General features: G+C 36.7%; 14 protein-coding genes, 1 long non-coding RNA gene and 1 pseudogene across 19 annotated transcripts; 7 read left to right on the forward strand and 9 right to left on the reverse strand.

Annotated features, from left to right (window-relative positions):
- Window positions 1-1254: 1254 nt before the first annotated feature.
- On the forward strand, window positions 1255-2633 carry LOC103331690 (GATA transcription factor 4). Its single transcript, XM_008234336.2, has 2 exons — window positions 1255-1816; window positions 1942-2633. Exons 1-2 carry the CDS (start codon window positions 1586-1588, stop codon window positions 2464-2466), a joined length of 756 nt encoding a protein of 251 aa, XP_008232558.1. The 5' UTR covers window positions 1255-1585; the 3' UTR covers window positions 2467-2633.
- A 1030-nt stretch (window positions 2634-3663) lies between these two features.
- Window positions 3664-8503, reverse strand: LOC103331752 (disease resistance protein RUN1-like). Its single transcript, XM_089052563.1, has 6 exons — window positions 7673-8503; window positions 6256-7354; window positions 5877-6179; window positions 4937-5767; window positions 4229-4841; window positions 3664-3942 (listed from the first exon to the last, which is right to left on the reverse strand). The coding sequence occupies exons 1-6, from the start codon at window positions 8182-8184 to the stop codon at window positions 3761-3763; spliced, it is 3540 nt and encodes a 1179-aa protein (XP_088908689.1). The 5' UTR covers window positions 8185-8503; the 3' UTR covers window positions 3664-3760.
- Window positions 8504-8634: 131 nt separating this feature from the next.
- LOC148917209 (uncharacterized) lies at window positions 8635-11387 on the reverse strand. Its single transcript, XM_089052565.1, has 3 exons — window positions 10254-11387; window positions 9462-10065; window positions 8635-9214 (listed from the first exon to the last, which is right to left on the reverse strand). The coding sequence occupies exons 1-3, from the start codon at window positions 10302-10304 to the stop codon at window positions 8961-8963; spliced, it is 909 nt and encodes a 302-aa protein (XP_088908691.1). The 5' UTR covers window positions 10305-11387; the 3' UTR covers window positions 8635-8960.
- Window positions 10429-15288, reverse strand: LOC103331753 (disease resistance protein RUN1-like; annotated as a pseudogene). Its single transcript, XR_016127051.1, has 6 exons — window positions 14567-15288; window positions 13333-14429; window positions 12936-13232; window positions 11996-12826; window positions 11307-11919; window positions 10429-11014 (listed from the first exon to the last, which is right to left on the reverse strand). The product of XR_016127051.1 is annotated as a disease resistance protein RUN1-like (transcript).
- A 1882-nt stretch (window positions 15289-17170) lies between these two features.
- On the reverse strand, window positions 17171-21683 carry LOC148917210 (disease resistance protein RPV1-like). The gene is made up of 7 exons (XM_089052566.1): window positions 21094-21683; window positions 19871-20969; window positions 19463-19759; window positions 19195-19356; window positions 18494-19159; window positions 17645-18257; window positions 17171-17457 (listed from the first exon to the last, which is right to left on the reverse strand). Exons 1-7 carry the CDS (start codon window positions 21597-21599, stop codon window positions 17336-17338), a joined length of 3465 nt encoding a protein of 1154 aa, XP_088908692.1. The 5' UTR covers window positions 21600-21683; the 3' UTR covers window positions 17171-17335.
- Window positions 21684-27268: 5585 nt separating this feature from the next.
- Window positions 27269-28322, forward strand: LOC148917211 (uncharacterized). Its single transcript, XR_016127275.1, has 2 exons — window positions 27269-27674; window positions 28135-28322. It is a non-coding gene; the product is annotated as an uncharacterized LOC148917211 (long non-coding RNA).
- A 1119-nt stretch (window positions 28323-29441) lies between these two features.
- On the reverse strand, window positions 29442-34042 carry LOC103331691 (disease resistance protein RPV1-like). The gene is made up of 6 exons (XM_089053019.1): window positions 33405-34042; window positions 32182-33280; window positions 31775-32071; window positions 30841-31668; window positions 29997-30606; window positions 29442-29739 (listed from the first exon to the last, which is right to left on the reverse strand). The coding sequence occupies exons 1-6, from the start codon at window positions 33908-33910 to the stop codon at window positions 29549-29551; spliced, it is 3531 nt and encodes a 1176-aa protein (XP_088909145.1). The 5' UTR covers window positions 33911-34042; the 3' UTR covers window positions 29442-29548.
- A 1714-nt stretch (window positions 34043-35756) lies between these two features.
- On the reverse strand, window positions 35757-39886 carry LOC103331692 (alanine-tRNA ligase). The gene is made up of 9 exons (XM_008234339.3): window positions 39508-39886; window positions 38938-39004; window positions 38728-38805; window positions 38347-38399; window positions 37669-37752; window positions 36628-36680; window positions 36479-36543; window positions 36311-36369; window positions 35757-36114 (listed from the first exon to the last, which is right to left on the reverse strand). The coding sequence occupies exons 1-9, from the start codon at window positions 39751-39753 to the stop codon at window positions 36025-36027; spliced, it is 795 nt and encodes a 264-aa protein (XP_008232561.1). The 5' UTR covers window positions 39754-39886; the 3' UTR covers window positions 35757-36024.
- A 4240-nt stretch (window positions 39887-44126) lies between these two features.
- Window positions 44127-63473, forward strand: LOC103331693 (transcription regulator). 3 transcript variants are annotated; one of them, XM_016794631.2, is made up of 51 exons: window positions 44127-44425; window positions 45516-45813; window positions 45945-46173; window positions 46296-46635; window positions 46736-46849; window positions 46948-47076; window positions 47169-47360; window positions 47445-47639; window positions 47819-47956; window positions 48051-48173; window positions 48265-48515; window positions 48999-49102; window positions 49661-49755; window positions 49832-50068; window positions 50844-51032; window positions 51188-51272; window positions 51364-51431; window positions 52291-52436; window positions 52552-52660; window positions 52773-52919; window positions 53041-53088; window positions 53168-53296; window positions 53396-53629; window positions 53743-53874; window positions 53990-54075; window positions 54154-54259; window positions 55340-55435; window positions 55756-55908; window positions 56393-56572; window positions 56666-56844; window positions 56948-57083; window positions 57171-57296; window positions 57470-57514; window positions 57721-57798; window positions 58001-58117; window positions 58711-58837; window positions 58917-59017; window positions 59086-59223; window positions 59324-59407; window positions 59712-59858; window positions 59943-60074; window positions 60177-60206; window positions 60292-60438; window positions 60533-60594; window positions 61032-61185; window positions 61283-61474; window positions 61564-61668; window positions 61872-62006; window positions 62374-62607; window positions 62920-63024; window positions 63119-63473. In XM_016794631.2, exons 1-51 carry the CDS (start codon window positions 44327-44329, stop codon window positions 63266-63268), a joined length of 7176 nt encoding a protein of 2391 aa, XP_016650117.2. In that variant the 5' UTR covers window positions 44127-44326; the 3' UTR covers window positions 63269-63473. The 3 variants fall into 3 exon arrangements, 2 of the variants coding, with proteins under 2 accessions (XP_016650117.2, XP_008232562.2); XM_008234340.2 differs by having other exon boundaries at window positions 44129-44425; window positions 53743-53883; XR_016126692.1 differs by lacking the exons at window positions 62920-63024; window positions 63119-63473 and adding an exon at window positions 62111-62193 and having other exon boundaries at window positions 44129-44425; window positions 53743-53883; window positions 62374-62514.
- Window positions 63474-63925: 452 nt separating this feature from the next.
- LOC148917212 (uncharacterized) lies at window positions 63926-65600 on the reverse strand. The gene is made up of 3 exons (XM_089053053.1): window positions 65167-65600; window positions 65005-65086; window positions 63926-64622 (listed from the first exon to the last, which is right to left on the reverse strand). Exons 1-3 carry the CDS (start codon window positions 65547-65549, stop codon window positions 64362-64364), a joined length of 726 nt encoding a protein of 241 aa, XP_088909179.1. The 5' UTR covers window positions 65550-65600; the 3' UTR covers window positions 63926-64361.
- Window positions 65601-69114: 3514 nt separating this feature from the next.
- LOC103331695 (Preprotein translocase Sec, Sec61-beta subunit protein) lies at window positions 69115-70472 on the reverse strand. The gene is made up of 2 exons (XM_008234342.3): window positions 70317-70472; window positions 69115-69554 (listed from the first exon to the last, which is right to left on the reverse strand). The coding sequence occupies exon 2, from the start codon at window positions 69549-69551 to the stop codon at window positions 69300-69302; it is 252 nt and encodes an 83-aa protein (XP_008232564.1). The 5' UTR covers window positions 69552-69554; window positions 70317-70472; the 3' UTR covers window positions 69115-69299.
- A 522-nt stretch (window positions 70473-70994) lies between these two features.
- Window positions 70995-75173, reverse strand: LOC103331696 (F-box protein At5g51370-like). Its single transcript, XM_008234343.2, has 2 exons — window positions 73720-75173; window positions 70995-71774 (listed from the first exon to the last, which is right to left on the reverse strand). The coding sequence occupies exons 1-2, from the start codon at window positions 74940-74942 to the stop codon at window positions 71501-71503; spliced, it is 1497 nt and encodes a 498-aa protein (XP_008232565.2). The 5' UTR covers window positions 74943-75173; the 3' UTR covers window positions 70995-71500.
- Window positions 75174-78410: 3237 nt separating this feature from the next.
- On the forward strand, window positions 78411-81984 carry UNE10 (basic helix-loop-helix (bHLH) DNA-binding superfamily protein). Its single transcript, XM_008234344.2, has 6 exons — window positions 78411-78779; window positions 78910-79555; window positions 79716-79820; window positions 80203-80268; window positions 81254-81604; window positions 81723-81984. The coding sequence occupies exons 1-6, from the start codon at window positions 78679-78681 to the stop codon at window positions 81804-81806; spliced, it is 1353 nt and encodes a 450-aa protein (XP_008232566.2). The 5' UTR covers window positions 78411-78678; the 3' UTR covers window positions 81807-81984.
- Window positions 81985-89690: 7706 nt separating this feature from the next.
- Window positions 89691-90781, forward strand: CYCP3;1 (cyclin p3;1). The gene is made up of 2 exons (XM_008234345.3): window positions 89691-90243; window positions 90327-90781. The coding sequence occupies exons 1-2, from the start codon at window positions 89816-89818 to the stop codon at window positions 90589-90591; spliced, it is 693 nt and encodes a 230-aa protein (XP_008232567.2). The 5' UTR covers window positions 89691-89815; the 3' UTR covers window positions 90592-90781.
- An 8198-nt stretch (window positions 90782-98979) lies between these two features.
- EXPB4 (expansin B4) lies at window positions 98980-100457 on the forward strand. Its single transcript, XM_008234346.3, has 4 exons — window positions 98980-99221; window positions 99349-99461; window positions 99598-99785; window positions 100045-100457. The coding sequence occupies exons 2-4, from the start codon at window positions 99399-99401 to the stop codon at window positions 100370-100372; spliced, it is 579 nt and encodes a 192-aa protein (XP_008232568.2). The 5' UTR covers window positions 98980-99221; window positions 99349-99398; the 3' UTR covers window positions 100373-100457.
- Window positions 100458-108884: 8427 nt separating this feature from the next.
- LOC103331701 (zinc finger protein ZAT9-like) lies at window positions 108885-113345 on the forward strand. Of its 2 annotated transcripts, XR_001677845.2 has the most exons (3): window positions 108885-110937; window positions 112081-112173; window positions 112283-113345. XR_001677845.2 is itself a non-coding variant. In XM_016794440.2 (2 exons), the coding sequence occupies exon 1, from the start codon at window positions 109440-109442 to the stop codon at window positions 110919-110921; it is 1482 nt and encodes a 493-aa protein (XP_016649926.2). In that variant the 5' UTR covers window positions 108885-109439; the 3' UTR covers window positions 110922-110937; window positions 112081-113345. The 2 variants fall into 2 exon arrangements, 1 of the variants encoding a protein (XP_016649926.2); XM_016794440.2 differs by having other exon boundaries at window positions 112081-113345.
- Window positions 113346-115465: the final 2120 nt, after the last annotated feature.

Here is a 115465-nt window from a genome sequence, read left to right on the forward strand (position 1 = left end):
TCTAGGCTTCTACACTACACCTATTCAATTTTCAAAACACATCTTTTTATTATTATATATGCATATAAAAAGAAAAGATGTTCAAAATTTATTATGCAGTTATTAATTTTGGCATCTCAGGGTCAGGCTCATCAGAAAATGCATCTTAAATTAGTATTTCTTAGCCTCCAATCCTCTATCTTAAAATAGTACATTGAAAAAGAAAAAAAAAAGAATATAAAAAATATATATATATATATATATAAAGCATTGCGAAAGTAGCACTTGAGGACAAATTTCATCTTGTATAATAAGTCATCGTATAACCTATCTATTTAAAAAAGTAATTGCACGTGAGAAACTATGAGCCTGTTTGCTATTCAACTTGAATCTAACTTTGAGTTAAAACGATGAACAAAAATACTCTCTCGGGATTACATCCAATAATTAACTTCTTTTTTTCTATTTTTTTGGTGCTTACCAATTATTTACCTTAGGGACTGGAATAAGCTTCGAACTAGGTGTCCAGTTTGACTTGAGGGAATTCCCATGTATCTTCAATCTGAGCTGGTATAAATAAATTGACTTACACTTATTAATTTCTTGTTTATCCAATTACTTGCGTTTTTAAGCTACCACCCACCTTATCATTTTCAGATTATTTGAGAACCAAGTGAGCGCGAAAACTATGAGAAACAGATTGCTACAAGTACAAGGTGTCAATGCCCTATATTTGTATATGGAACTTGTGAAGCTTTCTTCCTTGTGGAACAAATGTTACTATTTCAAGTATAAATTGATGGACTCAATCTCCATCAATCCATTTTGTGCTTACAGCTCAATTCCTTGATAAGGTTTGTTTTAAGTTGACGATCCATAATATCAATTATTTTTCACCTTATTATAAAGATAGTATTTCTACTCAACACTTTTAAGCGGTGACGAGCATTACCACCAAGTTAATCACCGTTGAATAAATATGATTTCGCTTATCTGCTACACGAATCTAAAAAATTAAACTCATCCAACAACAGACATTAAAATGTATAATGTCCGCTATTATGAATGCACAGCTTGCACTGCGATTCAGGTTACCCCTCTAGCTTATAGCCTTACTGCTGTGTACAACTGTAAATGGGCAGTGTTATATATGGGTTGCATGAGTAGCCACGTGTTCATGATTGCGTGAAACCCACCGTACACTTGGCAGTTTCCATATTAGCATCATCATCACCACCATAAATAAATAAATAAAATAGCAAAAGCCATTTTATTTTATTTATCCATGCTGGGGTTTGGAGGGTTGTAGAAGCACTGCTGGTGTGTTGTACTGGGCAGCACTAGTGTGCTTTCTGCTGCTCTCTCTGCACTGCCGTGCTCTCTGCTCAGACAAAAGAAAAAAACCCCAAATTTAAAACACTCATTTCTCTCTCTCTCTGTGCACGTTCCTCTGCTCCCTCTTCCATCAATATATCAACCCCCATTCTTCTCTCTCTCTCTCTCTCTAAGAACAGAGCTGAGAGAGCCAGAGAGAACCCACAAACCCATTTCTTTAAAATCACTCAGCTTTTTTACTCTGACTCTCTGCAAATTGGTAAGAACAATAATGGAGGACGTGTACGGAGGAGGAGCATCTGCTTCCTTAGCCCAACAGCAAGACTACTTTCCCATTGACGACCTTCTCGACCTGTCAAACGACGACCTTTTCTCTTCCTCCACTTCCTCCACCGACTCCATTGACCTCCACCCTCCACCGCCACCTCCGCACCCCCACGTCAGCTCCACCCCCTTCAACCCCACCGCCGCCACCGACTTCACCAACGACCTCTGTGTACCCGTAATTGCCCACATTTTCTTTTCCCTTTCTCTTTTTCACTTCAATTTTCCCATTTTGTTTTCTTTAATTCTATTCTAATTTGGGTTTCTTTTATTTTTTGGTTTTTATTTTTTGGGTTGAATTAGAGTGATGACGTGGCGGAATTGGAGTGGTTGTCGCGCTTCGTGGACGACTCCTTCACCGACTTCCCCACCACCAACGTCTTCGGCTCCGCTTCCTTCCCAAACGACACGTCGTCCTTGTTTCCGAGCCGGGTTCGCACCAATCGCTCAAAATGGGGCGGCCCACCGGAGCCCAGCGACTCACGGGCGAAGCCCAAGAGAGAGCCATCGGAAGCTTCTCCGTCGCCCTCCAAGCCACGCCGGTGCGCGCACTGCGCTTCGGAGAAGACGCCGCAGTGGCGGGCAGGTCCGATGGGCCCCAAGACGCTGTGCAACGCGTGTGGGGTCCGATTCAAGTCTGGTCGGCTCGTGCCCGAGTACCGACCCGCGGCAAGCCCAACGTTCGTGCTGACTCAGCACTCCAACTCGCACCGGAAGGTTCTGGAGCTCCGTCGCCAGAAAGAGGCTTCAGAGCAGCAGCAACCCGAAGAGCAACACCAGCAGAAGCAGCAATTCTATCTTCACCTTGATGAGTATCAAGTGTGCTGACGTGTGATGTACGTGTCAGTGTCTCAGTTGATGGGTCAATGAATGTGAAATTTGGATGGGCGTGGACATCATCAATATTTTCCACTTACTTTTGGTTAATTTTATAAAAAATGGAAAAGTTTTTTGTTTTTGCGTATAATTTATAAATGTATTTATTTATTTTTTTCTGTGAGCGGGCAAAAATTATTAAAATTTAATAAATGGATTTTGGGTGGGCCGGTGGGAGGGGGTTTAATTAGGGGGTTTCAAGTTTCAACTACCAATGCAAATGCAATGCTATCTCTCTCTCTCCTTTTTCTTAAAACATGGCGGGCGTGATTGGGGGAATGAATGGCACGTGATGAAGTGGCAGATAAGGCTGACCAAATATTCTTCAATCTTCACAGAACCACACTTCTTTTCACATTTCGATTGATAGAAAGGAAGTCTTGGATAATAGGTTGTTGAGTAATTTGAGTGCATAACACAAAAAGTTTGCTGCAATAGTTGTTCAAGTTGCATAGCAACAGTTGTCCGAATTGCATGAGTGATTGTGAGTTGGTGATGCATTGTTGAACGAAAATCGAGCTTACAAGAAGTCAAGCTTAGCTTAGCTTAGTTTGAAAAACTGGAGGGGATGGATGAAATTAGTACAATTTCTATGCCTGTAACACTATGACTGCCATAAATGCATCTCAGAATTTTAAAAATACAAGTGCATGTGCCCCTCAAAAGTTCCAAATTCATCACAGCTCACTGGCCCTATGTCATAAATCAGTCTTTGGGGTCGGATAGCAAAAGCCCAGCCCAGAACAGATGGCCTACCAATTTATGCCAAGGCATAGATTTCTTGGAGCACAAGGCTCCATACATTGCAGAAATTAGTAAGCAGAACAGAACAGGTAAAAATCTGGGAAATTTGTGGTCATACAAGTTACAGCACTGAGCAGCAAAGTTTGCAGAGTTTATTTTGCTAACAACATCAGAGATATCTTCATCTCTTTACAGGGGAGACTAGCAATTTCTGAACTTCCTGGTTCCAAGGGTTTTTCTTTTTTTCTTTTCTGGTTGTAACTTGTAAGGGCTTATAAGTTCTTCTCTGTCTGATTTTTGTCCTGCATGAGATATGGGGTTGTTGCAAGCTGCTTTCTGTCTCGAAATTGAGTGGTTTTCAAAACTGAGTTGGGTTGTTCATTGAAATGTATGACAAGAAGGGCATGTTGAAGGCAGATAAACTCTTATAAGCCAATTTATCAGCGGATAATTAACAAAAACATACAAACAAATAAACCCCCCACCAAGATTGATCGCCTATTCAGATAAAGTACTTTGACAGGAAAGAGAGATAAGGCAAAGAGATTAGAGAAAGGAAGAGAAAGAAGACTGCAGTCATAATGAGAATCTTGTTGCCTCTGCTTGCCCTCTCTGCTTCTACTAATGTTTCGGCTGCTGCTACCAGCGCAAGCGGCTCGTCACCCCGCTGTATTTCTTCTTTGTCTAGAAAACAAAACATACAAACACCATACATAGAACATCAGAGGAATTAAATTCTTTAAAGTGAATGAGGATGAATTTGCATGTGTTCCATTTCGTGGAGTCTCTAACTATCAACAAAGTAAAAGCTGCTATATATCCCACTCCCACATTATCATCTTACACTCTAAAATTAGTATTTTATCGTTTTGTTTAAAGGCATTGCATACAAAAAGAGTGCAGGATGACAAACTGGTAGTACGAATAGCATACTGCCCATATGAACTCAGTGATTGGCTAAACACCATACCTGTTTCTTCTTCAGAGTCTCCAGAGATGTCATTGAACCAAACTTCCTTTTTCCAACCCAAAACATCTTCTCTAGTTAGTCTGAGAAAAGGTCCACCCCCTAGGTAGTATGTTCCTGGAATAAATTCTGACAAATCCCGACCAATGGCAGATGCATAACTAGGAACTATAGTGTTGTGTTGGGTACTCATCTCGTCTTCTTGCTCATGCACAAGCTGGATGCCACATTCTTTCACACGAAACAAAGGTTTCGTAAACACTGAAACAGTAACTTCATTGCCGCCTTCCAATCCACTCCCGAACTTCCAATGACTTAACCACATCACTTGTTTTTCGTTGTCTGGAACGCCATGGCATGATGGTGTATAGATCCACTTCAGACCCTTTGTCTTATTACAGACTCTGATAAGTAGTGGATTAGGTATGCTAGAGGAGGAATAACCGTTGTAACACTCTGTGTAGACAGTGAAGATGTTCAAGCCTCGAATCCGAAGATTGGGAAGTAAAGGAGGCACAGTAAAAGATACTGAGGATCCTTCACTTCTGTCACTAAACTGTCCTGGAACCTCATCTCCAGGAAGAAATGTGCTGAATATACCATATTCATGCAGTCCCTATACCAAATGTTGATATCAGTAATTCAATTCTTACATATTATGTGTGTGTGTCTGAGAGAGAGAGAGAGAGAGAGAGAGAGAGAGAGAGGCACCTGGATGGGATGCATAGTCCCATCTCCTGAAGAGAGCCTATCTGGGGTGTACATCCTAATGGCTTCCATGGAATTCAAGTTGCACAAGCCCAAGAGCTTTCTCATTTCAACATCCACCATTCCAATGGGTTCTAACTTGTACCAGTACTCAATCTCAGCTAGCTTGAAGTTGTAACCATAAATAAACTTTTCCGGTAGGCACGAAATTGATTGAAATGTAACTCTTTCCAACGACTCACAATGGATCGTAACAAGTTCTGTTATTCGTGGTAGCCCTACAAGCGATTTGAGCCTTGTACACTGCGAAAATGCAAGGTGATCAAGCGCGGTAAGGCCTCTGATGCAATCTGGTAAGCTGCGAATTGGATTATGACTTAAATCCAAGCTCTGCAACGAGGATAAGTTACCAAAATCCTTTGGGAAAGCATCATCAGAGAGATTACAGTTTGTTAGACTTAAAACAACTAAATTGCAGGGTAAAGTGGAAGTGTGTAATTGATCTATCGGAATCCCATCTGCTTGAAACACTTTTAAAGATTCCATTTTCCCCATCTCCATTGGGAACTCATTAAGACTTGAGCAACCAGAAATAATAAGTGTTTCAAGTGATGTTAGCATAGAAATGCTCTTTGGAAGCTTTCTAATATTTTCGCAATCTTTCATATTCAAGTAAACAAGTTTCTCCAGGTTTCCAATGGATTCATGGACATCAACCAAGCTCCTGCATTTATTAAGAATCAACCTCTCTAGATTGGTGACCAAAGAGAAATCCCCAGTTTCGATGAGGTGACGGGAATAGCTGAGATCAAGGATCTTTAAAGATGGAAGACCCTGCAAGAAGACAGGGAGTTTAATCATACACATGTATAATCATCAAAATCCATAAATAAAATAATTAGAAAAAAAAAAAAAAAAACGCTTGGAGGAGTAGCATATATACCTTTGTTCCCTTCCAGATTTTTCTTAAGCTACTGTAGTGCATTTCAAGAACAACCAAGCTCTCCAAAAGAAAATCACAGGGTATAGAATCTAAAGGAAATTCAAGCCAATATAACCATCTCAAACCTTTAGGAAATTCTTTATAACCTCCATTGAGTTGTACGGCACTAAGCTGTAGTAATCTTAGTTTCACCATCCTTGTAAATGCAATGGTTTCCAAGACCACCTTATTCGAATTTCTTGAACGATTTTCTACAGGGTACATATGCATGTTCAGGGCAAGTCCTTCAACTCTTTTCGAACCCTAACAGGAAAAAAAAACACTTAGATATGAACCAACAAAAATGCACACATGTACATAAAAGAAGCATGTTTCTTACATTCTTTTCTCTCAATACACTTAGAGAATCATTATGATGCCATAATCTACTACGCTTCTCAGGCTGCTTTGATTCGAGGCGAACAATTTCTCTTCCCATGTCACGAATCATTTGATGCATCTTCACCTTTTTATACTCATCAATTGTTACCAAACATCTATCGATGAGATTTTGCATGCCAACAATTGTAAAGAAATCACATCCATCTAGTATTGTGACAACAACATCCATGTCATTTCCAATAAAGAAACATGCGATATGGAGAAACAGATTTTGGTCATGGTCATCTTGTAAAGAGTCGTAGCTTATTCTGAGCTTACTCATGATGTCACTATTTGGAATAACTTCCAATTTCTTTAATGCACTTCCCCATACATCTATACTTTGCCCTGATAGAGAAGAACCCAAAGTTTGAAGAGCTAAAGGAAGCCCTCCACTGTGCTTTACTATGCTTTCTGAAAGTTCCATGTAACCTCCAATCGGATGGTCCTGTCCGAAAGCATGCCAACTAAAGAGCTCCAGTGATTCAACATGATTTAAAGTTTCAATGTTATGCACCTTAACATCTTGATGAGCCTTTAGCAACCCCACAGACCTAGTTGTTATAATGATTTTACTTCCTGCGCAAAACCAATCTTTCATTCTAAGTATGGCATCTAATTGGCGCATATGATCCACATCATCGAGAATAAGAAGTACTTTTTTACAGCTTATGACATCTTTAATCTTAGTGATCCCCTCACTAATATTGTGTATTTTTACTTTTCTCCCATTCAGAATATCAGAAAGAAGTTGCATTTGTACTTGAACCAATCCATTGGGTTGTTCAGAAATTTCCCTTATATTTTCAAGGAAACTTCTTCCTTCAAATCTTGAAAAATTTGAATTGTAAACAACTTGCGCAATGGTTGTCTTCCCTATTCCCCCAATCCCATAAATTACACATATGCCAACATCGGAGGATCCATCTTGCAACCATGAATTAATGTCTTTCACTCGATGATCGATTCCAATCAGGTAAGGGGAAACACTTAAGGGAGTGCGACTTAGCTTGCCTTCAATCACTTTAACAATTTTCTTAATAAACTTTGCCTCGTGCCTAGAAAATTGCAATCAAAATGAATATTATTGAATCAAACATGGCATGCCATGACTTCAAATAATTAAGCTATTAAGTCTGTGTTATATGGAACTAATTGTGAATACTGTTTGGCTCTTCCATGTAAGTGAAAAGAAAAATTATGCATACATGTCAAATTGTGATTGTCGTGAATGAAGAATAACATTTCCTAGTATTTTCCAATAATTACAGCATGAGAAAGTTATGTGTTGAAGTACTATAGTCTATATAGCCAGATAGGAATCTAATTAATGAGGCTACATAAAATCTACCAGTTGTAATGGGAAGAATGATTACCCATCAGCTTCATTTTGTAAGACCATCCCTGCCAGATCTGCAACTTCTGTAAGTGCTGCTCTCCATCCACTTATCCTGTCCTTGTTCAAAGATCGGTTCTGTCGGTGTCTAGCAAATGCTTTTGCCAAGCTTCCTGTCTGTTTCCTCACCTCAGATGGGTCAATGTCATAGAAGACTGGTAAAATTACATGCTCATTAGAGGCCCTCTTGCGTTCAAGGATCTTCACTAGTTCGTCAAGGCACCATTTGGAAGACGCGTAGTTTTTCGAGAACACAATGACAGAACTTCGTGAGTGTTGGATTGCTTTCTCCAGCTCTGTCTTGATCCCTTCCCCTCTCTCAAGTTCATCGTCGTCTCGGAAAGTTTGTAGCCCTGAATTGACAAAGGCTGTATAAAGGTGGTCAGTAAAAGTCCTGCGAGTGTCTTCACCTCTGAAGCTCAAGAACACGTGATAACTACAACCACAGTTAGCATCAGAAGAGGAGGCTTCTTGAGATCTTACAAGGGCCATGGATGAACAAAGATGCAATAAACTTGCCTATGATCTAGGGAAATATCAGATGACTTGTTGCTGGTTTCTCAGCTGAGATATCATGATAATTTGATAGAAGCAAGCAGCTCATGTATGTCCTTACTTTCTTGGTCAAGCAAAATAAAGTTGGGGAGATTCTTCTCACATTTTTCTAAGTGGCTGGCCTATCTCAAGTTGCAAGCTCGTGTCCACGGATTTTGCTTAGCTTTTTTGTTACCAATTTACAAGTTAGACTGTATAAAGAGTTCTTTTTACATCTGCATAACTTTAAGATTAAAAATTTGCCAATATTGTTAAGCAGTAACGTAAGCATAAATGTTTAAGAGAATCAATCGATAATGTGTCCTTAAAGATTAAAAGTAACCGCTCTTATCAGCCAATTAATCTGCATGATGAAGGCAGAACTAACTACTCTTATCAGCCAATTAATCACCAAATTAAAAAAAAAGTTAAAAAAAAACCATCAAGACTAATCAATCACAATCATTCAGATAAAGTACTTTGACTGCAGATAGACCATCTGAAGCAAAGATGATTGCATCAAATACAACAATTTTCATGGAGGGCTTGTGGCCTGTCATTTCTTTCACTGAGAAAGAGAAGAGCGAGAGACTACTAGAGACAGGGAGAGAGAAGACAGTGGCCGATATGCTCCCAAAGACCGCTTCAGTTCGACCCAAAAAAGAAGAAGAAGACTGCTTCCGGTCCATGGATTTCACACGGGTAAAATTGTAATTGAAGCTTTTCCATTTTGATTACATATGGGGGTGGGGCAGCATTTGAAATACATTACATTGTGGCCTGTCCTTTTTCTTTTTTGGGTGAGGGAGAAAAGAGCGAGAGAGTACTAGAGAAAGGAAGAGAAAGAAGAAAGCACCAATAATAACGATAATCTTGCTGCCTCCGCTACCACAGTTGTTGTTTGTCCTCTCTGCTTCTATTAATGTTTCTGCTACTGCTGCAAGTGCAAGCGGCTCATCGTCACCCTGTGGCTGCCTTTCTTCTTTGTCTACAAAACACACGAGTACCAGAAAGTCAACATAAAATATCAGAAGGAACTAAATTCTTTGAAATGAATGTGGATGGCTTGGCGTGCGTTTCAACATCAAAATAATGAACAGAGCAGCACCTATTCCCACTCTGTATTTCAAAACACGAGCAGGAAAAGTGCAGTAGGACAAACTGAGAGTACGAATAGCATTGCCACCACAATTAACTTGCGGTGCTAATTTATCAGTGATATCTAAACAACATACCTGTTTCTTCATTAGAGTCTCCAAAGATTTCTTTGAACCAATCTTCTCTTTTCCAGCTAAAAACAACATTTCTACATTCTTTATTTAGGGGTCCACCCCACATGAAGTATGTTCCTGGAATAAACTCTGGCAAATTCCCACCAATGTCAGATGGATAACAAGGATCTGTGTCGCCGTGTTGGCTACTAATCTCCCATACTTGCTCATGCACAAGCTGGATGCCACATTCTTTCACTTGAAACGAAGGTTTTGTAACTACTGAAACATTCATTTCATCCCCGCCTTCCAATAGACTCCCAAACTTCCAGTGACTTAACCATATCACGTCATTTTCTTCGTCCGGCAGACCATAGCATGTTGGGGCGTAGACCCAGTTCATACCCTTGCTAATGTTACTGACTTCGATAATTACTGGATTAGGCATACTAGAAAAAGAATACATGTTGGAATTTGCATAAATAGAGAAGATGTTCAAGCCTCTGATCTTGAGAGTTGGAAGTAAAGGCACAGTAAAAGACACTGAGGACCCCTTACTTCTATGGAACTGGCCTGGAACCTCGTTTCCAGGAAGAAATGTGCTAAATATACCATCTTCATACAGTCCCTATACCGAATAGCAATTAGTAAAATTGTTGATTAATAACCAAACTTCTCTTTCTCAACTTACATAGCACATGATATTAGACACAACATCGCTGCAATTACTGACGAGCAATAGTTGAAAATCCAATATTTTGAGCATGCGGTATAAGTTTTGGGAGAGAGAGAGAGAGAGAGAGAGAGAGCAATTACCTCAATGGGATGCATCCTGCCATTCGAATAGAGCATATCTGGGGTGTACATCCTATGTCATAAATCAGTCTTTGGGGTCGGATAGCAAAAGCCCAGCCCAGCACAGATGGCCTACCAATTTATGCCAAGGGATAGATTTCTTGGAGCACAAGGCTCCATACATTGCAGAAATTAGTAAGCAGAACAGAACAGGTAGAAATCTGGGAAATTTGTGGTCATACTAGTTACAGCACTAAGCAGCAAACTTTGCAGAGTTTATTTTGCTAACAACATCAGAGATATCTTCATCTCTTTACAGGGGAGACTAGCAATTTCTGAACTTCCTGGTTCCAAGGGCTTTTTCTTTTTTTCTTTTCTGGTTGTAACTTGTAAGGGCTTATAAGTTCTTCTCTGTCTGATTTTTGTCCTGCATGAGATAGGGGGTTGTTGCAAGCTGCTTTCTGTCTCGAAATTGAGTGGTTTTCAAAACTGAGTTGGGTGTTCATTGAAATGTATGACAAGAAGGGCATGTTGAAGGCAGATAAACTCTTAACAGAAACATACAAACAAATAAACCCCCCACCAAGATTGATCGCCTATTCAGATAAAGTACTTTGACAGGAAAGGGAGAGAAGGAAGAGAGATTAGAAAAAGGAAGAGAAAGAAGACTGCAGTCATAATGAGAATCTTGTTGCCTCTGCTTGCCCTCTCTGCTTCTACTAATGTTTCGGCTGCTGCTACCAGCGCAAGCGGCTCGTCACCCTGCTGTATTTCTTCTTTGTCTAGAAAACAAAACATACGGACACCATACATATAGAACATCAGAGGAATTAAATTCTTTAAAGTGAATGAGGATGAATTTGCATGTGTTTCATTTCATGGAGTGTCTAACTATCAACAAAGTAAAGGCAGCTGCTACATATTCCCACTCCCGCATTATCATCTTACACTCTAAAATTAGTATTTTATCGTTTTGTTTAAAGGCATTACGTACAAAAAGAGTGCAGGGTGACAAACTGGTAGTATGAATAGCATCGCGCCCGTATGAACTCAGTGATTGGCTAAACACCATACCTGTTTCCTCATCAGAGTCTCCAGAGATGTCATTGAACCAAACTTCCTTTTTCCAACCCAAAACATCTTCTCTAGTTAGTCTGAGAAAAGGTTCACCCCCTAGGTATTATGTTCCTGGAATAAATTCTGACAAATCCCGACCAATGGCAGATAAATAACTAGGAACTATAGTGTTGTGTTGGGTACTCATCTCATCTTCTTGCTCATGCACAAGCTGGATGCCACATTCTTTCACCCGAAACGAAGGTTTCGTAAACACTGAAACACTCACTTCATCGCCGCCTTCCAATCCACTTCCCAACTTCCAATGACTTAACCACATCACTTGGTTTTCATCGTCAGGAACACCATGGCATGATGGTGCATAGATCCACTTCAGACCCTTTGTCTTATTACAGACTCTGATAAGTAGTGGATTAGGTATGCTAGAGGAGGAATAGCCGTTGAAATACTCTGTGTAGACAGTGAAGATGTTCAAGCCTTGAATCCGAAGATTAGGAAGTAAAGGAGGCACAGTAAAAGATACTAAGGATCCTTCACTTCTGTCACTGAACTGTCCTGGAACCTCATCTCCAGGAAGAAATGTGCTGAATATACCAGATTCATGCAGTCCCTATGCCAAATAATAAAAGTAATTAGTCAAGTCTTGCATATTTTTTGTGTTGAGAGTGTGAGAGAGAGAGAAGCACCTCGATGGGACGGATTTTCCCAGCTTCTGAAGAGAGCCAATCTGGAGTGTACATCCTAATGCTAATGGCTTCCATAGATTCCAAGTTGCACAAGCCCAAAAGGCTTCTCATTTTTGCATCAACTCTTCCAATGGGTTCTAACTTGTACCAATATTCAATCTCAACCAGTTTTGCGGTGAAACCATTAATGAATCTCCCTGGTATGCATGAAATGGATTGGAATGTTACTTTTTCCAGTGAGTCACAATGGATCGCAACCAACATGTTTACTCTTGGTAGCCCTACAAGCGATTTGAGCCTCGTACACTGGCCAAATGCAAGTTGACCGAGCCCTGTATGGCCTCTGATGAAATCTGGTAAGCTACAAATCGGATTATGACTTAAATCCAATTTCTGCAATGAAGGTATGTTACCGAATTCTCGTGGAAAAGAATCATCAGAAAGATTGCAGTTTACAAGACTTAAAACAACTAAAGTGTAGGGTAAAGTGGGTAGTTGACCTATTGGAATTTCATCTGCTTTAAACACTTTTAGAGATTCCATTTCCCCCATCTGCATTGGGAACTCATTAAGACTAGAGCAACCAGATAAAATGAGAGTTTCAAGTGATTTTAGCATAGAAATTCTCTTTGGAAGCTTCCTAATATTTTTGCAATTTTTCATATTCAGGTGCACAAGTTTCTCTAGGTTTCCAATGGACTCATGGACATCAACCAAGCTTACACAATCGTCAAGAATCAACCTCTCAAGATTGGGGACCAACGAGAAGTCACCAGTTTCAGTGAGGATATAGGAACCACTGAGATCAAGAATCTTTAATGATGGAAGAAACTGAAAACAATGCAAGAAGGCAGGGAGTGAATTTCTACACATCTAAAAGTATAACAATCATCAAAATCCTTAAAAACACAAAAAGAAAAGTGTGGAGTAGCATGTATACCTTTGTTCCCTTCCATATTTTTCTTAAGCTACTGTCGTGCATTTCAAGAACAACCAGGCTCTCCAAAAGAAAATCAGAGGGTATAGAGTCTAAAGGGAACTCAAGCCAATACAACCATCTCAATCCTTTAGGAAATTCTTCATAACCTCCACTGAGTTGTACATAACTCAGCTGGAGTAATCTCAGTTTCACCATCCTTGTAAATGCATTGGTTTCCAAGACTACCTTTTTTGAATTTCCTGAAGGAGTTTCTACACGGTACATATGCAGGGCAAGACCACTAATTTTTTTTGAACCCTATTCAAAAAAAAAAACCCATTTAGATATGAACTAACAATTCACTCTAGAAAAGAACAAGCATGCACATATGCATACGTAAAAGGAGCATGTTGCTTACATTCTTTTCTCTCAATACATTGAGAGAATCCTTACGATACCATAATCTGCTGCGTTTTTCAGGCTCCTTTGATTCAAGGCGAACAATTTCTCTTCCCATATCACGAATCATTTGATGCATCCTCAACTTATTATCTCCATCTATAGTTACCAGACATATATCAATGAGATTTTGAATGCCGACAGTCGTATAGAAATCACATCCATCCAGTATTTTCACAGTGACATCCTTGTCCTTTCCAATGAAGAAACATGCAACATGGAGAAATAAGTCCTGGTCATGGTTATCTTGTAAAGAGTCATAGCTTATTTTGAGCTTATTCATGATGTCACCGTTTGGAATAACTTCCAATTTCTTTAATGCACTTTCCCATACAGCTATACTTTGCCCTGATAGTGAAGAACCCAAAGTTTTAAGAGCTAATGGAAGTCCTCCGCTCTGGCTTACAACCTTTTCTGAAAGTTTCGTGTAACCTTCAATGGAATGGTCCTGTCCAAAAGCATGCCAACTAAAGAGCTCCAATGATTCATCATGATTAAAAGTTTCAACGTTATGCACCTTAACAACCTCAGCCTTGAACAACCCTGCACATCTAGTTGTTATAATGATTTTACTCCCAGGATAAAAACAATCTCGCATTCTAAGTATTGCATCAAATTGGCTCAAATGATCTACATCGTCGAGAACAAGAAGAACCTTCTTACAACTTATGACATCTTTAATCTTAACGTATTCCCTCACTGACACTTCGTACTGTCACTTCTCTCCCATTCAAAATATCAGAGAGAAGTTGTATTTGCATTTGAACCAAGCCGTTGCACCCTTCAGAAATTTCTCTGATGTTTTCAAGGAAACTGCTTCCCTTAAATCTTTTGAAGTTTGAATTATAAACAACTTGTGCGATGGTGGTCTTCCCAATTCCGCCAATCCCATAAACCACCAATATTCCAACATCGGATGATCCATCCTGTAACCATAAATTAATTTCTTTTACTCGATGATCCATTCCAATCAGGTAAGGAGCAACAGTTAAGGGGTTGCGTCTTAGCTTGCCTTCAATCACTTTAACAATTTTGTTGATAAACTTTGACTCATGCCTAAAAAATTTGCAATGAAAGTGGAAATAAATAAAATCAACCTGCCATATGCCATGAATTCAATAATATTAACGTTGACATTATAACTAGAAATAGATCCTATAGTTAATCAATTCAAGAGTGGTAATGGAATTTACCCATCAGCTTCGTTTTGTAAGACCATGCCTCCTAGATTAGCAGCTTCTGTAAGTGCTGCCTTCCATACATTTACCTTGTCCTTGTTCAAAGATCGATTTTTTTGGTGTCCAGCAAATGCTTTTTCTAAACTTCCTGTCTGCTTCCTCACCTCAGATGGATCAACGTCATAGAAGACAGGTAAAACTACATGGCCTGAGATCCTCTTGCGTTCAAGGATCAACGCAAGCTCGTCAAGGCACCATTTGGATGACGCGTAGTCTTTCGAAAACACAATGACAGAACTTCGCGATTCTTGGATTGCTTCCTGCAGTCCTGGCTTGATATTTTCTCCTCTCTCTAGTTCATCGTCGTCTCGGAAAGTTTGAATCCCTGAGTTGACGAAGGCAGTATAGAGGTGGTCGGTAAAAGTTTTGCGAGTGTCTTCACCTCTGAAACTCAAGAACACGTCGTAACGACAAGGAAAATTCTCGGAAGAGGAGGCCCTTGAGCTCTAACAAGGGCCATTGATGAAAACAAGCTTCCCTCAGGCCTGGGAAAATCTCAAAAAATGCATTCACTACTTTCTGGTTTCTCAAATGAGAGTGAAAATTAAGGCTTTTGGGTTCCTACACTTCAAAGATGATAAGGTGAAGGAAATAAAGATATTATCTTCCCATCGATTAAGAACAATTAAATGCAAGTAGTATATAGATGCACGCCCCTTTCTTTGTTTCAGTCAAGCAAAAGTCAAGGCAAAGATGCAAAGGCTGTTGAGATAGGTAAAAATCTCATGTGGGACCCATGTAGTAAATAACTGGGACAGCAAGTTTTGGTTTTGGTTTTGGTTTGGCTTTTTTGGAGGGAGTCATGTTGCATTGAATGAGTGATTGAAATTGAAGACTTTTTAGTTTTCATTTGTGGCTACCGACATTGGTGTAGAGTATGAGAAAAGTTTGTTTTTCACATTGAGCCAATTGCGTAGCAATCAACATTCTCTCCGATCTTCTTATTTAGACTCTCTCTTCTCTTCTTGATATGTATACTTCAAACAATGTCATTAATACATCACACAAGTTAAATTTTTCCTTTTAAATTTACCCTTATTAAATATATTGACTTTCTTACAAGTGTAATTTTTTAAAAACTATCTTACCACCTTGTTAAAAAAATCAAATTAAAAAGAACGTTAGTATAGAGAAGAAAAAAAAAAGGTCACCTTTTCTTACCACCTTTTTACTCTAAAGGTTAGTTTTTTATTTATTTTTCTTCTAGAAAAAACAGACGTTCTTAATAAACCAGTTTATTATATATATATATATATATATATATATATAACAACTAGTTTTGTAAACAAATGTTTTTTAATTAACTATATGAAAATTACTATGAATTTGTTGTTGCTAATAAAATATTCTATCACTTTCTATTTTAAAATCTTATTTTTTATTTTCAATGGATATTGGTATTATTGATATTCATCTTTTACCATTATGCTTTTTTTTTTCGGGTGCTTATCTTAACATTTAAATACCTGAAAAACAATAACTACAACATATTTTTTTCGTCAAACGACTATAAATTTGTTATCATAGAAGTGACATCAAATTTTTTTTGGAAAAAAAAAAACCATTCTCTTTGAAGAAATTTTTTTTTAAAAATAAAAATGATAGTTTTTCTTATTTAATTTTTGTAATAAGGTGGTAATATATAGAAACCGGTGTTTCCCCAACAAAGGCCATGGCAGCTGGTGTGAGTGCGCAGCTCATGAGGCCAACATGCAAAATTCCATGACTTCAAATTGAAATAATAATGTTTAAGGATTCGGAGAAGGACATAAATATATAGAAAATCATCAATGAGTTCAATAATCCAAATTTTGTGATCCAAATATAAACCTTGGTTGACAAGAAGCACTATATGAGTTGTCAAAATTGGAGTAATAATATATATCTTCGAAGAAAGTGGCAGTTTTTAATGTCTTTTGTTTTCAATAGAAGTTCCAAGTTGGCCAGATTCTGTCTTTTGACAGAGATGGCCTTGGTGAGGATCACTTTGATGCATCAGAATTTGACAAATTAAAAACCATTTTCAACCTTTCAATTGCTTTAGACAAATTAGAGATACAAGAATGATTCCTTTACCAGACACCAATTGATTTCAATATATACTCCCAAAGATTGCTTCCGGTAAAAAAAAAAAAGAAAAAAGAAAAAGAAGACTGCTTCCAGTCCGGTTCATGGTTTCAAATTTCTGAAACCACTATATTCTCTGATAGTATTGGTGGCTCTTCAATTCTAATTTTATTGAATTGGTTTTGGATATATGACATATATATAATTATATATACTACTCCCCGTGGATGTAGGCATATTGCCGAATCACATCAAATTCTTGGTGTCCTCTTTTATTTTCGTGCTTGTGTTCTTGATTACTTAATTTTGATGAGTTCTCATTCTCCTAACAAAATCCAGTGGTTTTCAATGAAAGAACCAGTCCGAAACTAAGTTGACTTATACCACAGTTGGGCCTGTCTAGTTTTTGTATTGCATAAATTTTATGTTTGCATTTGCATTTTCTGTACTCTTTTCGTCTTTTTTGTCAATTGATGCAAGTTGGTTTCTGACTTTCTTTCACAACGGTAAAATTTTAATTGAAGCTTTTCCATTTTGAAATATATTACATTGTCGGCTGTCCTTTTTCCTTTTTTAGTGAGAGAGAAAAGAGCGAGAGAGCGCTAGAGAAAGGAAGAGAAAGAAGAAAGCACCAATAATAACAATAATCTTGCAGCCTCAGCTACCACAGTTGTTGTTTGCCCCCTCTGTTTCTATTAATGTTTCTGCTGCTGCTGCTGCAAGTGCAAGCGGCTCATCGTCACCCTGTGGCTGCCTTTCTTCTTTGTCTACAAAACACACTAATACCAGAAAGTCAACATAAAATATCACAAGGAACTAAATTCTTTCAACATCAAAATAACGATAAAAGTAGTAGCTATTCCCACTCTATATTTTAAAACGCTAGCTGGAAAAGTGCAGCACGACAAACTGAGAGTACGAATAGCATTGCCACCACAATTTATCAGTGATATCTAAACAACATACCGGTTTCTTCATTAGAGTCTCCAAAGATGTCCTTGAACCAATCTTCCCTTTTCCAGCTAAAATCATAAACTCTACCATCACCTCTATTTAGGGGTCCACCCCACAAGAAGTATGTTCCTGGAATAAACTCTGGCAAATTCCCACCAATGTCAGATCGATAACAAGGATCTGCGTCATCGTTTTCGGCACTACTTATCTCATAGTCTTGCTCATGCACAAGTTGGATGCCGCACTCTTTCACTTGGAGCCAAGGTTGCGTAAATACTGAAATTGTCACTTCTTCCCCGCTTTCCAGTCGGTTCCCTAACTTCCAGTGACTTAACCATATCACGTCGTTTTCGTTATCTGGAATGCCATAGCATGCTGGGGCATATATCCATTTCAGACCCTTGCTCTTGTTACTGACATTGGTAATTATTGGATTAGGTATACTAGAAAAATAGTAAGTGTTGGAATTTGTATAAATAGAGAAAATGTTCAAGCCTCGGATCTTGAGATTTGGAAGTGAAGGCACAGTAAAAGATACTGAGGACCCTTTACTTCTATGGCTGAACTGGCCTGGAACCTCGATTCCAGGAAGAAATGTGCTGAATATACCAACTTCATACAGTCCCTATACCAAATAGCAAGAGCAATTAGTCACCCCCTTGCATAGGACGTAGTAAAATGCTGTTTAACAAAACTCTATTTTTATCCCAACTTTTCATTCTCAACTTTTATAGTCTAAATTCCAAAGTTTGGAGCATGCCATATAATTAAGTTTCGGAAAATAATAAAACGTTGGGTTGCATTGCATTGTCCAATAGAGAGAGAGAGAGAGAGAGAGAGAGAGAGAGAGAGAAGAATTACCTCGATGGGATGCATTGTGCCATCGGAATTAAGCATATCTGGGGTGCACATCCTAATGGCCTTCATGGATTCCAAGTTACACAAGCCCAAAAGTTTTATCATTTCTGCATCCACTGTTTCTATTGGCTCTAACTTGTACCAGTACTCAATCTCAGCAAGTTTGGAGTTGTAACCATACATGATACTCTTTGGTAGGTACGAACATGATTGAAATGTTATTTTCTCCAATGACTCAGAATGGAGTATAACCAATTCTTTTACTCTTGGTAACCCCTCAAGCGATTGGAGCTTTGTACATTGGGAAAATGCAAGGTGATCGAGCCCCGTAAGCCCTCTGATGCAATCTGGTAGCTTACAAAGTGGATTGCTACTTAGATCCAATCTCTGCAATGAGGGTAAGCTTCCAAAATCTCTTGGAAAAGAATCATCAGCAAGATTGCAGTCTGTAAGACTTAGAAAAACTAAAGTGCAGGGTAAAGTGGTAGTGTGTAATCGACTTATTGGAACTTCATCAGCTAGAAACACTTTAAGAGATTCCATCTTCCCCATCTCCACAGGAAACTCATTAAGGCTTGAGCAACCAGATATAATAAGTGTTTCAAGTGATTTTAGCATAGAACTGCTATTTGGAAGCTTCCTAATATTTTTGCAATCTTTCATATTCAAGTAAACAAGTTTCTCTAGGTTTCCAATGGATTCATGGACGTAAGTTTCTCTAGGTTTCCAATGGATTCATGGACGTCAACCAAGCTTGCACAATCTTCAAGAATCAATCTCTCTAGATTGGGGACCAATGAGAAGTCGCCGGTTTCGGTGAGCTCATGGGAATTGCTGAGATCAAGGATCTTTAATGATGGAAGATGCTGTGAAAAGAAAAATGTAAGAAGGCAGGAGTTTATTCTTGTAGATTTGTCTACCAGTTAATCCCTAAGAAAAACTAAAATGAAAAGTGTGGAGTAGCATGCATACCTTTGTTCCCTTCCAGATCTGTCTTAAGCTACTATAGGGCATTTCAAGAACAACCAAGCTCTCCAAAAGAAAGTCACTGGGTATAGAGTCTAAAGGGAATTTAAGCCAATACAACCATCTCAGTCCTTTAGGAAATTCTTCATAACATCCATTGAGCTGTACAAAACTAAGCAGGAGTAGTTTTAGTTTAACCATCCTTCTAAATGCATTAGTTTCGAAGACTACCATATTTGATTTTCTCAAAGGAGTGTCTACAGGGTGCAGATTAAGGGCAAGACCTTCAACTTTCTTTGAACCCTAGTACAAAGAAAATAGAAAACAAAGCATTGGGATTAGTAACCAACAATGAATGCACAAAAAGAGAAAAAAGATTATGCGTGCGGCATACATAATGAGCATGTTTCTTACATTCTTTTCTCTCAATACACTGAGAGAATCCTTATGATGCCATAATCTACTACGTTTCTCCAGCTCTTTTGATTCTCGGCGAACAATTTCTCTTCCCATGTCACGAATCATTTGATGCATCTTCACCTTATTATATTCATCAATTGTTAACAAACACCGATTGATGAGATTTTGAATGCCAACAATTGTAAAGAAATCACATCCATCTAGTATTTTCACTGTGACATCCTTCTCATTTCCAAGGAAGAAACATGCAATATGGAGGAATAATTGTTGGTCATGGTCGTCTTGTAAAGAGTCGTAGCTTATTCTGAGCTTATTCACAATGTCACCGTTTGGAATAACTTCCAATTTCTTTAATGCACTTTCCCATACGTCTATACTCTGCCCTGATAGTGAAGAACCCAAAATTTTAAGAGCTAATGGAAGTCCTCCGCTGTGGTTTACTACCTTTTCCGAAAGTTTCACATAACCTTCAACTGGATAGTTCTGTCCAAAAGCGTGGCAACTAAAGAGCTCCAATGATTCAACATGATTTAAGGTTTCAACATTATGCACCTTAACATCTTGATGAGCCTTCAATAACCCCACACACCTAGTTGTTATAATAATTTTACTTCCTGGATAAAACCATTTTCGCATTCGAAGTACTGCATCTAATTGGTTCGTATGATCCACATCATCAAGGACAAGAAGAACTTTTTTACAGCTTATAACATCCTTAATCTTAATTATTCCCTCACCAACACTACGTATCTTCACTGTTCTTCCACCCAAAATATCAGAGAGAAGTTGTACTTGCATTTGAACCAGACCATTGGGACCTTCTGAAATCTCCCTGATACTTTCAAGGAAACTTCTTCCTTCAAATCTTGAAAAATTTGAATTATAAACAACTTGTGCAATGGTTGTCTTCCCTATTCCACCAATCCCATAAATCACAAATATCCCAACATCAGATGATCCATCTTGTAACCATAAATTAATCTCTTTGACTCGAGAATCGATTCCAATTAGGTAAGGGGCAACACTCAATGGTGTGCGACTTAGCTTGCCTTCAATCACTTTAACAATTTTCTTGATAAACTTTGCCTCATGCCTAGAAAATTGCAATCCAAATGAAAATAAATGGGGAAATCAAATTATAAAGTCTGATATGTTAATATTATATAAATCATGAAAGAAAGCTTTAAAAGGACCAGTTATAAATTAATGAAATTTACCCATCACATTCATTTTGTAAGACCATGCCTGCAAGATCTGCAACTTCTGCAAGTGCTGCCCTCCATCCATTCACCTTGTCCTTTTTCAAAGATCCATTTTTTTGGTGTCCAGCAAATGCTTTTGCAAAGCTTCCAGTCTGCTTCCTCACCTCAGATGGATCGATGTCGTAGAAGACTGGTAAAACTACATGATCAGATGTCCTCTTGCGTTGCAGGATCATCACAAGCTCGTCAAGGCACCATGTGGAAGACGCGTAGTCTTTCGAAAACACAATGACAGAAGTTCGTGAGTGTTGGATTGCTTTCTCCAGCTCTGGCTTGATATCTTCCCCTCTCTCAAGTTCATCGTCGTCGCGGAAAGTTTGAAGCCCTGCGTTGATAAAGGCTGTATAGATGCGGTCAGTAAAAGTTTTGCGAGTGTCTTCACCTCTGAAACTCAAGAACACATGATAAGTGCAACTACAAGTATCTGAAGAGGAGGCTTCTTGAGCTCTGACAAGTGCCATTGATGAACAAGCTGCTCAATAATTCTAGCTGGTTTTTTTTTCCTTGCAGGTTTCTTAGCTGATTATATCATAATCAGGTGATATTAATGTTGGAATTTTTGTGAGTATTTCAAAATACAAAAAGAAATTTCATTATTAATTATGTTGAATTTAATTTTCCAGATTGTGTGATTTTTATGAGTATTTAAAACTGAAATTATTTTTTGTATTTATTATATATATGAATTTTACAATTATGAATTTATTATTTTATATAAGTGACGCAGCACAAGCAAATAAGGTTTCAAACGAAAACCTTGAGTAACGAAACTGGAATCCAGAAATCAAGAGAAACTCTCTTTGTAATTTGCTACCTTCGTTGAAATTTTTGTTTTGGCCAATTGCTGGTTTTGTCGATCCTCCAAGATTCTTGTGCTTTCCCTTATCTCCGAGCCACTAGAAGCACCAGCAGATATTCAGAGGCTTCCGTCGTGTTCTGCGGAAGTTGGGTTGGCGTTTCTCCTTCTCCAACAATTCAGCCTTCAATGCCATGTTAATCGCCTCCTGCAAAGTCCATATATTCTGCATACCAATTTTTTCTGGATGGAAATCTTCAGCCCATTGTTGTACCTCGCGACCTTTTGGTTGTCAGTCTCGGTCAAATGGTTTCGCTCGCCAAACGCATGAATTCTTCGGTATATTCGAACGGGTGCATTGCGCACAGCCTAGGTACATACGGTAGAGAATCTGCTCATAATCTGTAGGTAAGAATCGTTCCATCATAGCGTTTACTTCATCTTCCGCCATGTTCGAACCATTGCTTTCCTTGCCTCTGCCAGAATTTTGCAATTGATCCCACCAAGTAGCTTTAAGAAAAGCTACCATCTTCACCATCTTATGCTCAGGAACCTCCATAATATCAAAACCTCTCCACTTCTACAAGTCAATCCAAGAAGTCTTCAATCTTCGATTTCCCAAAAGTTAGGAATTTCTGCTTTAATCCGATAGTCGCAAAATTCTCGTAATTACGATTACGATTACGAGGATTATTAGCCGGTGTGGTTCTTCAAGTTCTTCTTCCGACTGACTCACTATCCGAATAAGTTGCCTCCTATTATCTCTTCTCTCGCCATCTCTACCTTCTCTTCGATTATCATCCCCGCCTTCTCTTCTTTCGTCATCCCGCCTCCGCCTATGGTTGCCACCAAGAGCTTGCAACAACAATTCTCGCATTTCCCCAAATTGGGTGGTTAGGTTGTCGATCCGTTGGTTTTGAGCGTCCAGATCCGCTCGAGTAATTAGGGTGGGACATCACTTCACGATCACCCATGATAAGACAAGAATACCAAGACGGGAGAGACCCGCTCTGATACCACTTAACGCAGCACAAGCAAATAAGGTTTCAAACGAAAACCTTGAGTAACAAGGAAACTGGAATCCACCAGAAATTAAGAGAAACTCTCTTTGATTTATTTCATTAAAATCTCAACTTCCAAAAAACGTTAGACGAACCCGTCTAAATACACAACTCTCAACCCTTGTAATCTAGGGGAGTTATTACAATTAAAACAAAACAGAATTAATTCGGAGACTTAACTACGTAACTCAAACTGAAAAAACAGAATTTATTTTGGGAATTAACTATGTAACTCCGAAAGGGAAAAACATAATTTATTTGGAATTAACTTCGAACTTTGAATGCAGTTTTGAAAGGCCAAACGACTCTAGAATGCCAAAATCCATCGACGTCACAGAAAGTGTGGTTTGACTCGTGGCATCGTTCCTTTCCGAATGGTATTTTGCTCCCTAATCGGAGCTCGGACGACAATTCTGCAAATTCCCACCACGTCCCTTTTCTTGCTCAACCGCGATAAAATCTGTCATCTGTTCTACATCAATAAGTGTTAATATCCATTTGATTGGGTTTTAATTTCATGTTATTGTTGTGGTTTTATAATTTGTTGAAAAAGTAATGTATATTTGTGTAGATGTAACTTAAGTAAATTGAATAATATAAAAATAAATGAAAGTAAAATGACAAAGACATTTACTTAAATATTGAAAATAAAAATACTAGTTGAGCAAAATTATTTATTTTAATAAATGGATTTGGGGTGGGCCGGTGGGGGGTTGAATTAGGGGGTTTCAAGCTTCAACTACCAGTGCAAATGCAATGCTATCTCTCTCTCCTTTTTCTTAAAACATGGCGGGCGTGATGGGGATTGGGGGAATGAATGGCACGAGATGAAGTGGCAGATGAGGCTGACCGAATATTCTTCAGTCTTCACAGAACCACACTTCTTTTCACATTTCGATTGATAGAAAGGAAGGCTTGGATCATAGGGTTGTTGAGTAATTTGAGGGCATTAACATACACAAAAGAGTTGTGCTAGCAAGCTTTTGGGTTCCTACACTTCAAAGATGATAAGGTGAAGGAAATAAAGATATTATCTTCCCATCGATTAAGAACAATTAAATGCAACTAGTATATAGATGCACGCCCCTTTCTTTGTTTCAGTCAAGCAAAAGTCAAGGCAAAGATGCAAAGGCTGTTGAGATAAGTAAAAATCTCATGTGGGACCCATGTAGTAAATAACTGGGACAGCAAGTTTTGGTTTTGGTTTTGGTTTGGCTTTTTTGGAGGGAGTCATGTTGCAGTTGTTGAAATTGAAGACTTTTTAGTTTTCATTTGTGGCTACCGACATTGGTGTAGAGCATGAGAAAAGTTTGTTTTTCACATTGAGCCAGTTGCGTAGCAAGCAAGATTCTCTCCGATCTTCTTATTTAGACTTTCTCTCTACTCTTCTTTATACTTCAAATAATGTCATTAATACATCACACAAGTTAAATTTTGCCTTTTAAATTTATCCTTATTAAATATATTGACTTTTTTACAAGTGTAATTTTTTAAAAACTATCTTACCACCTTGTTAAAAAATCAAATTAAAAAGAACGTTAGTTTAGAGAAGAAAAAAAAATACAAATTTATAAATAAACCCAATCCTAGACATGTATTTATAAAAAAACTCAAGCACTATTTAAACATAGAAATACACCCAAAATCAATCCCAAAATCAACAATTGTATATTTTTTGAGTGTGTTTATAAACAAGTTTTAAGTGTGTGTAATGATGGGTTTTTGGTGTGTTTATAAAATGTTTTGGGTGTTGGGTTTTTTTATAATTTCAGCCCCCATTTTTGGTGTTTTAGTGAAGCTCCTAAAAAAAAAGGTCACCTTTTCTTACCACCTTTATACTCTAAAGGTTAGTTTTTTTTTTCTTCTAGAAAAAACAGACGTTCTTAATAAACCAGTTTATTATATATATATATATCACCCCATCTATTGAGGGTGTTTGCCCGTTTGCGTTTACTCCGTGATGGAAGGGCAAAGTTCCCACGCCTTGAGAACCATAGACTGGTCAACAACTAGTAATAAAATTCTAGCAGACTTAGTTTGGAATGGATAACTTGAAGTTCTGATTTGCAAACAAACGATTGTGAATTTGGGTGAGGAATATCTCCCAAGTAAGTTCTTTTCTTGCCTCATGGTGAGGACTTTAACAATTTATCTCAGATAAAGAGGTTGTTCGCTAGAATGGTTGATGGAATTTAAATCGCTTTTAGCGAAGCCTTTACAAAACTATAACAATAATATACTCCCGAACCGTTGACAACTCTGATTGCTAAGCTTCAACTATAAATCGATACCAAAGGTTGATTGGCAGAGCTTCAATGTGAAAAAATAGAGCTGTGAAATTTGTTGAGGTTTTCATGTTTGGGAAAAGCTCAAGCTCTACCTGTCTTGGTTTTTTGCTAAACCAAATTTGTAACGAGAGAAATCTCGTTTTGAATGACTTATTTTCTAAGTCTGAACCTTGGGAATTCTAATCTAAAGCTGGTTTTCACTTGGAAGTCAAGTGAGCTTCTGGTTGATTTTGAGTTGTTTGTTTGTCTTTGTGTGTTGTGGCTCAATGAGCTTTGGTTGCTTCAGTGTTTTGAAGGTTTTTTGAGATCAAGTGATCATTTTGAGTTTTTGTTTTTGATTGATTTTTGGTTGTCTTTTTGATTGATTTTTTGGTTGTCCCTTACCCTGTTCACTCCTTCTTGTATTTATAGTAAACTGTTTCTTCTCTCAAGTAGGGTGATTGTGTTTATTTATTGGCAAAGATATTTCCATTTTCCTCTTCTTCTTTTTTAAGATAGGCTCTATAGGCAATCACTTCTGATTTTCTTGAAAAGGAACCTAATCTCTTTCCCAATTTCTGCCTTGTGATATTTTACCCGTGATGGTTAGTTTGATTCCTTTTCCCGCTTATCCTCTCTGAGATTGTAACTTGCTTATCTCCTTGGGAGAATTACCTTCTCTGTAAAGACAGAAGAAAAATCTCTGAATATACATATATAAGAGGATTTGATCTTCTTCAATCAATTTGATGTCATGAACCCTTCAATCACTTCTTCTATGATTGCCATTGCTGACTTTCTTTATCCCAGAGGTTGCCATTGCTGACTTTCTTTATCCTGAGGTTGCTATTGTCGACTTTCTTTATCCCAGATGTCACGTGGATTGTTCCTACAGGCTCCTCTTCCTATTATATTGGGCCTGTGAGGCCCAAATCAGCCTTGTTTGCTCGATGAGCTTTTGACTCTTTTTTGGGCTTCCATCTTTTGGGTGTGTCAATTTTTGCAGAGGATCCTCAAATAATTTTATTTGAGGGACGCCCTTTAGTACCCTACAATTTTTTTCTCAATGATCCAAACCATCTATTTTTTAGGTCTTCATTCATAGATGATCCTTACAAAAAATTAGACAAATCTGAAACCGTTTCGACATCCAATTGTGTCTTACAAAATCAATGAACACGGTGCTTCAAGAAAGTACTAAAATTTCAATAACTCAATTTAGTGGTCAAATGATATCGGATTCAAGTGATTTTTTGTAGAGATGATCTTTGAATGAGTATCTACAAAATAGACAGTTTGGATTAGTGAAATACAATCTGAGTGGGGCCTACAAGGGTGTCCTCAAATAAGCTTATTTGAGGATCCTCAATGAAATATATATATATATATATATATATATATATATATATATATAACTACTAGTTTTATAAACAAATGTTTTTTACTTAACTATATGAAAATTTCTATGACTTTGTTGTTGCTAATAAAATATTCTATCACTTTCTATTTTAAAATCTTATTTTTTATTTTCAATGGATATTGGTATTATTGATATTCATCTTTTACCATTATGCATTTTTTTTTTGGGTGCTTATCTTAACATTTAAATACCTGAAAAACAATAACTACAACATATTTTTTTCGTCAAATGACTATAAATTTGTTATCATAGGAGTGACATCATTTTTTTTTGGAAAAAAAAAACCATTCTCTTTGAAGAAAAAAACTTTTTAAAATAAAAATGATAGTTTTTCTTATTTAATTTTTGTAATAAGGTGGTAATAAAGTTATTAAAAAAAAATCAATACATTTAATAAGGATACGATTTAGAAAACAAAAATTATTTTGTGAGATGCGTTAATGACATTGTTTTTAGTGTAAGGAAAGTGATACATGTAATGAAGAAAATAGAGAAAGTTTAAAAGAGAAAGTTACTAGCATTCCTCTTAATATACAGCAGTGGGTGTGTGCCTGTGTCGCACCAAAGAGCCAGGTGTGGAGCATGCAAGCGGTGTGTGCTTGTGGGTCCAAACCAAATTGAGAGTTGAGGCTTACGGCAATGTAAGTGGGAGTGGATTACTTGTGAGATGCAAGCAAGCAGTCCCGTGAACTCCAGCAAAATCAAGAGGGGTTTCTCTTGGGTTCACTTGGGTATCAAGTGGGGAGCAACAACTCATGCGGTGTGTGTGTTGTTTACATACAAGAGAGTTGTGGTGAGAAAGCATGGTGTTCAAGAGAAAGCACGGCAGAGAGGGAGAGTGGGTTGCTTGTGAGATGCAAGCAAGCAGTCCCATGAACTCCTGGAGGATGTTTCAGCGGGGAGTTAGCTGGGTTCATCAAAGGTTCAAGGGAGGATATATCTCTTGGGGAATGACAGTGAGTTTTGGGAAATACTTTGAGTGGGTGTACAATGTTAATTCCTTAAAGCCATAACATGTTTAACACTAACCTGAGTCTGACATGGTGCTGGCGCAGATTGGATGATGCTGGAACAGATTGGCAGCGCAAGGTATAGAAGTTCTTCTCCTGAGAATCCGATCCTTATAGCTATAACTCTGATGGGTGAATTTCTGTTTAGCTGTGTTGTGTATCTCGGATCTAGGAGGGAGCCTTCTATTTATATGCATCTCTCTAAGTGTCTTGCCCATCAAGAAACACTTAGAGATATCCTTCATGCTATAGGATTAATCCATTCCAATCCTTGTAGAACTAGGAACCCTTAAGCCTTCATTATCCTTATTGAACACTGTTTCAGGCTTGCCTAATCGAGATAGGTTTTGAGTTCCTAATAAACAATAAGTCTTTGTAATCCTAAGTTGATTAGAAGATCACTTTAGTAGGTTTAATGTAATAAACCTTCTTACATTACAAGGGACTCAGGTTGGGGTATAAAACTCTCGACTGTTATATTGAGTTATGTTGATTTAACTCAATATGTATTTTGTACGGTTAATATTCTCATAGGGAAAAACTGACAATACCATCCGGGGATGTAGGCAGGTTTTGCTGAACCTCATAAATTCTTAGTGTGTTCTCTTATGTATGTACTCATTGTCATCTTGGGCTTGTTGGTTGTTTGTTTATTCCTTCCATCGGGTTATATGCTGTGACGGGGGAAACCGGTGTTTCCCCAACAAAGGCCATGGCAGCTGGTGTGAGTGCTCAGCTCATGAGGCAACATGCAAATTCCATGACTTCAAATCAAAATAATAATGTTTAAGGATTCGGAGAAGGGACATAAATATATAGAAAATCATCAATGAGTTCAATAATCCAAATTTTGTGATCCAAATATAAACCTTGGTTGACCAAATTTTGTGATCCAATCCAATTAATAGTTTAAAGGATGCTTGAAGTTTGTTGATAAGAAGCACCATATGAGTTGTCAAAATTGGAATAATAATATATATCTTCGAAGAAAGTGGCAGTTTTTAATGTCATTTGTTTTCAATAAAAGTTCCAAGTTGGCCAGATTCTGTCTTTTGCCAAAGATGGCCTTGGTGAGGATCATTCTGATGCATCAGAATTTGACAAATTAGAAAACTGCCCCCTTGAGTTCTATGTCTAAAAACCATTTTCAACCTTTCAATTGCTTTAGACAAATTAGAGATAAAAGTATGATTCCTTTACCAGACACCAAATGATTTCAATATATACTCCCAAAGATTGCTTCCGGTTCAGCCCGGAAAAAAAAGAAGACTGCTTCCAGTCCGGTTCATGGTTTCGAATTTCTGAAACCACTACATTCTCTGATAGTATTGGTGGCTCTTGTACACTCAAATTGCTTGGTCAGTGCATGATGGAGGGTTTGGCTTCTTCAATTGTAATTTCATTGAATTGGTTTTGGATATATGACATATATATAATTATATATACTACTCCCCGTGGATGTAGGCATATTGCCGAATCACATTAAATTCTTAGTGTCCTCTTTTATTTTCTTGCTTGTGTTCTTGATTACGTAATTTTGATGAGTTCTCATTCTCCTAACAAAATCCAGTGGTTTTCAATGAAAGATCCCGTCCGAACCTAAGTTGACATAAATACTAACTTGTACTTGCCCTTTCATCCTTTTCTTGGGCCTATCTAGTTTTTGTATTGCATAAATTTTATGTTTGCATTTGCATTTTCTGTACTCTTTTAATCTTTTTTGTCAATTGATGCAAGTTGGTTTCTGACTTTCTTTCACAATGGTAAAATTTTAATTGAAGCTTTTCCATTTTGATTACATATGGGGCAGCATTTGAAATACATTATATTGTCGCCTGCCTGTCCTTTTTCCTTTTTTAGTGAGAGAGAAAAGAGCGAGAGAGTACAAGAGAAAGGAAGAGAAAGAAGAAAGCACCAATAATAACAATAATCTTGCAGCCTCTGCTACCACAGTCGTTGTTTGCCCTCTCTGCTTCTATTAATGTTTCTGCTGCTGCTGCAAGTGCAAGCGGCTCATCGTCACCCTGTGGCTGCCTTTCCTCTTTGTCTACAAAACTCACAAATATCAGAAAGTCAATATAAAATATCACAAGGAACTAAATTCTTTGAAATGAATGTGGATGGCTTTGCATGCGTTTCAACATCAAAATAGTGATAATAAAGCAGCAGCTACTCCCACTCTATATTTTAAAACACTAGCAGCAGCAGAAAAAGTGTAGTATGACAAACTGAGAGTACGAATAGCATTGCCACCACAATTAACTTCTTGTGCTAATTTATCAGTGATATATCTAAAAAACATACCTGTTTCTTCATTAGAGTCTCCAAAGATGTCTTTGAACCAATCTTCCCTTTTCCAGCTAAAAACATAAGCTCTATCATCTCTATTTAGGGGTCCACCCCACATGAAGTATGTTCCTGGAATAAACTCTGGAAAATTCTCACTAATGTCAGATGGATAACAAGGCTCTTCGTGGTCGTTTTGGGCACTACTTATCTCATAGTCTTGCTCATGCACAAGTTGGATGCCGCACTCTTTCACTTGGAGCCAAGGTTGCGTAAATACTGAAACTGTCACTTCTTCTCCGCTTTCCAGTCGGTTCCCTAACTTCCAGTGACTTAACCATATCACGTCGTTTTCGTTATCTGGAATGCCATAGCATGTTGGGGCATAGATCCATTTCAGACCCTTGCTCTTGTTACTGACTTTGGTAATTACTGGATTAGGTACACTAGAAAAATAATAAGTGTTGAAATTTGCATAAATACAGAAGATGTTCAAGCCTCGGATCTTGAGATTTGGAAGTGAAGGCACAGTAAAAGATACTGAGGACCCTTTACTTCTATGGCTGAACTGGCCTGGAACCTCATTTCCAGGAAGAAATGTGCTGAATATACCAACTTCATACAGTCCCTATACCAAATAGCAAGAGTAATTAGTCACCCTCTTGCTTGCATTTGCATAGGGCGTAGTAAAATGCTGTTTAACAAAACTCTTTGTTTTTTTCCCAACTTTTCTTTCTTTACATAGTCTAAATTCCAAAGTTTTGAGCCTGCCATATAATTTTCGGAAAATAATAAAACGTTGGGTTGCATTGCATTGCCCAACAAGAGAGAGAGAGAGAGGGGAGAGAGAGCGAAGAATTACCTTGATGGGATGCATCGTGCCATCTGAATTAAGCATATCTGGGGTGCACATCCTAATGGCTTTCATGGATTCCAAGTTACACAAGCCCAAAAGTTTTATCATTTCTGCATCCACTGTTTCTATTGGCTCTAACTTGTACCAGTACTCAATCTCAGCAAGTTTGGAGTTGTAACCATACATGATACTCTTTGGTAGGCATGAAATTGATTGAAATGTTATTTTCTCCAACGACTCAGAATAGAGTGTAACCAATTCGTTTACTCTTGGTAGCCCCTCAAGCGATTTAAGCTTTGTACACTGGGAAAATGCAAGGTGATCGAGCCCTGTATGGCCTCTGATGCAATCTGGTAGCCTACAAAGTGGATTGCTACTTAGATCCAATCTCTGCAATGAGGATAAGCTACCAAAATCACTTGGAAAAGAATCATCAGAAAGATTGCAGTCTGTAAGACTTAGAACAACTAAAGTGCAGGGTAAAGTGGTAGTGTGTAATCGACTCAATGGAACTTCATTGGCTAGAAACACTTTAAGAGATTCCATCTTCCCCATATCCACAGGAAACTCATTAAGGCTTGAGCAACCAGATATAATAAGTGTTTCAAGTGATTTTAGCATAGAACTGCTATTTGGAAGCTTCCTAATATTTTTGCAATTTTTCATATTCAAGTAAACAAGTTTCTCTAGATTTCCAATGGATTCATGGACATCAACCAAGCTTGCACAATCTTCAAGAATCAATCTCTCTAGATTGGGGACCAATGAGAAGTCCCCGGTTTCAGTGAGCTCACGGGAATTGCTGAGATCAAGGATCTTTAATGATGGAAGATGCTGTGAAAAGAAAAATGTAAGAAGGCAGGAGTTTATTCTTGTAGATTTGTCTACCAGTTAATCCCTAAGAAAAACTAAAATGAAAAGTGTGGAGTAGCATGCATACCTTTGTTCCCTTCCAGATTTGTCTTAAGCCACTATAGGGCATTTCAAGAACAACCAAGCTCTCCAAAAGAAAGTCATTGGGTATAGAGTCTAAAGGGAATTTAAGCCAATACAACCATCTCAGTCCTTTAGGAAATTCTTCATAACATCCATTGAGCTGTACAAAACTAAGCTGGAGTAGTTTTAGTTTAACCATCCTTCTAAATGCATTAGTTTCGAAGACTACCATATTTGATTTTCTCAAAGGAGTGTCTACAGGGTGCAGATTAAGCGCAAGACCTTCAACTTTCTTTGAACCCTAGTACAAAGAAAATAGAAAATAAAGCATTGGGATTAGTAACCAACATGAATGCACAAAAACAGAAAAAAGATTATGCTCGTGGCATACATAATGAGCATGTTTCTTACATTCTTTTCTCTCAATACACTGAGAGAATCCTTATGATGCCATAATCTACTTCGTTTCTCCAGCTCTTTTGATTCTAGGCGAACAATTTCTCTTCCCATGTCACGAATCATTTGATGCATCTTCATCTTATTATGCTCATCAATTGTTAACAAACACCGATCGATGAGATTTTGAATGCCAACAATTGTAAAGAAATCACATCCATCTAGTATTTTCACTGTGACATCTTTCTCATTTCCAATGAAGAAACATGCAATATGGAGGAATAATTGTTGGTCATGGTCGTCTTGTAAAGAGTCGTAGCTTATTCTGAGCTTATTCACAATGTCACTGTTTGGAATAATTTCCAATTTCTTTAATGCACTTTCCCATACATGTATACTCTGCCCTGATAGTGAAGAACCCAAAATTTTAAGAGCTAATGGAAGTCCTCCGCTGTGGTTTACTACCTTCTCCGAAATTTTCACATAACCTTCAACTGGATAGTTCTGTCCGAAAGCGTGGCAACTAAAGAGCTCCAATGATTCAACATGATTTAAGGTTTCAACATTATGCACCTTAACATCTTGATGAGCCTTCAACAACCCCACACACCTAGTTGTTATAATAATTTTACTTCCTGGATAAAACCATTTTCGCATTCGAAGCACTGCATCTAATTGGTCCGTATGATCCACATCATCAAGGACAAGAAGAACTTTTTTACAGCTTATAACATCCTTAATCTTAATTATTCCCTCACTAACACTACGTATCTTCACTGTTCTTCCACCCAAAATATCAGAGAGAAGTTGTACTTGCATTTGAACCAGACCATTGGGACCTTCTGAAATCTCCCTGATACTTTCAATGAAACTTCTTCCTTCAAATCTTGAAAAATTTGAATTATAAACAACTTGTGCAATGGTTGTCTTCCCTATTCCACCAATCCCATAAATCACAAATATCCCAACATCAGATGATCCATCTTGTAACCATAAATTAATCTCTTTGACTCGAGAATCGATTCCAATTAGGTAAGGGGCAACACTCAATGGTGTGCGACTTAGCTTGCCTTCAATCACTTTAACAATTTTCTTGATAAACTTTGCCTCATGCCTAGAAAATTGCAATCCAAATGAAAATAAATGGGGAAATCAAATTATAAAGTCTGATATGTTAATATTATATAAATCATGAAAGAAAGCTTTAAAAGGACCAGTTATAAATTAATGAAATTTACCCATCACATTCATTTTGTAAGACCATGCCTGCAAGATCTGCAACTTCTGCAAGTGCTGCCCTCCATCCATTCACCTTGTCCTTTTTCAAAGATCCATTTTTTTGGTGTCCAGCAAATGCTTTTGCAAAGCTTCCAGTCTGCTTCCTCACCTCAGATGGATCGATGTCGTAGAAGACTGGTAAAACTACATGATCAGAGGTCCTCTTGCGTTGCAGGATCATCACAAGCTCGTCAAGGCACCATTTGGAAGACGCGTAGTCTTTCGAAAACACAATGACAGAACTTCGTGAGTGTTGGATTGCTTTCTCCAGCTCTGGCTTGATATCTTCCCCTCTCTCAAGTTCATCGTCGTCTCGGAAAGTTTGAAGCCCTGCGTCAACAAAGGCTGTATAGATGTGGTCAGTAAAAGTTTTGCGAGTGTCTTCACCTCTGAAACTCAAGAACACATGATAACGGCAACCAAAAGTATCTGCAGAGGAGTCTTCTTGAGCTCTAACAAGTGCCATTGATGAACAAGCAGCTCAGTAAATCTAGCTGGTATTTTTTCCTTGCAGGTATCTTAGCTGATTATATCATGTTCCGGTGATATTAATGCGCGTTTCAAAACAATCTGCTCATCAATGTCCTTTCCTGGTCAAGAAAGTAAAAGTAGTCTACTCCATCAACTCAAAAGCAAATGGCATAGATACCAATGCATGTTCTTTTTACTCTTTCAGTCAAGCAAGTGAAAGAGATGTCCACTTATCCTAAACGCAGTAATTCGTGGTAGCTGTTAATTAAGGGGAAAACTTCTGAGTGGGAGACCACATGTGGGTGTGACAATCACATCGAAAAATAAAAGTCTTGCAACTTAACATTAAAAGAATATTGTTATTTGTCTCATCTCAGTTGTATTGTCTAATATTGAGTTGAGATTGTACAATTAATTTTATTCAAATTGAAATTGGGGACCTTGTTTAATTTAAATTTTACATAAACTTTTTACCGACTCAACTTTTGTTGCATAACCTCATTGAGGAAAGAGAAGAACGGTGTCTTGAAGGAACAAAACACCGGTTTGGATCGGTTTTTGTCTCAAATTAGAATCGAATTTAGTACTATTTATCCGGTTTGGTTCTGTTTGATTTTGACCAAAAAATTTCAAAAACTGTCCAGTTCAGTTGAATCATTTGGTCCGATTCAGTTTTGAAACGGATTATTAAAATTATTTTTTTCAAATTATTGATTTTTTTTTTTTGCTTGAAAATTAATAAATTATTTAATTTCATATAAAAATAAATATTAAAGCTAGAAAAGAGGGATGTTTTGAAATTGAACTTGGATAAATATTAGTTATGAGATTAAAAATATAGCATTGAATATAAATAAATATTGAAATTATATATTTTTTAATTTGACCTCTCAGTTCGGCCTAGTCCGATTTTTGAAGACAGAACTAGATCCAAAACTGGTCCAAACTGGTTAGGTTCGTTTTTTGACCGGTTGTTGACTTTTTGGTCAACTTGGTTGTTTTCACCTTTTTTTGAGCGCGATTTGGCTCGGATTTCCGATTTGCCGGTTTGAATGCCCACCCCTACTTTTTTCTCTCCTCAATCACATAAGACGTGCAACTGCCCAAATACTCTATTACCAGACCACATGCGCAGGCCTGCTAGCACATAAAAAACACTTGATTTTTGTACTCCTCTTTTTCTACCATTCTTTTTCTTCTTCAAATGAAAGTCTTCTTTTTTTTTTTTATAGAAATAAATAGCTAGTGAAATATCTTGTCCAAATTTTGATTTTTTGGGGTTGAAATATTAAAAAAAAAAGACCTAACATAACATAAACATACATTAAAAAATAATAAGTTAACAAAAATAAAAAATAGCACATAAATCAAATTACATCATAAATGGATCCTAAAATATAGAGCTTCCCATTGTGAGAGAGATGCCTTTAGAACCCTACAGAGTCCATCGAAGCTCTAAATGGGGCTCTATCAACCTCTTTTAGAGCCTCCACCATTGGGGATGGCTTGACAAAGGTGTACATACGTTCCCACCACCACTGTCGGTGAAAGCTCTATCTTTCCATATCACTCTGATTTGATGCAGCACCAATTTGGTTTAAAAAGAAATTGAGAACCTAATGCATAGGCCTAGCCTTTTGCTGGAATTTCTCTGGGAAATTCAGAAAAGATATAAGATAATAAATATTTTTTAATCAAACGATATTAAAGAGAGATATTCGAGAATCTTTTTGGTTTTTTGCTAAATACTATTAACAACTAGATCTATAACTGCCCACAATATTGGTCGGGTTGCGACAATTGTACTTGCCAAAACAGATTAGCAATTTGACAGAGAGAGATTTAATGGAGACTTCCCAGCAAGTTGGGGACGTTTTGTTGCTAATTATCAGTCTGTAGTTGAACTAATCACAAAACTCAAACTTTTTTCTGTATGGCCTATCTCCTGCCGAAGGAGGAGAACGAAAAAACGAGAAATTTGTATTCTTAAGCAATATTGCCTTCTACAAAAAGACTCATGAACAAAATGTTATAAGAACCCCAATAAATTCAAATTATTGACACTTGTATGAAGTCACTGTAACTGAGGGAATGGCTGTGAAAGAATTCTCAGACTGAGATCCCATAATTGCTAATTTTTGTGATTTCCTTTGTCAAAGCATTCCTTTCTTGCTTTGCCTCGGTAGCTAGTTTGGAGACCTGCAAAGGAGACAACCCAAGATGAGCACTTACACGCAAAAGTGTATATGAAATCCATAACAAGGAAATCTTTGTAAAGCCAGTTTTCAAAGGTCATTTTTTATGGTTTTTGGCTTTATGAATTTAAGTGCTTATATCTTTTTGATCTGGAAAAGGAAGAAATAATTAAGTGCAATGCTATGATCTGAGAACTCACTTGTGACCGGAACATGGATGCTTCTCTTCTAGGAAGTTCTCCAAGGATATCTTTTAGACCTGATACAATGAAGAACAACATATAAGCAACAGAAGCAAAATGTTTCATTTGCCTCCACTTTTAACTGCTTGATGTCAACAAACTTTAGGGTTAAAGGTATCTGCATACCTGCTGCTTGTCTTTCAATCTTATAAGCTGAGCGAATGACACTTTCAATTTGTTTCCCTGTATGTCTGCCAATAGAATTTGGACATGAAAAGTAAGTGCAATGGAAAATGGAGTGAATTATAAACTGCTCCTCTTTTACAAATGCAAACCTGAGTTTTGTCCTTCCCCTTATCAGTTCCTCTTCAGCATGTGATGCCCTCTTCTGCAAACAATAACTATACCATGAGTTCAATTCCTTGGAATGCTTGATAGATTAAACATAGTGCGCAAAAAAGCACACTATTGAACAGGGCACTCCATTATGCAAACAATTATTCTTTCAAAATTTTATTTTACTTCCTTCATTAATGCACATATCTCAATGTATCAACCAGGATGCATCAATGCCTTCTGAAACAATTTTTCCCTAAAGTTCAAGTGATATTTTGATCATTTAGTCAAATTTCTGCTCCCGTTAATAGAAGAATAATACCATCCTTCCAATTTGTTACAACACAAGTTTCTCTTGTCCATTAATTCACTAGGCTGCCTCCAAGTTGTATTTGTTGCTTAAAGGAAAATCTTCCTCATTCATTGTCAGGTGGCATCGGAATGATCAGATATCTACCTCAAAGCTCTATATGATGCTCGTAGAAAAGTATTTCTCATTTATTGTCGCAATTTTTCAGGTGTCATCAAACCTTTCAACCCTCTGGTTTTCCAGTCTAGTGTGCATAGGGTTCTGTGGGAGCCAGTGGCAGACCTCTTGCAAAGTTTAGGTAACTACTCAAGTTGACAGTTTGGTAGGCACTTATAATTGCCCTTTGTCAAACTTTTGGCGAGGGTAGATTCAAAGAGCACATGAAAAATTCAAATTATCTCAAGGGCTCTGACGCCAATGACAACCTTACATTTGCAAAAATTTCATACTGAAGAAAAGCAACACATCCTATTTATTTTTGGCAAAAAATTATTCTTCTTGTTGATTTACTCTACTAGTATTCATACTTTGCAAACCAGTAGGAAGCCCAAAATTCTTCATAATATATGTCCATTGCACAAGAGTTTGCCAAAACGTTTTCCAATAACATTTATCATCAATAAAAGTATTGCTTTTCACAAGTCACAACCAAGCAATAGAGAACTAAAATAATCAATGTATCAACAGATCACACGTTGTCAATCAAGAGAGAGAGAGAAAGAGAGGTTACCTCTAATTTTTCACCTTCAGCCTTTAGAAGATCAATTGAATGTCGCAACTCCTTTACTTTGGCATCAGCTCTAGAAAGTAAAGACTGCAGCAAGAAAAAAGTGCTGAAGCTAATCTTTACATAGATATAATGACTACGCATCTTGTGTTTGCAACAATATTACAGTTTAACGAATTTTAAGCCTTGTTCTCTCACAACATGCCACAGAACTCTCTAGTCAACTTCGTCACACATTACTCCCATGCAATTTCTTTATAAAATAAACTTCCATCCTTAAATCCACATGACACTGACAATCTTGAGGTCATTACCATGTCACCACAATTGGCTCCAGAGGCAAAAAGCTCCTCATGGTTGAAATTTAGTCCCCACCAGTTTCTTTTTCTCTTTTCCACATTAGAAATAAAAGTACAAACCAAATTTTCTAAACACTGGGAGACAGAATGCTAAGACACAATAGAACATGTCATCAAAGAATACATACTCATATGGGGAGTGGCCATTATTATTAGCTGGTCTGTTGGATCTCTAAATATCAAATTAAAATCTCACCCCTCACTTGGTCATTGTTACATAGCTATGCAATGCACTAAATATGAAGATTCACTCTATCTGTAAAAAGGGTTAGTGATGCTACCAATGCAACTGAATGTGTCTTTAAAACCAATCCATTCTTACCTCTTCGCTCACAAAAAGGCGCAAAGTTTTGTGGTACAACATGCGTCGTGGCCCTGCAGATAAAAGGATAATTACGGGCAGTGACCATGGGTTGATACTTGATATTATGTAAAACTTCTAACAACTTAAATTGTTATCTACAATTCATTTCAAATATTAGCACGGAATCCTAAAACTTCCTGTTACACATTTTCAAGTATAATCAGTAGCAACCATGAGATTCAACAACACATGGTTTTTTACATTTACCTACTAGTGTAAGTAATAAAAGTAAGGCTTGAATTGCCAGAAAAATGTTTAAAGAAACTAAAGTTTGAATGTATGCAACCCTTAAAAAACCTGATAAATATGATAGAATCTGCTAAGGAAATGAAACCATACTTTTTAAAACCAGAAGACCCAAACCAGCAGCAACTCCACCAGTAATCATGGGATGTGAAGCCGCAATAAGAACACCCTCTGCACCAAAAAAGTGTAAATATATATTTCTTTTTCAGTCTGAAACTTCTAAAATCTTTAATGATGTAAACAAAAGATAACGAACAACTCAATTTTTGTTTTTGAAGAAACAAAGATAAACCAAACACTAACCTTTAATCTTCCCAAAAAACATATCCTCATAAGTACCATAATCAGACTTGATATCTTCCAAAGAGTTCTGCATTCAGACATTCAAACTCATCATAAAAAATAATTTTCTAAAATGAGGTTTTTTTTGGGGTGGTGTGGTAGACAGTATTTCTGAATTGGTTGTTAACCATATGATGAAATTTCTTGTAGTTTACACTGATTAAAATCCAGATAAACCACCCTTATATCCAAGTAAACAAGTGATTGGTGTGCATTCATGGAAACAACGACTAAATTTCTTCACAGAATTGCAGAATTAACAATCTAAACATTTGAAATTTGAATTGACTATTTGATATTTTCATTAGGGATTACAAATGGCAATCTCCTTTCTTTCTTGTAGCTTTCAATAAACAAACAATTCCTTAGTTCTACTGGCACCACGAATCTAAAATGAAAAAAATTCTCATAAACGATTTAGAGACTCTCTTCTGTACTGCATTAATTTCATTGTTTTCTAACTAAGGAACCAAAGAGGAAATGTAAAATAATAAAAATTAAAAATGGAGAATTGAGGGAATCTCTCTTTACAATGGTTTGGCTGAAATGAGCAGCGGAGGTGGACCGAATCTCGGAGAGACGTGATCTAGAAGCTTCGATGGCGGACTCGAAAGTCTCTTCGATGGTCTTCTGGTAAACCCGAGCCTGCTCGACCGCGTAGTCGATCCACGGCGTGGCAGATTGCTCTAGGGTATGGAGACTGTGACTTATGGAGTCGTTGGGTGATATGGCTGGCTTCTCTTCTGAGGAGTTTTCTGGCAGTGGCACCGTCGCCATTGTTAATGCAATTGAGCTTGTTCACTCTCTTCTGATAAATTATTTTTTTGGCTGCAAATCGTTGAGGTCGACGGAGTTGCTGAAACGCCAATCTGGTCTTGTTAACCGGGTCGGGTTGGGGTGCTTCTTTATTCATGGGCCGTGTTAAGAACTTCCTTTATCGGGCTTTTATAATACTTGTACTCATTTGCCATGGCAAAAGACAATGACAAGACAAGGGTTATTACTTATTTATGTGAATAGTTTGCAAAAGCTAGTGGTGTTTTTATCATTGTTATGGCAACCTAATAGCAATTACTATTTATATGAGATATAAAGAGAAGAATTTTTATAGAGTTTTGGTGTGGGAAGTAAAGAATATGACTAAGTATTTATTCAAAAATTGTGAAATTTTTAGTTTTTTGGTTTATTTTTTTCATTGTTGACGTCGTCGTCAACGATGACGTTAGCAGCCCTCAGGCTAGAGCACGAGTGCATTTTGCCTTTGGGCTGGCCAAGTTTGTGGGACCAGTGGCGCCCAGCAGCTTAAGCCCACTAGAAAGCCAAAACGGGGACTTGGGCCCCCTCCTGAAGGGCTATCGTTGGAGTTGCTCTTACTCCGAGTCCTAGATCCAATTGTTACCTTTAAAGTTAAAATGGCAAAAATTTACTTTTAGTTATGTAGTTTGCCGAATTTTCTACTTTTACTTTTGTGGTTTCAATTCTTGCAATTGGACACATATAGTTTAATATCTTTGCATTTCAAAGACACGTCCAAAATTTTATCTAATTATGTGACGTGGTAAGTATGTGTCATAAAGGTGGAGGGGTATTTTGGTAGGATTAGAAGGAATTTGACAGAATTTGTAATGTGTCCTTAAATTCGAGGGATTAAAACTACGTGAGCAAATTGACATAATTGAAACTACAAGGACTAAAGTGGTAAAATAGGTAACCTACCTAGACCAAAAATAACTTTTTGCCTTTTAAAATCTACATTGAATACCCTTCTTGATGAATATGAGAATTTGAGGCGATGGATTTGGATTTTGTGACTTCAAATTCAAATAATTATGTTTCGCCCAACATGAGTTTAAATATTTGAATTTGACCCAAATCCATTAAGAGCTAAAACATCAGGGACTCGTTTGTTTATATAAATTTGATTGAGTAGGTTTGGATATGAGGAAAAACTTAGTTGTAACAGGGATATCCATAAAGTGTTATCCCTAACCAATAATGTAACATCCCACATTGACCAACGGAGAGGGGATGATGTGCCCTATATGTACATGTCCACCTCCATCTAGCAAAAGGCATTTTGGGAGCTCACTGGCTTCATAGTCATGGAAATTTCGAAGTTAATCAAGTTGAGGCTAGAGCAATCCCAGGATGGGTGACCCACTGGAAAGTTGCTCGTGAGTTCCCAGAAGAGAGGGACCCAAAGCTGACAATATCATGTTACGGCGGAGCTGATCTCGGGATGTGACAAATAATGTTATGCCACGTGGAAATATTATCACACATGTCATAATGTTATTAGTCGGGGGTAGCAAAATAGTGTGATATTCCCATTTCATGGAAGTCTTTCTCTTGAATTTGAGGGATTGAACCCAAATGTTTAAGTTCAGTTTTCATTGCATGAATTAGATTTAGTTGAAATGGTTAAGTTCAATTTAGTAACCTGTAGTTGTACTCGTGAGTCTTGTTTGTCATTTACACTCTCAATTTTAACACTTAAGTATCCCATCTTTTTTTCAGTGTGATTCTGACGTTAGAGAATTGTCAAAATTCTCATTAGTTGAGTACATGGCAACCATAGCAACAAAACAGACATGTGATAATTTGGTTGTCCAACTTGTTGTCCCTTGTTTTAAGGTCAATTTGAGGGTATTTTCAAACAGGCCTAATTTTAGGATAAAACCATATTCAAAATAGATATTTTGGGTAGGAAGACATTAGTTGTTTGAAAATAACCCCAAACATACTTCCAAAAAAACAAAAGGTGCAGTTCAGGGCTGCCACATAAGCAACTAACCAGAATTTTGATGGAAACCATAACGTCAAAACCACTTTGAAAAAAATTGACAAATCAGAGGTACTTAATTGTTAAAATTAAGATTGTATGAACAAACATGCCTTACGAGTACAACTCCATGGTACCAAACTGAAATTAACCATAGTTGAAATTGAACTAAAATTTGATAAGCCCAAATTTCTCATTCTCTTTATTTATACCCTCTATCCTCTCCTTATCTATTACCAAACAACGAATTTAAAAAATATATGAATTTGAATATGAAAATTTAAAATTCAAGTCCATATCCTTCTTCTTTCATTTTGGTCCATCAACTAAAATTTTCATTTCAACAGTCCTTCGACTCTTCATTTAGTATCAAGATTGTCCTACCGTTAAAGTCTGTCAATTTTATTTTTAAATTGAGGGGTAAAACCGTCCATATACAATTACCAAACTCATTCCTTATCTCACTACTCCAACTCACATCTCAACCTCCCCCATCTCAGCTTCCCTCATCCTCAACCTAGCCCCTCTCCCCCAACCCTTTCAATCTCTCGCATAAAGTAGCAACTTCAAGCCCAAATGAGCCTCGCAAATCAGGCTAACCCGATTCAAATATAAGCCATACCCAACAAAAACATTCCCAGATTAGATCTGAGTTAGTGTACAGAGAGAGAGAGAGAAACACCCTCATTCATAGGCTATCATTTTCGTAGCTTTGGGTGGTAATTATCATGGATTTGGGAGAGAGAGAGAGAGAGAGGGTGTGGGTCACGGTGAGAGCGACTTGGAGTGGTGAGGTGACGGTGGGTAGAGGTTGAGAGGGGGGAAGTTGCGAGGTTGGAGATAGGGTGAAGGGAGGTTGCAGGGTTGGAGAGCTAGGGTTGGGTAATGCTGGGTTCGTTTGTTTTGGGGTTACTTTTTTTAATTTTTTGTTATTTATTTTTGTATTTATTTGATTTTAATTTTTTTAATTAATTTTAAAAATAGAGAAAAAAATCATTACTTTTTTAGTCCATGTTAGCAAAAAAAAAATCCATATTGGTGGTGAGATTCAATTTTTTCAATTTTAAAATTAGGTACAAGTTCCTATAATAGTTTCCTTGAATTTTTAATTATTGTATTAATATTTTAATTCATATGGACAATTTTACCCCTAAATTTAATGGCAATATTAACAGGCTTTTATGGTAGGACTGTTTTGATATCAAATGAAGAATTAAGGGACCATTGAAATGAAAAATTTAGTTGGTAGACCAAAATAATACTATAGCAAAAGTTGAAGGCCCATTTCGATTAATAACCCTTTTAAAAAGTCCATATCCTTCTAACGAAATGGGCTTTAACATTTGAAATAACCATTAGAACTGTAAGGATTTCATCCTATCTCACGAGTCTCACTCTACTGTGTATCTCCTTCTCTAGCTTTCGTCCTTCTCTTTCATCTATCTATTCACCCAATCCAATATGAAGGATTATTCAATCAAATAATAAATAGTAAATGGGTTAATTTGAAAATAAATGAATATTACTCTTGTCAGACTTAACCAAATCCTCATTAAATTTTATTTTTCCATTAGAAGGGGCTCGTACATGTTCTGCAATACCCGCCGGTCCGATATAAAATTTGAGATTTTAAAATGTTTGTTTTAATTGAATTGAACCGGACATTTAATATATATATATATATTCTCTTTCCATAACCCTGCAACTGTTTTTCTCTCTCCACAATGTGTTCTGCTATCTCGCAACGTCTTATTAATTCTCGAATTTTGGTCCCCATCTCTCATCTACCTCTCAATATCTCTCATTTGTCAATCTCTTGACTTTGTGTCTCGATCTCCCTTTCGATCTTCTCGATCTTTGGAGTCCAACGTCATTGCTACTCATATTTAGGGATTTCCAGCTGTTGTTGCTCAAATTTGGAGTCAAGCATCGATCTCACTCTTTCCTTCTAAGTCTACTTCTTGTTAAGAATCGACCCAATAACAATGATTTTTCGGTGCACCGACCATTTGGTTCTAGTGAGCAATGATTCATGTTAGTCTAATAACACCTTAAAATTTCGAAAAGAGGAAGACACGTACAAAACACAAATTAGTTTTGAATTAATTTATAACATATAGTTCGGATAGTTATTATTCAATCTATTATGTTAATAAAGACTTTCAATTCGAAATCGATTGGTATAAAATATAGATAACAAATAAATAATTACCGCCACAAATGCCCATCCCTAGATTTATCGAGACCTTTATTTCCCTTATTTGTTTTTCCAACTAACGTGGCACCACTAGGAGGTAAACATTAGTCGAAAAAAAAGAACCCGCAGGTAACCGAGTTGAGTTTCCAGCGGAGAGACCATCGTGTGCGCTACCACTATAATAATACACACTCCAAATTCAGATCAGACGCCACCAACCAAGTCTCAACCTTTCGCTTCTGTCGACGATTCTCGAAATCCCTAAAGTACCCTTGTTTTTCTCCAAAATCTCGCTCCCCTGCACCCTCTGCTTCGCAATCTCTATCTGAACAAACCCTAGCACCCCTTCCAAATCCTTCTCCGTCTACGCGATGCTGAAGTTTTCGCCGACCACCGCAAGCCAGATTCGCTTTCTCCTCCAAAGCCTCAACGATGCCAACTTTGACTCTGTGCTCCTAGAGCTCTCTCAGGTACTCCCGCTCTGTTTTGGTTTTTGTGTTTTATTCATCTTGTTTGTGATAATGTATTGGACGCCTAATTTTCTGTAAATTTCGGAGTTTTGTGGAATTTAGACGAACTCATTCCACTCGATTGCATTTCTGGACTTCAGCTACTAATAGAAGTGAAAAAAAGAAGATAGGATTAAAATTTGGCGGCGTAGTTTAATTTTGGATTGCTCAGTATGGTGCTTGAATGCAGTGTTGAATTTTATCTTCATAGTGTTTGTATGACACAACGCCTGCGTTGTGTTTCTCTGTGTTCAAATTTGAAGAAATGGGCGGATCAAAGGAAATGCTAAATGCGCTAAGATTTGCACAAATTTAGTTTACAATCTGATGGCAGCTGAGTTAGCATGCCATGCTTCTGCTGGCATAAGTCAAACTGACATGGCATTGCCACATAAGCTTCTGTGTCAGTTTGTACCAGAAGAGTTGTACTACCCATTGCAACTCAAAGAGAAGTTTAGCATAAAATTGTGTTCGGTGAGTGGGGTGGCAGGACCATGACGAATTGAATTAGAAGTGGGGAAGGTTAAGTAGGGGGAATAGGTGAAAATTCCAGGTCGTGTTGTGTTTTGTATTTTCTATTTGTAAATATTTTCTGGTGGGATTTACCTGAAATAGTCTCATCCTTATTCATTTCTCCAGCATGCATTGGATGTTGAAATGTTTTCAACTAACAGCTTTAGTATAAGAAATCTGAATATTCTTTGTTTTTTGGTGAAGATATTCATATTTTCAGTTGAGTGAATGGTTGACAATACACACTGGATTAGGAATTACTTGTCATGCATGTGATCTGTTTGCTTTAAATTTTTTTAGTTCAGTCTACAATATCTGTAGCTCTTACACATGGCCCATTGAAGGTTTATGTTTATTTCTATGCTGAGGGCGAAGAATCTTTCCAATCTTGAATTTTTAAATTTTGATATACTTCTGGATAAGAAAATAATTAATGTGGCTGATAACAAGTACCCTGGAATAAGTTTTTTTTATGGAGCTTATCTAATCATGCATCTTACTGGATCTCTTGCTGATGTAGTTTGTGGTTTCATGGCAGTTTACTGAATATGGAATTGAGGGAAGCATTTTGCTGCTCCAGACCTGTCTGGGTCATCTCACTAATTACGGAACAGACTTGAAGAATGTGGCACTGGAACGGGTTCTTTCCTCAGTTTTTAAATATCTTCTTGACAGACCTAATTTCACTACAGTGTTTTGTGAGTCCCTAAGAAATACAGAGATCAATGAAGGAATTCTAGAGAATTTCTCGAATGCATTACACCTGTCTGTATGTGAGAAGATTGCCATTGGTCTTGCGTTGTCAGATTCTGAAAACCCAGATAGCAGGACATGTGGTAAGTTTCAGTTAAAATGATGGTGAACTGTTTGACTGTTGTATTCTTGCTCAAAAAATTTCTTTTGCACTGTTAGTATCTTATAATTTTGCCGTAATTTCAATGTAGAATTTAATACTGTTTGTTTCCAGGCAAGAACTTCTGTATGGCTCAGATCCAGAAGTTGTGTGAAAATCCTGTTGCGATGAATTCTTCTGAGCAAATTCAGAACACTGTTATGTTCCTCCAGCGGTCTGAGGGCCTTTCCAAGCATGTGGATTCCTTTATGCAGATGTTATCTTTATTACAGCTGAAAGATGACAGTTTGTTTGTTCTAACTCCATTGCTTTCAGATGAGCTTCGTGATGCCAATTTTTTGAGGTACGGTAATTTTCTAGTTGTCTTTCTGCTAGAACTACTTGGTATTAGGTTATTTGCCTTTTCTATCTATTTGTCATGCCAAAATATATCCTGTGCTCAATAGCTTTTGCTTTTTGCTGCAGCAATGTGGGTTTGTTCCATGAAAGTGGAGAAAATGATTTTGATGCTATTTTAGCAGAAATGGAGAAGGAAATGAGCATGGGAGATATAATGAAGGAATTAGGTTATGGATGCACAGTTGATTCATCTCAGTGTAAAGAGATTTTATCCCTTTTCTTACCACTCACTGAGTTTACTATCTCAAAAATACTTGGCATGATTGCCTGTACTCACGCTGGTCTCGAGGACAATCAGAATACATTTTCAACCTTCCGGTTGGCGCTTGGTGACAGCACTTTGTCTGATATGCCTATGTTGAACACCTGGAATATTGATGTCCTTGTAGATACAATCAAGCAACTTGTGAGTTACTTGTAATCTTCTTCCATTGTTTGTTTGAGTTGTGACTTAGTGAAGGAAAGTGCATCCGTTTTCTTTTCCTAATTTTGTTTGCTGATTACAGGCTCCCGGCACCAACTGGATACGGGTTATGGAAAATTTGGATCATGAGGGATTTTACATTCCTAATCAGGAGGCTTTCTCTTTTTTCATGTCTGTATATCAGCATGTGTGTCAGGTAGGTTTTGTATTCTTGCAGTTTTTTAGATTACTATTGTGCAAATTGTGATGTTTTAGTCTATATTAATCTGTGGTCTCCGGACTTGAGCTGTACAGGAGCCCTTTCCCCTCCATGTCATCTGTGGGTCTGTCTGGAAGAATACCGAGGGTCAGCTATCCTTTCTTAGACATGCTGTATCAGCACCACCTGAAGTGTTTACCTTTGCTCATTCTGTTAGGCAGCTGGTACAATCTTATATTCATCCTGCTTATACATGTTCCCTGTTCCCTCATGTTATATTTGTTTGACCATTCTGAGTTACCTATCATCTTTTCAGGCCTATATTGATGCTGTGCATGGCCATAAGCTTCAACTTGGACATGCAAATCATGCTTGGTTGTGTCTTGACGTTTTGGATGTACTGTGTCTACTAGCTGAGAGGGGTCATGCTCTTGCAGTTCGATCGATGCTTGAGTATCCGCTTAAACACTGTCCTGAAGTCCTGCTTCTTGGGATGGCACATATAAATGTACCTCTCTAAAATTGATGTTTTAAAACACTAGATTCTCATAGTACTTTCTTTTGGTTGATAAATTTACACGTGCCATTGCAGACTGCATACAACCTGCTGCAATATGAAGTGTCTTTTACTGTTTTCCCCATGATAATAAAAAATTCCATGGGCAGTGGCATGATCAACCACCTCTGGCATATTAACATCTCGCTGGTGCTGCGGGGATTCGTTGATGCTCACAATAGTGATCCAGATAGCATGGCTAGAATATTGGATATCTGTGAAGAGCTAAAGGTAAGTTTGGGGTGTACTTATGAATGATCTTCTGACCAGTGTCCGTTGCCCTTGTTGCTGTATATTTGAGAATCAAGATAGTGTGTGTTGTGTCAGTCAGTTTTTTTTTTTTTTGGGGGTTTGTATTAATGTTTCTGGAATTTCCATTTATTTCTCGTATGTTCTTCTTTGTTTTGTAGATTCTGTCATCTGTCTTAGAGATGATTCCTTCCCCTTTTAGTATCAGACTGGCGGCTCTTGCTTCCAGAAAAGAGTTTATAGACCTTGAGAAGTGGTTGAGTAATAATTTGAATACATATAAAGATACTTTCTTTGAGGTAATGTAACTTTCGTCTCTGTCCCCTGCTACAAATTTAGGTAGCAATAATATCATGCATATCACTGGCTTATACGAATAATGCAAAATTTCAGGAGTGCGTCAAGTTCTTGAAGGAGATTCAATTTGGTGGATCACAGGATTTTTCCACCAGACCTTTCCAACATTCTGGTGCTGTGTCAAATCTTTATGTGGACACTGCTGCTACATTCTCGAAGGTTCGACAACTTGGCATGCAATTTTGTTTTCTATGATGTAGAGCTTCATCATCTATCATACAGAATTTCATCATCTGAATGTTGATTTTAGGTTCTTAAAGCTCATGTTGGCTTGATTACCTCTAGCCAACTTACTGAGGAGATGGAAAGATTGTCTGTAACAATTATGGATTCTAATCCAAGGCTGCAGAATGGTGGCACCACAGAGTCATCAACTGATGGATATGCAGATGATATTGAAGCGGAAGCAAACTCTTACTTCCATCAAATGTTTTCTGGTCAGTTGACAATTGATTCAATGGTCCAAATGCTTGCCCGATTCAAGGAATCTTCTGTAAAAAGGTATGTCTGTTGAGCTTTTGAATCAGGATACTTTAATATTATTTCCTCAATCTTCTCTCATCTTTTCAAAAGCCTACTATTGCCTACTTTTATCTTGTTCAATTGCAGGCCATAGATCTTGTGATAGTACAATAGGTGAAGTACACATGATACTAGATTTTCGTTGGTCAAAGTTAGGATTGACTTTTAAAAGAATCTAATTATGCATCTTTGAGTTAGTACAGTTTGTATCATGTCTTGCTTTTCCCCAGCCCCACCTCACGCATGAGAACCCAAATTGCTTTTTGATAGTTTCATTCTCTTATGTGCCACATGTATGTAATATCGATGTGATATTGTTTTGGCACTTCTTACTCTTCTATTGGTTTAATTATAGTAGAAGGGAAGGTCCGTACTAAAATCTGCTGAAGCTTCTTACTTTCACATTATACTATTTTTAAAATTGAGAGTTAATTAACAATTCTTTGCTGCATGAATTGACAGGGAACAGTCAATTTTTGAGTGTATGATTGCTAATCTGTTTGAAGAGTACAGATTCTTTCCCAAGTATCCTGAAAGACAGCTCAAAATTGCTGCAGTTCTCTTTGGTGAGTGTTTTTAATGACTCCTCAGTCCGAATTGTATTTCTAGATTAGCCCTAAAACTTTAATTTGTCTAAAGACTGTAAAGAGTAATGTACAACAGAGTTCAGTATAACACATTTTGGTTGAGCTGAGGGATTGTTTTTTTAAGTGGGCAGGGGAGCCACATATTTGGTATCTGTTAGGAGGTAGTATGAGAAACAGTTAAGAATAAACTTTTTTGGTATCCACTATTTTCTAATTATGTGGTCAACTTGATGGTCATTATTTGACATGTCGAGAGCGTGCATTTGTTAATGAATAAACCAGATGTGATTCTTGTCCTTTTTAAAGTTTTCTTTTGTGCATGTGTAGAAGAACTCATAAGATTTGACTTAGTTGCGATATATATAATTATGATTCTTTCCCATTGTCTGTGCCCTTAGCTTTTCTATGAAAACGTTTTGAAATGGATTCCTTCTGTAGTGTGATAGAAATTTTTTTTTTCCTTTTAAATATATGGTTTAGTATGCCCTAATTTGTTTTAGGATGCCTGTTTCAATTTTATTGTATGCAATGTTTCAGGTTCTGTCATCAAGCACCAGCTTGTAACTCATCTGACTCTTGGGATTGCTCTGCGTGGTGTTTTAGATGCATTACGCAAGCCTGCGGATTCAAAAGTTCGTAATATTTCTCATTAACTTCTCTCGTTAGTTTTCCATATCATGATATTGCTGATGATCTTTCTACATGCAGATGTTTGTGTTTGGAACTAAGGCTTTGGAGCAGTTTGTGGATCGTCTGATTGAGTGGCCGCAGTATTGCAATCACATTCTTCAAATATCACATCTGCGTAGTACTCATTCAGAGCTCGTGGCTTTCATTGAACAGGCTCTTGCTAGGATTTCATCGGGCCATTCAGACTCAGATGGAAGCAACCATGCTTCTGCTCATCACCATGGTCCTAGTCAAGCTTCCTCAGGAAATGTGGAGGTCAGTGGTGTACTTGGATTTGTGATGTGTCATTGTTCAAAATTTTTATCAAAATACTTAGAAAAGGATGCATTGCAAAGCAGTTTATAACCTTTTTTTGCAATTGAGAAAAAAAGTATACATTTTCCTTCTACTCTTGAAATTTACCAGTATGAGAACCAAATGTCTTTTACACATCCAGGTTCTCAGTTGTGTAATTTTTCAATCATTGCATACAGCAGTGAAGAATTTGTGATGTTTAAGTATAAAATGACTACCATTAGGCTATAGATTTCTCGCTGTGTCCTTTTTTTTTTTTTTCTTTCTTCATTTTCTTTTACACATCTATTCTAGAATTCGGGTTTTCACCATAATCCTTCTCCCATGTCCAAAATGTTCCAGTGGACATCACTGAAATATTAATTTCTTTAACTACAACAAATGGAATCACATATCTGATCGGTCCACATTTTAATGGTATTGGATGCAATTTTCCAGAGCTATGTAATGCCCTTTGATGTTTACACCAGAAGAACTTTGTTCCAAGGCTCATCGGATGTAAAATCATGCTGGAAGTTTTGGATATATTTACAGCACCAAATTGTCTCTTACTCTCTTAGGATTATGTGTCAGATGCCCTTTTTTTGTTCTTTTTAAATCTTTTGTTATGAAATTATTAATTTCATACATTTAGGATACATGTATTGAATTTAACTATGCCTTGTTATTTCAATTTATTTGAGCGAGCTGAGCTATTGTTGCCCACTTATGCTTATATGCTGAGTCATTAATGCAGTTAAATGGTTCGAGCATCTTACATACTGGGCAGCAACTATCATCTCCTCTCCAGCTTCAACAGAGACATGAAAGCTCTCTTGATGACCGTCAAAAGGCCTCAACTTCATCCAATGACATAAAGCCACTTTTATCTTCTGCTGTGCAACCTTCGGTTATTCCTTTAGGCGATGCTCCTAGTATTCAAAAGGCATACCAGCTTGCATTTTTTAAAAAGGGGTTTTTGTTTTTAATGTTTTTTTTGGGGGTGGGAAGTGGGGTGTGTGGTGGTGTCTGGGACTAGATTCTATCAGCTCCTTGTATCATTAAATTTTGATTCCCCCTCATTTTCTTATAAAATTGCAGTCACAAAGTGCAGTCAGTGCTCCGGCAATGTTGTCTTCTTCTTCCCCTGGTTTTGTTCGTCCTTCACGAGGAGTTACTTCTACAAGTAATTTTCAACTTCTTTCCCAAGTCATTATTTCATCCCTACATAATTAAGTTCCTGGTGAATGTTACAATAATGTGCAATACAAATGCAGGGTTTGGCTCTGCTTTGAACATCGAAACATTAGTTGCTGCTGCTGAGAAAAGAGAAACTCCCATTGAGGTATTGTGTTCCATCTTACAGGCCTTGTATTCATGCAAGATGCTGTGAGTTAGTGTGTGTTGATATATTATACATACTATCACATGCCTGGTGTAGACATGTACATTACAGTCAGGTTTCTAAAACTTATGTGGGGGCCCAACTCCGCCTTACCTATTCTTAGTGGTCTTAGCTGCTGTAGCCGCTTCTGTTTCACAACCTTATCGTCATATTTGATTGACATTAATACTCCTTGTTCAGTGATGTTCTATATTTCAATAAGTGTTTTTGACATAAGTATGCATCAGATCAGATTGTTCTTATATGAGGGTCCAGACTGTGATGGCATTTGTTTTTTCTACTGCAAATATGACATCTTAATGTTGTCATTAGTCTTCTTTTTCTCTTTGCCCTGTTTGAATTTTTTTACAGAAAATTAGCTCTTATGGACTAATTAGCCAATGTATCCGATTTCTGGGTTCAAATTTTAATTACCTCTTGGTTAAGGGCTTTAACTCTATATAATAGTGAGGGTGATGCTTGTGGTATGTTTTTGAGTATATGTGATTTGCTAATCTACACATTAATGAAGAAGTACCTAAGATGGCTACTTTATATACTTCTCCATTTTTGTTGTTTACTGAATTGATTTGGGATGCTGCTGGAACAGGGAGCAAAAGAGTCGAGTTTCTCTGTTTTTATGTATCTCTCTTATTCTGTGTTTTTAAAGTCTCAGCCTTGTATGTTTTTGAAAAAATCGTAATTTTCTGAAGTTGATAATATGTTAGAACTTTGAAGTTTCTGGGCAAAGTATTCAGCTTGTCCGTGTCATGTGTTCTTCTGAGATTAATGCTTACATGTTCCCAATTCTCTTTTACAGGCTCCAGCATCAGAGGTTCAGGACAAGATATCATTTATAATTAATAATATTTCAGTTGCTAATGTTGAAGCTAAGTCAAAGGAGTTTACAGAAGTAATGAAAGATCAATACCATCCTTGGTTTGCACAGTATATGGTTATGAAAAGGTTAGGCACTTTTTGGAAATGAGATATGCATGGATAAATTTGTTTGTATTTTGATTGTCTCATTTCCCTTTGTTATTGTCCTAACATGTGGTGCACCCACCCAACCTCTTGGCAGGGCAAGCATTGAGCCAAATTTTCACGACTTGTACCTGAAATTTCTGGACAAAGTTAATTCTAAGGGTTTGAATAAGGAGATTGTTCAAGCTACTTATGAGAACTGCAAGGTTTGTGTCTTTTCTATTTTTCTTCTGGTCAGATGCACAGTTTGCTGTCTTACATGTACGTTATTTGTGCATTTGATATGATTATACATTTAATGCCTGTGCATTGTCTCAGGTTCTTCTTGGATCAGAGCTTATAAAATCAAGCTCAGAAGAGCGCTCATTGTTAAAAAATTTAGGGAGCTGGCTTGGGAAGCTTACAATTGGAAGGAATCAAGTCTTAAGGGCTCGTGAAATAGATCCCAAGTCTTTGATTATAGAGGTATGAGTTTGATCAATGTTGTTCTTCTTGATTTGGTTATTCTTAGTGGTATAGACTTATGCTACCTATTAAGTGGTTACCTTTTGGTTTTTTCTAATCTATCCCTCCCCCACCCCTACAGGCATATGAGAAAGGGTTGATGATTGCAGTTATACCCTTTACTTCAAAGGTATAGTTGTGCTTGTTTTGCTTTCTTTTTTTCCTCATGGAAGGGGCATAAAGATCTTATGCTCTTTTACTTGCTGCAGATTCTGGAGCCATGCCAAAGTAGCCTGGCATACCAACCACCAAATCCCTGGACAATGGGTATTCTTGGATTACTTGCTGAGATCTATTCAATGCCAAACTTAAAGATGAACCTGAAGTTTGACATAGAGGTACACATATGTTTTCATTTGGTTATCTATTGAAGCTTGCCTTCCATAATATCGTTATAGAATTTCTAGTGTATCTTCCTTATTATTTTGAAATTTCAGGTTCTATTCAAGAATCTTGGCGTGGATTTGAAGGAGATAACACCAAGTTCTCTTCTCAAGGATCGCAACAGAGAACTTGAAGGGAATCCTGATTTCTCTAACAAAGATGTTGGAGCATCCCAACCACAGATGGTTGCTGAAGTGAAATCTGGAATCATATCTCCACTAAATCAAGTTGATCTACCACTTGATGTTGCGCCATCTTCTGGGAGCCATACACATCTATTACCTCAGGTTTGTCACAACATTTTCTTGAGAATTGAGATCTTGTTGGGTGATAGCACTTGTAACATATTTTCTTTTTACATTGTTTTTTACCTTGACAATTTAATGTATTTCCTATTTAGTATGGCACTCCTCTTCATCTTCCACCTGGTACCTTTAACGAGGATGAGAAGCTTGCTGCTTTAGGGTTGTCTGATCAGATTCCTTCTGCTCAAGGACTGTTACAAGCTACTCCGTCACAATCACAGTTTTCTGTGAGTCAGGTGCAGTTCAATGTTTTCATTCTTTCTAGTAGGGATGTTTGCCTTCTTCTTGTTAGTGCTTTTGTCCTCTGATCCTCTACTTGGCTTGGCCTCTGGCCATTTGCAGCTTCCCACTCAAATACCTAATATCGGAACTCACGTAATCATTAACCAGAAGCTAACTGGCTTGGGATTGCAACTGCATTTTCAGAGGTTCTATGATAGTCCTTTCTTACAGTGTACCTTGACCAGCACTTTGGTAGAATTACTCATTTTTAAAATATATTGCAGAGTGGTTCCAATCGCAATGGACAGAGCTATCAAAGAGATAGTATCTGGTATTGTTCAGCGCAGTGTTTCTATAGCTACCCAGACCACTAAAGAGCTTGTTTTAAAGGTTAGTTAACTGAATACTTCTTGTCACTGTTGACTATTATTTTAATAAATTTGCTATTTTATCTTTCAGGCTGTTTCCTGGTTAAATCTTGTCATCTTTGCATAATGTCTTATTTCATGTCCATCTTGTCACTATGGCTCTTTGATGACTCGAACTTCATCTTCTTGTCCCCCCATTGTTTCTACTTTAGCTTCTACAAAACATTCCTTCAATCAATCCTTGTTTTGCCACTCTCCCATTGATATCCATGTTACAGTAGCACTTTATATTTTGTATATGCTCATTCTTGAGGGCCAACTGTATTCTTATGTAAAGCGTTGTGGGCCTTGTTCAGTTATGTCAGAATTTCAGAAGCATTTCTGCACTTTGGTCTTTGCATTGGGACTCATTATGCATTTCCATTTCTAATCTTGAATTGGCTTGTTGGTGGCAATTTAAAAGAATGTGTGGTTGCTACTTCAATTCTATGTACTATTGTTCTGAAGCAATATTTTGATATTGTACTGTTCCTCTTGCTTTTGTTTGTATAAATGGGGTTGGAGTCAGTGCAATCCAGAGTCGGCGTTGATGTCCATTCATGGCTCTGATATGTACGTGCATCCTACATGCCTGAATAAAAGATTTATAGGTGTTTTTTTTAATCTAAATAATGAGGGAATAATGTTACAAGAAAAACTAGTGCTCCTGTATGACTTTCTGTTTTTGTATTGCTGTTTAATATTAATCACATTTCCAAGGTTAAAATTTCAACAGACTAACCATTCTAGGAAAGCCTCTCTTACCACTCTCTTCTGATGCTAAATTTGGGGCACTGAACTGCGAGAACATTTGCACTGTAAAAGATTGTTTCGTGGGTTGGATGTCAAAAATAAGTGTCTTTGATGTAGATCTGTTTCCACTGTTCTACCCTGCTCTGTTATCGTTCCTTACACTGTTTCTATGGGTTGTGATTGGGAAGTATATTGCTGTAGTGCCGATTCTTGGAAATGTTTAGTTTGGCTGCTAACTAAATATTTTTCCAAAACAGTATTCTGTCTAGTAATTTATCCTAATTCTCTTTCCAATTCCTTGTGTTGGTAGGATTATGCCATGGAATCAGATGAGACGAGAATATTTAATGCAGCTCACTTGATGGTTGCGAGTTTGGCAGGAAGTCTAGCTCATGTGACATGCAAGGTATTTCCTCTTACAATAAATTTCTTGGGATTGTTTTGGGAAAATTTGTGTTGTGAATGCGACCTATTATTTTAACACATGTACAATTATTAGCACAGTATGCTGGTTTAAGGGTTCATCATTCAGGGTATACATATGCGTGTCAATATTTGGGTAGATTTGTAACACCACATTGGAATGCCATGCATTGTCTGATACAAATAACAATTTCTACTCCCAACTACTATTCATTGTTGCAAATTTATTGGGGTGCCTTTTCTTGGTGTGAGGACTTATTTTATTTCCCTGTGTTCATCTTCGGTTTGTGTTTCTGGAAGCAGGAACCTTTGCGCAGTTCAATATCAACTCAGCTCAGGAATTCCCTTCAGGGATTAAATATTGCCAGTGATCTTCTAGAACATGCTGTACAACTTGTTACTAATGATAATCTGGATCTTGGCTGTGCAGTTATTGAACAGGCTGCGACTGATAAGGTTTGGCTTGATGAATACACACGCACACACATAATATCTATATATGTATATGTTTTTGAAAGTTACTGTTATTGTTTGTTTACATCAGTTCTTTTTGTGATGATTTACCATGGTGGCAAAATGTGAAACAACTAAAGAAAGCTTTTGTATTGTTCATATTAGGAAGAATGTGCAAAGAATGGTCTTTTGATGTTAGTGTTACCATTGGCAGGTTAATGTCAATATTTGAGAATTTTTCTGTCTATCAGAAAAAATTTCACTACACATTTGTTTATGCTAGGATGTAACTTAAAGCAAAAATACTTCTGGGTCAATTGGAAGGGAAGTGAAATATGTTTTAGAATTATATGCTGACAGAAGTTTGCTTTGTAAGATTGAAATTTGAATTTAGATAATGATCTGTAATTAATCAAAATGATCCACATGTAGAGATAACATGGATATTCAATTATGCTGTTGTTCACTTGTGTTTAACTGCTTGCAGGCCATACAAACAATTGACGGGGAAATAGCTCAACAGCTCTCATTAAGAAGGAAGAGAGATGGTGTTGGTGCAACCTTTTTTGATACTAACATCTATACTCAAGGTTCCATGGGCGTTGTGCCAGAGGCCCTTCGCCCTAAACCCGGCCATTTGTCCCTTTCTCAACAGCGAGTTTATGAGGTAATGCGCTACTTTTTGGTACTGATACGGTCTGGTGATGAGATGAATGTCAAGCAATTTGATTTCTTCTTACACTCCCCCTTTATTATACAGGACTTTGTTCGGCTTCCCTGGCAGAACCAGTCTAGCCAGAACTCGCATGTTCTTCCTGCTGGTACTCCAGCATCAGGACAACTTAACACAGGCTACTCAGCAGGCCCTGGAAGCAAATTTGATGCAGTTTCTCGTCCACTGGATGAGGGCATTGAACCCAATTCAGCTCTGCATCTTAGGTTTCTTTTATATTTTTTGTTTCTAGTTTTTAAGTTATGTAGTTCATGTACTTCTTGAAGTATTAGGTGCTTGAATGTTTGTAATTTTGGTGTAATGTTTCAGTGCTTCCTCTATTCATGTCGGGGTGGGTGATGGTGTTTCCCAGCAGAGTTCTGAAAATGATTCTGTCATTGGTTCATTTCCTTCTGCTGCCTCTGCCCCAGAGCTACAATCAGTAGAGTCGTCTGATGCTGTAAAGGTTGAAAAAACTTTTTACATGATATTATAATGCTCAAGTTACTTTTTGCAATAAAAAACTTTGTTCTTACTTACATTTTGGGGCTAGGAATCTGGAGTTTCTTCACAGCCACTACCTTCACCTGCTGTAACTGAGCGTCTTGGAAGTAACATTTCAGAACCTTCTCTCAACACGAGGGATGCATTGGATAAATACCAGATTGTGGCACAAAAGGTTGGAAATAACCTTTGTAGCTTGTCCTTTCTTTCTGATGTTTGTCTCATCTTTATTTATATAACGAATGAGTTCTTGATATATCCTTCATCGATATATATATTTTTTTTGTTTACTTTTTATTTTTAGTGTTTATGAGTTAATGAAAACATAATCCTCTGTATTGTTTTCAGTTGGAAGCTCTGGTAACTAGTGATGCTAGAGATATAGAAATTCAGGTACTGTATCTGTTCATCTTTATGGTATCTTCTTCCTCCAAATTGTATCTTGAGAGGTATTATCCATATATACGTGCATCAAAACTAGTTGGTATAGAATAAACCTTGAAAGTGTTTTCCCTTTTGTAGTCATACATGCATAAGTACGTACACTATGACGTGTACATTTTACACGATATGAATGTTCTCTGGTATGTCTTATCCAGGGAGTCATTGGTGAAGTTCCTGAGATTATACTCAGGTGTGTTAGTCGAGATGAGGCTGCCTTGGCTGTGGCTCAAAAGGTTAGTGCTATCCTTTGTGAGAAGCTTTTGTGTTATTTGTTCCCTTTAATAGTTAATCATTACAGCTAACTTGAATGCTTATGGAGTTTCTCTGTTGATGTGAAGCAACTGGTTTGATTATCCCTGGACAGAAATTTATGTTTCTGGTAAATATTTTTCCAATGATTTTAATGCTTCGAGTTTGTTTTTAATCTTGAAACAGGTTTTCAAGGGTTTATACGAGAATGCATCCAACCATATTCATGTCGGTGCTCATCTTGCAATCCTGACTGCCATTCGTGATGTTTGCAAGCTTGTTGTTAAGGAGCTCACTAGTTGGGTATGCACTATTGTACTTGTATTATGAGATAGATAGTTTTGTCTGGAAAGCCTCTATGTTTTCCTTTGAACATAATTATTTCTTGATTTGGATCATATTTGGGTTACCTAATTTTCGTACAACTTTTTTGCCCTTGATGATCCTGAAATTTCGGCTTTTCTTGGTGAGCATAACTTTATAAATTTCTAATTATTTTCCTTACTATGGTTCTTGTGGTTTTTCTCCAGTCCTTTTTGGGGTTGTTTGGCCTTTTTGTTTTGTTTTGCCTCAAGTCTTTTTCCTTCGTCGGCTTGTTGCCTGTTTGGAGGCAGTTGTTTCCTTTGCTTTTGGTTTATGTGGGTTTGTTTGGGCGTAGTGGATCCCCTATGCACGTCTTGTTTCTTTTCAGTTTCTTTTTAATAATATCGTTTCTTTTATAAAAAAAATATTATTTTCCTTACTATTGTCTGTACTTAGGATTTTATTATTATGATCTTGTCAATTCTATTCATAGCAGTTACACTTAGATAATAGTACGATCTAGATATATTAATAGTACTTCTATTCGTGCCACATTTTCCCATTCTAATATATTGGTTTGCTACTTCTTGCAGGTTATTTATTCCGAGGAGGAGCGGAAGTTTAACAAAGATATTACTGTTGGCCTTATTCACAGTGAATTGCTAAACCTTGCAGAGTACAATGTTCATATGGCCAAACTTATTGACGGTGGCAGGAATAGTATGTAAAATGGCTGTTTTGTTTACAATATTAATACTGCTGCAGTTGATGTAACTTACTGATATCTTAAAATCTGCAGAGCCTGCAACTGAGTTTTCCATTTCCCTTCTCCAAACTTTGGTGATTGAAGAATCTAAAGTTATATCAGAACTTCATAATCTTGTTGATGCTTTGGCTAAGGTTTGTGTAAAAAAATTGCGCTTTGTGTTTTACATTAGTACAGTTTGTTTACTGATTCTGATACACAGCTTGCTGCAAAGCCTGGATCTCCTGAGTCACTACAGCAGCTGGTTGAAATGGTGAAGAATCCTGCTTCTAATGTGGCTGCTCCATCTGCTATTAATGTTGGAAAGGAGGACAAGGCCAGACAATCTAGAGATAAAAAGGTCAGTGGGGATGTCTTTAGTATTTCGGCCTACCCTATGTGTATTTTCTTCTGACTCGATTATAATAATATTTTTTTTTTTGGCTGATTGGCTGAAACAGGCACCTGTTCACTCTCCTGTGAACAGGGAAGACTTTAGTAATGTGGAGTCTGTGGAACCTGATCCTGCTGGTTTCCGTGAGCAGGTACCATGATACATTCTTTATAACCCTGAACTGCACATTGTTAGATGTTGAGGATATTCAACAGACCTATTATTTGCTGTGAATATTTGAACTAAAGAAAATTTATAAGGATGTAACTGGGACATGACTTGGTTGCTTGGTACATAAGGGTGGGAGGAGTATTGTTGTTTTGAATTTAGGTGGATAAATGGGTACCATCCTTGATTTTGTATTTAGAGCACAAATACAAATGTCTATAGATGAAAGAGTGGTACGTGTAAAGTTGTTCTCTGATGTGTTTTCAACTTCTTTGAATATGCTGTAGGTGTCAATGCTGTTCGCTGAGTGGTACCGGATTTGTGAACTTCCTGGTGCAAATGACGCAGCTTGTGCCCATTTCATCTTACAGTTGCATCAAAATGGTCTGCTGAAGGGGGATGAAATGACAGAGCGGTTTTTCCGCGTCCTCACAGTGAGTTTTCAATTTCTAGAATGGTATGTCATAGAATGATACAAGGAGTTACCAAGCATGTGTTTTTTTTTTACTCATCTGCAGGAGCTTTCTGTTGCACATTGTGTGTCTTCTGAGGTGATGAATCCAGGCACATTGCAAACACCACAACAAGTGCAGAGTCTCTCCTTCCTTGCCATTGATATCTATGCTAAACTTGTCTTCTCAATTTTGAAGGTAATTATTCCGTCGTAATTTTATTTTATGCTCCTAATGATTCATGTACAAAGTTTTTATTTTTTATTTTATGAAACTTACATGTCTTGTTTGATTGAGCAGGGATCGAATAAACTATTTCTCTTGACTAAGGTGAGCACAAGGAGATTTTGAGTTTGTTGAATCTTCTTTTTATTGCTTATCCAATAATGCTTTTGCATGATTTGGCCCTTGGCAGATTTTAACAGTCACAGTGAGATTCATTCAAAAGGATGCAGAGGAAAAGAAAGCATCTTTCAATCCAAGACCATATTTTAGATTGTTTGTTAACTGGCTGCTGGACCTTGGTTCTCTGGATCCTGTGGTTGATGGTGCTAACTTTCAGGTCTGGATCAAGTGGATTGCTGCTAGGGTCTTTTGCCTTTGTTTTGTCATTATTGTTTATGCTGACTCACTAATGTTGGTTGTCTATGTTGCAGATCTTGTCAGCATTTGCAAATGCATTTAATGCTTTGCAGCCTGTTAAAGTTCCTACATTCAGGTTAGCATCCTGGTTATATTCATTTACTCTTTTGTCAATGGTAGGAAATGAAATGTCAGTTCTTAAGATAAGGAAATGGTCGCTTATATGGTTGAGTTTGTATATTATTAGGTTTCCAGCTCTGTGATTATGAATTTGTAGGTGGATGATATTGTAGGGATTTTATTTAACTACGGATTGGGTTGGAGTTGATTTTGCACTGGCCCCTATAATTACTCCTTTTGTCTCTTCCTTTCCCACTTTTTCTTCTTATCCCTTCTCTATTTCTCTCTCTGTTCTGTTCTCAATTGGTTGTGCATCATTGCCATTCATGATTGGAAAGATTATCATTCAATCTTGGTGTACAAAAGTTAGATATGATATTTTTGTTAGAATAAATTGTGATATTTTATTCCTTGGAACTTTGTGCGTTCCTATACTGAGAAATATTTTATCAGCTTTGCATGGCTCGAGTTGGTGAGTCATAGGAGTTTTATGCCAAAAATGCTCGCTGGGAATGGCCAGAAGGGCTGGCCCCTTATCCAACGTTTGCTGGTACACTTGTTTCAATTCATGGAGCCATTTTTGAGGAACGCTGAACTAGGAGTTCCGGTCAGCCCTTTTTTCCTGCTGGGCTTCATTGTTTGTTGCAGTGTTGCTTAAATTGCTTTCTGTCTCACATCATTTTCTCGTATTATTATCCATGTAGGTTCATTTCCTGTATAAAGGCACACTTAGGGTGCTGCTAGTTCTACTTCATGATTTCCCAGAATTTCTCTGTGATTATCACTTTACCTTCTGTGATGTTATTCCTCCAAGCTGCATTCAAATGCGAAATATTATTCTCAGTGCATTTCCCCGTAATATGAGGCTGCCGGATCCATCTACTCCAAACTTAAAGGTTGCCGACGATCCTGCATATTTACTCTGTAACATTTATGATTATGAAAACTAATCTGGTGGGGACTGGTTGTTCTTGTATATATGCAGATTGATTTGCTTGCTGAAATCAGTCAGTCTCCACGTATTCTTTCCGAGGTTGATGCAACTCTAAAATTGAAGCAGATGAAAACCGATGTGGATGAGTATCTCAAGGTATGCACAATTTTCAACTTGTAGACTGAATACTGTTTTATTGCTCATGTGCTAATTAGGTTTTACATACAGGTGGACTGATACGTCTTTTGTGTGGACATTTTGACCTTCCCCATTTAGCGTCCCCTTTCTACAGCTTTCTCTATTCTGCTTTTCTTATTTCAAATTTTTATTAAGATTAAATGTTGTTTGAAAATTTGCAGACAAGGCAACAAGGTTCTTCATTTCTGACTGAACTGAAGCAAAAATTGCTACTTCCATCAAACGATGTTGCCTTAGCTGGTACTCGTTACAACGTACCCCTCATCAACTCCCTTGTGCTTTATGTTGGGATGCAGGTACCTGTTCTTATGCTAATATTATGCCTCTACATGTCATTTGTCTCTAAGGTGACATATGCTACAAGTTCCAACTGTTCTAATACTTGTTTGTTCAAGATCAGTGTTCTTGTTTTGCAATATTGGAACCTACATAGAATCCATTGCTTTCCATAAGTGCCCACTTCAAAAAGTTCACAACTTGTTTGTAAGATTTTCTTGATTTCCACGTTCAAGTGAACTCTTACTGTTATGCTTTGTTGAAGAAGAGGCATTAAGGAATTTTTAAATCCGAATTCTAAAGATCTTTCTGACTCAGTATTTGGAGAGGGTCTTGACTTGAGTAGAGAGTGGATGGTCCAGTGCTTATTTTGGTTTAATTTTACAGGCTATCCAACAGCTTCAGTCTAGAACACCTCATGCACAGTCTACCCAAAGTGTTCCATTCGCTGTCTATTTGGTGGGTGCTGCTTTGGATATTTTCCAGACTCTGATAGTGGACCTAGATACTGAAGGGCGCTACCTTTTCCTAAATGCGATTGCAAACCAACTGCGCTATCCAAACACTCATACCCATTACTTTTCGTTCATTGTTCTTTACTTGTTTGCCGAATCAAACCAGGTGAGACAAGTTAGATGTTTGCTTTTGTTTATGATATTCGAAGCACTTTGTTTTGGGGCTTATATCACAAGTCTTGGATGTGGAAGCATTGTGATCAATTTGTTAAACATGCAGACTGCCATATATAACATACAAGTTAAATGCGCACATTGCGATATGTAGCATATTTATGGGCGGGTAGATCCTTAATGTAGGGTTTAATTCTTACCAGATAATCTTTGATAATGGCCACAGAACCCCAATGCATGTTTCTAGATTGCTTATGATTCGGCTGCAAACATCTTCTAACTGCGGACATTTTTTGTGCTTCAGCATGAAATTATCCAGGAGCAAATCACAAGAGTACTGTTGGAACGTCTGATTGTTAATCGGCCGCATCCATGGGGTCTTCTGATTACCTTCATTGAGCTTATCAAGGTAAATGTCCGTCCCTTTGAAAAAGAAAATAGAAAGAAGCTTAAATTTTTCAAGCTGCAGATTTGTTCTAAATCGTTATGTTGTATTATTTCAGAACCCTAGATACCAGTTCTGGAACCGAGCTTTCATACGGTGTGCGCCAGAGATTGAAAAACTCTTTGAATCTGTCTCAAGATCTTGCGGCGGTCCAAAACCTGTGGATGAAAGCATGGTCTCAGGTTGGGTATCGGAGAGTGCACACTGATCAAGAGCAATTCCTCAGAGTTTGTGAATCATTTCCAAATTGCACAGATTGTTTTGCATGGCCAAACGATATGATTTATACTATAACCATCAGCAAGCTGCATGTACTTGTAATTATTGTATTGTAGTTGATCTGTTGTAATTAGATAGATACCTACATTGTAAATTTTTTTCTTAATGCAGTTATTTCACTTTCTTTTTCTCAACTTGGTGCCTTCGTTAATTGGTTGCTCGACGGACCTGCATGTTGAAAATGACCCCAAAACTCCGGGGTGTAAAATGTCGTTAACCCTGAAAGTTATATGAAAACTCGTTATTAGCAAAAGATAATTAGGCTCCTGCTTTTGGTTTAAAAAAAAACTCTTTTTTGCCTAAAGAGAAAGGGAAGTTTCATTTTTAATCTAGATCTTTGAAAGAAAACGTGCTTTACCTGGAAAGTTACCAATATTTCTCTTCTTTTTTTAATATTTAAATTTTGGGGTAAATACAGTTTAGCATCGATTATGCGTGTCCCTCTTTTATGGCACACAGGATAAAAGAGAAAAAGAGAACTAATTAACTGTTCTCAGTAAAACGGGGTTATTGCAGTTGGTTTTTTATTTTTCACGTTTTGTGAGTTTTCTTGGGGTGTTGAAGATTTTTATGGCGAAGAGTTTGATCTTTTGCAAAGGAAACACAACGCACCTCTTTTGCACCTAAAGTGGTGGATATGTACCACCTTCTCCTGTAGAGGTAGGATCCACCAATACAAGTAGGCTCACCTGCAATTTTGCTCCGAAAATGGATTATTGAGATTTGCCGCTAAAAAAAGGTGGTGTTGGGTTGAGTGATAATTCATTTGAAGAGTTCTCAGTGTTGGGGATTGCGCTATCACTATTACCATAGGGTTCAATGACTTCTGGTGGAAATAATACCCAAGTTTATTTCTTGCAGTTTAGATAACAAAAGTATCATCAGACTAAACTTTCCTAGACCAACATGGCATGACATGAAAGATTAGTTGATTTCAATTACATATGTTTCGGTTGTGTCCGATGCCAGATAGCTTCTTCTGTGATAATATCCTATGTTTAAGGAGTCAGAAAGCAAATGGTTTAGGATCGTCGCATTTCTGATGTTAGCGCAGTGCATCGGACAGATTTGAGATACATAGACTTGCAGTAGGCAGCGACTTTGTGCAATATGAGTTTCTTGGTGGAGAAGGTAGCCCTCTGGTAAGTTTCTGAAACTGCGGATATTTTCCCGATTGTTGATCGTCTTACTTTTATCCTCTTCTTGTGTGCCTCTTCCTTGGCTATGCGCATATTCTTCCATGTGTTCTCCACTGCTTTTGCACGTTGCTTCTCCAGTTTGCTCTGCCAAATTCAGAGTTCAGAATCATTATTTTTTGGCTCTAACATTATCTCTATTAGAGATGTCATCTGTAATGTTGTCTAAAAACAATGGTTTTATCGTTTGGACAAGTAATTTTGTATGTAACCGTAACACCATCACATGTTATAACGAGTGTATATTATTTATATTAAAACCCAAAGTAGAAATCCGTCTCCCAACACGTGTAATTATTTGGGTGAATTAATAAAATGATGCGACCTAAACTATCCGTCACACACACAAAAGTTTCTCCCAAATAGCATGCAAAGCAAATTCAGTTTCAAACAATTTCATACCGCAGTCAACATGGCATAAACAACTTCCATTTTATTAAAGCAGATTAACCTTCAAACAATTTGATACCTCGATCTTTTTAATCTGCTTCAAGGCCTTGCTGGTCTGCTTGAATTCCCAGTCGTCTATAGCAGCCTCTTCTTCTCTCAACCTGCCAAGACTCAAAACATGGTAATTGATTACAAAACCCTTCCATAAATATATGCTCAAAATAGATGGAGTCTTCCTCACTTGGTCACGAGTCTCATATGCTCAGCCTTTGTCCATGCTTCTATTTCAGCCTTGAGCTCCTGCTGCTTGTACTCATCTAAGAATTCATGGTAGGGTTTTGGCCGATCCATCAGCTGCTTATCTCCTTCAGCGTTTGGGTTTTCATCAGCATGAGATTCTTCATGGCTGCTCTGATCAGCAGATTGTACAACATGTTTATACTCTTCATTATAAACTGAGCTGTCTTCTCTTTCTGAAGGCGATTCCCGGCCTTGATCAAATTCATGGTGAGGATCTGAGAATATGCTTTCACGCATTGACAACTTGCTCAGGCAGGAACCTTTAGAAATTTTGTTCTGCGAATTGGGGTGACAGAAACGACCAAAGTCTTTGGAGTTCTCCATCCTTTCCTTTACTTCAAAACCAGAAACGGTGCCCTTGGGGACATTTGAAGCAGCACATAATCATATTCACATCATGATTTTTTTTTTTTTTTTGGCATGAGTTTTTCTCATCATAAACAGTTTAAAAAAAATTTAATGGATAGAAGGAAGAAATTGAAAAGAATAAAAATACAACAATCGGAGGATATATGCAATACTTAGCATACAAACGAAAAATATTAGCTCCAAAAGGAACCTCTATGGCATAAATTCATTTTGTTGTGCTGCTACTTAACACCGTCTTTTTTTTCTTCTTTTTTTAAATTACCAAAATAATAAGAACCAATCTACAATATATGCAGGTACAGTCGATATTGGTGCTGCTATTTCCACTCATATGTCTTATTTCCCCACTTACATTTTAATGAAAATATTGAATCAAATAGTACTTCATCATGTTTTCACAAGTTTCTATATATACGATATTACCCATCCTCAAAATGTGAATCAAATATAAGAATCCAAAGAGAAATATATGAATCAAATATGTTTCCCACAGTAATATATACTCTAAAACAAAAGAAAAATGTTGAAAAAGAATGAAACATATGTAATCAAATTTCCAAAAAAAAAATTATATATATATATACACACACACACATATCATATCTGGTACCAATGACAAAGAAGAAGAAAAAAAAAGAGCGATTGTAAGATGGAAATTTTGGCAAGAGAATAGGGGGTGAGAATATAAGGGAGTGAGGAAATAGGAAAGATTGGTGAAAATATCAGGACTCATCGATATTTGATCTCTATTATGATCTGTTGAAATTTGTTAATATTGACAAAATATCGACAATGTACCAATACCAGAGCCAGAGAAGTGAAATAATCGTTCTAGAAAATTTAAAATGAAACCTAAGCTACACATGCAAAATTCTCAATTCCCATGATCCATAATACTATCAATGAAATGATCAGAGATAAGCGCATAAAGCCATTGTAGAAGAATATCAAAAGGGCTATAATATCTTGAAATTAAGAACACACACACACACACACACATATATATATATATATATATATAGTGTATATAATATACCTGGGTTCTTGGAGTGGTAGGCTCAGTAGTGGGCAGGTCAGAGTAGAAACTATCTGCCTTGAAAGTGCAAAGAGTTGCAGAGCTGCTAAGTGGGCCACTGCTACAACCTCGTGGTGGAGATCGTGGCAAAGCATCCATGAGAGGGTTCATGCTCCAAGTTGCCTTTGAGTTTTTGAAGGTTCTGGCTGATAAGGAACGAGTGTCATCGTTTTTATTCAACTCCGACGACTTCGTAGCAGCCCCCTTGGGATTCATCATGCTGGGTTTCGTCCTCATGCTGGGTTTCGTCCTCATGCTGTCGGTTTTGGAGAAACTTGGGTTCTTTCTTGTTTGGGACATCATTTTCTTGGAGTCTCTTGGTTCTTGAAATGTGGCCTAGTTTTTACTGCTATTGGCTGTCACAGTAAGAGAGAGGAGGAGGAGGTTGATGGGGAAGAGAGAATTATTCCAGTCTGTGGTTCCTATTTGGGTTATTGACCATTAGGAATTGATAAGCTGTCTTCTTCATAAAGCGCTTTTATATGGTTTTAGTCGCCTGCCCTTATAGAAACTTCTTTTATGGCAAGCGACCTCTATGGGAAGTTGGTATCTGTTCCAGAATTATGTAGATTTGTCCTTAATGTCTTAAGATTTGGTTTTGTTAATTTGTTGGATTTTTTTATCCATCTTTTTCTCTTTGATGCAAGCGATATTGAATAAGAGAGATAGCTGAACACACAAGACCTTAGTTACGGGATTGAATAAGAGAGATAGCTGAACACATAACACCTTAGTTACGAGGACAAATGATCTTCACCTCTTGAGCTACATATCTTTGTGAATATTTATACATTTTAATAATCTCTCCTTTGGTCTCAGGTGAATGAATTCTCCGTTCAGTGATATTTAATCTCACCAAACAAACTATTTAAATGATTACTATAAATGATAGAAGAAAAATAAACCCTAGGTTTTTGGATATGTATCAACACATTCAATGGAAAATAATGATGTATTATATAAAATTAACCGTGAATTGCATGTTAACTATAAAGAATAGTAAAGTCACTAGATACTTGCAATATAAATGTATATTAGGAATACCATAAAAGTTTATTATTTTATTTATTCATAATTATTATGAATAGTTTATAGAAAGTGTTCAATAATTAAGAAAGAAATTTAAAAAAAAATTATTTTTGATATACATATAATTTGAGTTATTTAAGTGACAAAAAAATTTAGTACAAATTCTTCCTAGATGGTAAGCAAATTGAATGGGTAATAATAAATTCCATTAAGGAAATGATAACTGTATTGAAAATTAAGATAATAAGACTATATTGAAGAGGGGATGTTGTTTGAATAGTTTGAAAAGTAAAACATATTTAGCACTATAGTTGCTTTGACTTGTATTTGTTTTTATCAATGAATTACTATGGTTTATTCTAAAAATTAGAATAAAAGTAGCAGTGAGAGGTCTTTATCTTTTACGTTGTCTCATTTGTTTTGATTTTATTAAGGTTAAGCATTTTGGGTTTAGGAGTTCGTTAATGTTTGGAGAATATATTGAAAACTATAATTAAATAGAAATTGCAAGGGATTTGTAGCTCAAGTGGTTAACAAAAAACTAAAACGGAGTTTTTTTCGGATGGAATGAAGAACTTGTTTTACAATACACCCCACAAATCGGGTTTTTTTTTCCTTTCTTGAAACAACCTGCTAGGCGAGTTCATCAAAAAGTGCCACCCCTTATGCTTCTTCCTATTTCATAATATTATTCATCTTCTTCGAATCTTGTCACAGCAGCTCGAGTCTCGCAAAGTTTTGTTTCAAATTCAGGGTTTGGTTTGATTTGTTTTTCTCCGATTGCTACTCTTATTAAGGTTTGCGCGTCATGTAAATGGTTGTTGCTTTTTTTTCTCTTTCTTTGTGTTGCTTGTTTTCATCTTAACCTTTTATTTTATGCTTCTTTGTCTTTGTTAGCTTGATTTGTTTTGCTTACACTGTGAATATGCTTCGATCAATTTTTTGGTGTGTCCCAACACAGAGAATTGGGGAATTTTGAAGAGGATAATGCAGACCAAGGATTGGTATTTGTATGAGAGCTGGGACCAAACCCTGTTTCTCACAAACTATTTGCCCTATTTGGAATTGGTATCTCATCACGTAGAGAGTTTTCCATCAACCAGAAAGAAAAAACAGAGAATCCCGATCCCCCAGTAAGTAAAGAAGCTCACAATTTTCATCCTTCTAGGGTCCTGGGTGGGGGGGTACGCATTCTCAAAGTTCATCGTACTTCCCCCACACAAAAGCCTTTGCAAACCAGTGCAGTGGATTTACCATCAAGTGATTGCTCAGCCTCAAAATTTTACACAAGAATTTTGAGTCCCAAGTCTTGCACCGTGTGCATTTTATATTCAAGCGATCGATGTCAAATTGTGCTCATTATCTAAAATCCATCCAATGGTCAGCATTCATTCAAAAAATTGATCAAACTATAGATGAGGAGGAGGGCCTAGAATTCCATTTAAGTAAAGGAGGCTCTAGTTCTAATACACTGAACCAAAAATGTCTAAAACTCTGCTTCAACCATTCGCATATTACAAAGAAAACTTATAAAACCGAGGTTCATTCATAAAACACCATATTGAGTCTTGTTTCCTATTGTTAGCACAGCACCCTTCCTTCTAAGCCTCTCTGCGCACAAAGTAGAGCTTACCCATGACATGAAGAACGGCAACAAAGGCAATGAAACCAATGCTCATGATGAGAACAACATTCGGGGAGATCTTGAGTCCCGGGGCATCATCAGTGTAAAACTGGAGCATTGTCCCTGCTGCACCGCCTGAAGCACCTCCACTTGTCGTCCTCCTCCTTCGCATGCTCGCAGTAGCTGCGGCACTTCCCCTTGGGGCAGGTGCTCCACCGCCTAGAACCATTTTCTGCTACCACCAACTCAGACATTTAGAACCTCAATCCAACCTTTATGGTACAAAAATAAATGACCAAATCCACACACACAGGGAGAGAGAAAAAAAGAGGACAAAAAAGCTTCTAGGAGAGGAGTTTGGCATTATTTAAGAACAGACCTAGATGGAGATTTGGCAATTCTGTAAACATATAGAATATAACTCATAAAGAAAAAGTTAAAGGCCAAACAATAACAAACAAGAACGTATAGTATTGCATTAACAGTAATTGGGGTTCAGAGACTAGCAGAACCGTTTCATAGCTGATTAACTTTTGTAGTCAAAATCCATCAACTCCATTTCTACATATTTACAGTTTAGACTAAAAGCAACCATCTGTGTATCAAAATGAAAACATGCATGCAGAGATCTACAGAATAGGGCAATATGAATGAAAAATAGGAATATTAGCATAAACAAAATATTAATCAAAATGAAAATTCACTACCGCAGTTCATCTAATCCGTCGAGTTCAACTTCAAACAACCAAAAAATACAGAAAACAAAGAAAATTCAGATGATTATACAGAAATTAAGAGAACCTAATACTCAATTGAGCAACGAAAAGTTTCGATTTTTCACAACAAATCAGATCCAATAACACAATCACGAAAAAAGCAGTAAAAGATCTGCAATTAACAACAACAAAAAACCCGAAACTGAAAATTGCATGCAGTAGATCTTCTAGGGTACACGAACAAATCGAGAGAGAGAAGAGGAAGGGGAAGAACTGACCTGAGTCGACTCGGTGAAGAGAACGAGTTGAGATGCTGGCGTGAATCGAAGGTTGAAGATCCGAGAAGGGTTTTTGACTCCGATGGGCTGAAAATCCGTTTTATTATGCAACGCAAACGCGTTGGCGTTTCTTTTTGTCTACGTGGCTTGACCGCTTGACGCTTCCACGCCTACTCCACCAATTGTTTCCTGCCACGTCAAATCTGACGTATGCAGTCGTGCCAAATATCACTGCTTTGATTTTATTTCAAATATTTATATCTTTTATTTACATTTACGTATAAATTTTGAAGAGGAAAAGTCCAAGACAGCCTTCAAATACGATGACCGATTGGGAAAATTGCTGACGTTTCATGAGAAGACAAGTGTGGATATTTTCATTTTCATTTTCAGTTTAAATGGTAATTTCTGTCAAATTTGGATGACTAAATAATTTTCGATTGCTTAACTTATTTGTATAGATACCAGCCAAATTAGAATAATCAGCAGAAAAAAATAAAATAAAATGAGAACTTCCATCAACACTCACGGTACCTCATCAACATATCTTGTAGAGTATAAAAATTTATGAAAATTTATCACAAACTTGCGATGCTGTCGAAGAATCTATACTCAAACTCCGATCAGTTGAGACATGAACGTAATAGCGACGAAACAAATTCAACAACACCATAGCAGTTGCATGAAACCACAATGAGCTTCATTCCTAGAATATGTCATTACATTCTGTGAAAAAAGAACTTCATTCCTAGAACACGTTACATATCAATGACGTCGAAAGAGGGGATAAAACTGTACTCGTGTTTTTGCTTGTTCTAACTCCTAGCAAGTTAGTACAGCTACTTAATATGACAAAATTAGCACGACTAACCTTGCTGAACATTAAAGAAACAGGACTAGGCTTAAATCACAATGACAACTTGATGCTGAGCTGTGGACATCCAGGTTATCAACACACAAGTGGGGAGAGAGAGAGGACTAGAATGTCTTTTAATGATGACAAACTCCTCTCGGCAGTCTTGCTGTAAGCGAGCAAGCAAACCATCCCCTGTTATCATAATGATGGACATCTAAATATGACATGATGATTACAACTTATCTATTTTGTGCGTTGATCCAAACACTGAACTGCTGCCAAGTGATTTGATGCTCATTCAACCGAAGTCAAGATTCCCATCAAGAAGTTAAGGCTTTAAGCTCTTGAAAAACCTGCCACCTTTCAGTCCCATTCCAGTCCCAGCAAGACTTGATGACAAGAGAGATCTGGTATTTGGTCGCCATGTCAACTCTTTCAGAACAGAAAATAAGGTTGCCAAGGCAGGAGTTGTTTCACTGTCTGTTATATTGTTACATGATACTACTCTAAGTCTTTGAAGCTCTTTCCAACAAAGGAGCACCGACTCCAGACCTCCTGTCGTCAGCAGTGAGCATCCTTGCAGAGAAATCAGCTTCACCCTCCTATGTCGAGGAAAAGGGTAAAACCATTATGAAGGGTAAAAATTGAAATCAACAAATAGGTGTTATTTAACATCAATCTCATGCTAGACAATGCCTCAAATCATTATACTTATCTACTCAAGCAGCCATTGATTGGAAGACCAGTCTCAAACATAAGAATGATGGATAATCATGATTGAAATCAACAAATAGGTGTTATTCAACATCAAACTCATGCTAGACAATGCCTCAAATCATTATACTTATCTACTCAAGCAGCCATTGATTGGAAGACCAGACTCAAACATAAGAATGATGGATAATCATGCATATAGCCGCCGTGTTTTTCAATGATCCAGATAAATCATGAAAGCTTTGTGCATAATGATTCCTTTTCCTTCTCATAAACCCAAAAAGAAAGAAGGACTTCGGATCTTCTGGGGAAAAGCTCTGATGTTTTCTGAAGGAAGTTCTGATGTTTCCGCGTAATGCATGGAACCATGCATGGGCCACTGACGAATGCATTTCCAAGTACCAACTTCGCTAAAAACTTATTCCACATTGATTTGTTTTCCAGGTATGCTATGTCTCTTCATGGAAATTCAAAATAATTGCAGTATAACTTGTAGTAGGAAAAGAATTACACTGCATAATTATGTAATCATAGCAAATTAGTGTTCTCCAACTCGTAAAATAAAAAGTATATTCATTTTTAAACCTACGACCTATGACATATTTGTGAATTCTACTTTTAAGAGTCTTATGCTTGTGGTATTTTCAATTGGACTGCTTAGTGTGAATTCCAATTTTCTTTTGGACTGAGATTTATTTGAGTTGAGACTGATCTCGAGCTATGGTTTTCTACAGCCAATGTAATGTTGACTATTCTAACAAAGGCTTTTCTTTGGAATGATGGTTTAGCTGGTGTCCTCTTGTTTCAGGATTGTGAGTAAAAGTCACAGGGTTTACTTTACCAGCTCGTCCAATTGACAATCCTACGTGCTTGGGATGGTGAGAAACAAGTTGGGTCTGCAGTTTAGAGAGATAAGGAGAAAAGAGGTCGTTTGGGATGGAGAAGCGACTACAAGTTTGTAATTAACAACAGAGACTTTGATAAAGAAAAAAAAAAACTGCAACACACTAGGCAACTCCTTCGATAAATGAGAAGGAATATCTGAATTCTGTTAATTATACCCTAATTCTGTTAGAGTACAATGAGGTATATTAACAGGCATAAACTTTGTCCTTATTCTCATGAACTTTCTTAGTTCAGAAACATATTTCATACCAGACTCCTCATTGTGCAACCTTCAGAACTGTGTAAGTTTTATTGAATAACTTTAAAACTTAGAGTTAATTGGGTTTTGGCCAATTCACAGGTAACAATTCACCACACGTTAAAACTTTAGAGTTGACAATTCATAATAACTCATAAAATCCTTGCATTACCTATGATTAAGATTATAAATGTAATTATCAAGGAATCTATTCAAATCATAAAAAATAGATCTAAACAAGGAATTTAGTGAAGCTATTTAAGACATTCTGATATTTGGAACTCTACAAGGATCAAGTGCCTGGATCGAATACCATGGGAGATAGAGGCCACAAAACCTTAGTGTAAAGTCTGATTTTCATGATCATCGTTCCCGAAAACTATTCACATTTCAAATCTCTATAACATTACTTAGTTAGCCTTGGATGACCGGATTAGAAGCATTCAGTAAACACAACAAAGCTGGGACAAGATAGTGGAGTCCCAGATCTAAATGGGCCTGCCTTTTCAAGGCAGTTGTAGCCTTAAAGGCAGAGATTATTCTCACAAGTTCCAATCCAATCTTTCACTGGAAGAACTAATGATAAATGGACCACAGATCTAAAATCAATTAAAAGGTTTGCATGGTATGAATGATTCAGACAACAAAAAGAGATAAGCACAAATGAGGGAAGAAAAAAAATCTCGTACCTACAAATACTCGCAAATGCAAATACTTCATCCACCAACCCCCAACAATCCTGCAGAACAATATCCCTAACAGCCTCACACACCAAGAACAATGCTCTCACACCATGCTTATCCCTCACTTGACACCGCCGTAAATGCAACCCCTCAATGGTGGGACAAAATCCCAAGTGCTCATCAGGGCCGGGGCTCGAATCAATGTCCTTGCAAGACTGAAGCGTCAAAGTCTTCAAATTCCCACAAAAGGGCAGAGAAGCCAACCACCCACCATCCATCCTATGATCATTGAGAGTCAACTCCTCAAGCATTTGACAACACTGCCCAATTGCCTTAATCCCATCATAGCTCCCTTCACACCCACAAAGCTCAAGCTTCACTAACCTCCTACACCCCTGAGCTAAAATTGTCAACCCAATATCCGAAATCACTGCCTTGTAAAACCCATCAACGCAAGCAATCAATTTCACAATCTGCAAGTTCCTACACGCACTAATTCCCTTCAATGCCAAGTCTCCACAACAATGCAGCTCCAATTCCTGCAGTGTTTGACAATCCTCAGCAATCCTCAACAACCCATTTTCACTCGCACCTATGACCGCAATTCGGCGCAAATTCGGGTACGAACTGGCAATCAACCTGAGCCCATCATCCACCACACTGTTCTTCAACACATCACTTTCCTCAATAAACCCATTTGGGCTGAAAAGCGAGTCGACATGAACAGTCAAAGCCTTCCTCGTCACAAGAATCCCCGAATTCCGCGGAGACCGAATGCAAGCATGGACGATATCAAACTCAGTGAGGTTGGGGAACCGGGCGAAGACCCGACCCGAGTCCAAAAACCCCCAATCAAAGACCTTTACAGATTGCACCAAGCGGCCATGGAGGTACAGCCAGCGCTTGCAGACAAGGGAGTTGGGGAGGTACTGGGAAATTGGGAGCTTGGCGAAGACGGAGAGGAGAAGCTCATCGGATAAGAGGGAGGTGGAATCTGGTCCGGGAGGGTCTAGGGTAAGGGAATTGAACCCAGAAGAGAGGTCAGGCTCAGAGTGAGGAGAAGGTGAAGCAGTTGAAGGAGAGAGAGAGCTGTAGTGGTGGTGGTTCTGAAGCTGCATCTTCGTGATAACATACTTGAGAGCTTGGTCTGGGAGACTCAATGGCCTCGGCCTCTTCAGAACTTGTGACTTTATTGGGCTACCAGATTTTCTGTCTGGTGAATATGACATTTATCAAAGCTCAAAAGAAAGCAAATAAAAGGGCAAAAGCAAATAAATTAATTAATAAAAGCTCACTAATTAGGGTTAGGGTTTGCAAAAATCTAATCTTTTGTTAATCACAGTCTCTCTCTCTCTCTGTCTTTCTCTCTCTACATTCTGGAAAAAAGATTGGATTTTGGATAAAAAAAGTGTGTGTGTGAAATGTTAATGTAAGTGAGGAAGAAAAAACGATTCTGTTATCCAGTGCAGCGCCACCGACGGTTTTTTATGACTAGAGGTGAAATTCATTGGCCAAAACGAAGTTTTGATGACGTGGAACGAGATCATTGGAGGATGTAGTTATAACGAGTGGAGTGGTTGGTAGAGGATCAGTTGTGATCTTGTTGTTGGTTTTGGGCTGGGAATGATCAACAGATGAGTCTTTGGCATCATATATTTTCGGAGGCGATAACGAGAGCATCATTCGATTTTGAAAGCAAATTAAAAGTTTGTCTCATGCGAGGGGTAACAAAATTTGGCTGTGTTTGGAAAGTACAACTCAAAACTCCCAAGTCCTACCTTAAATAAAAACAAGTACACCTCAAATTACTTTTTTAGGATAAACATGCTATCTTTTGAGCTTTATTTCCACGTAATAATATAATAATTGCATTTTTCTTTTTCTTTTTTCCTTTTTGTGCTTTTTTTTTTGGCAGGTGTAATCAAGAAGAGAGTGAAGTGAGCAATGAAACCTTTATCATTGTTGTTGGGTTGCATTTTAGGATTGATAATCGGATATGGAGAGGATCATCTAATTTTGGAATGCTAAATCTATGAGATATTACTCAAAAGAGTTGTGTTTTTGTTGGGTTTTGATTACAATTTATTGGCGATTGCTTGTGCTAATACAAGTTTTGATAAAAGATTCAACTAAGTTTTTCGATATTATTCTTGGGCTCATCCATGAGTATTATTCAATGACATGAATCAATCTAATTTATGATTTTTCAGGTATTGAATTACAGATTGTAACGTGCTTCTCATGTAACTTTTTGATCTCTCTCCGCGTTATATACATATGGTTTGGTTAATTAATTAGTAACTCCAAGTGAAGCACTTAATTATCAACCCATTATTTGATTATTGGATAATAATTTGAGGGAATGCTATGCAAGTTTCCATATAGGATTTGAAACTTAAGTCCTTACATATTACGTGATAGCGTGACGTTATGAATAATTAATGTTCGAATCACCAAACTTATTCATCAAGTTTTATTCACTAAAGTTGTTGCCACATGATAGGGTAATAATGATTTATTTTTACAGAGTAAAGATTACTATGTAAAAGCTACCACATTATTTGGTAAACAAGTCTGAATACTTCAAAAATAAAGGATTAATATCATTTAACTAATAAATTGGCAATTTGGAAGCCCTTCAAATACAACTTCCCATAAACTTGTCAAAACTACTTTTTATTTTTGGCTAGGGTAACATTCAGTCAACGAACTTTGGATGTGGGAAAAACTAAAAAAATAAAACTAGATATATGAGAACGTAACAAGAACCCTAATTTGAGAATGTCGTTGTTTGGACATTTTGCATCTCATCATGCCAACAGCTGACATTTTGTTAGTATGACTTGGAAATGTGAGTGATTATTATTTGATTGAAATTGGCCCTCGTGATATGCCAAAAGCTATATCTTTCCTCGTGATATCTGCCAAAAACAATATCTATCTTGTAAACAAACTGCCAATACAACACCTATTTCTAAAGCATCAAACGTCAACCTCTCTCTCTCTCTCTCTCTCTGCATGATCTTTACTTCCTCTTTTCCTCTTTTCGGTTATGAACTACATCAAAATGGATTCCTCAAAGCTATCGGTAGAAGTGGATGCAAAGCCCATTATAAGCCCATCTACTTGTTACACTTGTCCATGTATTATGTTCGGGCCGTTGGCCCATTGGATATGGATTTTGGTGAGACACGTACGTCGTATTATGGGAAGTGACCTAGGCTTCCAAAGCTCACTTTAGCTTTGTCGCACTAGGGTCGTGCCTAAGGCGTTTGAAATTTGAACTTAAGACTTCCTTCAATATAGTAAGAGCTAAAATACTGCAAGACTAAAAATAGATGGTTTTATTTTTTTTCTAACCAAGAAAATCATCGGTTACCAACTGATTCGAACCGACCCGATTGGAACAAATTTCTATAGGAACATTTACCAAACGAATTAAGTGTGCTCGTTTTCTCATTTAAGGATCAAATCTAATCCCTATCCACAGTCATTGAATTGAGTCGATTTATTGGTATTTGAAGAGGAAAGCCTTGAACAAACTTTAATGAGACCCCGCCCATTGTCTCTCTAGCCGTACAACAGTGACATTGCAACTTACAAAACAAAAGGGGCGGTCAAATCTTGGCGGAGGTTGGGACCTTAACTCTTCAAAGAAATTAAATAGAAGCTTGCTGCGTGGCGATGAGCTGTGGGTGAAGGAGAAGGTGTCTAATATCCATTATAATAGCACCACATCACCCGCGTACAAATCCTTACATCACTCACTCACTCACTCACTAGCAGCCCCTTGACCAAAAAATCCAGTTTCCCACGCGCAGTTTCCAATATAAACTGCCTTACGTGTTTGTTTGTTTTGGTTAGGCTGAGAACTCTGCCTTCAATTCATTTCACACCACAATTCACCCCTTGATATATCTGTGTCTCTCTCTCTCTCTTTCTCTCTACCACATAATCTATTCCATGTTCAGTTTGTGATAGGAAGAAAGTTTCATTAATTTGCCTTTGTCTTTCTCTTGGTAATGGGAAACCCTCATGACCCACCCTCTCTCATAATTATTATTAGGTATAAGATTGTGAGTTGAATTTCGAATACATGCCATTACTTGCAAATTATACGTATAGTATAAATCTATAAGTGGATGAAATATGATGTATATTACTTTATATCGTACTTAACTCCTCAACATAGTATTTGGAATACAAGGAGATTTAGGACTTTTGTAAGGACCTGTACAATTCTTCACATATACGATGATATTATGACTATCGATCAACCGATAATGCACGTGCAATGGACGGTCGACTGGCACACAAAAGAAGGCCTCTCTCCCTCTCTCTCTTTCTCATCCTACAGTCTTGCATCATTGAGCATATATGTATATGTAACATGTCTTAGGTGGTAATTCTCCGTTGTACAAATCAAGCCAGAGACGTCCCCATCTTCCCATCATTTAATCTACACTACACATTACATTATTACATTACAGACACCTGTAAGAAAATCAATGTATCATTGCTATGCAAACACACACACACACACACACATTGACACGTACGGACTCAAAGATTTTTGTTTTGAATGAACTCTTCTTCTTTTTTTTATTTTATTGCTGCAACAACTTTTCGGTACCTGTAATTTTCTCCTAATATCAGATAGTATACAATAAAGCCTGTCAGACATTTCCTTAATTTCCATTGCTATTATTAGCCACCAGCACTGGGACATAAAAAAATGACCCGGCCCCTTTCTCTCTCTCTCACTCTCTCGTTCTCTCATTCAGCAACTTGTCATTGCCCCTTTTTCTCAATCTCAAACACTTCGGAGCCGGTCCTGTTTCACACAAATTAACACAAAATAATTGAAGAAGAAGTAGAAGAAAGAAGTATATTACTCTCTTCTCTCTCTCTGCTCTACACATTAACACAAGAAACTCAAATTAAGTGAAGTATCTTGGTCTCAAAATGAACCAGTGTGTTCCCAGTTGGGATCTTGATGAGATTTCTACTCCACCTGCTCCTAGGCTCTCTCTTCGCTCTTCCACTCCATCTGCTGATGTCCCCATGTATGAATCTCTCTCTCTCTCTCTCTCTCTCTCTCTCTCTCTCTCTCTCTCTCTCCTTGTTACATATGTACATGGTTCGGTTAATTAATTATCCAAGTGAAGCACTTAAATTAATTGTATGTATATGCAGGTTGGACTATGAAGTAGCAGAGCTGACATGGGAAAACGGCCAGGTAGCCATGCACGGCTTAGGTCTGCCGCGCCTGCAGGCGAAGCCTTCATTAACCACTGCGAAGTACACCACCTGGGACAAGCCCCGGGCAAGTGGTACCCTCGAGTCAATAGTTAACCAAGCCACCTCTACTTTGGCCCCTCCCAGTAAACCACCCTTCGATTCTTCCGGTGGCGGCGCTAATGGGGAACTAGTAAGCTGGTTTGATCACCATCGCGCTACTGCTGTTCGTTCAACAGGAGTAACGCCCTCCACCACTATGACTATGGACGCTTTGGTTCCTTGCAGAAACCAAAGCGATAACTCAAGTAATCATATGATGGAGTCCATGTCCATGCCTGTTGTGATTTCAGGCTCGGACGTGGTTGGGTGTTCCACTAGAGTGGAGTCCTGCAGTGGCGCTACAGGCGCCGCCACCCAGGATGACGACACCAAGCTTTCAGGGAAACACGGGAGTTTGTCAAGTGTCCCCGAAACACCGGAGTGGAGCAGCAGATCCCAGAGCGTGAGCGGTAGCGCGACGTTTGGGATGGACAATCAGCCTGTCACACTTGACAGTACAAAGGCAAGCGACCATGACTCCGTTTGTCACAGTAGACCACAGGCAAACTCTCCTTCCTTTTACTCTGCTAATTAATACAAACATTTTCAATGATTATAAGAAATAAGTTAATGGATTTATTCGTCTGATGATTGTTTAGTTATTTTATTTACTTATTTGATTTGTTTATTTATCATTACTTGTTGTTTTGTTATTTTTGAAGAGGGAGGCAGGAGATGAAGATGACAGAAAGAAACGAAGTACTGGAAAATCCTCAGTTTTAACAAAGAGGAGTAGGGCTGCTGCTATTCATAACCAATCTGAGCGTGTATGTTATACATCTTCATTCAAATTATGTGGATTTTGCATCCAATTCAATCATATACTATGATCATCTTTTAGTATGCAACATGAGATGTTATTTTGTTGGACTGTGAAATCAAACGTATTGTACGAAAAGACGTAGTCGTAATTTACAATTTAATACCACCTATTTAAAATTGTATTTTCTATGAGGAGAGAGATACAGAACTCATGCCAAATGATTGGGTAGTAGAAAGTAGGTGAGTGATCGCATCAAAACAGTCCAAGGAAACAAAAGTATTTGACCATCTTTGGAAAGAAATTATCATTCTGGGAGATGGGGGTTGTTTCGTAATATCGCAATTAATTTTTTTTAATAATCAAGTTTGATGTTTTTTTTCTTTCAGAAAAGGAGAGATAAGATCAACCAAAGGATGAAGACGCTGCAGAAACTGGTCCCAAATTCCAGTAAGGTATGATGTTCCACTTTTGGGTTTTGTGCACTGTCTTTATGGTTTTAGTTCTATCGAATTATATTACGAACCAAAAATATCTCAAAAATATTGAATACTTATTCATATGTATAGTTTCATTGTAAGGGATGAAAGCCTTAACCTATTCTAATCGTAACTCATATATAACGTAAGAACGTATAATTAATGAATTACTAATTTACCCTCACACCCATGACAAGAGTAGTACCGTTCTCGTCTTCCACATCTTTTGAACCAAAGAAAGAAGATACCAATTATCACTTAAGATTTCAACCATTTGTCTTCATTCATAGGGAGGATGCATGTTCAAGGCTAGTGACAAAAAAATAAGCCACTTTCAAGGTACTTTCGTTTAAGAGTTTGATTGATAAGCAGGCAAGGCTGCCAATTGCCATAAATGTGGTCCAAAAATTTAATTTTGCATTTACATGGTTGTGGTGTTTTTGGTGAATTCGATGATCCTAGTCCACATATCCATTTGCAACAAGGTAAAATTGGCCAGCAGGTTGTTCGCTATGGGGACAACTACCTGCTTCCACATAAATCTTCCCAAGTGGTAGGCCCTAATGCTCTGTATTGTGTTTGTCCCCAAATAAGCAGTAACTTCCTTTGTATATTACGCATATAGTCTATAACTTGTAGACCCAAGATGTGCAAAAACAGAGAAAATAGGATAAAAGATCTGAAGTACTTCTAGTGCCTACGGTCTCAGTCAGTGCCTGTTCTACTAGTCTCTAACTGTCACTCACGATTTCTGACCGTAGGTCATTGTGAGATTCACATTTAATCAACGTTGAATTCACTTTGAAAAAAATCCGAAATTAAATGTGAAATGAATATTTTGTATTTTGTTGATGTAGGTTTTAGGAAAAGTTAATTGAGTGTATTATTTCAAGATAAAGTGAGCTACATTTAGAAACATGGCGGGCAACATTTGAGCTTGACATTTAACGTTTTATTTCAGACTGATAAAGCTTCAATGCTAGACGAAGTGATTGAGTATTTGAAAAATTTGCAAGCACAAATCCAAATGATGAGCAGAATGAACATGCCAGCCATGATGTTGCCAATGGCCATGCAACAGCAACTTCAAATGTCCATGATGGCCGCAGCCCCAAGAAACATGGGAATGGGAATGGGAATGGGAATGGGAATGGGAATGGACATGAACACTATGGTCCGCCCCAACATCCCGGGCATCTCCCCGGTTGCATTCATGCCCATGGCCTCATGGGATGGCTCCGGCGGGGATAGGTCTGCTTCAGCAACAGTAATGCCTGATCCCTTGTCCGCCTTCCTTGCATGCCAATCACAGGTATGTTTATGCATATACTATATGGACAGTTTGAATATTTATATATATAGTTACGTTGACAGATTTTAAATGAGCGTTCTTAATTACATTCTTTACTAAATGTGCACATTCTTTTCAGCCTATGACCATGGATGCTTACAGCATGATGGCAGCCATGTATCAGCAATTCCATCAACCTCCAGCATCTAGTTCTAAGAGCTAAGCTTTAAATTCATGCTCCATATCTTGATTGATTTTAAGAAGGGCCAAGAGTTGGTTTCAACCCGTGAAGTTTCAAATGCTTTGGTGCGACCGATAGATACTGTATATGATTGGTATTTAATGGAAACATTTAATGAAAATAATATTTTTGACTTCATGGAAATTCGTTTGGCGGCTCAGCCTAAATTGGACTATTTTAATTAAATCCAACTTACATTTTTAGCGTTATTTGATGAATTCATAAATAATGCGACTCGACTTATTAAATTGAATAATTAATAACGTGCAAGTTCAGCAAGAAAAAACTATATATAGTATGAGGTAAGAGGATGAGAACATAAATAAAAACTGAGTCGAGAAGTTGGGGGAATGAAATCATCAAATTTAAAACACACCTAAGTTTGATTGGGTTGGATTCTGACAGCAACAGATGGCCAACATCTAACATGCCATGCTTGCATAAAGATGAACATTTAAATGATTGGATGCTCATTTGTCAACTTTGATCAACGTGCCACCTCCCATATTCGTCAAAAAGGGTTCATCTCATGTTATCATTGTACTGTAGCTTGAATGACTCTGGCCAGTTTATTTGTGTATCTAAAATCTTATTAATAAAGATACCCACATATTTATTTATTTTTAGTTTGAAGTACCCTCATTTTTTATGGTGCTTAAGATGCCGAGCTCCAGTATCCAGGATTTAACCAATATATCAGTCCTTCAGAATATATATAACTTTGCTATTCATGAACTTCAAATTTGTGGTGATCAAATTTTCTTTGCTCATTTGATATCGTTTAGATAAATGGGTCATTCTGATATGTTATTAGATGTAAATAGTTAAAGAAACATTGTTAGTTTTTAGCCAATGGCTCCCCTCCAACAAATCATGCATAAATAACTTAAATATATTATCTTTAACATGTAGTTTTTGAATACTTATGTATCTTTATATATCACCTATTCTAACCTTACAATTCTAGCTTCGTTCCTGCTCAAACGAGTGCTAGGATCAGTGTTGTAGCCCATGGGAGATTTTTGGGGAAAAAATAATCGAACTTATATATCTGCCTTGTTTTAAATATAGCCCAGTATGTATTAACCTATCAAAGTTCAAAAAAGTTTAATTCTTTATGAATTTAGTTGCATGACAACAATAAAAATATACATTAAAATAGGTACTTTTTCAGTTTTGTTGTTGAACATATTTTCATTTTGATAATATGTGGTTTCCGGTTGTATTAATATTTATTTGTTTTATGCTAAAGCTTATTGGAAATTGCAAGGGTTTTATAACTCAAATGGTTAAAATCATTTACCCTTGACCTAGTTTGGATTTCTCCCTTCTCCAATATAACTTGTGTCTAGAGAAAAAAAAAAAATTGGAAATTAGTCAATAAAGCTATGAACTAATGTAGTTTATATGATTCAATGTATATTTTTATTTCTAAGAGGACTATAAAAACTGTAAGTATATAAAAAAATTCATCATAGAATTTTAGCTAATAACTTTAGCTATAGCCCACCCATTAAAAATTTATTGATTCCATCTCACTGAGATAAGCATTTCTCTGTTTAACCCTTGCATAAATATCCCTTATCTTTCTATCTCTCTTCATGTGTGATAGGTAATGCGAACTTACAAAGGCGTAAGACTATATGTGACTGGCTAAAAAGGCCATACTTTCTATGCATAAAGGTGCATGGTACAAACAAAGTATAGGATAGATAATTGAGCTTCAAGGCTTCTTCTCTTTCTAATCAACCAGAGAGACAGGGGCCTAACTTTCTATATATGCATGGGACCTGCAGACAAATCTTGCAAGACGGAGCCACCTTAGGGCCCTGCCCTGGCCCCCGCCCCCCACAATTGTTCCTATACATATTGGATTATATAGTTGCAATTCATATTTTGAAGAATAACAGACCATATAACCATTGTAGTGGTCCTTCCCAAATGCAATTACTGTTGGGTGATTGGATGCAATTATATATCACATGTTTATAGTCTCACTTTACACAACTAATACGGAGTAAAGAAAGGAAAGTAATGCCATATTAGTCGGTTAATCCTCTGATAATGAGTAATGCCATATTAGTCGGCTAATCCTCCGATAATGAGTAATGCCAATTAGTCGGTTAATCCTCCAATAATACTCAAAATCAATGCCCTTTATATAGTCTATTATTTATTATTGCAGGATTGAAATTTTCTTTTAAAAACTTGTGTTATGGTTTGGCCCTACACATACAATTCTAGCTCTGTCCCTATAGGATACAGGTTTGGTGTTGATGTGAATGCGACGGCCGGCCACTTTGTGACCTTTTTGGAAATAACAAGAAACTTGAGAGAAGTGGTAAATGATTGGAGAGCAAGGAAAACGCTTGGAATAAGAGACCACCACATACCTTCTATTGAAAATCTTAGGGTTTCTTTTATACTTTTTTTTTTTTTTTAGTCATGTCGAATCAAAATGTATTACATGTCCTTTTTAATAAAGAAAAATGCGAATTGATTAGTTCTGGAGGTGAACTGGGATTGGATGTGAATAAGATTCAAACCCAGCATAAATTTTAGATTTATTTTTATCACATATGGTCCTTAAGGTTCATGAAAATATCACTTTTGGTCCTTTGTGTGTCAAGCTCAAAAGATCAACAAAACAACACACTAAAGAAACAAAATTAAAATGCCTAATTGAGGACTACCACAGCCAACTGAAGGATCACCGTCATCAAATTCATTGTATCTAATCTTTAAGTTAATGCATAACATGCAACAGATATAAGAAAAAAATGATTTCAAGCGATCTAATTGCGCACAACGAACAAATATGCATGAGATTATTGGAGATACAACATACATATAAAGAAGAACAAAAGTAAATTGGGTGAGTGAGAAACGTTGAAATAAAGTATAAAAGAAAGAGTACTCTTGTCCAAATTTTTTCCAGGACAAGCACGACGATCTATTAAAAAGGAAGTAGGTGCCGACCATCACCGAAAAAAACAAAAGGAAGCAGTGACTTGATTGGTTTGAACTCCACTTTCTTTTATCTTCCCTTCATGTTTCATAAAATTATGATTTAACTTCTTTATATTATTGTAAACTTATTTCAGGGTTATCTACAATGCTAATCAGGTATTTATAGATGAATGTTAATTCACTTACAATTTTTATTTTTATTTTTATCAAAGAATTTTCATTTACTCACACACGCATCATGATACGTCGTTGCATTAGCTTCGAGTCAACAATGATGCATTAGCGTTCATAAGAGCACTTCCATTCATTTGTCATGGCAAATAACAAGGGCTGTCACTATTAACATGAATAGTGATAGCCATTGCAAAAGGTTTGTAGTGTTTCCACTTATTGCCATGACAACTACTATTCACATGAGATATGAGAAAAGAAATTTGTATAGAGTTTTAGTGTGAGAAGTAAAGAATATGACTAAGTATTTATTTTTTTAAAATTATGAAAATTTTAAGTTTTTTTATAGATTTTTTTTCTATTTTAAATTTTTTTTTTGTTGTTGCTATCGTCATCGCTAATGTCAACAAACCCAAACAACAACTCAGGTTATTCTTGCCTTTGGGCCAGCCCAGACTTGTAGAGCCCACCAACAGCCCTGACAGCATTTGTCCGCTGGAAGCCCTTTTTGGGCTTAGGCACCCCCTTGCCCAGGCAAAGGGTAGGCCGCGGAATTGCTATAAGAATGTAACAACGGTTAGAATCAACCCAGAGGTACATGTGAGTGTGACCAACCTTTTAGCTTTAATTTTGTAAGTAAAAAAAAATAATAATAATGTCAGCGTTCAACTAGCAATTTGCATGTTTGATTTGTTGCTGTCGCTTGTGGCTTTTTGCGACAAAGTCCGTAAAGGCATTTGATGCGACAATTGGATGAGCACGCGTTGAATTGGACTTTTGCCGGCGAATCACATCTTGTCTGATATAACTACCATAAAACCAAAGCCAGAATTTTTTATTTTTATTTTTTTTTCGAATGCTTTTTTTATTTTGTAAGCTAGGAAAAATCCCTCAAATTTTCAAACTGCAATTAAAATGACAAATATAAAATAAATAAGAAAAAAAGAAAAGTGTCATGGACCACAATCATTGAATAGATTTCACATAGGAAAGATGCCTTTAGGTTTAGGACCATTTGTATTGGCCCCTTTCAGGGTTGTTGTTTTCCATTCCTATCAAAGGAAAAACAAATGGTCATTTTCTTGTGCAATCTGTGGGTTTAAATTTTGCTTTGAATCATCCAATGGGATTTGCCCATTTTGGGTGAACAGATATCTAATACGGAACGTGAGGATTTTCCTTTGTCACTCTTGTTAGAGGTTAAACTACAATGCTCAATGAAAGGTTGCCTTGCCTATTAAGAGAAAGTTGAGTTTTTCCATTTACACCTTATGAACATTCTATTTATCGAACCGTATTGGAGGAGGGGTTTTGAACGCAGGACTAATAAGCGCTAATAATCTTATAACTTATTTAGCAACTTGAAGGCCTTTTCTTTCGATTAATGAGAGAGGAATTGAACAAAAGTGCTGCTATTTCCATCCTCTGTCCTATTTCTCCACCCATCTTATCTTCAAATTTTTCAAAACAAATTAATTCTTTGTAAAATGACTCATTTATCCAGAATGTTTTCAGAAGTTGCAAGTCAGGTAATAAAAAGCTAAAACATCCAGAAAATCATAATATTAGAGTCAAACACAACTTGATCCTCTTTATATCTCAACGACTAATGATTAGCAAAGAGAATTTGCTTGAATTAATAATTAAAGGGTATTTTAAAAATATTTGTGGGTGAAAAGATATGATTGTGTTTTTTTGTTTGTTTTTTGTTTTGGGTAACAGCACTCTTAAACAAAGACTTTTTGGTAACAGCATGGTATGTAGGAAACAAGACATAGAGTAGAAATAACAGCGCTCTTAAACAGGGACTTATTGGTAGATATGATACATGGAAGTCGGAAGGGAGACGTGCGTCATGATGTGCAGAGTCTATAAGTATGCCAAATTTGCGAAGCCCAGCAAGACCTTGGGAAGAACCACCATAGATGGGCCTTTGCTTTGAGAGCAACCAAAGGCACTGCTTATGGAAATGGGCTTATAAGTCATAAGGTATGAGTTGGGTCGTTGTTAAAGGGCTTCACTAGAAAATTTGGCTTTTAGCTTTTTTAGTTGTTGTTTTGGTCTGAAGGTTGGCTTTTAGCTTGAGAAGCAGAGTTCTGGATTCAGCTGTTAATGAGTTTTGTTATTGTGGGCTTCGGCCTTTACCCTCTGATTTGTTTATTTATTTTTTTTATCTCTCACTTTGGTCCCAATAATCGCTTTTGTTCCAAGTTGATTCTTGAACTTTTGAAGGTGTTTTATATATATATATATAGTCTCGATCTCTTGGACCACAGAAGTCTAAGAGATTGTGGTCACCCACCATTGGTTCAAAAAGTTTTTTAAAAGGAGTGCAAGAGTGAGTGAACCGTTGAGTGATTCTTCAAATAAACTTATTTAAGGGATACCCGTGTAGGGCTCATTCCACATTGTATTTCGCTAATCCAAACTGTCTATGTTTCAGAAAATTATTCAAGGCAAACTTGGAAAATAAAAAAATAAAAAAATAAGAGACCAAAGTGGACAAATGAAAAAGTTGAGGAGTCAAATTTGTAATTAACCCTAAAAGAATACTACCGTACAATTGGTCGACACGCGAAAAGTAGCACTATCTCTGGAAAAAGTGAGATAGGATTTGATAGATGTTGTTAGATTGAAATCGAAGAAAACCAATTATAATAAAAGGGAAAAATAGTTGCATATGGATTCCATTCATTTCGTGAGTGTCGGTGTTACTAATTTCTTGAGCCAAATTTTTTTTAGCATGTGGTCCTTCTTTTTCTTTTCTTTTTTTGTCTTATTGGCAATTAGCATGGAGTCTAATTTAAAATGAGATCAAAGGTTTTATTTTATTTGCCAATGGATTCCCACTGCAGTGGTGGTGGGGGATTCATCCTCCTCCGATGGCATCCAGGATCGAGCTCAAGTCGAGTTTTCTTCCCTCCAATGTAACTAAAAGAAAACATTTTATTTTATTTTATTTCAATTTTGGTGTCGGTTCCTAATGTTTTACATTATTTTTGGCCACTTAATATCATGCAGCATATAAATAAATAAATAACCAAAATCTCAATTATTGTGAAAAGATATTTGAAATGGCACAAAATCTAGGAGGATATCGTGAGTGACCCATTGCTTTTGTGTCAGTTGGACCCATTGCTTTGTTTCTTGGTACCGAAACAAAGTTGTATGTGTTTATACGTTTTAGGCTGTATGTTTGGCCCGACTGTCTTCTGCTAACTAGTGCTTGTGCCTCATAGTAGTGTGAATTACAATTATCATGTACTGGTTCCATGGATTCATTTGAGTAAGGTAACATGAAAATGTATTGAAAGATTTTTCAGATTGAAATTCATCTATGATTTTGAAAACCCCATAAAATACTATTGGAAAATTAATTTGTTCAAATGTTATGACGGTTCGGCAAAAAATTTGCAACTCAAGTGGTTATGAATAATTATCCTTGTATCTGAGGTCCTATGTTTGAATCTCCCATCTCCTTTAATATCACTTATGTCAACAATATTATGACAATCTGTAAAAATTTGTGTGCGTTTTATTGCCACATTTCTATTGTTAAGATTTCAGAAGAATGAACTAGCGGTCCACTACGATCAATATTGATATTGTCCTTAATTTAACAACATGTATAATCTGATACGTACGAGGTTTTATACAAAATAAAATGTCTTCATACTTAATAGTAGAAACCATCATTATGGAAAGAAAATAAAAAGATGAATGCTTTCATTTTCTGCCAGGAAAGCAGAGAAAGATATTGGCCGTACCGCAAGCTGCAAACCAAGATATGTGACACTGATGAGTCAAGCCACATTTGCACGTGTAACTTCTTCTTCTACTTAGTACAAGTGCCACTTTGGATTTGTACAATGACACAAATCTCGAGGAAAAAGTCAATCTTTAAATGCCGTCTAGTTCTCTGGGCCCAAACACACCAACTCGAAGACCCACCAGCTATGAATGCGCCTCCTCCTCCCCCTCTTCTCTCTCAGCCCTCTCTTTCCCATGCCCTTCTTTGTCCTCCAACCCACTGTCGGCGAGAATTTAATAATAAAATATCAAAATCGGTTTGTTTTGAATAGAAAAAAGAAGGGTCAATAATAATAATAACAAATCAAGTATGTATTTTGTATGCGTTTTGTGTTAATATACAATGGAAAAGCTGAGCTGTTTGTTTGTACTTTGCCTTTACAAGTAGCAGGCACATATCTTATTGTTTGATTTCATTTTTTAGCTTCCACCCACCTTCCAAATGTCTCAAAATCAAGAAAAATTTAGTTGCAATGGAGATGATACTGTTTTGTTACTTCGGCTAATAATGCTATACTACATGAAAATATTATACAAATTTATAAATAAACCCAATCCTAGACATGTATTTATAAAAAAACCCAAGCACTATTTAAACATAGAAACACACCTAAAATCAACCCCAAAGTCAACTTTTTGGGTGTGTTTATAAATGGGTTTTGAGTGTGTATAATGATGGGTTTTGGGTGTGTTTATAAAGTGTTTTGGGTGTTGGGTTTTTTTATAATTTCAACCTCCATTTTGGGTGTTTTAGTGAAACTCCCAAAATATTATCACACGTATCATAATGTTATTGGCTGAAAATAGTAAAATAATGATATTCTTGTTTCGTGAGAATCTTTCTCCTCAAAACCAATGTCACTTGACTCATTTCTCTAAATTTATTTTTTTATTCACTCAGCATCACCCGAGTCTCTAAATTTCCTACTTGTATATAAACTCCCAACCCCAAAACTCTTTCACCACAAAAACCCCAAAATCTTATAAGCCTCTCTTCTCTCTTCTTCTCACTCAAGTATAATCAAATACAATTTGCAAACATGGTTTCATCATCAACATCAACATCTCTCATAATCTCTCCAAGAAAGCTCAGATCAGATTTGTATTCTTATTCATACCAAGAAGATTCAACTACCCCTCTGGTGGTTAATGTTCTTGCTTCTCTGATTGAGAGAAGCATGGCCAGGAACCAGAGGATTGCCAAGAGTTGCAGCAGCCCTTGGTACATGTCCAAGGACATGAAGAAGACTCGGATTTTTGAGTGCCATGAGACCCCGGACATGACAATCCAATCCTATCTGGAGAGGATTTTCAGGTACACCAGAGCTGGACCTTCTGTGTATGTGGTTGCATATGTTTATATTGATCGGTTTTGCCAGAACAATCCTGGGTTTAAGATCAATGTCACAAATGTCCATAGGCTTCTCATCACAACTATAATGGTGGCTTCTAAGTATGTTGAAGACATGTAAGTCTCTCTCTGTTTCTCTGTTTCTTCTCTCTCGCTCTTTGTATTTCAATTTCTGATATGAAATGTTGATTCTTGAACAGGAATTACAGAAATTCTTACTTTGCAAGAGTTGGTGGATTGACAACCAATGAATTGAACAAGTTGGAGCTTGAGTTTTTGTTCTTGATGGGGTTCAAATTGCACGTCAATGTGAGTGTGTTTGAGAGCTACTGTTGTCACTTGGAAAGAGAAGTTAGTATTGGAGGAGGCTACCACATAGAGAGCACATTGAGATGTGCAGAAGAAATCAAAACCAGGCAAAATGAAGAGAGAAGATATAACCAGTTTGCTGGTCTTTTGTTATAAGTCAAATGAAACAATTTCCAATTCTTTTCTTTCCTCTTTGTGGGATTTTAGTCCACCAATTCTTTTGTACATATTTCTGTATAATCTGTGAGAGATGTAATTTTGGGGGGTTTACTTAGGGAAGCCAGTACAGAGTGATGTGTAAAAAACTGTTATATCTTTTTTAGTAAGAAAAGTATGATTTTCCAAATTGGCCTAATTGGCTGTTTATGCCAGACATAACATTAATTTTCTTGGTAAAGTAAGCTTTAAAAATGCATAAACTTTGATTGCATCCAAGGGAATTGGTAACTCTGATGTGACATTTTGGATGGGGAGATTTTGTAAAAAGGCAGAGGAGAGAGAAATTTTTTAAAAGAAGTTAAAATGGACAAAATTGTCCTTATTTATTTTTAAATTTCTTAAGAAATCCTTTACATTTGCATGTCTTTGATTTGAAAGTTAAGAGGTTTTTCTGTCTTTTAAAAAAAAAACTTTGGTTTTTTCAAAAGTGAATTTTTTTTTTTTTTGGTTAAAACCTAAATTTACTTATTTAATAGCTGGGGGAAGATACCCTATTTTGACAGGCCACTGCTGCCGTCCAGGGTGTTTAAAGGGTCATTAGTGGATTTTTCGTTTTGGGTCTATAAGAGGACAAGTTAAGTAGAAAAATCTCATCAGAGTTCGAACTTGAGACTTACATAATATCATGAGAGTTCAAACTTGACACTTACATATATAAAGTAATATCATTTTTCACCGGATTAGATCCAATTGACATTAATTTTTTTTGAAAAATTTTCTGCGAAGAGTGAAAAAGTTGACTTAGTTGTTGTGTTGGTAGTTTTACCTTAAAGACATGATAAGAATGTTTTTATTAAAAAAAAACTACCACCCAACTTTTCTTATCTTCTTCTTTCTTTTTACCCCCAAAAGATCTTACACCTTTTATTTACTTCGAAATTGTTGTATGATAAGACTCTTTTGTTTTTCACACATGGGCACATGCAGATCCATATATTTTTAATCAAAGTAAACAAGAAAGGACGAAGGGCCATTTGTAAAGCATATAAAGCATATATTTGAAGAATTGACCTTCTCATTTGATCACTAATCTTGTATTTGAATTGGTTAATTAAACTTTAGTATCATACTTAAGCCTTACAAAGTTGCAAAGGATCAAGATTATGATGCATCATTACCACCAAACGACCGACAACAAGTATAAGCAGGAAAGTGGGAGGAAAAGTGGGGGAAAGAAAGCAACCGCAGCGGTGGAGAGGAGAGGACAACAAGTGGTTGAAAGAAGGGGCATCTTCTACGTAGAAGACAGGCAAGTTAGAAATGATCAAATGACTACTTTAAACACTATTTTTCCTTGATAATGAAATTTAACTGTCCCCACATGTTCTTAGGTATACTTTTGCTTTCATGTTTTCCATTAAACAATATTACCAAATGATGATGAACTTCGAACCTTATTCCATTTCACCAATGAACATTCAATTCGGTTTTAATTACCCTTTAAACTTTTCCTTCATGCCAATTTGGTCAAAATTTTCTGTTAGTTTCCATCATGTGCAACAAACATGAACTAACCTTTTAAGGTATATATGTCAATCGACGTTGCAACTAGGTTGGTGGGAAAATCACAGGGTAAGGGACATAGTGAAAGTGGGTTAAAGGAAGTCCCAACTTAAATGGACGAAAACGACCCTGAATTTGACTAAATAGTTTACATAACTAACAACATGGGGAATTGGCACGAAATAATAGACTGGGCCTCATAGCCAAATTGAACTTACACCTAGTTGTATATGTATCTCTTCTTTTACGTACATGATAAGAAATAAAAAGAGACGTCAGATCACGTGAGAAGAGATATAAAAAAATATGACATGCAAGTTCTTTGTTTATATTTCCTTAATAGAGGTTTGGTGATCCTTGTGGTAATATTCACCTTTCAATAAAACGGCTATGGCCTAATGACAATAAGACATAATTGTGGTTCTGCTTTACCCCATCTATATATCTTTAGAGCCACTAATCATCTTTTTTTAGAAAAAGGATTTTGTGTTCAACTATGACTACAACTATAACTACATGTTCCTAAAGCTAAAACTTTGGATGAGATTTTTGGTAATCATAGATTTCCCTGGAACACAATTATTTGGAAGGAGGATGACATATACATTTTTTAGAATAGAGATGCGACTACTAAGTAGTTTGATAATGACTTTTTGTTCAGTGACATACTAAGATATCGAATTAGGGTTTACCAGGATGAGCGATTTATTTTATTTTATTTTTATATAAGAGATATTGAGGGATGAATGTTTTTTCACACACAAACTGCCAAATAGTATGCAAATCAAAACCCTTTTCCACGGGGCTAGACCGCATTGGCTGAACAATCCACTTTCTAGTTGACTATTATAAGGACTTAAGATAATGGCTGCCATGGTTGGTGAAAAAGGACCAGCTAGCCATGCCTCAACTTTTTGTTGATGATATTGGGTGTACGGGTAGAAGAGAATATGTTGGGTGGTGAGTCTTACAAAATTCTGAGGGCAGTCATGAACCTGAAATTATATGATCAAATAGTCAACTTTTTCAAATACAATGCAATTCCAGCTATTGATCATACCCAAACCAGAAGAAGGACAAAAAACATATAAAAGATGAAAGGAAAGAAGGATGAAGCTCTCATAAAATAAACTAGTTGTTGCTTATGAGCTAAAATACAATATGAGCCAGAATTGGTGGGATTGTGTTTACAATTTGGCAGCACCATTCTTTGCCACCGCTTTTCTGAGTGACCAAATACACTTTAAAATCCTCATTGCATTTACTTTATCATAATACAACAAAAACTGTCCCCCCCACCTGAAACTCTCTCTCTCTCTCTCTCTCTCTCTCTCTCTCTCTCATATTAGTGATTTAGATGCAGAGTTTCACTTGACTTGTTGATATTTGTAGCTTATCCACCTCTTTTTTTGAGTTTATTTTATTGTTATTGTTTTGTTTTTTCATACTTTATATTTTTATTATTATTTAGAGTTTGCAATCTTAGGATGTTTACATTAGAGTTTCTTTGATCTTGTGTGATCATTAGTGGAGACGCATCAGATTATCTTAATTTTGATGTTATTGTAATAGCCATTTGTAGCTTATGACTAATTATTTTTTTAATTGAATTATAAATGCAATCCCACAATTTCTAAATTTTTTATAAAAATTTATTGGGTCCTTCAAGTTCTGCTTTCACATTAATTAGGTTCCTTAAAATCAAATATTGTTTAGTATATCACCAGAAAGAACCAGTTTTCCATGTTACAAAACAGGTTGCAGGAGTGTAAAAAATTATCATATTACAAGATCCACCTTTCCCAAGAAGAGAAAGTAATTTCAGCTCCCAAGTCACACATTACAAATTAATTTTAGATATTGTTCAGTGATCAAATTCTAGAACATGCAAGATTTTGGAAGTTTGAGGAAATGCCCAGGAAGTGCACGAGCTCTAATAATTTTTATGTGTTTTGGGGTTTTTTTTTTAATTTTTAATTTTTATATTTCTCCATGCTCTTGAAAAGCAGGCTCCAACAAAACAATTCAAAATACAATGGAAGGTGGATTTGATGTTTTCTGTAATCTCTTATTTATTTATTATAGTATAAAAATAAGTTACAGGTGAGAGTGGCAATGATAGGGGAATCTCTTCTACTTTATTTTTATTTTACTTTAAATGATGAGGCCAGCTCAATGTCTGGAAGGTATGGAGATTAGGATTTAGTAACCCATATATGAACCAGATTAGTTGTTCATATAAACATATTGTTTTTGGTTAAACAGACATGTAATCAGATCTTAATTCGGTTTGTGCCCCCATGTCAATGATCACTGACCTAATTTAACTCCTTCTTAATTTCTTTTAGTGAAAAAAATTAAGGTTATGGGTGCCATTTCTTGTCTAATTATGATTAAGAATCAAAGAAATGGGTGTTTGGTTGGAACAGAGATTGGTTTAGGGTGTTTCGAATTGTCTCCTAGTCCATCAAAAAGCTGCTGATCGATCTTCTCCTTGACAAGTTTTCAGTTTTAATTTTAATCAAGTCAGCTGTCGACATTAAAAAAACAAGGGGAAATTACTGAAAATGGCTTTTAGTATAATTCAAAACAAAATCAACCTCGGACTAGTTATATTGAAATTAACGAAAAAACAGTTTTGTGAAAACAATTTAAAACTTTAAAGGATATTTATGTAATTTCATAAACCTCAAAGAATTTTGTGAACGAACCGAAAACTTCAAGAGGTGTTAGTGTAACTAAACATATTTTAGGTGCATTTAGAAGTCTTACACATAGTGGCCCAAAAACAATTGCTGAAATTTGGTGGTTTGGACCCAAATTTGGTGGTTCACAATTTCAATTGGCCTTTGAATATTCATTTTTATCTCAACAAGGAAGGACAATGTCGTAATACTTTGGTCCATTGACCAGGTCTTTTACTCTTTTGGGCCCATAAATACATAATAAAAATTGAGTAAAATTATACTATAATAAATTCACTTTGAAATTTTTTAAAAATTAGAATTTGATACGGGGTTTTAGCAGAATTTGGGAAAGGGCTTTTCAGTAGAATTTAAAGACGGGCTTTAAGGCTAAATGGACTTGGGTTATATTGTCATTTCATGACCTCCCTTTCTGAAATGTGTTTGGTTATGGGCCTTGTCTAGGGGGTTTGATTCTTCCCTAACCTCACAAACAACTATAAATTGGCTTGTTTAATAGGGAGGACTATCTATAAAAGGCCGATGATTAAAATTTATTCCTCCAAAAATAGTAAGATTAGAAGGGATAAGTTTTAGTCATTAACTTCTATGAATAGTCCTCCTTCATCGTCTAAGTTAGACAACAATATCCATATTATACATTGAATGCACATGAAATGAAGGCCTTTTGCTAGTTTAGTTTAGTCCAGTCCAGTATAGTCCTCCCTACTAGATGTTGAGTGGTTTGGTGATTTTTGTTTCTTGAGTTATTGCATCTGACTTTCTCATGATTTTAGACCTTAAATACTATTTGGGTTTCTCATGATTTTGGCTCAAAATTGCATGTTCTTATCTTAACTGCTAAAATGGGAATATGCCTTTGATAGCCTTTTCAGTTAATGATATATTCAAGGACAAAACTTGCCCTGAAGGAAAAGCCTAAAAACTTGTTCAGATGTTCAATTTTGGAGCAAAGTGGTTCATTCTGTTTCACCTACTAAAACCTTCATCCATTTCCATTTTGGATTTTCCTTCCCACCTTAAACCTTTCTTTTTTTAATTTCTTTCTGAAAGTGATAGACATCTAGATCATGTGGTGCCTCCTCAATGCATTGAATTTAGATATATATATATATATATATATATCTCTCTCTCTCTTTTTCTCACATGATGGTGCTAAAATCAATCACCCCAATTAGCATGGCTAGTCCTGGGCAGCGCGACTCAAGGAGCATCAAATCCATGTCTAATCAAACAAACATTACCACACCTTATCACTAAACTAAATGTGTCTTCATGAAAGATAGCTGTGTTCGTTACTTTTATTGTTTTATGGTATTAATTCATAAAAGATACAGTATTTTCATGTTAGATCATGTGAGTGTCCAATCTAAGTTTTACACAAGGTCGTCAAAATCTAAAAGTTGGTCCTATCAATAACCAAATTGGTCACTAATGCCTTAGGCCAAAACCCAAAAAATGTAGAAAAAATGGAGAAAAAAGAAGAGATGGACTTGAGATCATGGCAAAGCAAGAAAACATGTCAACCAACAACCATTCCCATGCTTGACGAAAATAGATAAGACAAAAGCCATATTAGGTCTTTGGAAAAATGAGGCTTGCTAGAATTACGTACTTTTGACCAAAAATAAAAATAAAAATAATTATATGTGCCCAAATTTCGCCTAATGCCCGTAATATGAATTTCAATGATGTGTACACGCACGTGGAGGAATGGGTATATTTCCGACCGTGTTATCTCACTTGATATGACGTGTAGGGCTGTGATCGATTTTTCAACTGTCAACAAACCACCATTAACGGCTGCATCAACGAACTCATTTCGCTCTCACGCTAGTAAAAAACCGAAAAACCGGAAATCTTGTACTTGGACTTCGAGGTTATTATGCATTCAGCTCCTTGAAAGGAGGGTTCTGTGTATGATTTACAAGGACTGCAATAATCTGGTGGGTCCGAATTTACGTTGGACCCCACCAAGTAGACTAAGGTTTACTTTTATAGTTCGAACTTTTAATATGTTTTGCTCAATTAATTAACCACATTAACATTAAGAATGTAAATAGCAACAACTATTTAGTAACAAAATTTACGGTTAATTTAAACGTTATAAAGAAATTAACTAGCTTATGGTTTAGTGGCACTAATCTCTACTTAGAATTTTATATTCGACTTACATGAATAGAAGAACAATATGTATTTGTTATGAATTCGATACCAAATCGTGACTAATCCATTGTTCATTCATTAACAAAACTTTGTAAATATCCCATATAATTTGGATAATTATAAAGAAGAGAGGAAAAAAAGACTTGTATAAATGATAAATTGGATGTTGGATTAGTGCCAGATAAAGATATGGGTTCTTTAGAGACAGTTTGACTTTTAATATGAATTTCTTTTTATGAAGATATTTTTTTTGGAAAAAGAACGATAGTATATTATTGATAGTAAGATAAGTAACAGTACCAAAAAATCAGGCTATGTCCTTGGAATATGAATAAATTTAATTTGAAGAGATCCATTCTTGTACTATTAAATTCAAATTAAAAGTCAAGCAATATAGCATTACTACAAATGCACAATACCTAGGTACGAAATTAAACTATGCCATTAAATTACTAAAAAATCATTTGGGCTTTCGGTACACTTTAAAGAACAATCTCTTAAGCAAGGTCTTGAGTTTGAGTTCTAGCATCTGTGTAGTGTGTGTGAGTTTAGTATATTATCGCTCATCTCAATAAGAAAGGTCCTAAAAAAATAAAATTCTACGATTACAGAAAGTATCAACCTCAATTGAAAAATAACACCTATCAATTCAATTGCATGAAGTATACTAGGAAAGAAATCCTTCCGGCTTATTTTATTCACTTGTATATACAGATATGAATGCAATCTTTTGAGGAAATAAAAAAAGTTTCATGATTTGTCTGTGCCCATGGAATATAATATATACTTCATCTTCATACGTATATGGCATCAAATACCACATTTTGTGTTTTTAGTTCTAAATTTCTTGACGTGATTGCTTACCCATCTTGTCACATATATAGTACTGATCATAGTATGCCTATACCAATTATGCTCATGGAGCACATAATTTGCGGCAAGAATTATTTTAGTGGTAAGATTTTATGAGAAGTCATGGATTAAAAACAATATAATTCTCTAAGAAATTAATCTTTTATTCTTTGGGTGGGACAATACATTATCATAAGAAGTTGTTTTTTTTTTTTTTTTTTAAACCAAGAAAAGTTCAGGGGGAGATTGGCCACTCTCGATACCAGCGCCATGACAGACACACAACTTTGAGTTGGAAGGATTTACGCGTGGTACCCAATTGCCAGTTGCCACGGGTATGGATTTATGTAGGAAATTATAGATCGCGCACCAACGAGGACTGCGGGTAGCGGGACTTGAACACTAGTGGAGCTAACCTTACCAACTGTACCAACCCCGGCTAAAGTTTTCTTTTTTCTAGAACTTGCATATAAAAGTTTTTTTCCCACACATTTGTGACCTCTTATTTTCTTAACCGTGTTCACTTGGAATTGTAGAAAATTTTGTAAGGATATCATAAGTCTTCCATAAAAAAGTTATTTTTCCACACCTGTGACCTTTTATTGTCTTAACCGTGTTCACTGGGACTCTTTTATGTATAAATTTTATATATTGATTAAATTTATGTAACATGAGGACGACTGTAAATCATTGATTAATCTTATATTAGAAACATATTTCATCAAAATCATTTCTAGAGTTCTCCTTTTGATATTGGATTGGTTTGAGGAGGGGTGGCTAAAAGTTCCATACTCCATGTTTGCTGATGACAATCTATGAAGTGCAAATATATTGCCCATATCTTGTAACTTGTACGAACCCAAGAACCTCAAATGAAGAGCAAACGTGAAGTGAAGGAGATGTTTGCAATTGCAAAATCAAACTGACTTTCTATATTTATAATAAATAAATAAAAATCTGGCTTGGTTCTTAAGAAAATAAATTATCACACGTGGCATTCAATAGTTGGGTGCGTTTGAAAGTGATAAGCCTCTGCTTCAGTTGTTCACACTCTATAAATACCAGCCAACCATCATTCAAATTCAAATCTGGCAAATAAGCCAAGACTTCAAATTGCCCCTGTTTTACTAGACTCATTAAGTAAGCAGATAATGGCTCTTGTTCTTCAACCTTCATTGTCCATGGTTACTCTTGTAACCTTGTTTTCTATTCTACTAAACCTAAACCCTAGCTTATGCTTCAACCCAAAACTCTTCAGTGTGTCAAGGGTTCAGTCTGACTCTGACTGGGCGGCAGCCGGTGCAACTTAGTATGGAAACCCCGACGGTGCCGGGACTGATGGTAAAGGATATATACATAGAAAAATTATTTTGGTTATTTATATTCATATTAAAAGACGTGACTTTTGTCACATGATTTGAGGTTTTATATTAGAAATATACATTTTAATTATTGATCTTGTGTATAGGGGGTGCTTGTGGTTATGGCAATGCTGTAGAAAACTCTCCATTCTCTAAAATGGTGTCTGCTGGAGGCCCATCTTTATTCAAATCAGGCAAAGGATGTGGAGCTTGTTATCAGGTCAAACATATGTAGCGGCTTATGTACATGGATGTGACACAAATATTGAAAATTAATTTTTGTGCTTATACAAAATAATTTCAATTTCAATTTTAAGAATATATTAAGAAGCTGAAATTAATGGCACAAATTTCAGGTGAAGTGCACGACGAATGCTGCATGCTCCGGGAAGCCGGCGACTGTCGTTATAACCGATGAGTGCCCTGGATGTACTTCAGAGTCGGTTCACTTTGATTTGAGCGGCACTGCGTTTGGAGACATGGCAGTTTCCGGCCAGGAGGGACAACTACGGAATGCTGGAGTCCTGCAGATTCAATATAAAAGGTAAATAAAAAAAATAATATGTATAAAAGAAAGCTGAATCTCTTGTAGCGTCCTCTATGGTCAATTTTCTTTCGTTTTAATTTCAATTACCTAGAAGAATATTCTTTTACCAAATAGTCTGATATGTCATTCAAAAGTCAGTTTAAACTATTACTTACATGGATGCCATTTAGATATGTGATTTGAATTCACAATTTATTGTAACGCAACGTGTCAGACATGCAAAATAATGTTACCCCTATTCTCAATATATGTACAGAGTGGACTGCAACTATCCTGGAGTGACCCTCGTCTTTCATGTCGACTCGGGTTCAAACCCTAACTATTTTGCTACCCTAATCGAGTATGAAGATGGAGCAGGTGACCTAACCGAAGTTCATCTCAAGCAAAGTGGTGGAGACTCGGACTCATGGCTTCTCATGCAGGAATCTTGGGGTGCTGTTTGGAAACTTGACTCAGGCTCAGCATTGCAAGCCCCATTCTCTATTAGGCTCACTGCAAGCAACGGCCAAGCCCTTGTTGCAAACAATGTCATTCCGGCTGGTTGGCAAGCCGGCCAGACTTATCGATCCCTTGTCAACTTTTAACCCTATAATAAAATCTGGGATATTGTACTCGTTTGATGATTTAATAAATAAGATTAATTAGTTGCCAGTAGTCAACTTAATTATTGATCGTTCGTCACTTAATTCGGTTTGTCTTTATGAAGAAATTCCGTAAGCTGCCAATTGTGGAAAAATATGTTACCTTTTCTTCATGGTTTAGACATTTTTATTATTATTTTAATTAGGAGTATGATCTTGAGGATTTTTTTAGATCGTTGAAAATGAATGACTTAATTGGATCACTTACCACCGTGAAACATGTCATGAGCTGCAATATGATTAGGCAACTTACATGTACATTTACATGTCATTTGTCACATAACTAAAAATTAGGATTTAAGTTGGTGTCGCAAGCGTTACTATTAATTCATATTATTTAGCGGCCCATAAACCCGATGGATAAATTCCAAAGGAAAATTATAAGAAAATAATCAATTTGCAGAAGTATCTGTTTATTATTGCATACTTCAGCAAGGTTTATAAGCCAAAGACCATTACAGCAATAAAATTGTGTGCATTTTATTTTATGAATAAATAATATGTTTTCGTAGCCTATAATTTTAGGACTTTGCACAAATAGGCTTATTCCAACATGACATATTATACAAAAATTCTTTTATAGAATCTATTTGAAGAGAAGAATCCAAAACTATTCACTTATCATTTTCTAATTGGTTCTTATAAAATTTTAACATACTAAGAACCGATTGGAAAATAACAAATGACTAGTTTGGAGTTTTTCTCTACAAATAGGCTCTATATGGACTTTTGTATAATATTTCATGCTCAAATGAGTTTTTGAATAAATATCTTAAGGGGTTCGGAGAGAAGGGCTACAACAACAAAGTGTCTCGGCTCCCATGGGTATGCAACGTCCGTTATTAAATTGCCTCTTAGCGCACTCTTGTACACATTGCAGCATTCCAAACGAGGGTCCGCAGGTTTCATAGCAAAAGGGGTCAGCTGCCTCCTTCACTTCCACATCTACATTCAAAATACATAGCATCATCAATGCCAAAGTGACAATGCATGGCAAGCCCCAAAAAAAAAAAAAAAAAGACACCCCAAAGTGACAATAATTTATTCATTGAAATAAATAACGGATATCAAACTTCAAGGTTAAATTGTTAAAATTGAAACTACATGGATCGAAATGAAAAATTCAGTAAACTATATAGATCAAAGATGCCTAAAAAATGTGATATTTGAATAAATAAATAAAAGATTCACTTCCCAAAACACAATGAGGAAAAAGTACTCGAGAGAAAGAGAGGGGAGAGTACCTGCGTTAACGAATAGGGAAGCCATTGCCATGGCAACTAAAGAGAGCACAATAATTTTTTGTAGTCCCATTGTTTTTCTTCTTCTTGTATATGGATTGGAAAACCCTATACGAGAATAACTCACTTATATAGAGCACCCTGCCCTCGTACCTACCACACAAAATATATCATTTATGAGTCCGAAAATAGTCACTGGTTTAGTTAGATGGCTTAATATTTCCATTTATTGTATTTGGCATGAGATGTTTTTTTCTTGGTTAACATTTTGGCATAAGATTTTGGTTCTCACTTTTCTTATTTTTATAGTATTAAATTTCTTGAATGGGTTTTGGTATAAGATTTTGGCATAATATTAAAAACGGGATCTCAAGCCTCAGCATTTAGGATATGTGCATTTACACACATTTAAGAGAATATTAATAAAAAACAACCATTTGCACCTTTATCATAACTATCCAATAACTTTGAAAAAAATAATAATAAAAAATAAAAGTACCCCAGCACGACCCTACCCCCAAGGACAGCCATCTCTCTCTCTCTCTCTCTCTCGATTTGGGATTACTAACTCTCAACAAAGCCCAGGAAGAGATTTTATGAGTACTACAATTAAATATGCAAATTTATAACTGAAAAATAATTGGCCACAAATACTACATATAAAAATCTTATATGTGCCTCCCAACTATAGAACCTAGTAAAAAAGAGGTGCGTGTGTGAGGAAAAGAGAGTGAGGGGCAGCTGCCATGGATGGCAGTGGGGGTAGGAGGGATGGTTGCTACTGTTGGGATACCTTTTTAAAAAAGAAAAATTTATTTATAAATTTTTGAGTTATTGGATAAATATAATAAGGTGCAAATGGTTATTTTTAATTTAATACAATTATGATGATGTGGACTTATTAAAGTTCATTAGATTAATCTAATGGTTAACATTCTCTTAAATGCATAGGTTCGGGATTCTTAAAAATGTTTTGGGTGGGTATAGATCTTGTTGTATGAGTTGGGTAACTTTTCATAATTATTCCCCTCCCATTAGGAAGGATTCCCCACCCCAAATTTTTCTTTTACAGGTTAATTACTCCAAATTAATATATAGAAGGAGGGAGATTCAAATTTAAGTGTAAATGAATGGATACACTGTCATAACTACATATGGTAATCTATATTTTCGGTAAATAATAATTGTTAATTAAAAATTTAACTTTCCTATATTATATTTCAAAATTTTCTAAACGTTATTATCTCATTCATCACACATGCCATGCATGTTGACTCTAAAAGAAAGGGGGAAAGGAGAGAGTTGAGATTAACTGATGGGCAAGAAGCATCAACAAGGCCCAAACCACTCTAATCCAGGCCCCACCCTTGAGATTGTTTTACCACACCCTAGCCCAAAACATACTGTGGTTACCAACAATGAGTCATTCTATAGTGAGGACCTTAAGGCCCTTAGACAAGGTCTTATCTTTTAATCATTGGATCAAACTAACCAACCTGATTTAACGGCTAACCAATTTAATCCAAAGATCAAGGGATAAGGCCTCATCTAAGGGTCTTCAGGCCCTCACTATAGAATTCTACCACCAACAATAAGGTTCAAGAAGTGCTTATCATGTTCAACCCCCCCAAAAAAAAGAAAAAAAAAAGAAAAGAAGAAGAATATATATATAGCAAAAGACAGATAATTGTGAAAATTCAAAATATCATAAAATGCCCTTGGTTAATGCAAATATTAAGAATTAAAATTATTAATTAAATGAGGACAATATGGTAAATTCATACTTTTTCATTAAAAAAAAAATCAAAAATCAAAACACAATCAGATAATGAGTCCTATTTTTATAGAACGCAACTACCCATTATCCTTTTTAATTCTAAAATAAAATAAAAAAATTTAAAAAAACCAAGTGCCAAAGGGATAGTAATAATAAAAGATAAAATCCTTTTCATGCTGACTTTTGAATCTTATAGTATCATTATAAAGGACTCGTAGCTCAAGTGATTAAAAGTAATTACTCATACATCTGAGGTCATGTTTTCGAATCCATCCTCCCCAATATCACTTGTAAAAAATAAAAAAAATTCCCAAACTCATACAAAATTCTAGGCTGGGACTGGGAGCATCCAAATGCAACTTAAAATCCAGCCCAGATCTCCTGCTTTATCAAACACAAATATAAATAATAAAAGTGTAGTGGAGCACCTTCAAGTTCACTGAGTTAGGAATCAATACGTTAGTTGTTACCCCTAATTAAGTTAAATAAAAGGGAAAATGATTAGCTAGTTTGCAACTGGAAATGAAAATTTTAGGTACTTGTTATGATACGGTTTATGAATTAATAATGGACCATCAACCTTTTTCTTAGTGATTTAATTTGCAGGTAAGGTGCAGTCAAGTTACTTAAGAGCTTCACTAAGCGTGTACTTGTTTGTTTAATCACTCTCACTACTTAAGCTACTAGTTTTTTTCTTTCTGTGAATGCTTTGAATCAAAGCAAAACCAATGGCTGAATGAGAAATGATTGATTAGTGACTAATCCCACTTCACTGATGAAAGCAATGACTTTGCTTAACCAAGAGTTCACTGACTAATTGTGCACCTTCTTGACCCACAAGTCGTGTTGAGATCTCAACAATTTAGGAAGTATAAATTCTCAAATTAAGAAACCATAAAGTATATTTTCTCAAGGAAAACAGTTTAAGGGTTTGAATAATTAGAAACTCAACTAATCATCACTTGATTCACGACAGGCATTTAGACGCATAGATTAGTTTTCTTTGGCTTGGAATTGAAGGGATACGAATAGGTATGGCAGTTAGTTAGAACCACTCTCTCCTTTCCTCTCTTTCACTCCCTCTCACACACACACACACACACACACACACTCTCTCTCTCTCTCTCTCTCTCTCTCTCTCTCTCACAAACACACACACTCTCACACACAAACAAACACTCACACAAACAGAACTAAAACCGTACTCTTGATGTACGGACGTTCATCCCTTGGTTGTGCCTTTGACTCGGCGGCGCCACTGCCACAGAAAAAAGTCTCTACCCATCTAACCCTCCGTCCACTTGTCACAATTTCATCACATCCAAAGCTCATCAAGATCTCTCACACCCCCTCTCTCTCTCTCTCTCTCTCTCTCTCCACAATTTCAATCCAAACCAACACTTTCAACTAAAAACTCTTAATTAACACCATACAACCCCAAGATTCCGTACACTACAAGAACAAACACCTACCCTTTCTCTTCCATTCTTGACCCACTTCCATCATCACCCCTTTTCTCTAGCATTTGCTTTTGTTTTGTTTTTAATTTACTTTCCCTTGTTTTTGGGTTTTTTTGTTGTTGTTGTTTTTTAATTTAATGGCTCTGATTGTGGACCAGCAATCAAGCTTCAAACACTTTTGTAAGATTTGCAAGAAAGGATTTGGGTGTGGTAGAGCGCTAGGAGGGCACATGGAATAGGTGATGAAGGTATGTGACCTATTAATTGGTTTCTGACAGGTTTAAAGGAATCAAGTCAACAAGATAATTGATTTCATCAGAAATCTCTCCAATCAACTTATTGCTTGAGAGATCAATACTCTTTAGAAGTCCAAGTGTACTTTTGTATTTAGACCTTACTCCTTTCCATGTTAAAGATGCTTCATCATCATAAGGCAAATCATATAAAGATTTTCCGAACTGAATTCTATAGGAATGCTGGATAGTTTGGCTTGAACTTCCTTTTAGCAAAATTGTTGAGACATTTGGGTATTGTTCTAGAGATGTTGTTTATCGACAAATCCGAAAGTTGAAGGCATGTAAGATAGCATAATTGTGGCGGGATGCTTCTATAAAATTGATTAGATTGTTTCTGTGTTTTTAATTATTTTTGTTGTGATGTTGAAGTTTAATAAATTGTTTTTGTGTTTTTAATTATTTCATTATGAATATTACCATAATATTTTTCGGCAAAACAAGGAGATAACTCGGCACAAATAAAGAGAATCATGAAAAAAAAAAGGGAGATAAAACACAGTTACACAGCAAAATGTAGAAGATAAAAAACAAAGCAGGCCCATTTAATACGTGACAGAGGATGAAGTGTGAACCAAATCAAGCTACAAAATCACCGGCCCCGATGGATAAACTTGCAGTTTTTTTTCAAATTTTTTGGGAGGTGGTTCAAATGGATGTCATCGGTCTGGTACGTGGTTTTTTCTATTCTGGCCGCATGTTCCGAAGGTTTAATCATACTCATATTGTGCTTATCCCGACAACGAATAGTCCACGGAAGATGTCTCAGTGGCGCCCTATCTCCCTTTGTAATGTGGTGAGTTTAAACCAATCGGCATTCGTGGCAGAAAGGCAATTTACGTACAATAATTTAGTGGTTACATTCCCTCGAGTCGGCGAGGGGTGTTGGCGACCATAATATGGCCATTAAGATAGACACGGCAAAGGCGTATGATCGTGCTTTAAGATAGACATGGCCAAGCGTGGTCAGCGAAGACATTGCGTGGTGGGTCTGTAGAGGTGATCTTGGCTGCTTCCTGGAGGCGGGTGGTGAAGATGGGTTGGTTTGTCAATCTACTCTCATGGCAGAAGCCTTGGCCATTCGGGAGGCAATAAACGCCAGCTGGACAGTAGGTTTTAAGGAAATAGTAATTGAGTCAGACTCAAAGGAGATCATTACTATGTTAGGAAGGAGAAGGTAGTGACTGACTGTGGAGGTGGAAAGCATTGTGTTCGACATCTAGACGATAGCGGATCGGCTGGATCGAGTCATCTATATGCACACTAGTCGCTCTTGTAATCAAGCTGCCCATTTGGTAGCATTGTTTGTGTCTAAGCAACGAGGAGCTCATTCATGGGTGTTGGTTTGCCCAGATTGGCTGTTTAATTGTCTTGCAGAGGATGTTAATGTTTATGTTCGTCTTTAATAAAATTCACTTTCGTTGGCCAAAAAAAAAAAAGGGAATGGATCTTGCGGTATCAAGTTGGGTAACTTTTCATAAATATTCCCTTCCCATTTGGAAGAGGATCCTTCCCATCATAAGAGCGCCGGCACACTATTATGGCCACCACATATCCTAATCTATCTTTTCTTGGTAAATAGTAATGGTTAATTAGAAATTGAACTTTCCTATATATATTTCAAAATTTTATAAACATTATTATCTCATTCATAATACATCACCATTTGACCTTAAGTCCATGGCCTGAAGTGGGTAGATCGAGGCCCAATGGGCCAATGCCCGGCCCGACTCGTTCTTTAATTAGGCTCGTTTGGCCTGACCTGCACTTGAATTGGGTAGGGTTGGGGTTTAGGATTTGAAACCCTAGGTCCGACCCGTTTAGGCCCTTCTTTTTTTAGACTTAATTGATGTACTTATTAACCTCATTTTAAACTTAATCAAAATAATATAATATGTAAGATAACTTAATAAACTTCGTATTTTATTTACACATGACATGAATTAAGTTAATTTTTTCAATATTATTTAAAAATTTGTAACAAAAATTTATAAAAGACATTAAACTTCAACCCACATCCAACTGCATGCCATACATGTCGAGTTTAATAATGGACCATCCAACTTTTTCTTAGTGCTTTAATTTGTAGGTAAGGTGCAGTCAAGTTACTTAAGTATATAAGGGAGCTTCACCAAGGCTGAACTAAGCGTGTACTCGTTTGCTTAATCACTCTCACTACTTCAGCTACTAGTTGTTTCTGTGAATGCTTTGAATCAAAGCAAAAGCAATGCCTGAATGCGAAATGATTGATTAGTGACTAATCCCACTTCACTTGTGAAAAGTAATGTCTTTGCTTAACCAAGAGTTCACTGACGAATTGAAATAGTAATAGTGCACCTTCTTGACCCAGAAGCTGTGTTGCGTTGAGATCTCAACTATTTAGGAAGTACAAACTCTAACTAATAATGCCTTAATTACAAAATTCAACGAATTATTCTGGTCCTAGTTATATCAAAAATTTTACTTAATACAAATATTCATAAAATTTTGACATTAGGGAAAGTTGACCTGATTATATTGGACACTCTAACATGATGGAAATATTATGACGACCTACTTATGCTTTTTCATTTTTTTCATTATCATTTTCGAAACAATAATGCTATTTGTACCACATTTACTGACCACATTATACTGACCTCAATAATGCTGTTTGTACTATATTTACTGGTCACATTATGCTAAGCACCAACTATCTTCCGAATTCGAATCGTTTCATTAATTCTTGTCAATAAAAAATACATTTGATTCATATATACTGATTTTTGCACGAAAGACATGATGATGCTAAATTTTCTCATTTCAATACGATTCTTTACTTAAGAAACCATATAGTATATTTTCTCAAGGAAAACAGTTTAAGAGATTGAATCATTAGGAACTCAACTAAGCTCATTATACCCATTTGAGATCCCAACACTCCGGTGGAGACATTACATGAAGAAACATCCATTGGCTCGACGACCCTGAACCTGTTTAAAAATAGGAAAAATAGTAAACTAAAATGTTACACAATAAATAAATAAAACATGCATGGGGTTCGAGTATAATTTTGTGTAACTAATAATCTCAAATAATGCCCTAAGAAATGAGTAGTTTGGATTACGGGATGATTGTGGAATAAGCTCAAACGAGTGATTAGTTGGGGTCGAATAATTAAGTTAATAGGCAATCCGATCAACTGAACTAATTTTATGACTTGATTGATGACAAGCTAGCTTAATATACGTAGTTTGAGATCCTAACACTCCGCCCTAGTACTAGCTGTTAGAAAATTGGAAAAATACAATGTAATAAAATAGTAAATAACATGTACAAAAGTCATTGAAAAAAATTAGTGTCACTTCAAATAGCTGATTTAGTCATTTGACATCTAAGTTTAGGAGCAAATGCCTAATTATCGTTAGCATTCTTCTGAAGTTAAAGGGAATATTCTGTATTTGGGCAACTCAGAAAAAGGAAAAAAGAAACAAACAAACATTAATTAAAAAGATTAGTTATCTACAATAGAAATAATTAATTTAATGTGTGGAAAAGCAGCTTGAACCAACCGACAAAGAAGGAGGAGCATAGATTAGTTTTCTTGGCTTGGAATTGAAGGGATATGAATAGGTATGGCAGTTAGAACCACTCTCTCCTTTCCTCTCTTTCACTCCCTCACACACACACACACACACACACACACACACACACACACTCTTTCTCTAAGTCTCTCACAAACACACACTCTCACACAAAAAACGAACAAACAAACACTCACACAAACACAACTCAAAAACGTGCTCTTGATGTACGGACGTCCATCCCTTGGTTGTGGCTTTGACTCGGCGGCGCCACCTCCACAGAAAAAGTCTCTACCCATCTAACCGTCCGTCCACTTGTCACAATGTCATCACATCCAAAGCTCATCAAGAACTCTCACACCCCCCCTCCCCTTTCTCTCTCTCTCTCTGTCTCTCTCTCTCTCTGTCTCTCTGTCTCTCTGTCTCTCTCTCTCTCTCTCTCCCATATCCACAAATTCAATCCAAACCAACACTTTCAACTAAAAACTAGGACTAGAAACTCCTAATTATCACCATACAACCCCACGATTCCGTACACTACAAGAACAAACACCTTCCTTTTCTCTTCCATTCTTGACCCACTTCCATCATCACCCCTTTTCTCTAGCTTTTTTTTTGTTTTAAATTTGCTTTCCCTTGTTTTTGGGGGTTTTTTTGTTGTTGTCTTTTTAATTTAATGGCTTTGATTGTGGACCAGCAATCAAGCTTCAAACACTTTTGTAAAATTTGCAAGAAAGGATTTGGGTGTGGTAGAGCGCTAGGAGGGCACATGAGGGCACATGGAATAGGGGATGAAGGTCACATCGACGACGACGATCCTCCGAGTGATTGGGAGGACAAACTCGGCGGCAATGTTCCATCAACCAACAAGTGCATGTATGCCCTAAGAACAAACCCTAATCGCCTAAAGAGCTGCCGGGTTTGTGAGAATTGCGGCAAAGAGTTCTTGTCTTGGAAATCTTTCCTTGAACATGGAAAATGTAATAGCTCCATAGATGCCGAACCCCTCATGTCCTCCCCGGGCTCCGATGGGGAGGAGGGGGCCAGCGGTCGGAGAGGATGTGGGTGGTCGAAAAGGAAGAGATCGATGAGAGCCAAAGTGGGCAATTTCAATTCACACTGCCCATCAAATGAGGAAGAAGACCTTGCGAATTGCTTAATGATGTTGTCCAATGCCACGGTTGATCCTATGGAAGCTGAGCCGGAGGAGTCTTGTGCTTCAGCTAGCAAAGAAGAGGAAAGAAGAGACCCTATGAACATCATGGCTCCTATGTCACGTGGGGTGGCCATAGACAACACTAAGGCCAAAGGGGTCGCCAACAAAGGCTTGTTTGAGTGCAAAGCATGCAAGAAAGTGTTCAATTCCCACCAAGCCTTGGGAGGTCATAGGGCTAGCCACAAGAAGGTTAAAGGGTGCTTTGCCGCCCGGCTCGATCACCTCGAAGATAGTATGGCCGACGATGATGTCATCACACATGAAGAATTCTTCCCCAATAAACCTAATTCAACCCTACAATTCGACCACGGCTCTAACACCCCGTCAGCCTATACCTCGAAGAGAAAAGCGAAGGTGCACGAATGTTCGATATGCCACCGGGTTTTCTCTTCCGGGCAGGCATTGGGCGGACACAAGAGGTGCCATTGGATCACGTCCAACGCAGCGACAGACACGTCTACATTAGCCAAGTTCCATGAGTTTCAAGAAAGTTTGGAGCAGCAAATGATGAACCAAAGGCCTAAGTTTGATGGTTCTTCGGATCCACTTGATCTGAAGCTTGATCTTAACCTACCAGCTCCGGCAGATGAGAATGGTGGAGGAAGTAGAGAACGTCCCAATCAATCAAGCTTGGAAGTCTCGACAGATTTCTTTTTACTACCATGGATTGGGACAAAAGAGGAGGACAATCCCCATCTTCACTCCTCCCACCAAAACGACAATGACAACATTAACAACGACGACAACAATAACAACAACAACAATACAAATAATAATAACACTAGTAATGATTTTTCAATGCAGAATGTGGTTGATGAAGCAGACAGTAAGGTGAAGTTAGCAAAGCTAAGTGAACTAAAGGATATCAATACCAGTGGGGGCTCCTCACCATGGTTGCAGGTGGGGCTTGGTTCAACAACTGATGTTGGAGCTGAACCATAATTTCATCTCAAGGAAAGTGAGATTTTCTCAGCTCTATCTCTCTCTCATCTTTTTTTTCTCCTCAAAGATTTTTTGTACGTATCAAGAAAAACTGTAATTATATAACAAAACAAGCTCATAGTTCAAGATTCTTTTTAAAATTTAAATTTTCCTTTTGAATTGTTAAATGTACATTATAGTGGGTCAATTTAATTAAGCCCCAATCTCATTTCATGCATATGCATGGCATTTATACTTCTAATAAAACATTGTAATTTTCTATATAGTTTTTCTTGTTGAAAAATTATTTGATTAAAAAAAAAAAAAAAAAAAAAAAGCTCCAAGACTACTGTCATGATATCTAGGAAGAATTCGTTAGTGTCAGTCACCACCACACACACAAACTTGGTGAAATTATGAATCTTGGGTTCCTAAGGGGACCTCTATGTAATCTGCTTTAGAATTCCAAAAAAAGAAAAAAAAAAAAGAAAAAAAAAGAAAGAGAAAATAATTATAGTTTAGTTCTTTCTTTCTCAATGAGCTGATGTTTTTGGTGCAGGTCTTATACTCATGTCTAAGATTGTTTCGTTTGAAAACTTTCATTTAATTATCTTTTTATCATAAATCTTAAAATAAAATTTAAAAAAAATTCAAAATACAAAAGTACATGGGTTTATACATCAGTACAACATCAACATTAAAATTATCAGCAGATTATCACATTTGGTTTAAGGTTAGGATTCTGTAAAATATTTATCCCCGTTTACGAGAAAGAGTTCAATAGTTCAATGTATCCTCATTTGATATGAAATAAAAATTAAAGAAACTTTAGTAATGCCCCCTCAATACTTTGTCCTTTAAACATTAAAACATTCAATTTGGTTCCGAAACCCCCAGAACTTTCAATTCATGCCGATGTTCTCCTGTTGTTAGTTATGTCAATTATTCTGTCAAACTGAAGGTCATTTCGTCCATTCAAGTGAGACATGCTATTGATCCAACTTCACTATGCCCCTTACACTAAAATTTTCCTTCATGTTTTACCACTCAACTAAACTGTCAATGCCCAAATTTGGGTCCGTGGCTGGTTGCGATGTCAATTGATGCATATGTTCTTAAAACTTAACCATGTGAATTGCACATGATGGAAACTAACGGAATATTGTGACATAATTGACAGTCTTAAGGACATTGGCAAGAACAGAGAGTGTAGAAGACTCAAAACCATTTTGAAATTCCAAGGGCAAAGAGGAACAATGTCCAAAAGTTCAAGGTGCTTGCTAAATTTTTCCCAAAAATACAAATGAAAATGTAAGGTATGCCTCGATGGATAAGAAAAACGTTTGACTGACATAGGCTCTGCTGGGTTTGCCACGTGTCAGGTGGACAAAAGCTGTGCTAACATGTTTCGCGCACTGCCCTCAGGTTGGCTAAGCGCTGACCTACAAAGACGAGGGCGGGTCTATTGGTCACGAGGGGCCCACCATTTTTTGTGGTCACAATCGGACCTACTCAATTTAATCTCTTTAGAATTTTCCCGACGTGTCTTGGGATCTTACTTTGCTCATATTTGAAATGATTTGGTTTCAGAAAAAATAAAAAATAAAAAATAAAAAATTCTGACATTAAAAAAAAAAAAAAAGTCAATTACATATACACTCCTCAAATTATGATCAAGTTGGCACTTTGTTCTCCAAATTACTTTTTTTTTTGTGGGTCGCGTGACTACATGAAATGTTATATATGTATCATATTAATGTTATATACGTATCATATTAATGCTTTTAAAGATAATACATTGGATATTCCAAAATTGGTTTGGAATTACCCAATTAGCCTTTTGATCGAGTGGTATTTACTTCAACTTGATTAGAGGAGGTTTCAGGTACAACTCATATAAATTGTGATGACAATATATATTATATTTATGATGAGTTTGATATTTAGTATGACTTTATTGTAGGTGTATTGGTCCATTGTAAAAGTAGTTTAGTTTTAATTTTCATGATCATTTGATACATATTGTGATCAGGTCTCAAGTTTTTTGGGTGCATGTTGGATTTCTCTTGATTCACTTCATGAGAATGAAAGTAGAACATGAACATCACCTGTTACTCAAGAAAACCCTTTGCTTTTATTCAAGTATTTCAAATTTCAGGTATACTATGGTACGACCTCAGGCTTGACAATTGATGTATCTGAATTGAGTATTTATACTATTTGAAGCTTGATCGATGAAGGATGAAGTTTCTCTGATTTTTGGGCATGAAGCTTGAATTTATTGGTTGTTTTTAGCTTGAAATTGTTGTCACATAGACAAAGCAGGGGAAAATAGTAACGAAGTTGTAAGGAATTTCGGAACACGGAAAAGAGTTCATGGGGTTGATTGAGTGTCACAAATTTCTTTTAGGGGGACCCGATTATATGTCAGGAGGTCTTTTTGTAATTGAGGGTTGACTCTAAAATAATTTGCTACTATTAGAGTTATGCATTTTGAACACAATATGTTAGTGTAATTTCTCTGGCACAATAATATATGAATACAAAATAATCAAATCTGTTTGGCATGAAATAGTAAAGTATTTATTCATAATATAAAAATAAAACTCTCGTTCTTCGCTTTCTCGACAATCTCTATCTAAATCACCAATTTAATGATTTAGTAGCAAGGAAAGTAAAAGTTTACGGTGATCATATTCAAACAAATATATATAATGAGATATTTTAGATTATTTTCAACTTGATCCCGAACTTCATAATTTTACAAATTCATACACAAACTCGAATAAACCTACATACATAATACATTAACCATCCTCTCATCACGAGTCATATACATCAAGTCCATTAGTCGGTTTACGCAACAAAGTTAGCTTCATTTGCTTGGTTACTTAGCCCCAAAAAGAAAAAAGTAACAGCTCCCTTTGTGCTGTCAAGACCTAGCTAACAACCACTCTCTAGTACCACTACCACCGACGATATGCTCGACAGAGTTGGTAGCAAAACCATCATATTTTCTTCACCAACCAGCTACTCGATGATCACCATAAGATTTCACGGCAAAAATGTTATTTATTGGTTTGCTTAAATTTCTAGGGTTTAATGATTGAGACTTGCCAAAAGGCCTCTTCGGTGCCTAGCATTCATATTTAAGGGCAGGCATTCAGTCACGGAAATTAAAGGGGTCTTATTCTTTGAGTAGAATCTTTCCACACTGCCTGCCATTAGAGGTATGACTTTTCAAAGTTTCGTCCACTTGGCTTAGAAAGTAAACAAGTTTCTAAGCCATTAGGCAATTGCATTTGGCTTCTATTTATTCATATTTTACTAGAATTTGGCCAAGGCCTGTGAATTCAAAAGTGTGCCTGTGTGTGTATGTATAAAGCAAAACACATACTGCGACTGGAGAGTAGTTTTCATTAATTTATGAATGATTTATCTTTCTGGTCATTCTCATGATATAAACTAATTTCACATGTGGAATCTAATGATGGAGAAATACCCACAAGTTTAGAGGAGTATTAGAAAATGTTGGTCCACATTGTAGCAGCTAGAGTTTTGGGAATAGTGGTAAGCCACCAAACTCTATCCTGATAACCATTTTACTAGAGTAATTAAGATGTACCATATTAACTTGTTCAATTTGCGTATTATATATGTGTATGTACATATTTCTGAAGAAGACTCTAGTTTTTCATACACTTCTAAATTATATGGAAAAATATGCATAGTATTCATGTATTATACACGTACATGTTTTCACAAATAATACATCTTTTTTATTTTACAAAAAGTACACATATTATTCTTGTGCTATGACGTTTCATAGAAGGGTATTGGGCTGAGATGAGGCATTTGAGAAGACAAGGCCACCAACGGAGTCATTGGCGGGCCTATTAAGACACAAGGAGGTGCAAAAGGGCTTTTAACAAGCTTTCTTTTTCTTCTTTTTAAATTAATTGCTTGGCTTAAATTAATCGTGGGTGAAGATAGTTTTCAATCCTGAAATTCTTTCTTAAGACGACAATTCAGCTGCTTTTCTCAAATGAAGATACACTTTTTATTTTCTTTCCTCAGCAAATTATTTTTATAATGAAAGAACATGACTTAATTAGCACATCCTTTTCTTTTAATACTAGAAAGAAAGAAAATATAACTTCATACAGAGGAGGAAGAAGAAGCACATGTGCTTTCCCTCTTTTTTATTATTTTATTTTATAATTTTAAATAAAGCTTTTAGCCTTTTAAAATTGCATCTCTGCTAAAAAAATTCTGGGTCTGCCAGTGAACGGAGTCTAGCCTAGTGAAAATTGGCCTTTACTTGCAAACCAGTAGTCTTATGTTCGAACCTCTATAACACCTTAGTAATATGTAATTTAGACTATCGCTTGTATTATAAAATAATAAAAAAGTATGACAAAGCCCACATCCCATGGAGAAATTAAGGGATGTGCTGAAATTATAAACTTTATAAAGCCACCTCCAGTGGCAAAGAGGTCACATAATTGCTCGGAGACAAAACCTAAGGATGTACAGCAGTATCAAGAGTAAACGGCTCACTTAGG

The sequence above is a fragment of the Prunus mume genome, linkage group LG5, assembly GCF_029339155.1.
Source record: "Prunus mume cultivar Tortuosa linkage group LG5, ASM2933915v1, whole genome shotgun sequence".
NCBI lineage: Eukaryota > Viridiplantae > Streptophyta > Magnoliopsida > Rosales > Rosaceae > Prunus > Prunus mume.

Coding starts and splice junctions, on each gene's coding strand:
- LOC148917210 (XM_089052566.1), bottom strand. CDS start 21,599: ATGGCACTTGTCAGAGCTCAAGAAGCCTCCTCTTCAGATACTTGTAGT. Junction 19,357..19,462: donor AGATCTGGAAGGGAACAAAG/GTATGCATGCTA, acceptor TTCTTTTCACAG/CATCTTCCATCATTAAAGAT. Junction 18,258..18,493: donor GCACAATGCATCCCATCGAG/GTAATTCTTCTC, acceptor TATTTGGTATAG/GGACTGTATGAAGTTGGTAT.
- LOC103331695 (XM_008234342.3), bottom strand. CDS start 69,551: ATGGTTCTAGGCGGTGGAGCACCTGCCCCAAGGGGAAGTGCCGCAGCT.
- LOC103331690 (XM_008234336.2), top strand. CDS start 1,586: ATGGAGGACGTGTACGGAGGAGGAGCATCTGCTTCCTTAGCCCAACAG. Junction 1,817..1,941: donor CCAACGACCTCTGTGTACCC/GTAATTGCCCAC, acceptor GGGTTGAATTAG/AGTGATGACGTGGCGGAATT.
- LOC148917212 (XM_089053053.1), bottom strand. CDS start 65,549: ATGGAGAACTCCAAAGACTTTGGTCGTTTCTGTCACCCCAATTCGCAG. Junction 65,087..65,166: donor CATATGAGACTCGTGACCAA/GTGAGGAAGACT, acceptor GAGTCTTGGCAG/GTTGAGAGAAGAAGAGGCTG. Junction 64,623..65,004: donor AGCAGATTAAAAAGATCGAG/GTATCAAATTGT, acceptor TGAATTTGGCAG/AGCAAACTGGAGAAGCAACG.
- LOC148917209 (XM_089052565.1), bottom strand. CDS start 10,304: ATGTACACCCCAGATATGCTCTATTCGAATGGCAGGATGCATCCCATT. Junction 10,066..10,253: donor GCAGGATGCATCCCATTGAG/GTAATTGCTCTC, acceptor TATTCGGTATAG/GGACTGTATGAAGATGGTAT. Junction 9,215..9,461: donor AGACTCTAATGAAGAAACAG/GTATGTTGTTTA, acceptor TGTGTTTTGTAG/ACAAAGAAGAAAGGCAGCCA.
- LOC103331691 (XM_089053019.1), bottom strand. CDS start 33,910: ATGGCACTTGTTAGAGCTCAAGAAGACTCCTCTGCAGATACTTTTGGT. Junction 32,072..32,181: donor GTGTATTGAGAGAAAAGAAT/GTAAGAAACATG, acceptor TCTTTGTACTAG/GGTTCAAAGAAAGTTGAAGG. Junction 30,607..30,840: donor GCACGATGCATCCCATCAAG/GTAATTCTTCGC, acceptor TATTTGGTATAG/GGACTGTATGAAGTTGGTAT.
- LOC103331693 (XM_008234340.2), top strand. CDS start 44,327: ATGCTGAAGTTTTCGCCGACCACCGCAAGCCAGATTCGCTTTCTCCTC. Junction 51,432..52,290: donor AAAGAGAAACTCCCATTGAG/GTATTGTGTTCC, acceptor TCTCTTTTACAG/GCTCCAGCATCAGAGGTTCA. Junction 53,089..53,167: donor TTATACCCTTTACTTCAAAG/GTATAGTTGTGC, acceptor TACTTGCTGCAG/ATTCTGGAGCCATGCCAAAG.
- LOC103331752 (XM_089052563.1), bottom strand. CDS start 8,184: ATGGCCCTTGTAAGATCTCAAGAAGCCTCCTCTTCTGATGCTAACTGT. Junction 4,842..4,936: donor GGACTATGCATCCCATCCAG/GTGCCTCTCTCT, acceptor CATTTGGTATAG/GGACTGCATGAATATGGTAT. Junction 3,943..4,228: donor AGACTCTGAAGAAGAAACAG/GTATGGTGTTTA, acceptor TTTGTTTTCTAG/ACAAAGAAGAAATACAGCGG.
- LOC103331692 (XM_008234339.3), bottom strand. CDS start 39,753: ATGGCGACGGTGCCACTGCCAGAAAACTCCTCAGAAGAGAAGCCAGCC. Junction 38,806..38,937: donor GTTTTTTGGGAAGATTAAAG/GTTAGTGTTTGG, acceptor TTTTTGGTGCAG/AGGGTGTTCTTATTGCGGCT. Junction 36,544..36,627: donor AGGGGAAGGACAAAACTCAG/GTTTGCATTTGT, acceptor TTCTATTGGCAG/ACATACAGGGAAACAAATTG.
- LOC103331701 (XM_016794440.2), top strand. CDS start 109,440: ATGGCTTTGATTGTGGACCAGCAATCAAGCTTCAAACACTTTTGTAAA.
- LOC103331696 (XM_008234343.2), bottom strand. CDS start 74,942: ATGTCATATTCACCAGACAGAAAATCTGGTAGCCCAATAAAGTCACAA. Junction 71,775..73,719: donor GCATTTGCGAGTATTTGTAG/GTACGAGATTTT, acceptor TCCTCGACATAG/GAGGGTGAAGCTGATTTCTC.
- UNE10 (XM_008234344.2), top strand. CDS start 78,679: ATGAACCAGTGTGTTCCCAGTTGGGATCTTGATGAGATTTCTACTCCA. Junction 80,269..81,253: donor TGGTCCCAAATTCCAGTAAG/GTATGATGTTCC, acceptor GTTTTATTTCAG/ACTGATAAAGCTTCAATGCT. Junction 81,605..81,722: donor TCCTTGCATGCCAATCACAG/GTATGTTTATGC, acceptor CATTCTTTTCAG/CCTATGACCATGGATGCTTA.
- EXPB4 (XM_008234346.3), top strand. CDS start 99,399: ATGGTGTCTGCTGGAGGCCCATCTTTATTCAAATCAGGCAAAGGATGT. Junction 99,462..99,597: donor GATGTGGAGCTTGTTATCAG/GTCAAACATATG, acceptor CACAAATTTCAG/GTGAAGTGCACGACGAATGC. Junction 99,786..100,044: donor CTGCAGATTCAATATAAAAG/GTAAATAAAAAA, acceptor ATATATGTACAG/AGTGGACTGCAACTATCCTG.